Below are 144,179 nucleotides of genomic sequence, written 5' to 3' on the forward strand. Positions count from 1 at the left end.
AAAAGATTATAACAACCACCTGACCTTGTCCCTGTCTTTGTCCTCTTGAATCTTGAATCTGTGTACATGCTGATCTACTACAGTCGGGTGCATGTTTTAGGCCATCTCATTCACATCAAAATACCAACAAGCAGAGGGGTAAAAGGACAGAGGGAAGCAGTGGGAAGATAGTGAGTTAAAACTCTAGAATTTCCTGCTATTATCCTCCTGACGGTGGCCAATTGTCCACTACTGCAGAATGATGGTACCACATAAGGATGTTTAATTCCTCTCACATGCCTAATTTGTAAAGAGATTGGATTATAATTTTCACTGAAAGAAAATCTGTAAGAGTGTTGTTTCCTCTGATTACTCACTCAGATAGCAAAATGGTCACTGAAGTTGCATAATATTGTTCTTTCCAGGGATAGCTGATATAATGAAATAAAAATGAATAATACATTTTCAGTATGAATTTTCAGACAATGTTCAAACGTACTAGAATTTATTAAATCTTTGAAATTTTTTTATCTCAGTAGTGGTTGATTATTTAATGATACTCAGCAGACAATTCAGTGTCATGTAGGAATTGCTGATGATACTAATAATTTAGTTCCAACAATTTTATAGATTTTTTTTTTTGGTCAAAATATTGGAACAGTGAATTAGCTGCAGCTGCAATGAATAGGGATTGCTGTATAGTAAGCATTTAGCTTTAAATGAAAATTCAAGAGACAGGTAGGTTGCATTTGTTGTAGAACACTGCCCAATTTCAAAGAAATTATTTGGTGTGTTAGAATGACATCTAGTGACTAGTTCAGGTTCTAATGCTGAGTTATAAAGATAGAAACAAAAAAATTAATTTAATCTTCTGATTCTTTCTTTGCTGCCCCCTAATGGAAGATATAAATATAATGAACAGTAAAACATATCCAGAGACAATAAAATTTGAAAGAAAATCAAGTTAAATTAGGGTTAGAGGCAAATAGTACATGAATGTAAGGGGAAAAAGCAATAAAAAGACTTCAGGTTTCTGAGACTCTGGGAATTCAAAATTATGAATGCACCTCACTCTTCAATATTAATTTATTCTTCAGGAAATAATCTATCATTTATCTTTTGTATGGAACATACCCACTGAAAAATTTGCTAAAAGCCCCTTAAAATAGGTTCCTGATCAGAAATGGAAATTCACCTGTGTTGTGAAAACACAGTTTAACAGAGTCCCAAAGCATCCCTTTGGAATGATAATCAGCATCCCTCTTCCATTCCTGCTACTGACTCACAGAGCAGGGTATAAGAGGGAAAGAGTTCAAAAGGTAGCCTTTAACATTAACAGGACAAAGTCTGTATTTGGCAAATCCTAACAAGATGCAAACATTTTTTTTTCCATGTCTAATGCTACAACTACAACATTTTAAGAATGGAAATTTGAGAGACAAATGGGATGGTAGTAACATAAAAACTAATTTCTATCTCTAGGACATAAAGTAATTTTTAATCTGATTGTTGATTTAAATTATTTTCATCAAGTATATAATTTCATATATGCCTGAAAAAGATTGAACTGTGCTTCTCTCACTGAACACTGCAAGCACATTCGTTAGATTGTTTTCCTGTCACTTCTCTTTCTCTGAACACACATCAGACCAGTGTTCCTAAATAAGGAGAATACTCCCTATGCACAGAGCCAAAGAGTATTCCTCTGACACTAAGCTTCATTTCAAAAGGAAAGCTGATTCTGTAACTGCAGTGTTTAAAAGCAAACTGTGAGTATACAATGGACATGGAATCATTACACAAGTGTCTGCCTGAAACTGTAGAGAGTTGAAACAATAGTGGTGAAATACAAATGTCACTCAGGATGCTCTAAAGATTTAACATCTAAAGATGTTAAAGATTTTCATGGCCATGAAGATACAAGGGAAAGAATATATGAGAAAGGTAGCATTTTATGATTCATAAAGTACTCGTGACATCGTGAAAATGTCTCAGGGATAAATTTATAATGCATAGGAAAATACACTGAAGTTATACAGGACTATGAGAATTGGTTTTGTATTCTTTAGATAGTTTATCATAATTTCAGGTAATGTTATACTAACCCTCAAACTTTGAAGCACTCAACTATACAGCTACACCTGATGGTGCTAAATTAACGAAACTAAAGTTTAGTACTTTGCCCTGAAATCAGTAAACTCTATAGTGTCTAGGTTTTACCTGGGGTCTTAGTGGGTAAAATATGTTTTCTGCTCTGAATCTCCCGAAGCTTTTGATAATGCATCATTACTCTTGTCCTATGATAAATCTCAACCTCTTTATTATTTGTTTAACACGTGGAGATATTACCAGTTTTTACAGTGGCTTTGGTATCGGTGTTCCTACAGCTTTGGATCTGGCATGACTCAGGGATCAAGACTAGCATCACTATTTTGTGTTCTCAGCACTTTCTGGTTAGATTTATCTAGTAACACTGTGTGGAACCCAACCATGCAAAAACCTTGGAGAAACATTGAGTTTCTGAATCCCATTTTGTGTCAAGATCCTAGCTGCTTGGCGCTGGAAAGGCTTGGATGATTTGGGACATCCTCAGGAAAATTTGATTAAGCATCCAGTGACCTTTATAGTGCAAAATTAGTTATTTAGGGAATTTATGTGTTCTAGGGTTGGGCAATGCATGAATTGAGATTTTAAATTCTCATCAGGTTTACACCCTGATAGGGCTGCTGAAACAGTTTGATATTAGGTTCCTTTGGCAGATCTAACCTCTACTATTTCTATACCTTAAATTCCCATCTACAGAGTAGAGAGAGTTGTAAAATGCAGGGATATCAAGGATTAATATATTGAATATCATGAAACACTTACCTACAGCAAGGCTGGAGAGCCAATATGTGCTTCAGACAGAAGGCATTCTGCACAGTCAGTGCACACAAAATTTTTTTCACCCTTATTAATTTCCAAAGTGGCAGCAATGAACACTGCAATGGATGAGAGATAAAGAATTTACAAATGAATAGGCAGGAACAGAGAAAATGAGATGTGAACTGGAAGCCTGGAAAGAATATATTGGGATTGTCTGTATTTTAATGTTTGCTTTGATTCACTCTGTGTGGGCATTTCTTACAAGGGAACCACTCACAGAAAAGGTCAGAAAATGTCAGATAGTATCTGATATGATAGGCTTTCAGAGAAAAAATAGTGTTCTCTGTTAAGGGTGTAGGCAGAAAACCTCTTAAAATTTCAGTGAAAACATCATAGAAAAAATTCTGTTCTACAAACCTAAAGCTGAACTTAATGGAAAATGTTTCCCATTGGATATTAAAACCTGATGATATGGATACTGATGAAATCAAGAGTTTTCATAAAGCTTTTTACACAATATTTAATACACATTGCTTAACAAATATTGTGTTCTACAAAAGGCCAGTTTGTGTACACAAATTCTAAAATACATGTTTGGCTGGGTATTTGCATGCAGTGGCCAGTAGGGGTTTCATTTGGATAATAAACAGAAAGAAATGGTGTAGAGTGAGACTATAAACACAGGAAAAGGACACAACATTGGAAACAAGGATATCATTTTGTTCATTTACCCATTGTGCATTGCATGACAGTCTGGCCCTTCAGCTCACTGCAGTGCTCGGCATTGTACTGATAACCAATCCAACATTGTACTGACAACCAGTAACACACTCCATTTTACAGTAAGAAATGTTTTAAATAAAAGTTAATTTGGAAATATGTGCAATCAGCGTAATGTCTTTTGAGGAATTAATCTCTGGCTAATCACCACCTGTGGTAACTGCAGTGACAAAAAGTGTCCTGTGTTGTTACTGTTTCTGGAAGAATTCCACAAAGTTTTCTGGTTCCTTATCTAACCCTTTTCTGCAGTATAAGCAAGAGGATATGAAGAAGCTCTCATGAACAGTCAAACTCTACTTCCAAGTCACTTGATACTTTCAGATTTCTTAACAAATTTATATTCCAAAATGCACATCATGCTGGCTTATGTTGGTAAACCATGTATTTTTACCCAATTTCTTGTTGTCATCAAAATGAGATGACCTGTGACACAGGTAATACAGAACACACTAGGGAGTGCACCAAGACCACTTCGAGCGCAAACCTTTCCTACAATGCATCGGCTGTGTATACTCCCCCCTTACCTCAGAGCAATGACCTCTTTCTTCTAAGAGGTAGGATTGGTCAGGGAGATGACCCATCTGCTGCATCTTGTTACATTAGAGCAGCTGATGAGATGCAACCCTGCCCTGTGCTGCAGTGCAACAGGATAAGGTACAGGCATGGAGAGCAGGGAAACTAGGAATATAGACAGAGCTGTGAATACTCCTTTAACCTTGTGAAGCCTGACAAGTCTTCAGCAGCCAGAGAGAACTGATTCTTTATTTCAGCCATTATCCCTTCTTCAGGAAAGAATGCTGGAGTTAATCATAGAATTACAGAATTATTTAGGTTGGAAAAGGCCTTTAAGATCATTGAGCGCAAGTTAGCGCAGCACTGCCAAGTCCACCACTAAACCATTGTCCTCAAGTGTCACATCTACGTGCTTCAATACCTCTAGGGACATAGAGGCTATCCAACACTTCCCTGGATAGCCTATTCCAATAGTTGACCACCCTTTCAGGGAAGAGATTTTTCCTCATATTCAGTTCTAAACATCCCTTGGCGTAACTTCAGGCCATTCCCTCTGATTCTATTTCTTGTTAAGTGGGAGAACAGGCTGAGCCCCATCTCACTACGGCCTCTTTCAGGCAGTTGTAGAGAGTAATAATACATATTTTTTTTTAAAATATTTTGATAGTAGTTGCTAGTAAACATGGAAACGTGACTTATAATAGAGGAGATAGTCTTTATTCTATATTTACCTGTTTTGGTTTTATGTTTGTTTGTTTGTTTTCTTCAGACAAATACAAATCACCGAGTTACTAAGATCTGAAGAGAGTAGAATATATCCAAAAGGTTAATGTTAATAAATTCTGAGTTGACAGTCTCTGCTCTCTGCAGTGCCTCACTGAAGTCAGCTAGACTCTGTGTGGGTGTATAAAGCTAAAATTAGGGAGTTTTGACTGCTGGAAAAAGCAAATGAACGAGTGGGTTTGCCCAAATTACCTCCAGATAGTTAATCATGAACATTTACTTCCTTTACCTAGAATCTGGGATAAGTGTAATATCTTACTGGAAAACTTTCTGACAGTTCAGATCAAGCACTGTTCTATTGCATATTTTGATCTCTTGCATTGCTAGGTTTTTTTTTTTTTTTTAATAAGCTGAAAGGAAATTAATGGCCTGAACCATTTCTATGCTCCGACCATGGAAAACGCTTATTGCAAGAACATGACACTAAAGTAAAAAACTGCTAATATCCTGGGCTTATCATATATATTAAAGAGATTTGCATATTTTTCATCTTTTACGAGGAGAACAAGATCAGTTCCATACCACCACAGTACTGCAAAGCTATTCTGCTTGACAGGCAGGCAAGCTGCCTATCTGCAGTTGTCTTAAATCATGACTTTACATTTTCTTAACTCAGGTGGGAGCCATTTGAAAATTTTCACAGAAAGTGAAATAACGTAATAAGCATCACATACTAAGCTGTACACTATGTTCAGCATCTCAAATGGGTTGAAGCAAGGAATAGGTCACTTTCTAGTTCCCATGTCTAGTAAAAATACCCTAATTGAATCTTCTTAGAAAACATCTGTCTTTATTAATTGCAGATGGCATATGCAGATTTGTCAAATACCTATAGGTATACTCTAATCAACACACATTGAGTTTCTCCCTGAGCTTCCTCTTGTTTAAAACTCTTGAGCCATGTTGAAATGTGGTTTTGGACAGATTTTCTGTGGCTGTAATTTAGGGTTTCTGGGTGCACAACAAAGGTATAAGAAGAATTTTAATTTCTGTCCTCTGTTTTTTCTCCTTTAATCTGCCTAGATATGGTGTGGCATTTCTTAATTGAAATACAGATGTAGAACACATCACTCTCCATGAATAGTGTTCATCTCTCCATATCAGATTTTTAAGTCATATTGGTTTTATTGAAAAACAGTGGGATCCAAAGTGAGTGGGAATTGAAAATGTCTTATTCCAGTATAATGACTAAGAGCAATCTCGTGCAAGATTGCAGCATGTAAATGTAATGAAGATCTGTGACCCAGCTACTTGAAAACAAAATCACCAGAGCTGGCAGCTTTCCTTAAATCTGATAATGGAATTAGGTCTTGTACTGCCTTTGATGGGTGGCAGATACTAAAGGAGAAAACTTCAGCTGCAAAGTATTGATTCTTTTGTATACTGTGGATGTAACGGAGATAAAGCTAGATTCCTCTGCTTTGGTAAGTGGGGTGAACTGTTCTAAACGTAATGTTCCTGCTTTCCCTGGCTAAGAGAAAGCTACCTTAACTAAAGCAAGCAACACCTCACACTTCTGCTGGTATCTCATATCTACCTTGCTATGTCAAATAGAATTAGAAGATGTTTCCCTGCAGAGCATAAGCAGGAGCACAGCTCCGGCTCACTCTCTAATGGAAAGGGAATGAAGGGAGGATGTATTCTTCTTTTCTTTGAAATTGGAAATAATTCCATAGAAGTTAATGGAGCTCCCCAGCACAAGACAAATGTAAAAGAGCCTGACCTGGAGGTTATAAATTAAGTGTAAGTGAAATTCAGAGAAACAGATTTGTGCCATAAGAAGCTATATAAAAATAAAATGTATTGTACTCAACTGGCTGAGAACAGAAATGAATCAAAATATTAATGAATACTGCAGATTAAGAAATAATTTCTGCTTCAGTGTCTCTTTCTGTCTCTCCTGCTGCTTTTACACTGGTTGAGGTTATTGACAAAGCTAACTCCTATGGTCTCCTTCTTAATGCAAGTGATTAAGAGACATAAATTATAATATCCATAATCTGGAAGAAAGAATGTGCTAAATACTTACTTAAAATAAACTCTGAATTGTAAGTCTAACTCATTAAAAAGAAATCACAGCATTCTAATTAAATGCGTGGGTCTTTTTGTTTTGGCAAATTCCTAAGGTAATTTCAGGTGATGCTCTAAGTCTATTGTTGTAGTGTATGCCAGATATTGTACTCTGCTAATAACCAGCACTCATCCCACCCTCATGTGATTAGGGAAGCACAAAAGGCTATGAATCAGTGCTTCTAAAAATAGCCCTGGCTACCCCTTTCTTCCATAAAATGTTGAAAAGGTTGAGGCTGAAGAGAACAAGGTGAAGTAGCTTGAATGGAGAAAAGCAGCTTCTGCAAAAAAACACCCCACTTTTCTAGGAAATGGTTCTTTCCTGCCTTCCTCACTTGCCTGCAGTAAAAGAAGGGTCTTGTGCTGATGTAATTGCTGGAGTAGTGTTGAAATGGTAAGAGAAGTCATATAAAGCTAGAAAGATGCAGAAAAGCACAGAAAATCAGAAAGCTTGTTTAGCTGGATTTGATTTTTATAGAAAATTTTCTCTGCAGTGAAATGCTTTCCTCTAAGAGAAAAAACAGAGGAACAACTAATATTCCAGTTGGGCATCTGTAGTTGAAGTTCCTTTTTTATCCTATACACTACTATTGAGGGTTGATTCCTTTAACATATACTGCTCCTGAGTGACTGTTCATGTTCAGGAGACACTGAAGTTTTAAGTTCCCTATAAATAGATTGGCATATACAATTACCTTTAAGAGTTTGCACCGTGTGACTGTCTTAAAATACATCATATACATGTTATCTGTCAAAAAACTTCATTTTCTGTTTTATTTCAAGGCTACAGTTGATTAGTCTTTGATGTGAATTGGTTTTCTTCTTCATAATAAATGAGCATATGCTTGTCCATAAAGCAATCAACTTGTGCAATACTTCCACTTCATTCTGTTCATGGCCAAATTTCTCACTGGCTACAGACTGAAACGAGGTGCAGTATTGTGCAAGCAGGGTAACCGAACCCGATTCTCTTTTCCAAGTCAGCTGAAAGGGACTTTGCTTCAGAGGTTAAATATATCTTCACTTGGAAGGAGTTTTTATTACTACTCTGCAGTTTCTCTTGCTGATTTACGCTTAGAAATTACAAAAGAGTAGGAATATAACTTTTTATGGAACCTAATTTCGCGTCTATTTCAGCAATTTGAAGGTACGCTCAAGCAAGCATGTTAAACAAAACCTAATTTTCCTAATGCCCCAGTTGTGTAACCTGTGCGTCATCTTTTACTATGTGCAATACCTTTGTAAAAATGTTTTGAGCCACTAGCTGAAAAGGTCCTTTATGAGTAATGTTCGGTCTTCTAAGCAGGCAGAATAATTTTTTTGTTCTGCCTGAATTTACAGAAAGGGTAACCAAATTAAACATATGACTGAGAAATGGTATTGCTGGCCTTCTCAGAGTTTTCATGAACAGTTAGAAAGAGTTATCTGATCCCTTTCATATCTGGAAAATGCTAGAAATGCTAATGTTATGTTGTCATTACAGGGTTAGTCAGAATAACTTGTTTAACTGAGTGAAAACAGGTTTACCACCTCAGTGATCTGAACTACTCACAAATTTAGCCACCCTCTTGTCTGGGCCAGTACTAAGGACCTGAAGAATTTTACTGGAGCATTTTGGAGGACTGTTGGCTCCAAAAATTGTCCACCATCAGAACAAGCAACATGCTAAACGATAAACCTGGGGAACCCAGATAAGTCTAAATCAGAAGCTTTTCAGTGCCCAGTAGCCATGTTGTGGACAATGTGCAAGCAACACCCCAGATGAAGTTTCCAGACAAGAAAGGTATTAATACATTTGGCATCAAGCCTTAAAATCACAGGGGGATTTTCTCAATTATTAGAATTGTTCTGTGCCACTGAAACATTAATTGCACCTTCTGCTTTCATATAATAACCAGTGTTTTTGCTGTTCATTAACTTGACCATCAAAGTTTAAGTGCCAATATGAAGCCTCCTCTCTTATACCTGTTTGGTTATATATTTCAGTAGTGGTGGGCCTTAGGTTAAGCATTGCACTGTAACTACCTTTCATCAACTTCATTTAACAACAAAAGTCTGTGAAAAAAGTTGCAGCTACTTGAACCACTATTTTCTCCATCTTTAGTTGCAGTGCCACAGCTGAATTATTTGCATGGAATTCATCTGGCAATGAACATATCCAGAAACTTTTGCCATGCTTTCCACATTTGACCATACATTTCCACTTTTAAATTAACTGATTGACTACCTGTGCCCTCTTGATAGCTGAAATAAGGTCATCTTTGTCAAACTCAAGCATACAGCAATTTTTCCAGAAAAAAATGGTCTCACCTTTCAGAAAAATATAGCAAATATGTGAAAAGCAGAGGATTCATTTATAATACTATTGATTTTACATTTAAAGAACTTGCACACAACATGGAACATTTTGGTTTGGAAACAATCAAACCCAGAAATAAATTATCAGATAACAAAGTAATTGTATTTTGGGAATCTCTTTCTATTTATTTATGGGGAAAAAGAAAGCAAAACCCATTTATTTGAAAAAAGGGATTGTACAAAAGCATTGAGAGCAATTTACTTTGTCAATAGATAGCAGTGTTTTAAAACATCTAACAGGAATAATGAACTTAAGTGTGGGCTATTTTTGAATAGTTCATATATTTCCAATCTGCTCTGACTTATCTATTTGTAAAATATAAATAACATTCCTTTGGATTTCAACTATCGACAGTGGTGTTTTCTTTGTGACGTGATTTTGCTGAAAAAATGTTGGGAGATTTTTCTGCCTCTGAACAGTGCAGAAAAAAGTTTCTTAAAAAAATCAAAAGATAGAATTGAGAAAACACAGCACAGCATTTTATCTTTCTCTATGTAAGGGAAAATAAAAGTCTAGAATATTTGGGACTTGATTAACTTTCTTTTTATGTTTGAAGGCATCAATAAGGTCCTCGTATTAAGCAAAAAATTCTTCAAGGCAAATTCTATTTCCTGCATTGCATATGAAAATGACTACTGTGATGAGATTCCAATTTCCACTTGATAATAAGGTAATAAATATGATAAGCATGAGAAATTGGTCTTTTACTTCCTTAACACTATGAAGTACAAAACCACAGACTTGTAGATTTGGGGTTAACCTGGTGAATTTAATCACTTGCTTATTTTTCAGAATACAGAGTATCTCCAGTTACTTGAGTTTTGCTAAAAACAAATATACACATGGGTGGATGTATAAGCATATTTTAACACAATGATAGCCAAGGGACAAATAAACTAAGTGCTCTAAGAGTCTCATAAAGATCCCTAATAAATATATTGATAATTTTTGAGTCATCCAACAAGGCAACCTGCATCGTTCCTTTGTAATTAAATTCAAATGGCATCCTTTCATACTGTCTTAATATATTACAATATTTCAAAGAACTCTAATCTTCCAAATCATGTATCTGAGATTTTTAAAGAAAAAAATCAGGCATATGTCATTAAATAAAAAAAAGAAAAAATACAGTCCTGCAATTTTAAATGATGATGAATCCATTATCTCTTACTAACTTTCATTTGAGGCATTTTATTTTTATGGGAAAAAATGAGTATAATAAAAACAGACAATAGAAAGATGTTTCACATACAACTACAGTAGCTGCTCTAAATTTTCAGGTTACTTGTCTGTTATTGGAATTATCAGTTAATTTTTAGGCTGGTTTATTGCTAAGAACACCACCCTTCTAGTTCATTTTAAAGAACTGGACTTTCTGTTCTAGCAAATGTTACTAAAATGAGTTATAATGGATCACTAGTATGTGGAACCTAGATGATATTTTGTGTTGGGTCATTAACAACTGGCGTTTGCTGCAAATAACTGCTATAAAGTGCTTTTAGAATGTCTTTTATGCTTTAGCCACCTTATAGTCTATTAAATAGGGTCTTGAGGTTTTGAAGTGTGGTCGGTGACCACGAACTCAATGTTCCTTCCCAGGATATCTGCAACGTGATGTTGAAATGCAACAAAATAAACGTGGCAAATAAAATACGCTCTTAGAAATGGTACCAGTAACAGGTGAGAAAGCCAACTGAAAGCCATTGATGGAGATGATGGAATCAGAATAAGATACCATGAAAGAAAATCCTAATTCTCTTCGTAGGACTGGCCCTACAATGAGCTTCAGTCAACATACAGCCATTGTCAACTATTACACATACAGTTTGTTTAGGACAATTTTAGTCTCCTTTCATCCTTATCTCAGTCTTTCAGAAGAGTCTGATATTCTGTGGCCATCTATTAGAAAATTAAAAATTACAGATGTAAATATCCTAAACTCGGAATGTGGGATTGAATTCCTAATGTTTTAGTAAATTGTCTAGTCTTTGCAGAGTGTAGAAAGACAGAGAGACAAAAAACCACCAAAATATTTCCTGAAGGCTATTAACTCATTAGATATTTAAAATATTTCAATATTCTAATGGCAGAAATATAAAACTTCACTGCCTTGTTCATGGAAGCAGCAAATAACATAGGTATGTTTTGCATTTATGCAAGATGAGTGAAAATAATCTTTAATTTCAATTCTTCTCTCTCTCTCTATCTTTCATGTTGACCTACATGGCATAATGTAATGGAGTCAGGCTGCTGGTTCCACATTTATTATGCACCATTAAATAATTTCTAGCTTTTAACATCTTGGAGAAATGAGGTGCTTCTCTCTCCTTCCAATCTCTTTTCAGCTATCCAGTAAAAAGGGGTTTCCCCCTGTATTTTTATTGGTTGTGTACTATCCGTGCAATATTTTAATCTAGGAACAGGGTCTCTTTTCATAGATTGGAAGATGGATATCATATTTATCCTGATGCTTTGCAGAAAAATGCTGTATTTATCTCGGCTGGTTGTCACTGCAGTATATGCACAAGATGCTATTTCAGAATCCACCCTCCTTTTACTTTTTTTCCCTTTTTTCTTCCTAATATGTGTAGTGTCTCTATCACAGGTTTTGTTCTTCCTCACTGGGAAGCATTCTGTAATAAGGGTTATTAATTTTGCTCCTTCCCTCTTTTTATTTTTAAAGCTATTCCCTTCTATTCACATTCTATGACATTTTATTGTTTTATAAACTGAGGTGAGAGCAAATATTGACCCCTGCTAAAGAGTGCATTTCTGTTTGTCATGTATAACCTGTGAAATAGGCTGATCGATCTTTGACTAACTGGGACTGTGACACTGTACAGCAACTGAGAGAGTCTCAACAGTGGTTTCTGGTTTCCTGTCAGAAAAGCTAATGCCATATGTCTAGGAAATGTCACAAAATGCAATGTTTGCAGAAAATAATTCAACACTTAGTACGTAATTTAGGAAATGACAGCTAAACATCATCTAATAAAACAATTAGAAATATAGGTTAATGCCATGCCTTTCCATCTGATGATCTCCATGTTCAGTATAGCAATGCCATGATTTTGTAGGCCAGAAGCTAGTGACCTGCAAAAGGACACAGTGAAGGCTTAACTACCCATCCAAGGATTAGCTAATTACCCTATAATTAGTGTCTGAGGAACAGATTTAAAGCTTTCCTGAATTATGAAGGTGTGACAGTTGTAATTCAAAGTTTGATGTGCAATTTCACAGCACTTCACACTTGCTTATGAGGAGCACAAGGCTAGATTTATTTTTTTAACATAAAAAAAAATCACTGCTGAATTCTGGCTGGAATTTATTGTAATAAAATAAAAAGAAAAATCATGAGTTTTTACTTTTTTTGTGGGATGGTAGTGAAATCATTAAAGGGAAACCCTTAAGCTCTTATCAGTTCTGCACATTTTTATGAATAAGAGTTTTAGAATAACTTCTAGAAGCCATAACCTTGCTGAGGTCACTGTCACAGACAAGATTGCATTTCTAGCAGGAAAGAGTTGATTGGGTAGTAGGATTTAAAAAGAATAAGATAATAATTGGAGATCAATGTGTTTGTTTCTTCTGATCCCACATGTGCCCTTTTAATGACTGGAATATATCTTGTCAGAGAACAAAAAAACAATCTGAGAGGCTGTGATTGTTATAGACAGTTGAACCATTATCTGAGACCTAAGGTCTGTCCACAATAAGGGCACTAAACAAACACAATCACCTAAATGGTCTTGTAGCAACAAAAATTGTTTCCAGGAAATACACAAATCAAAAAAAAAAGCACATGCAGGAAAAAATCTACTCTTTTTCTACTTCCCACGACTGAAATGTCTGAAGCCATCTGTCCTGCTCTTGCCTGGACAGGCCATCTGGAGCAGAATAGATGAGACTTAAATCACCAGCAAGGCTGACATACTCACTATGTTCCCTTATAAGAAAATCTGTATGTATTACAAGCAAAACTCAAGAGTAGAAAATTCCAAAAAATAATAAAAAAGCTTTTATGGTCACTTAATTTCAGAGACAAACATTTCATTTCCCCATTGCATTGCATTAGTGCAATGCAATAAATACATATATAGAGAGAGCAGTACATACAAGTTTTTATAGCAATAGATACCTGAATAAAGGTTTGGAAGCAGAGTCGTGACTAATGAACAAGCAGGAGGGGGAGAGAAGGAGTAAAGGGGAGGAAGGTCCTTTCTTGTCTATGGTGAGAGATTATTGGTCTGGTTGTGATGCTGGTATGGCAACCACCTTACAGCTTAGTGTTCTAACCATAGATGCTAAGCACTAACAAAAAAATATTATCAAATGATTCAATAGATCCTCCTGAAATAAAGAGTAGGCACTTAAAAACTATAAATTTTTAATTCAATTTTTAATTTTCATAATTTAACTATTTAATGCCACTGTGTCATTGGCATTTCTTTATCAGATATGAGAGGTTCCTATGTTATTTTATGAAATTTGGAAAACCAACCACAATTCTGTCTGAAAAGTTCTTGTACTTCCTCAGACTCATGAAAAAGATAATTGCTTTTGCAGCAGCTTAACAGAGTAAGGGTGGAAGAAAATAGATACCTAGATGCTATGGATACTTGCATGGATCCTGCGTGGCCTTCAGCAAGTCGATCTAGCAGACTTGTAAGTGTATATGAAAGAAGAACTAGAGTGTTGACATGCAGTGTTAAGGGAATAGAAGAGGCAGCTCTAAACAAATTTTTATTTTTTTCATAAAAGACAAAAGGAGAGAATTGGAAGTGGGGAGGGACAAACTCATTTGTGACAGGGACTTGGAGGTTTTTTCTGCTGCTGCTCCCCATTCTTTAAAAAAAAAAAAAAGCCACCTTTCTTTCTGTGCATCATTCTGACTTTGACTTGTAGACTCATGTATACCAATAGACTTGGAAGAAGGAGCAGTCTTTAGACACACAGGTGACCCAAGAGTAAGGAGAAAATCATGAATCTGAGCTTTGGCATCCAAAATGATTTCTGAACAATAAAATGCACTTACTTAGCTGTTTTTCCCTCAGCTGTAGAGAACATAGAGCAGGACCAGGGAATGGCAATTCTATGCCTTGACTTTGACTTCCTATGCAATCCTACTGAGCATTTTCCATTTGCTGGGCCTAAAAATACATATATAATTAGCTAGCATGAGCCCTCCTAATGTCCAGCCAGTTACAAAATCGTGTGGATTGCAAGTCTGAGCCTTTGACACAGCTTTCCTTTTTAATCTGTTCTTTCACAGGCAACCTCATTGTTTGAAGTGATTACCTGTGTATTGTTTCGTTGTAGCTGCTAAACATAATGGTTCAACCTGAACTGTAATCTTTAATCTCTATTTATATTCAGTAAAGCTATAATAACTATAACTTTGGGTAATACAGATTATTAGTTGTTGATCCTTTCAAATAAAAGTCTTCAAAAATGAGCCTAGGACTGATCTAATCACAGAAGTCACAGCATATCTTGTGTATTCCAAGAGCATAAATAATGCTGGGTAAAAAATCAGTGAGTTATTTAGTCCTGCTTCAAAACGTAGGACTTCATCCTTTCTTTTCTGCTCTGGGACAGATTGTCTGATAAATTCCACTGAAGTTGTAGCTCTCCATATTCCACAACTGTGTGGCAGAACAACTTTGTAATTTGGCTCCTGTACGTGTGAAAGATCTTCTCTATTATGCCAAACCAAGTACATATTTCACAAATTTTGGTTCAGAGCTAAAGTGTTACCTTACTGCATTCCATTAACAATGTTTGTTTGCTTGATTAACTTGATGTGATTTTTTATACTGCAAAATGTTAAATGTCCAAAATGGTTGTGATTCAGCTTGTTCACTGTGTTGTCTCAAACAGAGGCTATGTCAAGAAAGAGGATGGATGTATTTGCTTCCCCATGACTCCTCAGTTTCTGTGGTCAGCAGGTTGGGGGTTACTGGAACCATCGATTCAGACCAAATCATTGAGTCCATCAGTCATTATCAAAGGTATCTCCTGTGGCTTTTACTAATTTTTCTCGAAACACATTAACATGTGGCCCCTATAACTCCCTGTGACAGTGAGTTCTAAAATTTAATTTTGCAGTGTATGAAAATATATTTCTTTTTGTATGCTTTAAACTTGTAGTCTGATCATTTATTTGAAGGATTCCAAGTTTCTGTGTTTGGAGGGGAAGAAAAGGAAAAAATCATACGTTAATTACCTTCTCCTAGCTGTTAGCTTTCAAACTAAAGTATCCGGACCCATTTAGTTTTCTTTGTACAAAAACCGCCCACAGCTCTGCCTGCCTTTTTTCACTTCTTCTTGTACTCTTAAATTACAGTTTTTGGAGAACAGCAATTGTGAATTTATCCATTAAAAAGAGAAGATTTTTATAAACCAGTTAAAATATATTTCCTACTTAATTGCTGATCTGTCAATTAAACCTGTGTTCATACAAACAACATAAATTCACTGCAGGACTGTAACAGAATATTTTCTGGATATTTTCATCTCCACCTTTCTGCAAATTTCCTATGCATCTGGGATAATGAGAACAGCCCTGGAAATTCGATAGTTTAGTGTTGCCTCCTAAAGCATTTGAGTCATTTAAACTGTTTCTAGACTTAGCTGAACATAAGGAGCTCTAAAATCATCAGCTAAGGATTTTGAACTAAGCCACACCAAATACAGTAATAACTAAAATGAATGATGATTTTCAGAACATTAAAGCAAGAAAGTATTTTCTGTTGAACCACAAACAGTATAAATTAATAATTTTATTTTTTGTTACACGAGTATATATTTTCAAATGATTTTTTTGTTCACCAATTTTTTTGTAAACTTCTGTATTTACTAAAAAGACAATACAGGAAAAAGAAAGAGGAAACAAAATAAACAGAAAGGACTAGAAATTTAAGTCACAGACCACGTAGATGTTGGGTAATTGTGTTAGTTTTGGTTGGTCTCTTTGTGCATAGTTTCTCCCATACAAATTATTTCCTGTGACTTTTTGATTTCTTTCCACAGAGCTAAGTTGCAATTTTTTTTCCTGTAGAATTGAATTGGAACCTTTTGTTTAGGCAATCAGCTGGGAACTGTGGGGAGGGTTCCCAGTGATATGAAAAAGGTAACTGTAGAAAACAGAGAAAGAAAATATTAGTTCCAAAATAAATAAGATACACAAGTTATCTCCACTATAATAGAAAATATGCAGAACAGAAGGATGTTAGTCTTTCAGTATAATACACAGTAATTTAATTTGGTAATCTTGCCTTCCTAGGCTGTCAAGTCCTATTCCCTACCACCACTAAAAGTCAGATTTCTCTTTAAATACATGCGTTAGCCATGGAAAATAGATGCTAAGTAAGACAGAGAGAACACTTACATTCATATATAAAAGATATTATAAATTAAAAGACCTTCTTTCCTTATCAAAAACCATATTTTCCAGATTCCCTGTATCTGACTTTATGTACATTTGGTGCCATGTCACTAATCCTCAATTTAAATTTAAGTTCATACTCATTCATTGGTCTGTTCAATTTTCTCCAAAAGTACTCTGAAATGCAGAACCTATTTCCCTTATATTTTTTTATTTTTCTCTTAATTTCAGTCTGTATTTAAACACTTATAATGTTATTCTATCAAAAGATCTGGGGGGAAAAAAGTAGACACTCAGACAATGTTCAGATGCAAGATGCTGTTCCTGCTTTAGTGCTTTTATTTTTTGTTTGTTTGGTTTTCTGCTTTTAAAAATATTTATTTCTAAAAAAAATAAAGTATTTAAGACCTTAATGGTTTTGGTTATATTGAGAATAACAACAATAATTTCATAACCACAGTTCATAATAATTCAATATTTCTTACTGGTTTTACCACATGCACTTGAAAAGATTAATCTTAACAAGTTTTCACTCATGAAAAACTCCCTGAGCAACAATACACAATTTGGGCATCTAATTAGTTTTTGGAAGGCTGATTTCCACAGCAGTTTTTGGTTGTTCTTATTAAGCATATGAAGCTTCATGGACTTCATTTTTGTTGTTGTGTTTTAGATCAAGATAAATTACCAGCTTTGGAAAGTGAGTGAAAAGACTCACATTTTTGCAAGATGTAGACATATATGCACGTGTCTACACAGAATCATCACATGCTGAATATAGAACAGATATAAATTCCTGAATTCGGGTTTATTAATTTTTTCATCTATACAGACCATAGGACAATCTTTGGGTTCTCTTCTGTGACTGGCATTTTTAGGCACGATTGCAATACCATTAATAAGTAATGGGAATAAATGGCTATCCTAAGACTGCCTTAGAGTTTTGTAGGATACTTATTATTTCTTGTCTCTGGATAGGAAATGAACTAGCAGAAACAAACCAACCGGTTGAGCTTTGGAGGCCCTCAGCAGTACAGACCACTCTCAGGTTGCTGAAGGTTATGCCAAGGGCTGTTTTTGCATTTTTCAGCCTTAACTTTTGTAACTATGCTATGGTATGGAGACTGGAAAGCAGGTCTTGCAGCATAATGAATCAGATTATCACTAATCTATAAGCATACTAAGAAATATATTGCAAGAAAAGCTACCCACAGAAGGAAGGAGTTCTAGCTAATGCTAACAAAGGTAACCTAAAATTGTGATTCAAAATCTACTTTAAATCTACAACTAGATATGATTTTAAAAAATCCCAAAGAAACCAACCAAAACCACCCAAACAACCCCCCCCAAAACATACAAACACAAATAAAAACAAAAACTAAACCAAACAACTCTAAATTAAACAACCCTTCCAAGTTTGGTATTCTTATGTTGTCTGGAGTTCACTGGAGTTTGTAACTACTTCTAGAATTTCAGTCTGTGTGTTTGTTGTAGCCAGTATAATATATTCAGTATTCTTTCCTCCCAGAATGTCTTACTTCCCCAAGGAGTAACTGCAACTCTGTTAAAATCTTTAAGATTTTACCAAACATATGTTTACTGTCAGTTCTTGAAACTTTGAGAGGTTGCCAAATGCTTGCTAGGGGTAGTACCTTTAGAATTTCACTTGTTCTAAGAAATCGGCTGCATTTAAGAAGATGTTCATGCCCATGACTGAGCAAAAGATGGGTTAAAGGCCACTATTTGTCTTTCAAAATATAGATAATTTCAATTATGACCAAATGATCCTGCTGTTTTTCTCTTGGGAAGTAAGATGTGAAGTGTTTAATGATTTTTGCTTTCTGCATTTTAGTTAGTTTGTTTGTTTGTTTTTACAAACACTTTACACAATTTTTTTATCCTAACAAATTAATTATTACTTGAATGATAAGCAAATAAGTGAAGACTTTGTAGTGAGAAGCATAAGCAACAACAATTATGGTCAGCATCACCATGTCTACACAATTGTCAGTATATGACCCTCTGTGTAATGTTGTTGTAATAATGAAAACACACTTACTCATTTTTAGCACTCTTTTTTTTTTTAATAGCATAAGTAGAAAACCAGCAAGATGACTCTGTAGAAAAACTTTAGACTATTATTTAAGTTTGCAGTATACCAAAGAGTTTTTCTGAGGACAGAAGCTCTTAAGAAGGTTCAAACTATTTAAACACTACCTTACAAACTAAATGAAGTTGCTATTGAGAACTGAACAAAGCATTGGAATTCCACCAACTGTAACATTTGCTAAAGTTATCTGTGACTTATGCAATTTAAATGAGACTGCAACAGAAAGCTTAATCAGAAAACATCTGTCTTCTAAGACGTAAGATTCTACTCTCTCTGAAGTCTGTTTAACAAACTCTGATTGCTTTTTTCTTAATTGCAATAGAAAGAGTGGGACCAAATTGCTTCTATTTATATATGCAGAGGAATTGCTTCTCTGAGGATAAGATTTTAGCCACAAAAAACAAAGCAAAGCAAAAGTCCTCAAGCCTTCCACAAAATCTTCTGTTAATTTATTTCACCACTGAAGTGATTACCAGTCAAACTGCAGGATTTTTTTTTTTTTGTACTCTGGTTTTTAAGACTTGAATAACATCTTAAAAAGTGAGGTTAGGGAAGCAGTCCAAGAGTGTCAGCTTAGCCTGCAGTCCTCTCTTAATATTTCTTAGTCATTCCCTTTTTTAGAAGTGTTTTAAAGAACAGCTATTACTCAAAATGTAGTAAATAGAGGTTTCAGACTAATTCTGATGTCAGTAATTCAGGTCATTTAAATTCTAATTTTTGTAAAAACAGTACTGCATGTTAGTTAGTGGTGATTATGTCTCCCTCTGCATTTATTTTCACCTATTTGAATTACAGTGAAATAACTCCCATGATTCCCAAAATACTCTTTTTTTCAATCCCTCTTCATATTGCACTTTTACAGCAATAAAATGGCCTCCTGCTGGCAGGAAATTCTTGACAAAATCATAAATAAGAGTATTTTAGCTTCATTTGTTGAGTTTAAAACTCACTAACTATAGGTTCTATTTTCAATCATAAAATATTAATATGGCATGTAAGAATTTATTATATATTCTTGTTTCTTGACTTCATAAATCTAGGTGTTACAATTTGGCTAAGGAGTTTTGCATCTTTTATAGTTATTGGTAGACCGATGTACAGCAGCTACTAAATTATTTAAACGGAAGTAGCTTTCTAACACTTAAGATGAAAACTTAAAAAGCAAACCTTCTCCCCATATATTTTTTCTGATTTTTGTTTTAACTGTTACAGAGAGAAGTTACTTTATTTTAGGGTGAGCTAGGGTGAGCCTCTTTGTCTACACCGAGAGCTCCTCTCCTTTTCCTCAATATTTCATGGTTCAGCTCTAGAACAGACTTGCTTGTGACCTCTAGATTCAAGATTAGTATTAGAAAATGTTGCGTTTCTTTCCATGGAGGTGATCTTTCCTCAAGTAGTAATTACGTCTCTTTGTAAGAAATTGGATCTGAATCTACCTCAAACCAAAAAAAAAAGAGCATTAGCTAGAAAAGTTAAATGTGACTGAAATACGAACTTAGTTGTTATCTATTAATTTAATTGAAGATAAGAGTATGATTTTACAAAATATCACAGCATGGGACACACATAGAAGGAATGCTGGAAACAAAGAATATAAGGCCTTGTCTAATGTTTCTTTTTTTTTTTCTTTTTTCATCCATCTGTGAAAGAAAATAGATCCACAACACTTCTTGTTGGACAATACTCTTCATGGTAGCAGTCACAACACATTTGCAAACTTTGAATATAGAACTCAGAGACTGTAGTTATTAGAAATAAGTTTCAGGTCTGAGTCTCAAACTTTCTCAAAATGCTTCCAATTTGACATTTGATTTAATAATGGGATTATAATGGATGTAATGAGGTTAGGTCACATGACCCAAAACTTGAGTATGTTATTCTATTTCTCATTATTTTTTGGTTTGAGTTTTACATGACTGTGTGCCACACTCAGGAACACTAACTTTCCTTGTAGTCTAGATCACCCTGACACAACTTGAATTAACTTTTAATGATAATTAATATTTATCTTAATATTTAAAAATCTAACACAGACAGTGCATTTTCTTGGAACTGTCAAGTGTCTTCTCATGCTTCTTATCCTGATCTTTTTAAATCCAGGCATTTTAACTCCTTGTTTAAGACCTTGCAAGAAGGATTACTTATCAATTATTTAACAGGATCCTGGAATGCTGCTGCCCTGCATAACAAAGTGTGATTAATCAAAATCATGCTGCTAAATCCAAGTAGATGAAAAACCCAAGGTATTTACAAATAATACCAACAAAGTAACTGCTACATGTAGGATTAGTAATGAAACCATGTTATGCTCATTTATCAATTTTTATTACTACCATTAAAGAAAACAGAAAAGGCAAGGAAGAAAACTGAAGCAGTGATGGCAAAAGATTTAAGATGCCAAGCCACGGGGAATATTTCATGGAATTCCTTGTAGTGAGGAGAAAGCTGATCATGGAATTTTGCCTGTGGCTCAGGGGGTTGCTCAGAGCCAAGGGAGGTCTGTGGCTTGGCTGCAATTCACTGGGCTTTTTTGTGAGACAGGTGGTGTGAGTAGGAAAGAGCTCCTGTAAAAAGAGTGTGAAAGAATCATTCTGCTTCCTGGGCTATCAGTTACAGCATAAGTAAGGCAGTTGGGCTGGCTTAACTGAAAGTGAAGACAAAGTGACAGTGAGCTTGACAGTATTGGAATGTAAAGTAAGGTGTAAGAACGACAGAATGATATTGGTATTAATGATTAAACTTACAGAAAAAAGAAGACAATGCAAAAGTTGCAAGATTTAAATGGCATGTTAGTACTTCATTGTAGATAAAAAGTGTTTCAAACAGATAAATGACAAGAAAAGATGTGACAAAATCATGCAGCTTTTCTACCTGAACAATACAGACTATGGAGGCAGCCAGGTGAAACTTGGTAATGTGTATAGGACTATTAATTTGGAGAGAGACAGACTCAAGATAGATCATTACACAGAAGAGAAAAAACAGATAGTTAAACAATAGTTTACTGCACCTGTTTCAAAGACAGGGTATGAGCAATAAGAAATAATGTGAACATGTGGCAGTAAAAGACCTGGAGAAAAAAAGTGAGATTTTAAACTAATAATGCAAAACTGAATGTTATATGGGCAGCACATTCATATGTGTATTCTTTTAACACTCATTGCTAACAAATGATCTAAGCACTATACCACTCTCTACTTCCTTGAACAGTCGAACCTCTGACACAACTTTAGTGATGCTTGTGTCAGGTTCATGTCTTACACTCATTGACGACAATATCTTAAGATAATTTTGCTTCTCTCAAGGTCTTCTGGCATTCCTTCCTGCCCATTGTCTCACAGCACCCTGTGTCCACAATTACAAAGCCACAATGGTTTGGGGTGTCACTCTTACAAATGGATTTCAGAAGTGACCGAGACGAAAAATATCAAGCCTCTCCCTCTTTCTCTATCTGAAAATGTGCTGTTACTCTTCTCCAAAAGATCAGTGCCCTGATTTTGTTAACTGCACATCATCGTGCACAATTGTGCCTATGCAACATGGGAAGCCTGTTACTTTAATTTCACGCATGCACTTCCTACAGCAGCATTTGTTAGACTTGATGAATTATATGACCTTTTGGAATGACTGACAGATGTGTTTATTATAGTAGCTTTGAAGATGTTGATGGTTTTGCAGCTGTTCTCTGATGAAATCTTGTTTGATTTTGTGTTTGCTGATCCATAGAAAATCCACTTTTGGATGGCTAGATTGAAAACAGGAATGAGGAGGGAGTTTTCATCTTTCAGAGGAACCTACAGTTGTTTAGGAACTCTTCTGTACAAATTCCATTGTAGGATGAAACAGAGCAGAGCAATGTATTTCCAATGGAATTTCCTCTTCTGACAATAATAAGTAATGTGTGATATGGTCTCTTATTAAAACAAGTGATCTACTTATTGTACAGTAATCTTTTTACTGAAAAAAGTAATATTTAAAGAAGAGGTTTCAAGTACTTGTCAGAGCATATACCTGGGCATAGTCATCTACCACAACTGTGTGTGAGTCATGCTGCAGCTCTGGCAGTGTCCTGCTGCTCGAGATTCAATTAAACATGACACATCTATCTTCCGAAACTCCATTTTGATATCCTTCCACAAATGTTTCTATGTATTTAAGATATTATTCCCCAGGTTTTCTTATGCTCATCACAGTAATCCCTTTATCTCTTACAAAAGTGCATCTAACAGTCTAAGCAATGAAACCAAAATTAATACTGTTGAGCTGAAGACATGGCAATTGTCTTTACTTATGCAGAGACAGTGCTGTGTAGTGCACCACTTAATGTTCCTCCACACAAAAGCTAGGGTGAGCCTTAAGATTTTTTGTACCACGGACCTCACTCTTGACTCTGACAAGATTCTGCAAGTTGTCATCGTATTGATCTTCTATGTCCTTCCCCATGGTTACAGCACAGAGACAGATCTTCTAAAACTCTACCAAAAACACTAATAAAAGTAGAATGGGGGAGAATCACAAGTCAATTAATACTCAGTTATTACAGTTAATAGAGTAAATCGATAGCTTTAATATGTAAAAACTAAATTAGTAATAATACTACATCACATTTAAAATAAATTTTACTTTAATGTGAGATAGTGACAAGACATAAAGACACAGTACGTTTTTGCTTCATAAATTCAAGTTTGTGTCCTATATTACTGTCAGCTAAAGCTTCAAACTTAAATCATGTACATAAACAGAAGTTCAATGTTGTGTTTCTATAGCTAGTTTTACACTTTGCTCAATAAAATAAATGACATATATCAAGTTACATAGCCGCCACTGGCAATTCAGAATTTTGTGACAAAATGCATCACACAATCTATCCCTCTGTCTGATACTGTCATGGTTTATCCCGGTCAGCCGTTCGCTCGCTCCCCCACCAGTGGAATCAGAGAGAGAATCAGAAGGGTAAAAGGTGGAAAACTCTTGGGTTGAGACAAAGACAGTTTAGTAGGGAAAGCAAAATCTACACACACAAGCAAAGCAAAAAAAGGAATTAATTCTCTGCTTCCCATGGGCAGGCAGGTGTTCAGCCATCTCCAGGAGAGCAGGGCCCTATCACGTGTAATGGTTACTTGGGAAGACAAAGACCGTCACTTCCAATGTCCCCCACTTCCTTCTTTGTCCCTTGATTTTATATACTGAACATGATGCCATGTTGTCTGGAATATGGTCTGATTCTATGATTCTATGATCCCAACCTCCCATGCACCTCAAACTTCCTTGCCAGTGTGGCAGTATGAAAAGCAGAAAAGGCCTTGGCTCTGTGTGAGCACTGCTCAGCAATAACAAAAACATCTCTGTATTATCAACCCTGTGTTCACCACAAATGCAAAACACAGCCCCATACTAGCCACTGTGAAGAAAATTAACTCCACTCCAGTCAAAACTAGCAGAGGTACTCATTGCAATAATATCCATCAAAATATAACTGACAAATCTCTGCTTCAGAGCTAAAGGAGCAGAAATTCTCCCTCTCCTACGGAAACCCTTTCTGGGAAATCCTTACGTCTACGCTCTGTATCACAGTGATAATCAGGGAAGCCCATGATGTGGCTATAGATCATTACTGTGTGTACTGTATTCTACTGTACAAAGAAATGTTCAACATCTAGCAAGATTTTCACTGTTTAAGTAGAAGGTCTTTCAAGTAAACATCTGGCTGTGTTATTACTATCACTTATTTGCATCATTACTTCACCAATTAACCAATCATTTTGCATTTCTAGCTCTGACCTTTACATGTCCATTGACTTGAGTTTTTTACATTTATGATACGAAAATACTGAAGCCTGCAGAGTGTTTGGAAAGAGTTTGCTTGTGACTGAAGTTATAAGGGTATTCCCTCAGCCTAAGGGATGAACTCTACTTGACCATAATCTGTGCTGGGTGAACAAAATAATTTGTCTCTTTATTACTGAAAAAAGATGGAGAGCATGTAGTGACAGGACAAGGAGGAATGGCTTCAAACTGAAAGGGACTAGGTTTAGATTAGATATTAGAAAAAAAGTATTTAATGTGAGGATGGTGAGAACTGGAACAGGTTGCCCAGAGGAGTTGCGGATTCCCCATTCGTGGCAGTGTTCAAGACCAGGTTGGATGGAGCTCTGAGCAACCTGGTCTAGTGGAGGTGTCTCTGCCTATGGCAGAGGGAACTAGGTTTAAGGTCCCTTCCAACCCAAAACATTCTATGATTCTATGATGATTACTGAAACAAGATGAAGGTATTGCTAAATCTATTGCATAAAAAACATAGTGCAAGACTGCAATAAAATTGTATTGGGGGAAGGGGGGAAATTCTACATCTCCTTTCTCTTTATCCTATACCTGACTAAACTCCACACACACTAACAACACAGACCTGGATTCTTACACAACTGGATCCTGCTGCCATCTCAAGTGTGCTCAGGCATGCCCTGGCCTGCTGCCAACCCCTTGGCACACATCTTCCTATCTGTGACACCATTTAGAGGAGGAATAGAACGATAACTCACTTGACCCTAACACCCAGCAACTTGTGGCAGCCAAAGCAAGAAAGAACAGTGAGTCGATGTGGAGCTTATGTTGCCAACTTTTTAAAAATACGTTTTTTGAGCAATGCGCTCGGAAGCAAACTGGTAATGGAGTGTGTAGATCATCACACTTGAATTTGGCAAGTCTGAAAGCACAAGTGTAGCCAAACCTTCAGGTAACACTTCCTGATCTGCTCTATGGAGAACTGTTGGGTCACAGAATCACAAAATTGTTAGGTTCGGAAGGGACCTCTGGAGATCATCCAGTCCAACCCCCCGCCAAGGCAGGGTCACCTAGAGTAAGTGTCACAGGGATGTGTTCATGTGAGTTTTAAATGTCTCCAGAGAGGAAGACTTCATGACCTCCTTGGACAGCCTGTTCCACTCTAAAGGTAAAGAAGATCTTCCGCATCTTGAGGTGGAACTTCTTGTGTTTATGGCCATCACTCCTTGTCCTGGGCACCACTGAAGAGTCTGGCACCATCCCCTTGGCACCCGCCTTTGAGATATTTGCATGTATTGAGGAGATCCCTTCTCAGTTTTCTCTAAACAGGCCCAGCTGCCTCGTAAGAGAGATGCTGCCAGCCCCGACTCGCGTTTCCAACTGCTCTGCACTAAAACCAGCGGGAAGCACGACGAGACCCGCCCATTCCCTCTCTCGGTACAGAGACAGCGCCGGCTGGGGAGAGGAGGGGAAGGACAGGCACCAGCGCTGGAAAGCGGGCACGGGCGGGGCGGGGCAGGGAGCCGGTCCTGCCCCGCCATGTCCCGCTAAAGGCGGAGGCGGTGGGCGCGGGAAGATATCCCTGCCCGACGGCCGAGCACGCCAGGATCCCCTGGAGCGCGGGTTGGGATGCGGGGCCCGTGTGAGCCGCTTCGCCCCACTCCCCCCGCCCCCCGCACACCGGCGGTACCAGCGCTCGCGCGCGCACCAGCCAATCGGCGGCGGCGGGCTCGCTTGGCCCTGCCCTCCCATTGGTGCGCGGTGCGAGGGGGCGGGGCTGGCGCGCGCCCGCCGCAGTCCCGCAGTGCCGCCGCCGCCGCGCCGGGGCTTGCGCGCGCGCGTGTCACAACCGCCGCAGCGGCCGCGGGGCTCGGCGGGGCGGCTCCGCCCGGGGCGGCGGCGGGAGCAGGAGGGAGCGCCCGGGCCGGGCCGGGCCGGGCTTGGCGCGGAGGTGACTGCTCACCCGCAGCGGGGATGCTGCTGCTGCCGCCGCCGCCGCCGCTACAGCCGCCGCCGCCGCCGCCAGTGAGGGGACAGCAGGCGGGAGAGAGGGCGGCCGCGGCTCCCGGCGGCATGTGAGCAGCGGCGGGAGCGTCCCCCGAGCCCCGCGGCAGCGCTAGGGGGGCCCGTCCCCGCGGCGGCGGTTCAGCGCGGGCATCCTCGCTCCAGCCGCCCGCGAGGGGAACAAGGAGCGGCCACAAAGCGCCGCCGCCCGCCCGCCCGCCTCCGCCCGACCCGCCCGCTCCCGGCGAGGGAGGGGGCGAGCGGAGCCCCCTCGTCACCTTCTCGCCGCCCGATCTATGGGAGAAGCGGGCCGTCTCCCTCTAGGAAACGCTGCCGCGGCTCGCCGGGACTGAGCGGAGCGGCCGGCGGCCGGCGCGGCGGGAGGATGCCACTGCTGCGGAAGGCGCTGCGCGTCTCCAACCGCTCCATGCTCGCCTTCATCTTCTTCTTCTCCTTTTCCTCATCCTGCCTCTACTTCATCTACGTGGCCCCCGGGATCGGTGAGTCGGAGGCCGCTCCCCGGGGAGCGGGGGTGAGGGCGGCGGTGGGTGTCAGGCTGTCACAGCGACCAGGAGGGCACGGACGGCGCCGGGCGAGGGGCGGCTCAGAGGTCGCAGCGCGATCCCGCCCGCCCGGGGAGCATCGGGGCGGCGGCGGGGGCGGCGGTAGCGTGCGCTGATCCCTCATCTTTGTTCTGCTGGTTTCAAATGCTCTAGAAGGTTCATGTGCCATCGCGAGGTAGGTGGGTGCTGCCCTTGCCTCGCAGGCTGGGAAAGTGAGACACAAAAGCAGCTCACCGCTTCACCGTGTTATAACGGCAGGGACAAGGAAAGAACTGCCAAACTGCTGGACTCACTTGGATGTATTCATCTTTCGAATTGTTAGTAACTGCATTAATAATAAAGCACGTGTGAACAAAAATTAAGAACCAGTTTGAAAGTTTGTTGTTTACGTCCGTCAGTGGGATCTCTCTTCACAGGTTTTACAGTTAACTTCCACTTCTGGAGGAACCACCTCAGAGGGGAGAGGGAAGACAAACAGTTGATTTAGGGGAATCTTCATAAAATAACTGTGCAAGTTTGTGTCAGACAAAAAAATGTGCTATTTTCCTTAGTTTGCTCTTCTGCTGTTACTGGGAGACTGTCAGGCTTTTTTTCACTGGATGATCCTTTCGAAACTGGTTAGCATTACCCCAGAGCTAAGGCCAGTGTTATCCTGTATGGTGCTCTGTGAGTTTTCACTATGTTGGGTGTCTGTTGACTAGGCAATGTTTTTTTTTTCCAGGGAACGTTTCCACTTTCTTCTGCCTGTTTCCTTGCTTTTCAGGTGCTACCTAAATACCTGTAAAATCATCTCTCTTTGTCTTCAGTGCTTGAAGCGCCTCTCTGCAGTCATTACTGTGAAATGTCCACATTCGACCACTGAATCTGCGGGAATTGTTTCCTGTTGACTGCGACTTTATGCTATTTGGCTCCCTCTTGTTCACTATCTTATATTTAGCTTGTAAACACTTTCAAGGTGCAATTGCTTCTCCTGTACTTACATAGTTCTTCTGTAGTTCTGTAATTCTCCCACACTTATATACTTCAAACATTATTGACAAGCCTGTCATTTATTATTCCAGTTCAAATAAATATAAAAATGATTAGGGAATATATCATGGGTTGGAGTTCTGAACTTTCTTATCTGTCAGTGTTTCCTTGCTGAAAGGGGTGTGTAGTCTTGCAAGTGAGAATGATGCTGCTGGGGTCCATTTAGAAATCTTAGGTCTTTGAGACACTGCTACAATACATATATGTGTATATATATATATGTAAAGTAGACTTCAATTACAAGTAGTTGGTGTACAATTTAAATAGCAGAGTACACATCTTTCTAAGTGAAACTGTTAACATCTTACATAATGTGCACAGCTGGAGTTTTACTTTGTTATTTGAATGCTTCTTTTCAGTGGGTATCTTTTTAGGAAGCACATCTTCTCACTAAACAAGGCTTATGTAGTATCTTGTACAGAATCAGAGCCTTTAGTGGGGTGAGACTTTTCATTCCTGACTTTATCTTGCTGCTCAGCTGTTGAAAATTACATATGTTTCCTTTTTATTAGGAATAAAATGAAATCAATAGTATGTACTGTAAGTCTTCTTGGGGTAAGTTACGTCTGATCAACCTTGAGGAAAAACAAATCGTACTGAAACCGGTCTCTCTTCCTATCTCAGACATATATACTGTAATTGTCTCTTTCAAGCTGTGGTTTAACAATACAAAAATTTGGGGTAGTTCCATAAATTTGTGAGATTACATCTCTTTCTGGCTACTGATTAATTCTGTGCTGCCCTACCTGTATGCAATTGTGTTCTGAACTCATCCAGCTTAAATCAAAACCCTGCAATATTGAAGTTATTCTTTGTCTGTGGCACTTCTTGATCCACTTTGAAATGGTACCAAACTGTGCTGGCTTGGGGGGTCCTGGGGCAAGGAGTATAGAAAATGGTAAAGGAAAGGGCAGTAGGAAAGTTTTTACACTGGTATATCAGCCTATCAGCTTCCAGATGTGATGCTGATTTCCCAGGAATTTGCTCCTGAAAATGTTACTGGGTGGAATGGAGAGAAAGAAGGTCAGATATTATCTAAAAACCAGCAAGCATCCTGGCATATTCGTGGAAGGTTTTCAAAAAACCTAGGAACACCCAGGTTTACAGGCAGATGATTCATCTAATAATCCTATGCTGTATGCTCATGCCATTTGCATATTGTGATAGAATAGAATGTTTCACTCTACTTGCTCCTTTTCACTGAATGTAATGAAACAGATGTTTCTAAATTAAGGCTGATTTTGTGTGTGTGTGGCAGGAAGAGGGCTTAAGATTACTTATGGAAGCTCAGCCACTTTACCTGTGAGCAGCTTGTCATGAAATATATTCTGCAGCTAAGTCATAAATTATTGGGATCTGCCATAATTTATGCTTACAGATACGTTTTAGTTCATCAGAACATTTTCACCCTTAACAAACTACAAGCCACAGTGTCAGAGAGGATAGAAATTCTAATTGTGTTATAGGGAACTGGAGCTGTTCCCTGGCTGCTTTCTCTTCCTGATGGTCAGAGGAATTGAAAAGGAGGGAGAAGTTCACTCCCAAATGCTTTATGGAGCAGCAGTGTGCTGGAAGGTGGGAGGGGAAAAATAAGTGGATTATGTAGCAGAATGGTTTCCTGAGATGTCAAAGTGGATTGAAAATTTGAATTCTTATGGTCTGCTAGGGTGGGATTTCCTCTTAGCAAGCAATTCATAGCTTATCAAAGGAAGGTGTCTGCACTGGGAGAATTCTAAAAGAGGTCACTATCACATTCCCTCTGCCCTTCACGCTATTTAGAAACTGGAGTTACTGCATTTTTGTAGCAAAACTGCAGTTTTTTGGCAAATACAGTTTGGGTCAACTTGAAATATTGGCAATTTGTTTAGGAGGAAAAAATCTTAATTACTTATTATAGGGTATTTAATTATTTCTGTCTAATATTTTATAGTTTTTATTTGCACAAAAATTACAGATATTACAGTAACATCACTGCATAGCTTTTTTTTTTTTTCCTCTCAGAATGTTAGTTCTTTGGGAAAGAGAAGCTTTTATTATCCCATGTATTTCAGAATATGAGGGAAGGAAAAGCATTTGCATTTCATGTTTTCAGGCACAGTTCTGTGTTTTGAGACTAAGACATATAATATTCCACATAATATAAAAATATGGGGTTTAAATGGTTGAGGAAAATTCATACATAAGGTTGGGATTGTTCATGTGCCTCCTTCCCCCTCTTCTGTAAGCACAGACGATTGGATGAGGTAGAGATGGCTGCAACCCTACATCAGCAGCACCCTGATGGCCTTTTGATAGTCAGAGGAGCTCAAACATGAGAGCAGAATGAAACACTGAAGTGTTTAGAATTTAAAAATCTCATGTAAATGTTTAATGATACTTCTGTGTGATAGTCTCAATAAAAGCAGATAACAGGTGCTGCTTCTCCAGAAAGACCACTTCATCTGGTGCTCTTTCTCTGGTACGTGAAATGAAAGGATAGAAACTGAAGTTTCTGATTTTGAATTAGTCAATAAAGATAGACTGTGATTTTGAAACTTCACTGGAAGTTACAAATATCCATGTAGTAAAGACTGAAGAAGGTGGCTGAGAGCAAGAATATTTGGCACCAGTACATTCTCTTTCATTATTGTAGATAACAGTAGTGATAAAATGGACTCAGATAGTCTTTGTCTGGTCCTGACAGCTATCCAGAATACATAGGTATGTTCAAGTTTACATCCTGGAAAGGATCCAAAGATGAGGAGAATAAGACAAATTAACAAGGCAATGGTGACCAAGAGAGCATTTGCTGGTCTTATTTTACTGCCAAGCCAATCTGAGTATTGCAAGAGATATTTTTTTTCCCCCCTGCTTTTCCAATTTGCTATTCAGCATCATAACCGAAATGACATTGGACAACATAACTGATCTCAGAAAATGATCACTTATTCATCTCTGGGGTTTTCCTTTCTGTCTGATTCCAGCGGAGAACCTTTACCAGACTGGGTGGAAGAGTACCTTAGAGCTCTCAATATTGTAGTCAATTGCAGTCTAGATTTTCATTCAGAGGGTGGTTGAGCACTGGAACAGACTTCCCAGGGAAGTGGTCACAGCACCAAGCCTTTCTGAGTTCAAGAAAGTTTGGACAACGCTCTCAGGCACGTGGTGTGATCCTTGGGGTGTCCTGCATGGTGCCAGGAGTAGGACTCAATGATCCTGATGGGTCTCTTCCAAATCAGCACGTTCTGTGATTCTAACTTGTCCACCTTGGACATGATGAACTTTGTAGTTCTCATCAGAACTGGTTATGAAACAATGCAGTGATCAAGGAAGATGCAGTCTGCTTTGGCATCAGTAACTAGGAATCCTGAATGGTAAAATGAGATTGAGGAGTTAAAATCAGCTGCTGTTTTCTCTCCTATGCTCTTCTGCTTCTTTTATGAAAACTTTGCTACTTCCCTGGCAATCCTAACTGAAGGGCAGCTGTGGAGGCTAGTTGGAACTTTAAGCATCTCCATTGGTTTTAGCTTACAACTTTACATAAATCTATTTCCTATTCTGTTATTAGGAAGTAGTTTTCCTAATAGGAAAAGATGATCTCACTCCTTTTTGAACTAGTGCAAAAATGGAGGAGAGTGCTGCAGGTGCTATCAGCAAGATAAATTTTTACCAGGGCTTCCATGTGCTGTGCCTATAAATGTGGGCACAGCCTTTGTGATGATATTCTTTGTTCCTGTCAGCTATGGCTGTTGTGGTATTACCAAAGACTTGCTGTGTGTTTATAAAAAAATTTAGTTTGGAAGGGACCCCTAGAAGTCACCTGATCCAGTCTCTTGCTGAAAGCAGATCCTACTGGATGTATTGCTCAGAGCTATGTCTAGTTGAGTTTTGAATAAATCCAGGGATGCAGATTCTGCTGTCTCTCTGGGAAACCTCTTCCAGTGTTTGACAACTGTGAGAAGATTGTAATATGCAATTAAAATATTCCATCTTGCACCTTGTGTTCATTGCCTTGTGTCTTTCCACAGTGTACCTTTAAGTGTTCACTTTAGCCTTCTATATACAGTTCTGCTCTATAGCTGAAGACAGCAAAAAGTTCATCCTCCTCTTAGCCATTTCTACTGAAGACTGAACAAACCCATTTCTTATGCTTTGTGCTTGTACAAAATATGCTTCATTTTGAAAGGTTTCCTCTGGGCTCACTTTGGAATATTAATGTCTGTCTCTTACTCAGGTGACCAAACTGGACATAGTACCCCAAATACGGTTTCACAAGCTGCTAAATAGAGGAGAGTAGTTGCTCCTATAGGTCTGCTGGTTGTTAATACAGGGCAGGATGCTGTTGACGGTGTGTGCCACAATGATACACAGATGGCAATACCTTGTCTGAGGGTTTTGTGATAGAGCCTGTGTATGGGTTTACTGCAGCTCAAGGGCTGCACTGAAATAGGAATAATAGAACTAACCTCTTTAAAACAAAACAAATCATTGGTTACTCTCCTTCTCTGATGCTGTGTGAAGATACCTGATAAAAAGCTGATGAGTTTGCAGGATGTTGTAGATGTTCATGTTTGTATTTTTTTCGCTATTGCCTTCTTTTACTCCTCTCTAGGGAATTGTTCTCATGGGTCTCTTCCAAGTTTTTTGAGTGAATGAAACTCGTCTGTCCCATTGTTTCATAATTTCTTCAGGGAAATGTCTTTACTACAGCCTGGTTGTTGTTTGGGAGCTATTTTCAGCTATATTCCATTATTGAAGTTCACCTGTTATTAAAGGCTTCATTTGGAGGTAGGAGTATTTTCATTAGTTGCAGAGGTCTTTTTCTTGCTTGCATTGCAGTTTTTCACTTCAGTTCCACAAATTTTAATCCTTTAACTGAAAAATTTTAGTCAACTTTCTCATTAATCTCTTGCGCAAAGAAGAGAATGAGGTTTAAACATTCTCTGCTTGATCTCTGATTTCCAGTGATCAGATGTTCTTCAGCATTCTGACTAACAGCTCGAGCTCGTTATGAACTCAGGCAGGTAAGTTTTCTGCCTTATTCTGCGAAGTGCAAAGATTTTTCAATTATGTTGGCCCAGCACAGTCATTCCTAGCATCTCACTGGCTTTCACTTTTACCAACACATTAGCTTTGACTAAACACGCATGTTTCTTTCTGAATCAGTTGTTTTGCATCTTTATCCAATAGTTTTCCTGAAGTCCTTAGGTATTAATAGTTATTAGTCAGGGAACTTGCCTACATAAGATTTCAATGAGTACTCATATTGTGATGTTATTCTTAGACAGAAAAGGGTAAAAAACCAAGCACTTCCGATGTGCAGCTAACTTCATAAGGACAAAATAATTACAAGACCCCATGTGAAATGAGTTTTCACTGAAGCCAGCCAGTTACTTGAATGTGTTCTTTTCATGGCTTGAGAAGAAGAGATTGTATTCCCTGGGAACATTTATTTGAACTGTGATGCTTTACTGACATGGCCAAAGCTTTAACCATTTCCATACCTGTCTGTGGTGAAAGATAGCTTATCTACTGGCTTTTCGTTAATAAGACTGTTTCTGCAAGTAACTATCTCTGCTTGCTTTTCTACAGCTCTTAGTCTGTTTCAGGTAATCTTTTGTATTCAAATTATACAATTATGTTATGGGAAACATCATGCGATTATTATTCATTGTGTGGGATCCAGTGTTAGATTCTTGGGAACACAGTGTAGAGATTGGTTTCAGGACTTTAAGATATAAAAGAAGCTTTTTTTGCAAGGTATCGCCAATGGTCAGTTCACTTTCTTAGATTTGCAGTTGTCCTTCTTTACCTTCTGTTCATTGTGCATTTATTGAACTATTTTATGGCTTGCTGTATAATCAAGTAGTATCCTGAGAGGGTAGAATAGTATCAAAAGTGTTAGAAATTATTTTGAACATTATATCCTTTATCATGCTTAAAAATATTGTTAGGGAAAGAAATTTGAGATTCCCTTTTCTACTGTCTCCAGTAAACAGTGAACTGACATTTATTTAATTCCTCAGACTTGCAGTCTGAGGACTCATCCATTTGGCATATATGCTTTGTGGCAGTGAATATAGAGGGATTGTCTGAAGTATTAAAAAAACAATGCAGTCTCACCATCCCTGTGAAAGAAGTTTGAATTTATTGTTAATTTATAAATAGTGCAAACCTACTATTAAATATTCAACAACAAATCAGGTAAAATTATATTTTAAGGCATAAATTTTTTTTTGCTTTTTTCTTGGTTGTTGCATCTGCTTTAAAAAGAACTTCTGATTAACAACGAATGTGTAAAAATAAATAAAATCCCAAGGAAGTTGAACACTTACTGTAGTATTTATTGTTGTTCATGGTAAATTTCAGTTTGTGAATAGGAACTAGTTAACAGCAGTCTTGCATTACTTTAGGTATCATCCTTCACTGGTAAATTGTTTGGTGAATCAATTTTACAGACTAAGGTCACTATCCAGTAGTGGAAAATGTTTCTAGATCCTAGATGTTTTAGAAGAAAAGCTTCTGTCAAGCTCTATTTACTGTATATTTAGATTAATTGCAGAATTTAATCTTTAACACTTTTGTGATAATGTGCTATGCATAAACTCTGACAATAATTTATTTATATCTCTAGTATTGCTGAGGATAATATCATATAACCTTGAGATGAGAACATATCCATGTGGGATGTGGTCTAGAAATGCCCCCATGGGATGATTCCCCATTTACAATTAGTAGTGGAGAACTTTCTGTTAACTCCTTTGAATCCAATTTTTATGCATTATGTTGAATATGCTTTTCAGAAGTCCTGTAAAACAGGTGTTGACTAGCAGATGGGTAACTTTAGGGTCAATGGTAATTTGGAAAGACCTATTTTCTGTAAAGCCGTGTTTCTCGCATTTGAATTTTGCAGCATCCACAGATTTTCTATGAACTATCTCCTATCTGAGCTTTCCAGCAATTTTTTCCCCCTGGAAAGATCAATGTATAATTCTCAGATGGTCGATCATCTTCTTACTTTTTAAGGTTGTGGGTTGTTAACTTTTTGCTTATTGCTTTGATAGCATTCTTCAGATAAGGCTTTTTCCATGTTTGTTTTTGGGTTTATTGGTTTGAGGCTTTTGTTTTGTTTTGGTTTTGTTTTTATTTTTAGGATAAAAGCTGCATTTTTAAATCAAATTTGTGATCTCCAAGTTTGTTCATCTTTTGTTTAGCATTTAAGAAATCATCGTTTGTAGTCTAATTAATACTTTTCTATGTTGCTAAAGTATTCACAGTTCTAACTTCCTGCTGTTGTTCAGAATGTCAGTCATTGATCCATTTTCAGCTTCACTTGTTCTGTTGTATACTTTACTATGTTGGTTGCTCCTAAGTGTGTGGCATGTTTTTTTGGCTTTGCTTTGGTGTATGTGTACAGCATGACAAATTACTAAGTTTCTATGTAAAACTGAGTCTTGTGTTTTTTCTGTGAAGCTGAGGGATTATAAACTAATGCAGTGTTGCGAGAAGTGCTTTAATTTTTGGTGTACTGCTTGGAAGGAGCTTGATTCCTTGAGAGAGAGTGATCTGTGAATGAGACCTTTTTCTTTAAAAAAATAGCGTAAATAGTCTTCGGGTGAATATTTTAATAACAGAAAGCTACCTGATGTAAAACACTGAACCATTTTAACAGTTATTTTTATACTTCAAGAATTAATACATTGCTGCCACCCCCTGCCCCAGTGGTCTTGTTTTCACTCTAACACTTAAAACTATTAATAACTAGTGAACTATAAAGAATTAAGACAAAAAATGAGCCATCTGATATTTTTAATATGTCCTCTGAAATACAGGATGATCCTTTTAATGCCCTAATGTGCTTTATCAGAATGAGTTTTAAATAATGGCCTAAAACCAGGACTTTTGATGACTGATGTGTGGCTGTGTGCTCATGATTGCTGATACAGGTCTGGATCAATTGATAGTAAAATTTCATCTGAATTAGGTATGAGCTCATGCTTACACTGTAGTTGCTTTAACTGGAACATTGATTATAGTATTGATTCCAAGGTGTTCTGTATGGGTATGTTGTTCATTTTTCACTGCACTGCCCATTCGATTACCTTGTAAACTGTGTCTGTATTCTATGTTTCTTGAATCAGAAATTCTCTTACTGCAGATCATATACAGTAAAATACAGAAAATATAAATAAAACTGGTTCTACGTGGTTACATTGTTAAATGTTTTCTTTGGTTACATGTGAAATTTTGCCTTCCTGGTTTGTGCATGGCCTTGCACTATGACAGTGATGGTTGGTACAGATGCAGGAAGACAATAGTAGAAGCGAAATCACAGAATAATTGAGTTGGAAGGGACCTCTGGAGGCCACCTGGTCCGGCCTTTCTGCTCAGGCAGGGCCACCTGGAGCCAATTTGCCAGGACCACGTCCAGACAGCTTTAGAATATTTCTGTGGATATTCTCCACAACTACTTTGAGCAAGCTGTGCCAGTGCTCCATCCCCCTCATGGTACAGGACAGTTTTCTGGTGTTCAAATGGAACCTCTGGTGTTTCAGTCTGTGTCCATTGCCTCTGGTCCTGTCACTGGGCAGTGCTGAAAAGAGCCCGGCTCTGTCCCTCTTTGCACCTTCCCTTCATATACATTGTATACATACACACGCACCCATTAATATGACCCCCCTAAGCCTTCTTTTCAGTCTGAACAGTCCCAGCTCTTGCAGCCATTCACCATAGGAGAGATGCTTCAGTCCCTTTGTCTTCTTCATGGCTCATTGTTGGACACTCTCCAGTTCTCCTCTATTCTACTGTGGAGCTCAGAATTGGACACAGTACTCCAGGTGTACCTTCACTAGTGCTGAGTGAAGGCTGGATCACCTTGTCCTGCTGGTAACATTCTTCCTAATGCATCCCAGGATGCTGTTGGCTGCCTTGGCAGCACACTGCTGGCTCACGTTCTGGTGTTCACCAGGACCTCCAAGGTCTCTTCTGCCAAGCTGCTTTCCAGCTGGGTGCCCCTGAGCATATATTGGTGCATAGGGTTGTTCCTCCCCAGGTGCAGAAATTTGCACTGCTCCTTGTGGAACTTCATGAATTTCCTGTCAGCACATTTCTCCAGCCTGCTGAGGTTGCTCTGGATGGCAGCATGGCCCTCTGGCATATCAGCTACTTACCCCTTTTTTGTGTGATAAATAAACTTTCTGAGGGTACACTCTGCCTGTCATCCAGATCACTAATGAAGATGTTACACAAGACTGAACCAAGTATTGACCCCTGAGGTACACCACTGGTCACTGACCTCACCCTTTGGGATTGGTCAGTCAGTCAGCTTTTGATCTACCTCACTGTTTGCTTGACCAGCCTGTACATCAACCAGTTTTCTATGAGGATCTTATGGAATACAGTGTGAAAGGCCTTACTGAGGTCCTGGCAGGCAATGTCCACTGCTCTTTCCTTATCTACCAGGCCAGTCATTTCATCATAGAAGGTTATTAAGTTGCTAGAGCATGACTTCTCCTGGGTGAAGCCCTGCTGACTATTCCTGATAATTTTCTTGTTGTTCGTGTATCTGAAGAATGGTTTCCAGGTTTAGCTGCTTCATCACCTTCCCAGGGATAAAGTGGAAGCTGATCAGCCTGTCCTTCCCTGGGCCCTCCTTCTTGAAAATAGGAGTAACATTTGATTTCCTCCAGCTGTCGGGCACTTCTTCCACTCACCGTGATCGATTAAAGATTGTCAAGAGTGGCTGTGCAATGACATCTGTCAGCTCCCTCAGCACATGATACATCCCATCAGGGCCCATGTTCTTACCTGTGTTTGGTTTGCTTAAGTGTTCTCTGACCCGATTGTCTTCCACCAAGGGCAAGGGTAAAACTTCCTTGCTCCAACCTGGTCTCTGGGACTTGGGATTCCTGAAGATTAATCTTGCTAGCAAGACTAAGATGAAGGTGACATTCAGTACTGCAGACTTTGAGCAGTGAGTTCACATTTTCCTTAGTTTTCTTCTTGTCACCTATGCACTTGTAGAAACCCTTTTGTTGCCTTTGACATCCCTGGCCAGATTCTGTTCCATTTGGGCTTCAGCTTTAGCTTTCCTAACTGCATCCCTGGATGCTCAGATATTGTTTCTGTATTCCTCCTGCATTACCTGTCCTTGCTTCTACCCTCTGTACTATTTTTGTGTTTGATTTTTTTCCAGGAGTTCCTTGTTCATCCATGCAAGCCTCCTGGCTTACATAGTCCTCTTGACTTTGCTCTGGACTTGTTTGAAAGGCTTAGTCACAGTTCTGTACTTTAGCAGGTTCCTAAGACTTTGCCCTTCTGATTGTTTCCCCTGTCCCACTGCAAGGGAGTGAGCAAGCAAGTGGATGGGGGCTTACCTGTTAGCCAGATCAAACCACCACACTTCATAGATGTGAATTAAGATCATGCTTCTATAAACCTGCTGTTCTGCAGAGATAGAAACTCAGGTGACTTTGGCTTTTGGTATCATGCTAAAAAGCAGAATATAGTGTACAATCTCCAGAGGTTATCTCTGATATCAGTATTTGCTAAGTGATTCATATTACAAAATAACATTATTTTAGTGTTGGAATAGGAAAATATAGAAGAGAAGAGCTGTACTTATGAGGGGGAACATACATGGGGAAAAGAAGGGGGTTGATACCAATTTGAAATGTGTTAAAATTTGAAGAAAATAATTCTTTGGTAATTAGGAAATTTTTGTCCTATTTGAATGGCAAAAATCCACTTAGCCTCATCAGGCTAAGGTTGTAGTTTTCTTGTTTTCTTTTGTTTCTGTTTTAGTGGCCAGGAAGTGTTGAGATAACTTCAGGATCCTAGCAGCTGAGTAACTTTTATACACATGTAAACTCTTGTTAACCAAAACAGGTAGTCATGCTGGCAACGGGTTTGATGGAATTACATGCCATGCATAGCACCTGGGATATTCAGAGCCACTAATATTCCTTGTTTTGATAAGGAGTTTTTGAAAGTGAGAACCCCCCCTCAATTCTTTAAAAAAACCCCTATTATTGTAGGGCTTGCAAATAATATTCCTTGACAGATTGTGTTGGCGTTTGTATCTCTTTAGGTGTCAGTAGGATTGTTTGCTACTGTGGTGGAATTAATCAATATATTTTCCTCTGGAAATGTCAGAGTCCTTTATATGTAGTACTCTAGAGCTCTGGTCTCTGTGTTGGGCTGTAAGAAGTTATCAGTTGATCTCTCATGCCACTGGTGCTGAGTCATCTGATGAAGTGGAGTTCCTGAGATAATATTCTAACTTTTTTTTTTTCCCTCTGGTATGTTTAGTTCTTTCCTCCAAAGACTCTGAGCACTTTTTTTTTTGTTTTGTTAGGGTGATTACTAATTACAGCAAGCCAAGTATCCCTCAGACAACTGAGAGCTTAATGTAAGTGAAGTGACAGATGATCCCTTTGACCCTCTTTGCTACCCAGCGTAAAAACTGTTCCATAAAGGAAATTTGTCCCTCCCTTTGCAATAGTTTCTGAGCTCTGTGAGTCCTGGATAGACATTTGCTTGCTCAGTTATAAATGCAGCTTCATTTCTACCTTACTTCTTTCTGTTTAAGACAAGGAAATGTCTTGAGATCAGATTTGGGGCTTTGGGTGCATGGCTGACACAGAGGAATATTTCATGCTGTTGTTGGTAGTGAGTCATTTAATTACTCAGAATGTTGATTTACTCACCCTTGATGTCAATAATAAATATTTCATGTATAATTACCAAACATTAATACTTTGAGATTGGCAGTGATTTGTAGCAGTTGTATAACAGAACAGCTGTTGGGGGTGAATGAATAGCAGCACATTTTGGCTGAAAGTTGTGTTAACTAATGACTAAAAAGGGGGACCATTATATTGGACTAAAAGATTATCTAGACTTTTTTTGGTCCTGTATTTCAATGATAGATGTGAAGATGTAGATATGAGGGATATATCTACATATGAAAACTTTTTTATTGGTAAATTAAATTGTTTCTTGTCATTCTCAGTTGTTTTTTGTAAGTTAAAAAGAAATGAAAGTGTCATATCAAGTGTCTATTGATATGTTATAGTTTTGGGCTTTATATGGAAATGTGGTTATGAATCCATTTTATTCTTGTGTGTTGTTGCTGTTAGGTTTCACTCTGTGGACCTTCATGTTGAAGAATTAATGTTCACTAACCATGTATTCAGGCATAGTAACCAACGTTGAACACATTATAAATGTATGTTAGAATAATTTGGAAATACTTTATTTTAATTCAAATTCAAAATTGCTTTTTTTTTATCAGCAAACACGTATCTCTTTATGGTGCAAGCTCGTGGTATAATGTTGAGAGAAAATGTAAAAACAATAGGACACATGATCAGATTGTACACTAACAAAAATACTACACTGAATGGGACAGGTAAGAATATTTCTTATTTAATTTCATTTTTAAATGAACTTTTTAAAAAAAAGCCAAACAGTAATGACATAGCTTGATTAGGAAAATTTGGACCTAAGTCCTACTTCTCTGAACTGGAGTGAAGGTCAAATTGTTACCCTTTATCAGTGTAATTTTGAAAGAAATACTTTTCACAGCTGTAACAAAGATACCATCATTTAGTTATTCTTCCTTTAGTGCAGTAAAATGCTTTTTTAATCATGCTGCTATGAATTTGCTGCTTACAAAGTTAATGCTCTCACCTGCATGATGGTGTTACAAATTCAGTGGATAACGTAGGTTTTTACAAAAATCAACTCTTCTTTTTAAGATTATCCTGAAGGAAACAATTCTAGTGACTGCGTTGCTCAAACAACAATGTATCTTCCAGAGAACTTCACCTACTCTCCTTACCAGGCTTGTCCAGAGAAGCTGCCTTATATGAGTAAGTTTTAAACTGACCTTGGTGTTTATCTAGTAAATCGAATTGTACTTTATACAAAATACAGTTATTTTAATAGAAAACATAATTGCAAGGAGTCCAAGTATATAGCAGAAAATAATGAATAAAATGCATCTGATAATGGACAATGATGCTTATCAGAAGTTTGCCTGTAACTAATGTGTTACTTTTGACCTCTTTACTAATCATAGAATCACAGAGTATCCCAAGTTGGAAGGGACCCACAAAGATCATTGGTCCAACTCAGCTCTGCACAGGACCATCCTCAAGAGTCACATCATGTGCCTATTGTGACAGCTAATGTGTTTTAAATTTTATTTATAAATAATTTTAGTTTCTACAAATTAAAAAATAAATGTTTTTATTAATATCTAAGAACACTTGAACTTCATATTAAGTACTTATTCACAGTTGCATATATTCAGGAATAGTTAAAAATTTGCTTTTTTGAAATGGTATTCCTAATAGAAAGATTCCTGAGTCAGAAACCAATTCTCAAATCTTTATCAGGTAATCACAATTAGACCAATATGTAGGAAACTGAACAGGATGGTGTAGTGAAGTGAGAATTGATAGAGGTAAGAAAATGCCAAAGCCCTGCCACGAGGGATTAGTACTTACAAAACAAATGAAAAGTTGTGATCCTCAGGAAATTTTAAAATAAGACTTTCAAATGCAGATGTTTAAGATCCCAAGCTATTAAATAGGTTTAGTGGGTTGACCCTAGCTTGATGCCAGGTACCCACCACAGCCACTTTATCTCTCCCCTCTCCAATTGGACAGAAAAGAGAAACTATAACTAAGGATTCATGCGTTGAGATAAGGACGGGGAGATCACTGACTGATTACTGTCATGGGCAAAACAGACTTGAAATAGGGATATTAAATTTATTACTAACAAAATCAGAGCGGGATAATGAGAAGTGAAATAAATCTTAAAAACACCTTTTCCACCCCTCCCTCCTTCTCAGGTTCTACCTCCTCTCCCCCAGCAGCACTGGGAGACAGGGAATGAGGATTACTGTAAATTCATCCAGGTTGTTTCTTCTGCTGCTCAGGGAGAGGAGTCCTTCCTTTGCTATAAAAAAAGTATAGCTTTGTATAGCTTTGTTTGGGAATATTCTTAAAAGTTCTTGTTAAAAACTGTAAGCTATCATGTGAATTCCACTTTCCTGCGAACTTGCCATTGTTCAGGTTCAGACAAAATTATGGACATTGTTTGCTCTCCTCCAGCTTGTAGAGAAAGCAGTCCTTAAAAACCAGGAAGGATTAGGGTGGTACCTAACAGCTGTTAAATACTGACCTGCTTAAAACACTAAAAAGAAAGAGGCAAATCAGTTCAGGTGCTGACTGCTTTACATTGACCTTCACCGTTGATAGTTTGCTATTACAAATTGTTCTGATATTTAACCTCAATAAAATTGCAGTCCCTTGACTGAAACAAACTTCCTCCATAGAAACCACTACTGAGTTTTCAGCTTCTTTCTGTGTTAGGAACTGTTGTTAGATTATCGGAGTTGCTGTAGGAAGCAAAGGACAATTAAATATTCTTTTTTGACCTCTGCATTTGGAAGAAATCAGAACTTGAGTCAGTAATCCATTGAATTACTTTAGTTCTGGTAAATGTTTTGTAGACAGACAGTATTTTTGAGTGAAGAACTAATGGTAGCATTAGTAAATCTCTCTAAGATAATTACTTAAATAGAACTGTCTCATTTGGTGTCAGAATGTACCAGCTAGAGAAGAAGAATCATCAACTCTCTGTAAATAAGTGTAAATATGTTACTAGAAGTGAGTTTGTTAGTAACCGGCAGTATCTGTTACACTGTGTTTATTTTACTTGCAGTATCTAAAATCAAATAATTAAACTATCGATCTGTAAGAGAGAAAATTTCAAATAGTTTCTGAAGCTATTTGTGATGCATTCCAGAATTCTAAACTCTTAGACTAACAGCTGACCTAATCTGTGGGTTGTCATTCAGCATGAACAAGTAATTAAGTATTTAATATAGCAGTTCAGATCCATATCATACCAAACAATGTTGCTGACAGCCAAATGGAATTGACTTATTTTTCTTCAAAGAAAAATAGTGGATTTTATTAGGATAATCTAGATTTCATGATAATTTTTTTTTATCTTGACTGAGAAGTTTATCTTTTGAAGAATACAGAAACAGTGTATGTTGTCTGTGTGTCTTTTCAATACTGCCAGATTCTAAACTTTGTCTCTTAACATTTTAAATATACAGACATGGAGCCAAAAGTGTAGATCAGTTACTGTTTCTTATGAAACAAAATCATATAGAAAAGCCACATAGTAATTAGCCCCACAGTGTGATAATATCCTTATTTCAGCCTGTTTCCCTCCAGACGTGGGGTTTGATTTTCAATATCACATTTTTATATAATATTTTACATATAAACAAATAATTGACAAATGCATATAAGTTAGTATTTTTAATGGCACTTTCAAGGGATTAAGCGGTTGTAATTCTATGAGATTAGTTCAAAACTACCGGTTCTACTTGTGCCTTAGTCTGTTGTCCAGGAGTGGAGGAATGAGGCAAGTCAGAAGGTACTTAGGTGCCTTATAGCTCAGCTTACTTACGGTGTGTTATCTTAAATCTTTGATGCAGTTTGTTTTAAATTGCCAGGTGTTCAGAATTGTCAGGGTAGGGAAGCATTGTGCTCTGCCATTGTTGCTATCAGCCATGTTTGCCATATGTAATTCTACTAGAATTTCTCTATAGGTCTCCTTGTTGCTGCTCTCTCTTTACCATCTTTTCTTTTTTTTTTTTTTGGTCAGTAATTGCTTTATACTTATTCTTTCATATTTAATTTAATAGACAATAATTTTAATAGAAAATAATTCACTGGATAAGTTGCTGTTCAACAAAGGGATATATGTTTCACCCTTTGGTTTTCATGTATACCTTTTTAATCATCATCTCTGTGTTTAATTATAATCTAACTCACACTTCTCTGAAGACCATTTAATGCAATGAAATGTTGTAGGTAGTCCTGAGATAGCCAGGGAAGAAGGATTCTTGGATCATGTATATTTTGACATGCTTAATAATCTAAGATTATTATGGAAGTCAACTTCTCTTCTTTACATCAACTTGCCAAATTTGTATCATGAAAGGAGTATGGTAAAATCATGTTTTGTCCCAAGTACATATGCTCTTAAGATAGGAACAACTATTGCATTTTGTGTGTGACTCAGTCTTTCAGGTTATAACCCACTGGTTAAGCACTGCTGTTGTAATTCATAAGCAAGACACCTCTACTTCAAGATAGAAGCAGTACAAGAGTCTGTCTGTCTTCCTTTGTAGATAAACTGATAATTGAAACCTTTCTAGACTACATAGTTTCTAAAGCTCTTGTCATCTTGATTTTTTTTGTACTGTAGACTATTTCTAATTTGATTTCTTTTTAAAGCATTGTAACTGGGTAAAACCCTGGTTACAAAAGAAAGTAGTAATTACCTTCTCTGTCTTTCATGTAACAGCAGTTAACATATTCCAGGGTGAGATTTGCTATTTTTGTGCAATTGCATTTTATTGCATTAGCTCATATTAATAGGAAATGCATTATAAACTGTAAAAATATCTTTCTAGATACTGCAGCATAGCCAGGTATTTCCTGTTTTGTCTCTGTATGCTTCATTTCTCTTTCGGTAACAATCCATACTTTTTTTTTTTTTAAATTAATTTCACTCTATTGATTTCTGTATGTATCTGATTTGTTGAAATTATTTTGCTTTCTGATTCTCTTCTTCAAAATGCTTTTTGCTTCTTCAGCTTTCTTTTTTTGTGGGTTGTATAAATATGTCTTATTGCAGCTTGCTAGACACTAATGGAAGTAGTGAATACTAAGCCCAGATACTTACAGAGGTGCCTTCTCCTGCCTCCACCAATGACAGGGAAAAAGTGCTGAATTCTATTCACCCACCTTCTGTGTACTTTTGATAGTTAGTACAAATACTTCAGGTTTTACTATAGCTACTTTTTAAACAGTCTAGAAGGAATTCCTTCATGTTGCATGAAGTTAGAAGCACCTCTCTTATCTAAATACTGTTTTACCATTTGAGTTTTTTTTTTAATTTTTTTAATTTTAAATTTAAACTCTGTAAGCAGCTAGATCACATCTAAACTTTTCTCAGGAGACTAAGCCATCTGAGTCACATCATATTGTAGGTCATTGTCTTCCTTTTCTGGTGTAGTAATTGACTTTTGTTTATCTTTCTTTTCCTATTAGATTCTGTACATAAACTGAAAGGCTCTTTTTGCTTCTCTGTCTCTTGGTAGTTGAAATTGATTTAGTGATTTTTATTTTTTTCATTTACTTTGTTGATTGACCTTGATTCTACATTTTGTAAGATTTCTTTTTCAGGTTATTGAAGTGCTTCAGACACAACAAAAATGATCATCCAAGCTTTTTTTTTTATGATTATTTTTAATTCTTTTCACATTTTTATGTAAATCTCTGTAGGATTAGCTTGCTCTGTTATATATTTTACAGGTTTTTATAGTGAGTGCCAGGTTAACTTTTTCTTCTAAAATAATTATATAAATGTGGGTTTCTTTAAATCTGCACTTGAAAGATTTCCATTTTATACTGTTCTTGATACTTTCCCCCCTATAATTTTACTTTAAAAAGTTACCTTCTTCATTTACAAGAAGTACTATATTTAATCATATCCAAAAATAAAATGGCTCTTGCAGTATCTTCTGCCTTCTTCTGAAAACCATAGTTATTCCTAGTATGTTCCAAAAATGTCCGTTTTTCAAAAAGATTTAGGTAGCTAGTCAATTCAGTGACGTGAAGCAATCTTTTGACACAAATAGGATCTTTTTGGTATGGGCACAGGGGAGAAAATGGGAGTGATTTCTTTGACTGACTTTGAAACACCACCCCTCACCAAAATATTTAAATTTTTAGACAAAAATAAGTAGGATATTTTATAGTGTTTTGTCAGATAGTTATTGCAAGATTTTTGTTTGATGATCTAGAGCATAGTAGTTGCTGAAGAACAACTTGAGTTTCTGGTTAATGAGTGTTACACTACTCTTCTCCCCAGATTTTCTCGATTCCTTCTACTGCTTTTGAGGGTATTTACTGTAAGTCATTTTTTCCGGTTTTGAAATTTTTGCACATGCATAAGCTAATGATTGACAACTTTTAGCTATCAATTAACTAAGTGTTCGTATTTTCTTATAATAAGGACTAACCTGATTTTTTTAAAACCATATTGTGGTCTTTATTCAATAACTTACTGAATTCCACTCTCATCAGTAGCCTTTTGTGAATGCTTTTCCCACTGGGCTCACTAGTTCTAGTGGTGGTAATTTTCAAATCTAGTCAGCTGCTATGAATTGGTTTGATGAGGACAGTGGTGAGTTAGTGGATGAAGATTATACATGAAATGTGCATAATCATCTAGAATTTAAATTGAGGAAGTTTGTTTAGTGTAGTGATGATGCATTTTCTTTTAATGTGGAAGTGCAGTAGGAAGGCACACAGAATTTGAGTAAAGGTTCAGTAGTGCAGATAATGTGGAATTGTTCAGAGTGGTACTTGAAATGAAAGGTGACCCTAATTTTCTGTAATAGGTACAGAACTCAAATTACTTTGTTTGTTCTGTGTCCTCTGATAAGAGTATTTTGTTTATAGGTCTTATGGAAGGACTGTTTTTACTGGGAAACACTGAAATTTATTCTGTAAAAATTGAATATTAGGAGGACAGTATAAATCGTCCTCCAGTGTAATATGTAGGCAGTGTAACTACAAATTTCTGATGCCATTTGTCTATGGTGTAACATGTAGTGTTACATCATTTGTCTTAATTGAAATGAATAAATAATAGGGTTTTTGTCCTCTCTTTAGGAGGCCTTATTGATGTCAATATGAGTGAAATTAGTTTTGATGAAATTCAACAACTCTTTTCAAAAGATTTAGACATTGAACCAGGGGGGCACTGGAAACCAAAAGACTGTAAGCCACGGTGGAAGGTGAGATGCTGATTTTTGGTTTTGTTTTATTTTTTCTTCTTGGTACATGAGAAGAGTTTACCATTGCAAGCACTTAGTCTTTTGCTGATATATATTTATTTATTTATGTATGTAAATAAATAAATTATATACTATGTTATAGTATAAGTATTATGCCATCTGTGCTCTAGAAGAAACTATAGCTCAGAGAAAAATTTGAAATGGATTATCAGGGACTTTTAAAGGCTCACTAACTGTGGTTACTAAACATTTTATCATATGGAGGCAAACCTGTCCTATGTGTCTGTTGCTTGAAGTATAACTAGAAGAAAGGTAACATAAAAGGAAAATCTTACTTATACTTTATTCAGATTTTTTTCTTAATTGTTTGAGCAAATTTCCAACATGGTTTCCTAGCGGAAACCAAAGTGTAAAACACCCAGCCAATTTAAATGTGAAAGTTGAAAAGCCTATGTAAGCCATGGGAAACTTGATCTGTATTGAAATATTAAAATTTTAAAATGCTGATATAATAGCTTTATATATATATTTATATATATATGTATGTAATTTTTTAAGGTGGCAATCCTTATTCCTTTTCGGAATCGCCATGAGCATCTTCCGATTTTTTTCCGTCATCTGATACCTATGTTGCAGAAACAACGTCTGGAATTTGCCTTCTATGTTGTTGAACAGGTAACAGCATTTACTTGAAAAGTGACTTCTCAAGATCCCTTACTGAAAGGGTTTTTATATTCTTACCAAGAGTTGGATGAATCTCAAATTTAGAAATTGTTACTCAACTGTTCTACTCCTTTAAATGAAAAAGGAAAGTTCATCTCCATTCCCCAGTTTAAGCAGTGGCCAGATATATCGTGCTTTTCTTCAAATATGGGCTGATATTTTATAGGGGTAACATGGCCTCTTAGAATGTGTTGTCATTGGAAGTTTTCAAGGGGAAAAAAAATAGGTCGCTAGCAGCGTTCCTCAGGGCTCAATTCTAGGGTCAGTTCTGTTCAGTGGATGCAGGAGCTGAGCGCACTGTTAGCAAGTTTGGTGATGATATGAAAGTGAGAGGTACTGTTGACTTTTGAGGGATGGGATGCAGAGGGATCTAGATAAATTGGAGCATTGGTCAGTGATTAATGGGATGAAATTTAAAAAGGCAAAATGCTGGATTCTGCACCTAGGACAAAGTAAAGCCAGGCACAAGTGTAAACTGGGAGAGGAGTGACTGGAGAGCAACCCTGCTTAGAGATGTAGGGGGGTGCTGTTTGGCAGGAGGTTCAACATGAGCCAGCAGCGTGTGCCAGGAGGGCAAACCCCATTCTGGGGTGCATCAAACCCAGCATAACCAGCTGGTCAAAAGAGGCATCTTTGTCAATACTTCTGTGGGTGTGTGTGTTGGGGGAGGGGGGTTGGTTAGAATATGTATTTCTCATAGTATTGAAATTTTGTCCCTTCTTGATTTTTACAATATCTCCTTTGTTTTCTGTTTGAAGACAGGTACACAACCTTTTAATCGTGCAATGCTCTTTAATGTTGGCTTCAAAGAGGCTATGAAGGATGCTGTCTGGGACTGCATAATATTTCATGACGTGGATCACTTACCTGAAAATGACAGAAATTATTATGGATGTGGAGAAATGCCACGCCATTTTGCAGCAAAGCTGGACAAATACATGTACATGTATGTGACGCTTTATTCATGCTGTTTCTTAAATACACAGAAATATTTTTAAGACAGGTATGAATTTTGGGACAATAAGTGCAGGAGGAGAAAACAATAAAACATCCTCCTACCATGCTGTTTACAGAAATTAATATTTAGTTATTAAAAGGAAGATTCAAGTTTAATGTCTGCATTTGATATATTACTAATTAGAAGGCATTATTTATAATTTCTGGTGTTGAACTTTTTGCAGTGAGGTTGATCTTCAAAAAAAAAGAAAAGTTTTGTGTGTCAAGGGGGAAAAGCTTACCTAACTTAGTAGAAATCTTTTCTGGCTATATAAGCCCTTGTGCTGGCTGTTACAAAAGACAAGCAGATAATCTGCATCAAAATACCACAGGAAATAGGTCTTAATTTTCTCATAACTCTGGTATTTATTTCTGCTTCGTACTGCTTTTTAAGCAGGAGATTTTCTTACTGCTAGACCATTATGTTTATTGTATTCTGTCTCTATTGACATTCGATGAATGTAATGGGACCTGCAGTTTTGTTACTTCCTTTCCTTCTACCATTTTACATTAATGATGTGTCACTTGCTTTTTAACACTTTGCTATCTCATGACATTCTTTGAATCACTTCACATAAAGCTGCAGTTTATTGCTTGCTACATGCATGTATTTGCTATCCTGAACTTCATTGGTGAAGTTAATTGAGTTGACAACCTGATCAACTAACAGATGAAAATCAGTGCATTGAAACCACGGCTCTGTCTGTGGACTTGAGGCTGTCAGCCAATCAGCAGTCAAATGTTTAAAGATTTCATATGTATTTAAAAATATATAAATTAACATATATAAATATAGAAGAGATGTCATCTATCTTTATATGTGTTTACAAAACACCTTATATATTTATATATACATTTATAAAATGTCTAAATAGGTATTTACAAAATTGATAAATGTATAAATAAATCCAGATTTATAAAATACAAAAATAAATATGTTTATGTATATATACAAAAAAAGTACATGTGTACTGCACACACATACATACATACATATGAATAAAACCCTCAAACAGTGCCATTAACTGTCATACTCCAGTTGGTTCTGGTTTTGGGTTGATGGTGCTTTTTTGTTGGTTGTTTTGGAGGTATGTGTAGGGGTTTTTTTCTGAGGGGTGGGTTAGAACACCTGTTATTTCAGTTAAATGTTGAAAGAGATTATAATAGCAACCTTCCCCAAAAGCTATTAAGATTTGGTTCAATCCTGTGTTACCACAGAGATCAGAAGTTACATGACTCTATTTCTTTTTCTTCCCCCTTGCATTCTGGAGTTATTTGTCCTTCAGTGTGGCAATTGTGTCCTAAGCAATGGTAAATCTTTTTGTAGATAGTCTTAACTCCTTGAAGGTTCCAGATTTGGAAGCATCTCCTGAGAGACTTTTATTTTATGAAGCGGCGTGCTGCTTGTGAAAGAGGAACACACTTTACTGTAACAGCTTCTGGGTTAAGGATGCAAGTCAATATTGATGGTAGTAAATAGAGATACTTAAATATTCTATTTTTTTTTTTTAGATTGACAAAGTGTTTTGAGGACTGGAAATCACATTGGCTGGGGCTTAGTATGTTAATAGGTACAGTGGCTGTTCATGTTGGCCAACTGCTTATTACTTAATAATATGTGCTAGCAGTTACTGTTACTTACAGAAAAGCCTGCAGATCCCTTTGATTTAAAAGTTTATCTTCTAAAAACTGGAAAATGTTTTTAAATAAGTATGTCATTCACTGTAGTTGAATATATACTGTTAAACTGTTTCAAGTTTTAACAGTTCTGTAGAATATAGTGATGAATTAAAATTATTTAATTGATGCATTACTGATGTGTAATTTTTCAGTTGATTAAAGAGGGCGGTTTTGAGTTGAATAGTGTCAAAATGCAAATAGTTTCAGGGCTTCACTTAACACTTCAGCTATGAGTCTAAATCAGCCATCTGAAATACCGATAGATTTTTGTTTCATCTGGTGATACTAAAGTGTAAGAGCACCTTTTATGCAAATCAGACTTTACTGTAAACCTTTTGTTCAACTTGGTGTATGTTACTTAATGCCAGCAATTTCCAGCAACTAGTGTCCCATAGTGAATACATTCAGCATCTGTTCATGTCCTTAGTTTGGAGTTCTTGTTTTTTGGAAAGGTATTGTTCAAAGACAGGGCTACCTATCAAAGTTCAGCTAATAATATAGAATTTGTCTTTTGTTTTCAGCCTTCCATACAATGAGTTCTTTGGTGGTGTAAGTGGCCTGACAGTGGAACAATTCAAGAAGATCAATGGTTTTCCAAATGCCTTTTGGGGGTGGGGTGGAGAGGATGATGATCTTTGGAACAGGTGAGTGTTCAACGCTTAGGTCTTTCTCACTGTTCTGTTGTATCCACCCTTCGAGACCAATTAGGTGCTTTTTTTCTGTCACTTGCTACCTTTTTGTAATTTGTTTTAAATGAGTAAATTCTAATTCTAAAAAGTATGCTTCAGAAATATCAGACTATACCATTTGAAGGCGTAAGTGTGATGTTCTTTTTCTTGGCCTGGGGACAGTTAGCACGTTTTTAAGAGATGGGTCTTGTAATAGATATAACAACAGTTAACAATACTAAGCATATTTAATCCCATTCCTTCTAGTCTTCTGTGTGTTGCCTTTAATTTACATCTTCCTTGCTGCTAGCATTATGGAATACTGTCCCAGAGACATGTAGATGAGTTTCCTATCTTAGGAGCAGTGTTTGAGAGAGAGGTTAATTTGTGAATATATTGGTAGTCCCAGATTGGACAATGGACAGCAATGCTCATGGACAGTGAACTGCTCCTAGTAAATATATCTAAAATGTTCAAACTGATCTGTTGAAATGAAGTGTCTGCATGAGTTTATATATAAAGATGTATCTTTTAAAGGACAGATTTGTTTTTATTCTTTTTTTTCTTGCAGTTTTAATGTTTTTATGCTGTTGAGCTTTAAGAACAAGCAGGAAATACCAAATATGAAATAATAATAATAATAATAATAATAATAATAATAATAATAATAATAATAATAATAATAATAATAATATTTTGTGCTTTGTTTTGCCAGCTTTTTTAGCTGTTGTTTTAGGAGTATAATGAGTTTTTTAGGATGAGAATGTCACTGAATGCAAAGACTTGACTCTAAAATAGTTGATGCGTATTTTTCACTTTTGCTATAACTTGTATGAAGAGTTTTAAGAAGATGTTTTTACAAATGTTAATGTATTATACCACAGGGTTCACTATGCTGGATACAATGTAACAAGACCAGAGGGAGATTTAGGGAAGTACAAATCCATTCCTCATCATCACAGAGGTGAAGTCCAGTTTTTAGGACGGTAAGAATAACAGAGAAATGTTCAAATACTACCTCTAAACATGTAAATTTTTTTCTTATATCCACGCGTATGAATAAGCAGTCAGTGCTTATCAGTGTTATTTGGTGCTAAACTGTATACTTTCTTAAACACATTATGTTTGCTGTTCAGATATTTCTTATTTAACCGTGAAAGAGACTGGCTTTATATGTGTCAGAAGATATTATCATCCTAATCTTTGATGCAGAATGTTATTGTTCATAATCGTTTGGGCATTAGTGCTGGCAGGGCTCCATCAGTTGGTTAATTTGGATATTTTTCAAAAGCAAAGAATACAGCTAGGGCAAGCAATTCCTGCATGAAAACAGACTTTAAAACTCCTCAAGGATTGGTTTCTTCCATCATCTTTCATTATTTTCTTAGATGTGGGTCTTCTCATTTCCTGCATACGTTGACATAAATTTTCCTTTTGGGATTCCTTTCTTTTACCACAAACATGCAAAACACTTTAGGTGGCCAGTAGGTTCTGGCTGCCCTAGGCTGGAATAGCAACCAGAATGCAGCAGGTGAGCTAAATGTAAAAATTAGAATGTGAAACACAAAATAGAGGGTTTATGATGTGTGTTCTCAGGTAATTAGAAGTACTGCTCAATTCTGTTTTCAGTGGGTGTCTCTTTCTGGGAACATCTTTTTTCTGTTTTATTCATAATTTTAAAATAGACATGTACAGTAGACATGAGTAAATCTGTTATATGAAACTAAAATGTATAAATTGGTAATTTGGTGGAGGGGAACCAGTTTTTTTAAACACCTCAAATTTAGATGTTTGCAAATGCAGGAGTCTTAAGAATGAAATGAAAAACAATTTAGGCATTTAAATGTGTAATGATGACCAGTGAAGGTTTCTAAATATTTCCCTGAGCTCCCCAGTTGAGTTTTATTACAAAACAACATGAAAAAATTGAATAATCTTTAAAAATCTGCTTAGTTTGGGACCATAAAAAGTATACATATTAAATGCCTCCTTTGTTATTTAGTCTTAATATTGACTTGTGTATGTGACCATAAAATCTAACTATATTAAAAATCTTTAAAATCTTGCTTTCAAAGCTTAGGTAGGTAATTTGGTAATTTCAAAGGGCAGAAAGGCAGTTTGAGAACTTAAGATGTATTTCAAAATGAAATGACTGTCACAGTGTCGTGTCTGACATCAATTAAATTGTTTCTTGCAAATCTTTCTCATGTTTTCTTCTTCCAACTCCCTCTGCAGATATAAACTTCTGAGGTATTCCAGAGAACGTCAGTATATTGATGGATTGAACAATTTAGTATATACTCCTAAAATACTTGTCAGTAGATTGTATAAAAATATAACTGTTAATCTCATACCAGAACTTGCTCCTGTTAGAGACTATTGATGGAAGTGGAATGACAAGCTACCTTACCAGAATAAACTTTTAACACTGGAAGCTACTAATAGACACTGTAAACCAAACCAAAACAAACCCAACAAACAGCAGTTTAAAATCAGAGTTTTTTGATCATTTGGTGATGCATATTTGAGATGAGAAATTATTGTATGTACCATGCATTTTGTTCTGAAAGAAAAGCCAGCAGCTACCACTCAGATGTTTACAGCATGAGACTACTGTTCAAGCCTTCACTCTTCATATTCTCTATCTTAACCATTCAACTAAATAGACTGTAGGAAACAGACTTGTAGCTTCTCTGGAAGTAAGGACAGAAGCCTCTTCCAGGAATTTTTTTATACTAAACTGCCACCCCCCTCGTATTTAAATGAATGCTCTTGTTTCTTTTTAAATGTGTTTTGTAAATATGTGATGTAAATGAATGTGTGTACATTGCTTTTCAATTGTTCAATATTTTATGCTTCAGTATGTATTTGAGTGTGTTCTTGTTTGAATTCTATAGGAATGTTTTTATTAGCATGAAAGAACAAGTGTAAAATGTAAGTATGCTTGTAAAGAGGTTATACCTTATGTAAAATGAAGGAAATATTAATTGTTGGCCAGCTATGACTGTAAACTGTTATACTAGTTTTGAGCTCTAGGCCTCCTGCATATCTATATAGAAAAATCAATTTCATATATGAACTTGCTAGGAAAAAAGCTTTTAATTTTATTTATTGCCAGCAAAATTGTATGATACCCTGCCTGCCATCTAAAGTCTATTTATATGCATATTGCATGTGTATTACAGAAGATTTTGTGCTTGTTGCATATTATGATCTACAGGAACTCTAACTGTTTCCAAGTGTGCCACTTGTGTCAATGTCAGGGATTTTAATGCCTAAAACAATGTGTCTGAATGCGTACAGTATTTTGGTATTGTTCTTTTTCAAAAAAAAAAGAATCCTAGTAAACAGCACTTTTATTCCTCCAAAATCAGAAGAGCCAAAAATGTGTCTTCATTGGAAGAATATCAAAGTTAGATTTTTAAGAGAATAATAAAACATAGTTCTAATAGTTCTAATGCTTGCAGTGTGGGATTTTCAGAACCACGGTGTTGGTCACACTGTTCTGCTGATGGGGACGACGATGCCGAAAGCGGAACTGAAAGCAGGCCAATCCCAAGTGCTTTTTAAAATTCCACTCATAATACATTATTCAATATAGCTATTTGAGGGCCTATTCTGGCAGGGTGCTTCGTGCTTCTGTGATGCACTAAGTATCCTCGAGTCGATGACTGTCAATGAGATTGAGGTTGTGCAGTCCTGCTAAGGATTGGTCCTGTCTGTTTCTCTATTTTTGTGGTGTTATATGTAGGAGTAACTATGAGCCTCTCTCCTCAACTTAAAATGAAAAATGTATCTTCTTATTTTCTCTTTGCTTGTATTGTTATGCTACCGAAAAGTATTCCACTGCTAAGCATTATTATCTTTTCCTAATATTTTTTTACATCCCTTATTGATACTAAGGGAAAGGACCAGGTGATTTATTTTCTATGTTAATGCAAAGATATTGACCAAGATCTACTAAAGTGTTTTGTTTGTCAAGGTTACTCAACTCCTTAGGAACCAAAGACTGACTTTTGCTCCCATGAAGAATGGGAAGCAGTATATATAATAAGGATTGTTTATCCATAGAGTGTTCTTCAAGAGTGTTGACAAAGAATACTAACTTTAAGTCATTACTATGTGTTGGTTTCCTGAATTGCTGCCACAGATGGTGTGGTGCTTTGTATATTTTAAGTTTGCCTTAAACATCTTTTATTACTTTGACATCACAGCAGCAAATTCTGCCCTTAGCCATTCTTCAGTGAAGTTATGAGCTTAGTTGTAGACGTCCCGAATATTTAGTAGAAATACAATTATTTAATTTAAGTAGTTGAGAACAATCGTAAGGGATATTTTATACCATATTGGAATTACCTTAAAATCTGCCAGTTAATCTAATATGCTTTAGGAATGAGGTAATACAGTGAAAATATCTAAGAGCATAAAGTGAAGAAAACATCCTTCAAAAGCATGCTGAAGTGGTTCAATCACCTCCTGATAGATTTTTCTATAACTGATTATATTGAACATTTTGAAGCATATGGAGAAAGGAGAAATAATACAGTGTATGAACAATTATATCTTCAAAATAAAATTAGTCATTTCATAGCAGACTAATACTATTCTTTAAGAACAGTTGAATAAATTTTTAAATCCTTGATGTAATTTTGATGTGATTTCTGGTTTTCAGTACAATTTCACCTTCAGTTTCACACCTATGATTATGAAGCATCCTTTGGTACCATAGGTCTGTACTGTTTTCTGAAGCATGCTTTTGTGCCCATTTGTTAGGCATTCTGTGAAATTTATGTGCAATTTTAAAAAAAATCTAATTCATATATATGTATATATACTTACATATATACATACTATATTACACATTTGCTGTGGCTGAACTAATATAACTTTACAGCTTTAAGTGATTGATCATGTATGGTCCTAGAAAAATGTGATTTAAACCAGTACGTGAATGAATTGTGACATATAGCTGAGTTCTTAAAACGTTTACATTTTGGTGCCCAAAGTGATGGATGTTAAATTATGAATTGCTGACCAACACTATTCCCTGAGTACCTTTTATCATTTTGTTGGGAAGTTTTAAAAGTTGCCATCTTAAATTACATCACAATAGTGTTTGTATACTACCTGCTTGAACTCAGTACTATTCTGTAGTGAATTTTAACATAGACAGTGCCTTCAAACAAAATAAATATGATGCAGAACTAAGAGTTGTGCACATTCCTTTTGATATTTTCATGATTCTTGTAAAATGTAGAAAGAAGCCAATCACATTGGCTTTTGCATTGCTGACAGTGCAAATTAAGGGCATCTCTTCAAGGAGGGAACATGGAGGGAGAGGAAAAAGGGTGTCTTTTACAAGATTCTAAAGGTCTTGCAAACTAACAAGTAAAATCATTACAGAAGTATTAAGATTGGAATCTGGTTGATATGCTAAGATACTCTTAAGCCCATTTTCTATATTTTAAATTCAAGTCGGAGCATATAAAACATAAAGTCCATTTTGCAATAGACAGTATATTGAAAAGCAAGTGCAAAATGCCCTTTTTTGGATCTTGACAGTCTATTTTTCTATTGTTAGGTTTACTAATGACTGTGTTGTAGTGGGTCACTAATGAGCCAGTTCTTTAAAAAAACTGAAAGGATCCATTGCATATCAGCAAGAGGAAGTGTACCTAAGATTATTTTATTTGTAGAGATATATGAGATAGACTTAATGAGAAATGCACTGAAACAAATGCTGGGAATTTCCTGTGTACTATCATAGCTTTTTTTTTTTTATTATTTTTGTTGTTCATGAAAATGTTTGTACTTTTTTATCATTGTCTTTTATGAAATATAATGTTCTAAAGATTGTGTTGGTTTGTTTATTCTGAGGTTCTGTGGAAAACATATCATCTTTGTGTTTTGTTTCTAGACAAAGTGCTCATTTTTCTAGTGCTCAGAACCCCAAAGTAACAGAAAAAGGAAGGATTACACCTGTCTAATATATCAGGTTGGACTGGGACAGGATGAAGTGCTAGACTAGCAAAGTGTTTTCCCTTTTTTTGGTATTTATATGCTTTCAGCTTTTGATTTTGTTAGGCTAAATGACTCAATATTTTTGCATACTTTCCCAAGACAGAGTTGCTATTCTGTTGAATATCGTAATCTTTCTTCCTTATATATGGATTACTAGAATGGGAATAGAAGGATTCATCCATATTTCTCCTGACATTAAATAGGAAATTGGTTTTCTCAGGAATCATCAGTTATCCTTATTTTTATTTGTACCTTAGAGCTATTAAAGTGTCAGATGGTTAGAGGTATGCAAGTAATTTTGGGGGGTACTTCAGCTGGAGACAAATTATTTTTCAGAATTTTCTGAAAGTAAATGAATAAACTTCTTCAGGTATGTTTGATCGATATGCTTTTCTGAAACACTGGCTATGGACTCTCCTTGGAAGTGTCACCAGGTATGATATATTGGAAAACAGGAAAGAAGGCCTTTTAAGTATGTGTAGCATAGTTAGAATCCTTAAACGCTGTTCCACCTTGCTGTTACTTTTAAGCTGCTTTTGCTTCTGTATCTCAAAAATCAGAACTGAGAGGTGACTTTATCTGATAATTATGTGGGGCCCTGAGTAAGTAATCCCATGTGACTTCATCTGTTGTGGGCTTCAGTGACAAAGTATAGGAGATGGTAGTTGTGGATTGTATTTGCTTACTTTTCATGAGACACCTTTCAGATGTGTTTTATTCATGTCCTTTGCAAAAAGAAATGTAGTTTATTAACTTCATGCAAGACTTTGGTTTATTCTCAGAGTTTCAGTAATGGAATTTCAGTACATTTTTTCCTGAGTTTATTTTGTTTTTCAAACCCTAAACTTTTGTTCTGAAGGGCAATACTGACGGAATACAGAAATACAGTGATTTACTGTGAAATCTTATAGCTGTTGATACAATCAGATATTAAGTTATTATCATTTATGGAAGTTTTAATTCTCACATCTGAATTTTCATGCTTAATATCAGCTTCTATTCCACTGGCTCACTAACTACTGCTGTAGTTGAGGAAGAAAAGGGACTAAGGACAAAAACAACGGAGTAATGTCGATAACCAGCATCATTAGCTGTGAACACCACCTGGAAAAAGAAAAAGCAAATATAAGACAAATGAGAAGTGATCTCTAGATACAAGCCTAAATGGAACCATTGTGACCATTTTATGTAACTTCACACGACACTTCAGAAATATTCTCACTCTGAACTGTGACTCTTGTAACATACAGTTTTTCCACTGGTTAAATATTCTTTATTAAAAGTGTGAATATCACATTATTTAAAATGTAAAATATATTTATTATCCAAATTATCTTTATTTAAAAAAAAACCAAAATGGAATGCCCATTCTTTCAAGTGTTTGAATATTTGTGTTGCTCTTATGAAGTCTGAACTTTGAGGAACAGAAATAAACACTGTGACAGTAATTATTGTTAGGCCAAAGTATGAAACAATGAGTTTCTTTAGTTCTACTTCCAAATGTACTAGTTAGAGAAGGACTGCATTAGTTCTTTGGCCACAGTATGAGAATAACCTTACATATGAATGATTTACCACAGCCCCATTAACATCTCCCCGATCAGCACGTCCTGTTCTTTGATTTCTCACTCTACATAGTACATTATTTTGTGTTGTGAGATGAGAGGTGTCAACTTTTAAAATAGACACAGTTTGATACAGTCTGTGTATCAACTTGTGCTCCCTTCAACATTAATAGAAAAGATGCATATGAAAAAAACAGTGAACTGAGCAAAACATGATCCCTACTGAGGCTTATTTTTAAGAAAGAAGGCTCTTGTAATCTAGATTAAATTAATTTTCAGTCTCAAATGTGGACTTAAACATCATCTTGATATATAACAGTTTATTTGCATGCTGTAAATCTTTTATCTTCCCTCTTTTAGTTCAGTTATCACAGTAGGCAAGGCTATCCAGCATTAACCTTCATCATTGTCAAGTATAAGAATTTCATCTTTCATCTGTTTCAGGGAGGCAGAAACAAAACCCAGATGTTTTTCAGCTTTTCTCCAAGGAGATGAGGAATGGCTGAGCAGATCTGTCACAGTCCGTCAAACAACTAATTTAGAACTGCTACTGCTACTCCTGAAAGGTCATAGGAAAGCCCTGGTGCTGTGGAGGGGAAGGGGACAGTCCCCAGGGAGTCCCAAATCCTGCAGCAGACCTCCCTTGGTACCTAGTTTGGACCACCTTCCTCTAACCAATTTATTTGTCCCACGCAAATCAAAAAGGCGTGTTATACTTTTTCTTTCTGTTGTAAACTGAGGATCCAAGCATCCAGAACACAGTATATACTTCCATTATCTTTAAAAATCTAAATCAGAAACTTTTTCTGTAGCCATACAAATACTGGGTCCAAAAGGCAGACAAATTCTTTTCACAGGAGCCTTAACAGAGTACTCTACCTGTTCTCTCTCAAGTGTTTGGAGTAGTCACAAAAAGAATCTCAGGCATAAGCAGAGGTAAAACGATGGAAATCCTCTTCGTAAGTAACGCATCTAAGAGCTTATTTGAGTAACTAGGCTCTGTCATGAGTACGTTGTGACAAAGCTTTGAGACTGTGGATTTGAAGTGTCAACATGAAAATACTTTATAATCAATGTGTGCGCTTAGTAACTAAAGCATAGACATATTAAGTAGCTTTATTCTTTGCAACTGAAGTACAGGAGAAAATGAATACTCACATCAACATGGTGGTGGAAGGCATTCAAACCCATATTCTTCCAATAAGAGGTCGTGTCTAACTCAACCTTGTATATTCCTGCTCCAAATTGTTCTTTAGTTGTAAGCTCAGGGAGACCTCCCTTGTCATTGGTTTGTCTGTGTGGTGGTAGAAGAACACACTTATATTTTGGTCAAAACCCGAGAAAGATGCAGTTTTTAGCAATTGAACTTGAGCGATGCCTAGCTTAAGTAATATGATGAATACTTCTATTGATCTGGAAGGGCTTATGTCCATCTGTATTATGGATGCTTCAGAGCTTATCTTGGCATTTGCTACTTCCACAATGACCACAGCAGATGGCTGCCTGCCATGTCACTACTCTGCATGGTTTGGGAGTGAGCCAAAAACTGGCATTATTGTTCACAGACTCTTGGCAGAGTCTTGGAGTTAATTAAATGAACCTGCTCAGAGGGAAAACTTCACCACTGCTGTAAGCAATGTGGAAGCTCTATGATGCACTTACTGTACAACCAAGTAGGGTCAACTCTCCTGATTTTTCCATCGTTTTCTTTCTTATTTAAATATATTGAGTTGTTTTATCAGTATAAATATTTTTTGCAGTTGGCTATTAGAAATTTGAGACTTGCTATTTGAAATGAATGACCTTAGGTCAGCTAACAGTGTAGCCTTATGGAATTCCCTGCAGTTTGTATTGGCCAGTTAGTTTTCCATCCTCAACAAACCGATGGGTTTGTTTGGTTTGCAGATGCTATCAGTGCTATCCAAAGCCCTACCACTGGCTTGAAGCTGTACATTTTTGAACCCATTTAGGGTTCCAGAAGCAATATTGCAATTATGCTGTCTCTTTGTTTGAAACCTATTTCTGTGAAATAAATTTTATAATACTAGTTTTTTATTAGATAGGTTATCTGCAAATATCAGAGCTGCCAGCATCTGACTTCAGTAGCTACTACCACTGTTTTGTGTTATAGCTGCCAGATCTTTTTCTGAACGTATTTGATTCAAGTTGCATGCAGAGGGAAAAAATAAGTCATTGTCCATAGCATTACTTAGTATTTGTTCTTTAATGTAGCTTATAATTACAAAGTGATAGAACACCATTTGTATTTTACAAGATGCTCTGTAGTCAGTTATCAGAACGTTTTTATCCATTCAGTTGTCACTATTTTTCTTTGTCATGGATGGATCATGGATCACTTCTCTAAAAAGCTTTCTCAGATAATACCAAATATGTCTTTAATTGTGAACATTTATTTCAGAATCTCTTGCTAGCATTCAATTATTTACCAATTATTAAGGCTGGAGGGGTTGATTTAGTATTAGCATGACTGTTGCTTAGCTTATCTTGATATTACTTTGCTCTTTGTTTCAGATATTAAGGCTTCAGTCAACATCCAGCTGTTTAGATGAGTGTCTTCCTATAAAGTTTCTAAGCTCAAATTTGAAGATAAGTAAACTGAACGCTCTCTTACTGGAAAATACCAAGCACTTCCAGTGACAGAATATGTGTGAACTTGTCTTCTCACTTGAGGGGTGTGGGGCAATTTAAGTAGGACAACGTAAATAGGTTGCTTTCCCCACCTTGTACAATTAATTATGTGTGGCCTTCACTGTAGCTATATTTTTCAAGGATGCATATAGGAGCAGTGTTGCGTCTGCCGGCCCACTGCTCCATGACACCAAAGAACCACTTATGTACAGTTTCTTATGGAATTTCTAGAAATGCATCTTTAGCCCTTAGGAGCCCTTTCTCACTATTTTTCCCCTGTGAAATAGACTGTTAACATACCTGGAAAGGTCTCTTTTGAGACTTTGCAACTATCTTGATGAGGTAAGTGTGGAAGTGGAATATTGCTTGTTGAATAAAGAATGTTCATTCTGTGTATCCCCTAAGAATTTTTCCAATTTCATTTCAGATTATACTTGAAATGAAAATTGCTTTTGAGTTTTTAAAGTGTTAATATATACACTTGAAATTCTACAATTAAATTCTTTTAAAGACATAGTAATATTTAAATATCTGGAGATTCTTTTTGTTATTTGAGATGTGATTGCTTCTTTGTGGGGGAGGAGGTGAGAAAGCTTTATCTCCTTTTGTCCGAGTCCTTTGTCTTGAAGTAAAGAAGGCTATCAAATATGATGTGGGAAATGTTCAAAACAGTTTCTTTTTAAAGCTGTGATGTTGTATGAAGTGCAAATCCATTTAGAAAGAAGGAAAACAGCCAGTAAAGGCAGGATTTCCAACCAGAGTCTTGGTTTCAAACTATAAGTAATATAAACCTTTGTAATGAAATGGAAGAAGAAGCAATGATAGAATTAAAGGGTAGTTTATTTCCTTGTGCTCATAGGAATTATAAAGCATTATAAACCCATTTTGGTAGTTGAAGCTGTAGTACGTTTAAAAGGCAGTCTGCAGCAAATTAATTCGATAGTACATAATCTTTCCTCTGAGCAAAAAAGACATCTCACGTTAAGGGAATGTGGAACTGGTCTTTCAACTATTTTGCGTCTTCCCACTGCCTTTCCTGTCTTTCACTCATTATTTTAGTATGACTTACTTTGAATTTAACAGTTCCCAAGATCCATCTGCAGCTTCTTTATATAACTTAACTGGAACATTTGGAGCTGGAGTTCCTCGGAGTGAATCCAGAACTCTTACGTAAAGAGGATGCTTGTAGTCAGGAGAGTCCTTCAATAGGAAGAAAGAATTTTTATGTTGCAAGAAGGGTATGCGATGGTGCATTGTAAAGCAGTAATGAGTATTATTCTTCAGATCTACAGCAGAGACCATATTTTTTACAACAAGATCACTGTATACTGCAGAAACATAACCTGAATCTTTCTGGGGACTGGATACGGTGGAGCCAGGGAGGAAGATGTCAGGAGCTGTTGTGCGTGTAGCCATGTACGCTAGGGAGGCACTGCAGCTGTGAGATACATTTCTGTTTTCTCTTTGGCATGGCTTAGCTACACATCATCTCTAGCGTGAAGTTGTAACTAAACTGTGGCCTCAACAGGAAATAAACCATCAAAGATAAGTAGGACTGTTTAAAAATCTGTCAAGTCTTCCTCTGTATTTTGAAGTGGCAATTTGAGCACAGCTTTCTGGAGTTGAGATGCCTCTGATATCTTGTTGCCATTTTCTTAATTCTGCTGTAAACTTGATAAGCACCACATACAGACTCTTCCCTAACAGCATGTTGAATCAGATTTGTCAGCCCTGGCACCTATACAGGGATAGGAGAGGAAAACCTTCCTTCGAAGATGACATGTTTCACTCCCAACGTGTTCATCACAAGTAGTGATTATGCCCTGATGTTTTAGCTATTCAAAGACAGAGTTGAATCAGGGCTTTGACTTTCCATTACCTGATTCTACAGATGAAAAGTGAGAAAATAGAGCTTTGTAGAAGGTGCTAATCAGGGATGGTCTCAAAATAGCAGTCACTGATATCCATGTAATCGTTGCAAAATGAATCGTGATGTAGATTGTTAAAAACTAAGAGCCCTCTCTTTCACCCCCTCACGGTCTGGGATGTACTGAACATCCCATTGGCCTGTATCCCTGCCCTGTATCCCACCAGTGTATCAGCATATATCTATAGTGCTTGTATGCCTAGACTCCTCACACTCCCTTTCTGGAATGCAGGGACTCACTAGAGTTTCTTGTGAGACCTTGGCAAGGAGGGCTGCACTGCTACCATTGATTTTCCTGGCTTTTACACCCTGGGGGCTCAATGAAAGTCTTAATTCCTCAACAAGCTTGGTCAGGTATTAATTTTCCCAAAGATCAGAGCTTGAGAGGAAACATGAGTAGTTGACAAGAGATAGATGAGGCTGTTGTCGGAGAATTTCAGACTGAGGCATCTGTGTTGCTAGCTTAATTTGCTGGAATAAATGAGCCCTCTGGAAGAAGATCCTGACTTTGGCTCTGTTCTTTCCTTGCCTCAATGAGTCTTGAGATCCCTTTTTGCTTACATCAGGTTGAGCTGTATTGGATAGAGCAGTAAGGCAGAAGTCTAGAGAAGGCCTTTCTGCAGCAATGGTCTCGCAACTGGAAATGACATCCCTCATGACACAGCTTGCTCATCATGTTATGAAGGCTATTAGTTACTTTTCAACAGGCTCGAGGTTTTTTGTGTAGTGAATATGATAGTTTTTCCCTTTTTTGTTTTTCATTGGGTTTTGTATAGTTGCTATGTCTAATGACAAGTGCTACTTCTGTAACCATAAAGTCCTCTCGCTAGTCACTAGAGAAGGAGAAAGGAGAACCAGAAAAGAGCAGCAGCAGAGAACTACAGCCAGTATATACTATGAAATCAAAATAATTGCAATAAAATAGAATATTCTATTTTTTTGCCTGTACTAATTAAAGTAAAATGAAAAAGCTGGGTCTACATCATTAGAAGGACTTAAATCCTGAGACACTTACCGGTGATGAAGCTTCGGAGCAAAATGTCAGGCCAGCTAAGAAAACAAGAAATACAGAAGAAAAAGCCATTTTGCCTACCACTAGGAAGTCTCAGGGCCGGGAGGCAGAAACTGATGGGATCTCTGATTTTTATATCAAAGCTTCTAAAATGAAGTTACTTATCAGAAAACCCATATGACTTGTAACATGCAGATTCATATTGTTTACTTAGTAAACAATGAGAAAATAAGTAACCCATACAAACATGAACCTTGTCTGCAAACATAAGTCTGTTTTATCCTTGGTTGTGGAAATACTGTGAATATTGCCTAGTTCAACTACAATGATCAATGTTTTTGGAAACAATGTCTATTCTGGTATATTTTTCTCTTTTTTATTGAGGAATAGTGGTGTATTGATTTCATATAGTTGAGGGAAATACAAATTTTGTGTCAACTTAGCAATTTCACAGAATCACAGAATATGGTGAGTTGGATGGGACCAACAAGAATCATTAAGTCCAACCCTTAGACCTGCACAAGACCATCCCCAAAAGTCACACCGTGTGCCTGAGAGTATCATCCAGACAGTTCTGGAACTCTAGTAGGCTTGGTGCTGTGACCACTTCCCTGGGGAGCCTGTTCCAATACCCAACCACCCTCTCGGTGAAGAACCTTCTTCTAATATCCAACCTAAACCTCCCCTGACACAGCTTCAGGCCATTCCCTTGGGTCCTGTCACTGGTCACCACAGAGAAGAGATCAGTGCCGTTCCCTTCTCTTCCCCTCATGAGGAAGTCATAGAGTACGATGAGGTCTCCCCTCAGTCTCCTCTTCTCCAGGCTGAACAGACCAAGTGACCTCAGCTGCTCCTCATATGGCTTCCTCTCAAGGCCCTTCACCATCTTTGTTGCCCTCCTTTGAACACTCTGTTATAGCTTAATATCTTTCTTATCTTGTGGTGCCCAAAACTGCACACAATATTCAAGGTGAGGCCGCACCAGTGCAGAGCAAAGCGGGACAATCCCCTCCCTCAGCTGGCTGGCGATGCTTTACCTGATAGCCCCCAGGACAGGGTTGGCCCTCCTGGCTGCCAGGGCACTGCTGACTCATATTCAACTTGCCATTGACCAGGACCCCCAGGTCGCTTTCCGTGGCACTGCTTTCCAGCCTCTCATTCCCCAGTCTGTATGTACATGTGGGGTTGCCCCATCCCAGGTGCAAAATCCAACACTTTCCCTTGTTGAACTTCATATGGTTGCTGATTGCCCAGTCCTCTAAATTGTCAAGGTCTCTCTGCAGGGCCTCCCTGCCTTCGAGAGAGGCAACAGCTCCTCCCAGTTTTGTGTCATCTGCAAACTTGCTTAGTATGCCTTCCAATCCTGTGTCCAAGTAATTTATGGAGAGGCTGAAGAGGACAGGGGCTGAGATGGAGCCCTGCAGAACCCCACTAGTGATGGGTTACCAGCCTGATGTTACCCCATTCACTATTACCCTCTGTTTCAGTGAGAAATTATCTGTGTTTATGGTTTGGCTTAACTGAGTCTCCCATATTTGCCTATTAAGAGATTTCTTTCTGTGATGGCCTTCTTCCCACCTCTAATAAAAGGTAAGTGGGTAGTGTCTGGGCTATCTAGTTATCTTATGCATCCCCCATGGAGGAAAAATATTTTGGTTTCCAGCATTATAACTAGATACCTACACAACCATTTCTGAAGCACAGTTAAACTGTTTTAAGTCCTATCACTTTATTTGTCCCTTAGGTCACTAAAAGTTCAGGACTTTCCCTGTACAACTGCAAGTCAGTTCCTCTCAGAAGTATGTGCTTCATTTTAGGGAAATGTTACTTCTTGAAATTAAACTTTGTCTTTCTTTGATCTTTGGTTAGACACATATACGTATACATACACTCTTACTAGGTTTATCCTGTCATCAGGTGGATGACTACACACAGTATTTGTTTTATTTTGTTTTGTTTTTTGATGACTACACCTATATGAGCATATTTGGGTCCTATTTTGAGGGCTTGACATAGCCCACTGCAAATCCAGCCTACTGGTTTTCAAGCTCCAGGAACATCAGGATCCCGTGAGATGTCCATGCTTCAAGATGGGTGCTGTTTTGAAACTATTTGTACTGTTTACAAGTGTTATGTAATTATGGTACTGTCCAGAAATCCGGGGAAAAAGCAACCAAATAGTGAAATGTTAAAGGTAAGCTTTTGTAACTTGCGAATTCACTTGGTATGCCAACATCCCAGCAAGCTCTGGATGTAGGGGTAAACTCCAAGGTCAGTGGCTAATGAGTGGTGATCGTGATTTCATTATCTTTCTCTGTAATTTGTGTAATACATTTAAAACCCAATTCCTCTGCTTCAGGATATTTTAAATACAATAGGCCACGAAATCACTGCTAAAGCTCTCAAAGTCTTTGGTCAGTTTATCAGCAACGTTATTTGAATTACAGTCACTCTATAGCTTTTTCCTATTTCTGAAAATATGAAGAGAATATTAAAATGATGCTTCTATTTTAGGACTTCTTTTTAATGATGGCTAGAGATTTGGCTTGTTAGAGATTTAATTGGAATGCACCAGAGTAGGGTAGCCCACTGTGTTATATCAAATAATCACTTTAATATCAAAGCTGTTAGAAACAGTGCTAATTGAAATTACTTCAGAACTTCCTAGATTGACTGAGCAGCAAACTTTCCTCTTGAAACATGAGAGTGTTGAGGTTTACGCGAAGTTTTAAATAAAGGTACACAGATTTTAACTCTTTCAGTTCTCTGGACATACATATTTGAACAGCTTCTTCATTGTTGTTCTGCTGCTCAGAATTCAGAATTTCCCCTTTTTATCCAGTGACCCAGTTAAGAATGGGACCATATCTTCCGTGTGTAAACTAGGAGTAGCATGAATGACTTTCTTATTTTGATGACATATATTTGGTAAATTTTTTAAGGTAGCACAACTCCGTAAGTTTCTTATTTTGAGCCAGTGTATTTGATGAGACTTTTTTAAGGTGGTGAAGGTAACAGAATTAAATCAAGTGCCATCTGGCATGTATTTTTGAGATGTTCTTTGCATTTCAATGCAAGTAAAAAAATAATTATGATACCTTAGAACACAATAAAACTGCACCAATAGAGTCAAAACTGTTTTAAAGAAGTAATATTTTATTGACTTGTCTGAAGTTTGCCAGGTTACAAAATGAAAAAAAATACAATCTAATGTAGCAAAACATTATGCATTAGCAGTAGGAAAGCCCTTCCTCCTAAAAGCCTATGATAGTTCTAGTGGAGGAGAGTTTTTGTGTAAGGACAATACATGTTTATTCCTGGGGATCAGTGACAACAGCAGTGGTTGAATAGGAGAAAGGACTGAGGAGAGCGGCAATGGTATAGTGGCGGTGACCGGAATCATTAGCAGTGAAGACCACCTGGAAAAGAGAAAACTTGTGATCAGGGTGAACTACAGATGTTCAAAACTACCATATTAAGAACAAAGAAGCACATGCCATTTCATCTGCAGAGTACTTTGCCAGTTCTGTTCAGTGATTTTACCTTTCTGAAGGGTAATGCTCCCCGTTACTTTGTGATGCTTGCTGAGGACTGAGGAATTTGTGAGATTTGAACCGAGGTCCACAGAGCCTTGGCTGCAGTGAAGCTAGGTGGAGATACCTACAGCTGAGCCAGGCAACTACTTTGTGGATGTGGAGAGGGAGAACGAGGGGGAGGTATCTCAAGTGACCAATAAGAAAGACTGGGGTGAAATTCCACCTGGTGAATTTAAATAGAACCTCTGTGTGAGGTGGCCAAGCAAGGTACAAGTTGGAGCCCAAAGCTGCTTTCTGTACTTCAGTGCCCCCTCCTGTTTTTAGCACTACTGGTGATGGCTTAGTTCTTGCATTGAGAACTGAATGACTGGACTTGCCAGAACAAAGAGAAAACCCTTACCCTAAGGCAATTCTAATTTGCTGCTCTCCAAATCAGTCCCTTGGAGCTTGGGACACCCAGTTGCCAGGAAAATGTCATCACCTGGGTCAAGCTCAACCTTTCTTTGGCTCTCATTAGCCTATTATTTGATCTATTTTCTAGACCATGATGTACTTTCTACAAGAGGACTAGTGAGTTCTCTCCTACGTCCCAGTCCTGACAAAGGACTAAACTCCTGGGATGTGGAGACTGTAGGCTTCAGTTACCTTGTACACAGACACAGAGTTACTGAACTCTACACGCTTCCCAAGCTAGTTTGCTGACCTGTAGGGTATTATGTTAAGGAAAATCTTATTCAACAGTCTGGCTGGAACAGTCTCAACCAGGCACTTTTAAGCACCTTATGAGGCAAAGCAGTTACAACTTTCAGACACCCAAATGGTTAGGGAATATTTTTGAGGTTTGTTTATTTGACCTAAATCACCCAAACTACACCTCAGACTTTTATGGACCTGGGCCTCAGTCCTTTGTTTTAATTTTCCTCAGAGCTTCATAAATTTGTGGTTTAAAATGTTCTACAACACGACCAGTAGCTATTCCAGACTACTTAAATTGGGGAAACTCAAGTTTAATGACAGATTAAGCCACAAGAATTTAAACAGATTTTTGGAAGTGCTATGTAAATGTAGTAGAATAGAGCACAAAATAAATCAGTGTAGGTCTGAAAGCAAAAGGAGGGACAGGACATGATTATATTGCTGGCCTGCTTATGAAATATGAGTATGATTAAATAACTAACTTTTCCTTTCCAATTATGCTTATTTCTTTATATTTGTATGCCTTCTTTTTTTTTTTTAATTGCATATTTTAGTACTGAACATCATTAAGAAAATGACACACCAGAAAGAATTGGTTTTTTCCCCCATAATTACAGGTCTGTACCTTTTTTATTTTCTTGTTTGCTTTGATAAATCCTGTCTGCTTTTGAATAATGTAGCTCTTTTTGAACAAAGATCCCTACTGCTATGACCGGGTGAATGGGCACAGCTCCACTTTGGAAAAGCTGTATCAGTATTTGGAGGGAAGTTGGCTACTTCCTTTGGCTGAGTTTTTACTGCCTTTATTTGTCCAAAGTTGTGTGGCAGCAAACCATTTCACTGAATGATGCTGCTCCTTTGGTATTAGAGGACTGTATTTGTTCTTTCCAGCTGATTCCGCTACACAGTCAGTGTATACAGGTTATTAAGTATATTTGCAACTACTTACATCAGCGTATTCATGGAACGGAGAAAGCCCAAGCCCCTTCCAGTAAGAGCTGGTGTCAAACTTAATCATGTATATTCCTTCTACAAACTGTTCTTCTGTTGTGAGCTCATGGATTTCCCCATACTCAGTAGTTTTCCTGTAATTATAAATTATCTGCATAAATATTTTATACCTTTATTTAGATGCTATTCAGAAACAGTCAATGTGGAATATTAAATAGCAGATGTGTCAAATTCTGCATTGATCAGTTTCCAATAATCTGAAATAATTCCCTCCTTCTATGTAGTGTATGTTTCCATATTGCAGAGTCTGCCATTGCTACCAACTCATCCATCTGCATCACAAATCAAAACTGCCTGGTTTAAGGTCCCTCTTTTAGTAACATGTACCAAGTGCCCTCTGAAACAAAATGTTAGAGTCTTAGGAAGAAGATTGTCATGATGAGAGGCAGGATGCCAAATCTCAAAATATAATTAAGGAGAAAAGAGAAACTTTAGTGGAAAGTTATTTTGTTCTCTAGTTATTAGCACTGAAGCTATAGGTCGTATGCTTATACACTGATGTGATTTTATGTGACCCTGAGTGGTAGTGTCTTGAAAAAGCAATTTAACATCACAAGATTTTATTAATTTGAATTGTAATGCCTTGGTTGAAGAGCAAGGGCCTTTTCCACTGGGTACCATATAAATGAGGAATTCCCAGCTCAGAGATTATGTACTCATAACAAAAAACTGGGGGGGAAGGAAGTCCAGAAGTAAGAGGGAAGTATAGCTGGCATTGTACGCTATTTGTTTTAAAAGGAAGATTTTCAAGCTTTGTATGACAGCTATTTAAATATTTGCATACTTAGCTTGTGAACACTGTTTATCTCTTTTCCATTTTTCCATTTTTTTTAACCTTTGTTTGTTTGTTTGTTTTTGTTGGGGTCTTTTTTTCTGCTGGAAATATTTATTTGATATTTATAGCATTTCATAACCACATGATGTATTTGAAGGAAAAATGAAGAAAGTCTCGACTGGAAGAACTAGTAGAACTTTCTTGTCTGATGGCAAGGAGTAACTGTCTAGACAGCAAACAAAAAAGCTTGAGGAGAAAGAGAGGATGTGAAGAAAGCACCGTTTATCCAAGACAGAATCAGGGGCGTTATTGGAGCTTTTCTTTCCCAGTCACTGCCTCCTCTTTCATCTTATTTGTTATTTTTGGTTAATGATGGTGAATGAAAAAGACTGAATGCCAGACCTTTTGCTTAAATTAAGAGGGAGCAGGATTGAAAAAACCCCATGATAATTTTCATATTTTCTTATATGTCAAGACTGACAAAAGTCTCACTGGTCCAAGTGTAATCAACTGTACTCAGGGCAGACCAAACCAGCAGAGAATCCAAGCCCTATTTGAAATGTCTCACAGGCAATTTGTGAAGTGTACACTTCTGTTTTCCTTTGGTTTAATTAGTAATTCCTGGTTTAATCTATATTGCTTTAATAGAAAGAGGAAGAATTCATTGGCAAGTGTCCTTGAAACTGTGAAACAGAATTGCTGAGGTACTGCAGAAGTGTTCAGAGAAAAAGTGACCAATCCACGTACGTCTGCTTGCAAGTTGGGTAGTCCAGACAAAAACCAGTTAAAAGGGAAAATGGTGCCAGCCTCAAAATCTTTGTCCAGAAAAACAAATAAATTTTAGTTTGAAAAACGTGTGGATGCAGCTTGAATGGTGCTTTCCCTAATGGGTGCTGACCTAGAGCTGCAGATGCTCCCCATCCAGAACAGCTGGGAAACTGGAAACAAGAGTTCACTTCAAAACACATGCCCACTACCAGAAGTTAATGGCACTTTCTTTATTTCTGTTATTAAGTGGTAGCCATTCAATGCAAGTGGTCTCACAAGGAAACCCTTCAGAATTACTGATGCATTGACTGCCAACAGGACAGTGTGTGATTCAGAGCCAGGAGGGGATTAGCACAAGGCAGAGGATGCTCTGCATTCAGTGCTGGTAGCAAAATGCTGCAAGTGATTCCTTCTGAACAGCGCTTGTCTCTGAACACTCTGAGTGGGGGAATAAATATAGTATGGTTGCTTATTTCTAATGGGATGTGGACTGCCAGCATCTGCTGTAAGATGGACAGTTAAGTTAAAAAAGCTGTGCTTTTCCAGTTAAGTTACTACAGCACCAGCCTAGACTGCAACCCTGATCCTCTTTTTCACTGTCTAGACCTTAGTTGTATATTGTGTACAGGTTAAATCTACGCTGTCTGTACAATGATGTTTACGAACTCCTAGGACACATACTGCACTGAGATAAACTATGCTGTGAGATGCAGACTTTTGAAGAAATATCTAAGGAACACGAACTATTATTGTGGAGTTAAAAAAAAAAAAGAGGGTTGGGGAACCACTTCAAATATGCTGCAGTCTTTTCTTTTTCATTATTTACAACCTCCGTTGCATAAAAGCTATGTTTGGTGACTGCAAGTCTTGAACTACATGATAAGACCTAGATTTCCCAAAACTTGTGAGGAGTGAAAAGGTCAAAGCTAGTCATGGGAGCAGCTCATATAGAATACAAATCACATGCTTCCCAGGTCCCTGTGCCCTGAAGTCTTCCTCAGTATGTGTCCCAGCTCAAGTTATCTCTTCCTGCATATTTTTAGCTGGTATCTCTTCTTGAGTATTTTTAGCTAGAGTCATTTTGAAATAAGCCTCTTAATAAAGGTAGCTATTGCTATGCTAGCTCTCCCCTGCCCCTTAAATACTGCAAATTCAACAGTTGCTAGTTGCATTTGCTTAATTCCATAAAGTGTGTTAGCAAAGTAAAAGTAAGCAAACAAAAAGGTAAGGAAAACCTTTTATAAACATTTGTACAAAATGTAACTTTTCCATATATATCTGCTAGGTACTGTAACTTCAAAATATTGTTCACCTGATGGGACTATTTACAGGTGGTGTTTTTGGACTGCATTCATATTTTCTCTTGGTCTAACACAGGGAAAATCTGGCTTCCCCAAAAGAATAAAATTGCAATCTCATATGAAAACCCAGTTCAAAGAAGTGTCGTCAACTAGTGTCAATGGTATCACTGAAAACAGCCTTTGTTAAGGTGCAAGTCAAGGGAAAGGTCAAAATCTTTATCTGCAATAAAAATTATGATTTCATGTTCCTTTACTGCCATCCCCAAGCAAAATGGTTCTCACCTAAGCCTAGGGTTAATCTTCTCAATTTATGTTTAAGAAGAAGTGATTTGATTTTCTTGGGTGTACTAACAGAAAGTGTCAACAGAAGTTAACTGTGAACTGTGAGATTTGTCTCCTTAGGCTTGCTGTGAGCAGCATTGCAAACTGAACAAATAACACTGTTATGCCCTAAAAGAGGGGGCATTTAACAATAACGTTACACCTATCTTAATTTTCTGTAAATTGTATTTTGTATGAGATGCTAAAGAGCACTTGATGAAACATTTGAAATAATTTGGTTTTCCAATAATGACAGAAATACTCACTAGGGATAGGACATTATCCTTTTCTCTGATTTCCTTGAAAACAATGTGTTATTTTTTCATGGAGTTTCTCTATTTTTTAAAGTATAAAAATCTTTTTTTAGAGTTATTTGTTCCTAGATTAACACTCAGCATTTGGGGGTGGAGATGTTTGTTTCTCCTTCAATATTGTAATCTTTCTTCTTACTTTTCAATGGGGAAAAATATTTTTTGTTTTGAATTTTATGAAAAGGAACAATTCAGCTGAGGAGAAAGGTGTCTCTCTCCTTATAGTCTTCTCTAGGTCTTTTCTTTTTTTTTCTGTAGCTTTTATGTAAATCATGCTATAAAAAAATCCTAAAAAAGACAGTTGAATGTTCTGGTGACTCCTGTCCATGCTTGTGCTTGTCATTCAGTGCTTGAATATTCTGCTGTTGCTAGAGATTTCTCTTGACTTATTCAAAAGTTTGATTTAACGAGTTGTTGCAACAAAAGTTAAATGTCTGAATACCTCCTCTATTTGAATTTTAGTGAACTGTATTCTTTACCCATACATTTCTCACAGACTGAAGGTATCAGCATCATTGCCTGATCCTCAGTGGTGTTTTAAGTGTGCTTTGTAGGTATTAAGCTGTTCCACTTGAATCTGATGGATTTTAGACCAGAATTTGTGTGCTGTTAACAGTGATGGTGTGGCATATGTGTTAGAAAACATAAAGCTTTTTTGGTCAGAGCTCCATTCCCTTTTTTTCTCAATTGTTTGCCCAAAGACTCTTGGAAAGTCCATAAGACCACACAACTTACCCAGTAGCAAAGTCCTGCCAGCTTCCATCTTCAGCCTGTTTGAAAACTTTAACAGCTACATTGGATGCAGGACTTCCTCTGACTGCATCCAGCACTTTCACCATAAGAGGGCATTTGGAATCAACAGAGCCATGGGAGACCTTGGGGAAAGGAGGAGAAGTTGTATAGGAACTGTTCACCAGCCTGCAAAAACCTTCTTTCAAAGAAAAGATGGGTTCTAATTGCAGAATAACTGTTTACTTAAAAGTAGTTCTTTGACAAATGCCGTTCAAAGCTAGTTCACAAACATCTATTTCTTAAGCAGAGTATCTTAGAGCTTTATACTGATTACTTTATTACACACACACATGTAGATTGCTTGATAAATATTTAGAGTTGCATATGGCATTAGGAAAATGTTATAAAGTATGCCTTTATAACAAGATCGCAAATAAGAAAATAGTAAATTCTCATAAGTGCAGACAGAGTATGTTAGCCAGAGAAACCAATGAAGAAATACTTATGACATCCTAAGGTTGAAAGAACATCCCTTTCTTAATCTTCATTATACTATAACGAATCCTTAGTCATACTTCAAAAATAATTTTTAGTGCTTTAGAGCACTTCTTTGGCAAAGAAAGCAAAGCTATCTCTTTATTGAAAATATGGGATGTGAGTCATGAACAGATAAAAACAGAAAAAAAAAGGTCACATCTCCTAGATCCCTGACCCTTCTATAATATCTTAAATAAATGAGTAAATGGCAAAAAGAGGAAATTTTAAGAATTCTGAAGATGCTACTTAAAAAACAAAATAATATTCCAGCAAAGCCTAGTGGTTACAGAATTTCATGGATGATGATGAGGATGCTAGTCATCTAGAAAATCTAGATTATCATTCCTGTAATGACTGAGTTGGAATACAAAGAGACTCACCAGTGGTGCAGCTTCAGAGAAAAATACCAGTCCAGCTAAGAAAACAAAGAGCACAGACTGAAAGGCCATTCTGTTTGCTTTAGTGAGCCTTGGTGCCAGCAGCTAGGAGCTGAGGGGATTTGGGATTTTATAGCCAATCCGACAACAAAACAGGCTGCTTATTGGGTGCCCATATGACTCCAAAACTGCTGATTCTGATTATTTGCTTAGTAAATAGCCCAGTCCTAGAGTCAGTCCATGAATAGCACTGCCATTGAAGTCAATGGAAGGACTGCAGGATCACTAGAGCAAAGAAAATAAGTAACGGGATACAAACATGACCCTTGCCTGGGGAGATTAGACTTGTAGAAAGCCCTCCACAAAATAACACAAATGACCTTTGTTTGCCCCAAAATCCATCCAGTTCTAGGACATCTTCCTTATCTTGCCCTCAGGTTGTGCACAGTAATGCCCCAAGGGCTTCTCTGCACCTGCACTTGTTTCTTCTCAATGTATTCAGTGCTTTCTGAAGATCAGATCCCACATATGGATGCAGACTTGGTATATGTGTGATGGAGCTTGTTCATTGTCTGGCTCAAGAAGTGCTAATGGTCCTTGATGGAGGACAGATTCCCAAACAGTCCCCCTGCTTATTGGAAAGGAGCAATGTTTCTTTTTTGAGACCCAATTTAGATAGGATCTGACAAAATCTGCCACTCAGTGGAAGTTCCTAATGATTCATCTTTCCTCATCTTCAGGTAGATATTGAGGTCTCCTCTTAGTCACTGGGATCTGTCCCCTTGGGATGCTAAAGGTATCAGAGAAGTGAAATGAGTCCTCTCATGCACCATGTACCCCAGAAGAAGCCAAGGCAGCTAGCATAGGCTGGTAGCTTATGTTAACATCTGGCTAACGTTCTAGTTGCCAAACCCTTATTATGCTGGAAATGTTATTGTTATGCACTGAAATGTACATCTCAGAGCTTTTTCAGGGGCAAACTTAGCCCTGGGAGAAGTCAGATGGGGGAGTTGGCATGGTATAGCTGGGTTTCTTCAGGTGCATCACATAAAAATTGTCCGTTCTGTACCTTGTGTTAGTTCAGACAAAGAAACAGCCCTGTTTGGCATTTCCTTCTCCCAGTGGCCTAAACAACCCTCAGGCTACACTACTCAGGAGCTGGCACACTTATTTTTTACTGATTTCACAGTATTCTAATAAAAAGCAGTTTTGCTCCTTAACTTGAATAAGATTATGATGAAGGTTTTAAAGAGAAATCATAAAGAGTATTCTCCAGGGGCTTTCATGCCTTCAGGCTGCTTTATGCAGTTGTTCTCTTTGGCAAAGTTGATTTTTGAAAAAAAATGTCTAGTACAGTAATCTCCTGGACTGGGATCAAAGTGCCCTTTGTCCTTACAGCAAAGCAGGCTGATACGTAGGTACCATTCTACACACACTTTGCCTGCATGGAAAAGTCAGTGCAAGGTGCCCAGCAGTAACAAAGCATGCTGCAATCTAACGCTTGTGTGTTGTATTCAGATCTTACAAAGTTAAATACTGCTCTTAGATCTGTGCACCAACACTTTACTTCGCTATTTTGCTCTCATTGTTTGTAAATATTTTTCTGAAGCAATACAGCTTTGTACGTCTGGAAGAGAAATTATCTCTATTCTAGGGCAAGTAGGCTATCCTGTGTTTTGCTATCAGCTGTTCTGCAAGGAAATAATGCCAAGGAGTTAATTATGTTGGCACTTGTCTGCATGAGAAATTGCTTTCCTATGGGAGAATTACTTTAAAAAATAATGATTTTCTCCTAGGTTTTCCTGCAAAATAGCAGTTTCTGAAAAATCAGGTCTACAGGGATAGTACATTTCAGCTGTCCATATTATCTATTTTGCTTCCCTCTTTTATAACATTGACCTTTTGGCAGCTCTTTTTTTAAGTGCATAAGGAACATGAAAAATTCTCACCCCAACATGAATTTTTTCCTTATTCTTCATTTGCTGGTGGGTTTTTTTTTTAGCTCTCACCATCCCATACATAACCTAGATAGGGATACTTAGACTATTAGCAGGGGCACCAGTATGAGTGGAAATTATACTTTGTGTATTTGTGAATCTCCATTCACACATTTTGTCCATAACTAGATTATTTCTGTAAGTTCTAAGATACAGGTGGACTCAGTGAGAAGGTGAAAAAAAAGTATCTTTTATATCTCTGATCATTAAGAGTCTAGAATTTATAAAGAATTCTATTAAAATCCCATGTGAACCTAATTTAAAATTACTATGGACTAGCGAAAGCAATGCTGGATAGATATTCCTCCTTCCATTGTTAGTCTCAACGTAGTATCACCATATGGTAATGTCTTCCATAAAATATATGTGAGGGGTAGGAATTTGGAACAGCTGGCTGAGAAGGATGATTCTCCCTTGATGGAGAATCAAAACACGATTGTGGGAGGGAAAAGGAGAAAGGGGTGGGTAACTGCTGAGTGTCCACCAAGTACTGATTGGCTGTTGTCTGTCATTGTTAAACCTTTTCTGTGCATTGGCGTTCTGAAGTTGTAAACTAAATAACTTATCCCAGACTAAAAAATATGAGGTGAAATGAAAAGGGGCTGAACATTGAGATGTAAGTGGGGCTGGGAAACTAGGCCTTCAGAAGGGGCAGGGAAGCTGCCATGAAGAGCAGGAAGCAGTACAGATCCCAGAGACTCGCAAGATATGTGCCACAAGGAAAGTGGTGCAACACAGAGCCTTAGCACAGAGCAGTAGCATAAAAGTCCTTTCGTATGAAAAAAGTAGACAGAGTCACTGAAAACTCATCAGAAAGAGATACTTAGGAAGGAGCAGTAGGGTTCAAAAGCTAATACAGAGATAGTGTAAAGCTCTCCGGGGGCTAGGTGTCATGGTTTGAGGGTATATACAAAATCTAGGAGAAGAGGTGCTCACCCAGCATACAGGGTGATTGGGGGCCGGAAAAGAGAATGGCAAAGAGTCCTGGTGTGCACAGTAACCTCAGCTTTATGGAAGCCAAGAAGTATGAGACCCCCAGTTATGGAAAAATTTAGATAATCCTCAAATATGTGAATGCTTTAAGGCTTATCTGAATTCCAAATCAGTTGAAGTTCATCTCTGAAGAATTAGGATTAATGTCTATTTCTAATGAAAGCATGTTCCCTGCTTGGAAGCATTATAGTGTTCAGGTCAAGAGCAAACATGTCCTGCTAATACTCTTGTTTGTGTCAAGGATTTTTCCCACTGTGCTACAGTATTTTTCTCTCTCTTCCACACACTTAGGCTTGTTCTACGTAGATAAGCTCCTTATTCTCTGCTGCATTCCCTTCTATTTGACTTTATTTAGAAAGCAACTGCTTCTACATGACAAAATGCTCAGACAGGCTGGAATACCCGACTTTGACCATAAAAACCTGTAAGCTCCTCCTGTGACATTGGAATGAAAGGGACTGATGGTAAGCCATTCAGTAATCTGGGTAGAATTCCCTAGTACTGTTCAAAGAATTAATGAATTCCTGGGCTCTGAAAAAATCCTTTCTATAATATAGAGACCTAAATGTGACACCGTCTTTCACTTCTCTGGAGTAACATTCCATAGGGGCTTACAGGAAAAGACCTGAAATTTACCTCTCAAAGAAGTTTGCCTGAATTTTCTGAACTAAAGTCAAGAATTCTTCGAGTTTTACTCCTGGTGTCTGCCAACTGAGTTGCTGCGGCAGAGCTCTGGCACGTCAGTAGAGTGCTCAACACAGTAGCTGCTTGAAGCCAGTGAGAAATGTTCTGTTGTTTTCACTATTTGCTAATTATATAATATTTCTGTCTCTGCAAAGCCAGGGATAATGCTTTTGTAATTAATAAATGTGCCCAGGGAGGTTCATGTTTGAGTGTGAATTTCAATTTGTAAAGAATAGCAATAAAAAATGGTAGTATTTCAGGTATGTGTGGTGTTTACATGTTTGTCAGCCTGCTGCTGTCATTTTCATTTTCTATGAACAATATGTCTGTATTTAGAGTTTTAATGGTCATTCTTAGAATTTATTCATAGGATTAACTAGTGGTTAGGGTGCAGTACTCTCACCGCTGCGACCCGGGTTCGATTCCCAGCCCCCCGGGCAGATGGAGCTCGTCAGCCCTGTAAGGCCATCCATCTAAGAGAAGGTCACTCTAAACAAACCTACGTTCTGAGACCCTCACTGCCACTGTCCAAACTTGCTCGACCCCAACAGATGAACCTCAGGATTAAAGGGTGGGCTCAGTTCAGCGCAAGCTGTGTCTCACCAAAAAAAATCCACTGCGCAGGCTCGAAGGGTTAATGACCTTTCCCAAATCTTCGCTCGCGAAGACTGGCCATACAACTGCCTATTTCAATGGAAAGTAAGGAAACACTACTTATTTTAAACAGAAAAATAAGGATATCATCCTTGTTTTGTGTCCTAAATCAAATCCAGTGAGGAATTATATACTGTTAGGAAACAATTTTGAAGATAGATGGGTTGGGTTCGTCTTGAGGTATAAAATCACAGGTTTTTTTATCATTTCAAGATTATGTACAGGGGGCATCATGGGACATAGCCCAAAGTCCATATAAAAACCCCATCTAAACAGATGATTGTTGGTTTAGGGCATTTGTAGTGTATGAATCCAGCTGGCACCTGCTAATCTCAGCAGGCTTTTGCTCTAAAGTGTTTAAACTCCAAGGTCACTGGGCACTGAATGTTACTACTTCATTAGATACCCCTATAGTCCCTGTGATCCCTTGAAAACAAACTTCCATTATTCAACTTAATATGTATTCATGTCTACAAACTAGTCTATCAGTCTAGACAAGTGATTGCTAAAAAAAAAAATTCAGTTTATACACAAAGCTAAAAGAATAGCCTTGTGCCAGCCCTGATGCTGTAACATTTTCTGTGGCTGAAAGATACTGGAACTTGCCTTGAGATCAATGTTTTTAAAGGTCAATCTATTCATTAGTAAAATGATTAGGTGGTTCATATTATAAATTTATTTTTGTGCCCTTTTTACAGTAAGACGTACACAATAAATCTACAACATGATGGAAATGTTTCTGATGGCAAAAAAGCATTAACAGAGATCACTATTTTCATAGGGTCTTGACTACACTCTTTTGGTAGTGTAAGACATTTTTAAAGTGAATTTCTGTAAACTGTCAATTTGTTCTTAGTGGACTGCAGATGTCAAAGGATTAATTAGATCGGATATGACAATTAAAATCTTCCTCTAGCTATAATGGCCAAAAAAGGTCCTGCAGGGTTAAATTATAATCTTTTCTTAGGTTACATATATTTGCTAAGCTATTGCAGCTCTGTACTTTGCTCTGCATCTTGCTGTTTAAGGTTGTAAAATGCCGAGTCTAAGGCACTTCATTTTGGTACATGAATACAAATAGGTGTGAGGAAATGCCTGTTTTTCCAGCATGCAGGGCTGTCTGGGTAGGCTCTTCAAAAGCTTCTTCAAATTTGCACAAGGCCAAATTAGCCATTGGTTAATGGCTAATCATCCTATAATGTTATCTGAATTGCTCAAGTCTTTCTTTAGTGGAGATCAGTGTAGACATAGGTAGATCACTGCATGAACTCATTGGATGCAGCTTTGATGTGAACTGTTGCTGGTGTATCTGTAAGTGCCTTTGCATTCTGTTGCATCCTGGGCTAACCAGACCATATATCCCCTCCTGTCGATCTGGCCCATCTTGGAATAATATCTTCATCTGCCCTGGAATAAAACCCCTTGGGCATGCTGTTGAGCAGGAAGATTCCAAGTTACAGTGACACATTTATGCCTTTCTTTTTATTAATTGGACTGGTGCCTGCTTCCTGCCAAAAGCTCTGAGGAAATGCTGTACTAATCATTTTATCTCATAAACAGGGTTCCTGTATCTACCACAGACTTCACTGAACTTTTGCATCAACTTCCAAGTGCATTTACCAATGTCACTGGTCTGTCAAAAAAAAAATGTGTACTGCATGAAAATTGAACTGGTAGGAAATAACTTTGTATTTTTTGAGGGATAAAAAAAGATAGGTGTTTCAAAAGGGCAGGAACAGAGCAGATTATGACCCTTATGTGCAATACATGAATACATTAATAACATCTGGATTTTTTGGGGTTTTTTTATTTTACTCTTCCTCAACTTTTAAGAACAAGAATGAAGTATACTACAACATATCAAGGATAAAGCCCTTGAAGAAGGGCTAAACACTTCTATGCCGTGGAACCAGCAGTGTGATGCATAAGCAAAAGAGTTAATAGCTATTGTAGACCAGCCACTGCTCTTAGACTAGCTTCCCTGAGCCAAAAGCTCTTGCTAGTAATACTTGTAGCAGATGTGAAAGCTAGCTCTGTGACCAAGATAGGAAATACTTGATGAAAGCATACTATAAAAATATGAGTGACTTTGAGATTCCTAGTGCTTCTCACCATATTGCCTATAAATTGAGCTAGTTTTGTACTATGTGGGACAAAACCAATTTGTACGCTTTGAAATTCAGTGGGATATCTGAGTCAATAGAAGATTAACTGGCAGTCATTCAGTAATATATTGTAAGGAAAAATCTAGCTTCTGTATGCTTTCATATATGTAAATACACAAACTCTCCAGTGTGCTTTCTGCCTGAACTGCTATCTGCCATACATAATTGCAAACACAGATCGCTGCTTTAAATGGATGAACAAAGGCAACGTGTGTATACTTTTCCAGGATTAAGTCTCTGTGGTTATATCCCTCTTTACTTACTGTGAGCCAAGCTGGGAGACTGAATTCTAATCACATAACAGATACATGCTCAGGTTTATAGAGCGCAAGCTTATGAATAGTTCAATGCAACACTTGCTCCAGATAAAAATAGCAATGTCTTTCCTCACTGTCTCAGAACTAGGTTCAAACCACCTCCTGTAGCATGAAATTAGAATAAATATCAGCTGAGCCTACAACTTAGCTGTATCTATGACCATTGTGCCACTGTTCTAGATCTAAAATCATAGCTATTACAAAATCTGCTTTTTGCAGTTGAGGTGTGCATTTTATCCCAGCCCTGTTTCTGTCTATTGAGAACACAGCTGCGATGGGCAGGGCACGTCTCAAGGATGAAGGACCACCACCTCCCTAAGATCCTGCTTTATGGTGAACCTGCCACCGGCTGCCGCATGAGAGGAGCCCCGAAGAAAAGATACAAGGACTCCCTGAAACAACATCTCAGCCTTGGCCATATTGATCACCATAACTGGTCTACTCTGGCCTCCAATCGGGAGGCCTGGAGACACACCATCTATAACGCTGCTGTCTCCTTCGAGAACACACGCAGGATCACTCTTGAGGAGAAAAGGTAACGCAGAAAGAACCGTGTATTGCAGAATACACCATCTAAGGAGTCTTTCTGCTGTGCCTTTTGCAATCCAATATGTCTGTCACGTATTGGCCTCATAAGCCACCAGCGTGCCTGTAACAAATGTGGATAGAGCCTCCCCAAATCTTCATTCACGAAGCCTAGCCATGATGATGATGTTTCTGTCTATGTTCTTCCTCGGGAACATATGGCTTCTCTTTCTTGATCTGCATAGTATTTTGGCCCACCACACACCATTGCTGAGAAACTGTTCAGTCTCAGGACTGTTCAGGACTTTTTCTGCATCCAGCCATGCTTTATCAATAACAGTAACAAAGCAGAGGCCTATTGTGTCTTTAGGACAAACTCAAGCAGAACAACAACCACCTTATCCAACAGACCCTCTATGTGTTCTCCAGTATGTAGTGTCCAGGGGGTGAAACAGTAGCTGGCTTACAGCAGCCTGTCAGGTCTCTGCTAGAGTTAAGAAAAATGATTATTGCCTGTATTCAAGTCAAACACATAGGAAGTCTGACTTCCTGACTAGCAGCAGTTTGTGTCACAAAGCTGGAGTTCACATAGTGATTTTAAATATTTTATAAAAAAACACTGTGCAAGTGAAGTGATTCACAGTGCAGGATGAGCATGGAGCTATTGGGGAATTATTCCCACTGCTCACTGTTACAAGATGTGGAGGTCAAGCAAGTTTTTATGAAGAATCATTTTTCTTGCTTGCAGCAATTCCAGCTCGTAGCAGAGCCATCCAAAGAATGCCCTGATGTTTGTCCACTCTATGCTATATATCAATGACTTAGCTTCAGTAGAAACCCATAAGTCTTTCATATTCAGGCACTTAGTCTAAACTCTTCTTGCTTCACTCTAAAATCTATAAATTCTATAATGCAGATTATAGTACAGATTGTACCCGTAAAACATACCTAGGTTTTGTTTTAACTTTCGGGTCATTTTTTCCTCCAGAGGTTGAGTTTGTGTTCTTCAAATCTCTGAGGAATTCAGTGTAGTTTGACTGAAGTAATCCAAGAAAATCTGCAGTCCTTATAGTATGAACTGTGATTGCTGTACTGGCCTTCTAACACCAGTTCCCTGACCAGAGCTCATGGACCTCTCTTACTCCTCATCACCCCAATATTCATGCAAAGCTGATCTGGGGGCTGCATGAGGCCAAGTGGTGCCCTAAGGAGGCCAGGTTGTGCCCTCCCTGTTTGTAGGGCAGCACTATGATCTCTTTGCTACTACATGATGCAGTGCACAGCATCCCATGTCTTCCTGAAAGTGCATTACAGCCCATAAAATTGGAGCCACTGGAAACCAGCTTAGGGAAATATGTACTGGTAAACTAAATTCATTTAATCCTCTTCATCTCTGTGATTTTCTCCTCTAAGCATGATTCAAAAGAATTTTAATCCCTTTCATGTAGGCCAGACAAGGCACTGAGGCCAGCAGCTTGTCCACACCTAGAAGAACAGTTGCCACACTTTATGTTCTACCTTAACAAACTCTCAAGTGTGGTCAAATAGACAAGTCCTTAGAATTGCTTGGACAGCCTCAAAAGGCTTTGAAATGTCAGATCAATGCTAACTAGCATTCTCCCTCAACAGAGGACGAAAGAGTTATGCACTCTGAATTACTTTCTTTACCCTGCTTTCCTTCAGACAATTTAAAAGATTCCCTCTGTCCCCAGTATTAGACTTCAATACACTGTTGGCTACTGCTTTGTACTGGTGATTTTCAGTGAGCTTGACATTATTAGCTATTGGGGTCCTGGTGATAGGAAAAAAACAAATTTTATTTTTTTCTTTAAAGATGATGATCAGGAAGTAGGTGCTTCAGTCTTTGAAAAATGATGAAAGAAGCATAACCTCAGGTGGGAAAAACCAGCAAATAACTCCAGCCCACGACTATTATCTGGGGAATATTTGACTATAGACAGAATTGTAGATCTTTTATTAGTATCATCTTGATGAGTCTATTGAAGCTCTTCCACAAAGTACAAAAAGTGACATAAAAAGAGGAACACATACTAATTTTGCTCCTTCTTTGTACTATTATGTGAGGAAGGCTGTAAATAGCAGAAGTGTGTAATTGCTAGTCACACTCCTTTCTGTTGAGCAATTTGTCTTTTTTTACACCCAGTGTTGGCATGCAGAAGTTGGGAAAATCTCAGGGCATGAAAGCACTGAGCTATACATGTCTTAGGAGACTTTTTCCCCCCTCTGCCTGCAGTGCTTGCACAACTGCATGCTGCACAAATCCAGCTGACTCACGGATGGTGGGTTTATTTCCTGCAGAGGTCCATAGGTACTCTAGTGACACCTACCAACACAGGTGTATTTAAACAGGTGTAATTGCTTGTAGAAATCATCCCCTGGGCTCTTTTGAAAGCAGAATTCCTTGTTTGTTCCTCTCACCCAGCCACCCAAAACAGTAGAAGAGGTAGCAGAGTGCCATACCCTGCCATTCCTCTTCGCCTCTCCATCAAGTCCTTCTTGAGGGGACCCTGTCCTGCAGTCCATGGCAAGGCATCTGGCAGTCATGGAGCTCAGTAGCCCCCTTGGACAGACTGATGCCACCATAGTTGGTTTGGCTTGGGAATAAAGAGCTCCAACAATCTGGAGCAAAGTCATGTTGTGGTACAAAGGCACCCTCTTAAGCAGAGTTCACGTGTCTGGCATGAGCAGGTCTTTGCTCTTCAGTTTCAGAGAAAACATTACTGTAAAAACCAAACAAAAAAAAAGGGCCATGTCCTTGGCTGAAGATAAACCCAGGAAAGCAAAGCTAATCTTTTTAAAATGTAAATATTAATTCAAACATTCATTTTAACAGCACCCTTGGGTCTATCGCCCTTTGGCTGGAATACCTCCTCTCTCTCCTCTGCTGATGGGCAGCAGTACTGGGATGGGAGCCCATTCTTTCCACAGTATGGGAAACAAATTCCTCAAGGTGAGAGGAAGCTGTTGCTGTTGGAGTCTTGTCTCTGAGGATCATGACACGTGCAAAGGAAAAGGCATCTGAACTGGACTGTGGGGAAGAATCTGCTGAATGTCAAGCAGGGCATGCAGCCTCACCAGCCACTCCAAGATGCGGCTGAGTCTGACTGTTAAGCAGCTTATAGGACGTCTTTTAGCTGCCTCTCTACCCCCAGACTCATTGTGAAAGATGGTATCTTATCTGACTGCTCGACTCTGTAGTCAAAAAGCACAGGAAAAGAAAAAAAGGTAAGAAGAAGTAGAAAAATAAAAGGTAAGAAGGAGACAGAAAGAAGAGAGGCACCTAAATCTAACACTTTTTGTGATGTTTATTAAAATAGCTGAACCTAGGAGAGGGCTGAGGTAGGCTGGCTCTCTGTTTGGGTGTAGAGCGTCTCTTGAAGATGAAACAATGATGGCCAGTGAATCTGGATAGGGATCATTGCAGTAGGATAACACCCTCCTGCATTACTCTCTGAGCATCTCTGTGATACTGCAGATCCCCAAAAAGTATGATGACTGGTGTCTGACCCATCAGTTAAGAGTAATTTCCAGTGCAGCAGTTTTGGCCCACTGGTCCCTTTTTCCACATTCCCCCTTCTTATGATGTATGATTTTAATTAAGTCTGTGGATGTGTGTGTTTGGATTAATCCTGTGTTTCTGTGAGTAAAATTTGTTTGCCTAACTGAGCTGGACTTTGGGCAACTTGAAATTCAGGTTGTCTGCATTTTAGTGCTAAAAGGCACAACATAACCAGTACCTGGAAAACCTGCTATGCCTGCGCAGAAAGGGACCTTTTCTCATCTCTGCCCTGCAAAGAGAGGAATTTTAAGTCAACACGGCTTTCCATCATCAGTTTGGAATTCTGTTGCTAAGTGGCAATGAAAGAAGATTATCGGATCACAGATTAACAGAAACCTCTATTCAGTGCTCTTGTGTAATTATACATTTCAGTTTCTTGTTTGAGAACTGAGTTTTAACTACTGTACTTCTATCTCAGCCTCACCCTTCAATAGATTTTTATCTTCAGGGGCTTGTCAGGATCCTGATTAACTGGTCCCTTCCTTTCCACACTCAGCCTCTGCACCCCAGAGTGGCTCTGCCTACTGGGTACCCTGAGGGTCTCTGCTGTTAGGGTGTCTCAGAAACTAAAGTTCTACCCTAGTCCTTCTGAAGTATTTATTTTGGGAGAGCAGAAAGTGTATATAAAATTGTTTAAAGACTTCAGATCTTTCAGAGCTCACACATTTGCTTCCTTCATTGAAAAATTCCCTATGTTTTTTCTCTTTTCCCAGTGCATATGTTCCACTATCTCAGGCAAAAATGGTCAAGGAGCTTCAGAAAATGGAGGAAGACACAAACCTGAGTGGCTGAGATAATTATTAAATGTTAAGGGTGAACTTCTGGAAGAAATTGCTTTAAGTGGGGTTGCAGAGGAACACTGAAAAGGGCACAGAAAAATCAGGAAACAGCATAGCTGTCTAGTGCTGGGAATGCAGACAGAAAGGGAAAGAGAAGCCTGGGAAGAAGATGTAGTTTGTCAGCTGGGAGGAGAAGGTGGTAGTACACAGCATGTGCATCCACAGAAGCATGAGGAGCAAAGGCCCCCTTATGTGGGAAAACTGCTTAGATTATTTTAAGTAGAAATGCTGTGCCAAGGAGAACCATGCAAGGAAGAGCAGAGAGAAAGAAAGGCAGCGCTGCGTGGGGACCCATCCCTGAGACTGAGGGGGAGGAGGGAACACGAGCTGAGCATTTAATAGGAGACAGGAAGCCAGTGAGGAGAGGAATTGCCTGGCTAAAAGGGAAGTAAAAGGTAGGATTGGCATGGAGGGATGGTGAGAAACAAGAGCTGCAAAAACAACAGAAGGGAAAGCTGTGTGGTGGGAGAGAGGATACACTTTCAGGAGGTGATGGACACAGATTGTTGTGCAAATCAAACACAGAATCGGAAAGCAGTGTATAGAAAAGCAAATCTGTGGGAAGTTCAATATACTTGCTTTTCAGGGGATTGGTATTTTTCACCTGTTAGGCTTAAGTCTCCCAGGGAAGCAGTAACTCAAGAAAAAACAAGGCTGAAGTAACATTTTCTGGGTCAGTCTCTGTGTTTTAAACTGTAGCTGACATTAGACATGTGCTGCCCCTCTGCCTGCTCAAGGCTTTGTGTTTGTTGGACATCCTGCTTTACAGAGCTCCTTGCAAAGGAGACTCTGGAGGTTTTTTTGTTTCAAATTTTAGAAAAAACAAATACACAGTGTCCTTTTTTTCTAAAGAGCTTTTGTAATGCTCCTGTCACCCCATTCTGCTGTAGCTTTGCATGTAATTTCTCTTTGGAAGTAACCGCTGTTTTCAAATAGGACACTGCTTGCTAAGATTGGTTTTAGCTCAGTGGCCACATCAGGGTAGCTAGTACCTAGAGAAGTGGGTCCAAAAATGGAACTCCTCTTGCTGGGATGAATCAGCTGTTCAAACATAAAGTAAACATTCACTTTGCAGTTCCTATCCCAGAACAAATTTTTCCCATGTATGTTATGGGTCTCCTTTGGACTCAAAGAAGAGAATTGACAAGCTGCAGGAGGTGTTTGCTGCCCTTGAGGTTCTTCTGTTCTCTCACAGCACCCTTGCTGAGGACAGGATGTTACTACCTTTCTTTTCTTCTCATTTGAATCCATTAGGATCCGAGGCACAGGTTTTTTGGGATTTCAGTCTGAAAAGGTAGCATTGACTTCATCATGGCAGTGCCTAGAGACCACTCCAGAAGTAAGGGCCTGGGAGAGCTTGCCATGTGGACATAGTGGAAATTAGAGAAATGAGCAGGTGGAGGGACCAGTGTGTACTTCTGAGCAGTGATACACACAGCCCCTGGTTTTGATTGTTAACCCCATGAGCAGGCAGCTTTTGGGGAAAAAAAAAAAGATTTTACCTACGATCAGGTAGGGCCCCTTCTTCTGAAGTCATTCTGGAAGGAAGAAAAATACCCTTCAAAAATAGAGAGCATTCTCTTTTCGCTCCTACAAACATCCTACTGTTTTTGTGATTAGTCATCTGCAGTCTAAAGTCCATCTTTGACCACAGTTATCAAAAAGTATATTGCTTGCACCTATGAAAACTAAATTACAAGGACTATGGCAGCCTCACTATTTGTCAGAATATTCACTTATGACATTGTGACTAATTTATCCCTTACCTTGTAATTACATATATCCCCCTATATTATTGCTGTGATTTACAGAAATTCCTGTTAGAACTACAATTGCCTCTCATCCCAGGCTGAGCTCTGCTCAGCAGGAAAAGAGATTTCTGGGCCCTCTAGTGGTGCCCTTGCCTAGACGCTGAGGAAACTACCAAGAGAACCCTAATGAACCAAACACAATAGTACCTTTGTGGCAATTAGGGTCTAGTCTTGACCCTAGGCCAAGTTTATTCTCCTCTTGCAAATCTTCAGAACAGTGAGATGGAAAAAGAATGGATGGTTTTCTGTGGAAAACCTCTGAAGAAGGGAGAGAGAAAAGGGGTGGAAAAACATATCATATTGCATAGCACATAACAAGACTCTTTCCAAGGGGACATCCTGTGCTGTTTTGCGTAATAGTTTTTTTCAATCCCTTCTTAATTTTTGCTGTTATGAAAAAAAATCAACATCCATAACAAGTCCTTTTCTAGAGGTGTCACTGATAGGTTGTTCCTTTTGACTTAGGGTGACAGCCAAACAGAAACCACCACACAGTGAACTGCAACGCTGGGATGTTTTTTTTCCTTCCCTTGTAGCTTGACTCATCACCTGTATAAGGCCAGCACATGGGTAGAGCTGTCTCAGGTTAAAGCTCTGCAAAGATGAGAGGAAGAAAAGCGAAGGATATGGGCATGGAGGTGTGCTGCTAAAGACTTTGCTCTGGTATTACTTGACTATAAGACCAATAAGGAAATGTACTACTCCTTCAGGTCACCTTTTGTTAGCTGCAGTTCTGTTAATTAGGTTGAGTATTTTTTCTCTTTTCATTACAGAATGCACCAAAACTTCTCAAAGAAAAATGCTATAAGTTCTTCCTAAGTTCTTCCTCCTCTTTTGAAAGCAGGAGAGTATTAGTATGCTGCCAGAGAACATCTTATTTAAGAGATCGATGACAAAGCTGGAAAAATCATTATTATTTAGAAGGATTTGTTACCTACACAAAACAGAGTACTAGAAAAGAGAGGCTGTATTGCAGTCCAGGACCTTGTCCTTTAATCCCATGAGCTTTACTGAGCAGTGGTTATGTTTTAGTGCCACTAATGATGTCTTTCTATCCAAACCGAAAGCCTTTCAGACGCAACGAGGCTAGAAAGCCCTCACCGACTGTTGTGTGGCTCTGCGGGGTGTAAGGACGCCTTTGCCACCAGCTCCATTGCCCGTCCCTTGAAATCTGTGACACCGCGTTTCGGGTGTGACCCTCCCGCACCCGGCTCGGCTGCGCCTCTCGCATCCCGGCGTCGCCGGCAGGCAGGGGACAGGCGCGGTCCCGGGCTGCCACCTGGTGGCCTCAGGCACCACTCGCCTTCTCCTCCCACCCCTGGGTGGGTGTTCTTCTTCGGTTCCGGGAAAAATATCTTTTTTTTCTTTCTTCTTTTTTTTTTTTTTTTTTTTTTTTTTTTTTTTTTTTTTTTTTTTTTTTTTTTCCCTTTTGCTTTGTTTTCCGAGGCTTCCCTACACAGATGGAGGGACAAGAGTATCCTGGGACGCACTGGGAAGAGCGTGGCCAGCAGGTCGAGGGAGGTGATTCTCCTCCTCTACTCGGCACCAGTGAGGCCACATTTGGAGTACTGTGTCCGGTTGTGGGCTCCTCGATACAAGAAAGACAAGGAGCTACTCGAGAGGGTCCTGCAGAGTGCCACAAAGAGGATTAGGGACCTGGATCATCTCTCTTATGAAGCGAGACTGAGGGAGCTGGGTGTGCTTAGTCTAGAGAAGAGAAGACTGAGAGGGGATCCCATTAATGCATAAAAATATCCCAAAGACAGATGCCAAGATGATGGTGCCAGACTCTTTTCAGTGGTGCCCAGCAATGGGATAATGGCCATAAACTAAACCATAAGAAGTTACACCTCATCATGAGGAAGAACTTTATATTGAGGGTGGTGGAGCACTGGAACAGGCTGCCCAGTGGTGTCATGGAGTCTCCCTCTCTGCAGACATTCCAAACCCATCTGGACCTGTTCGTGTGTCACATGCTCTCTGGGTGAGCCTGCCTTGGCAGGGAGGTTGGACTGCATGGTCCTAGAGGTCCTTTTCAACCCTAAAAATTCTGTGATTTTTTGAAGGAAAGATTAAATGGTTCTGCTTTGCAAAACGCATTACACCTTTGGTGCCTCCTGGGAAGCAGCTAGTCATCTGTTGGTAATAAAGATAACAAACCAATTCTCTTATTCTCTTTTCAACAACACCAGGAAAAATGTCAGCCATTCCTCTGTCACTGTGATTCAGAAGCTTATCTGTGGTGGCAGACAGAGCCAGACATAAAAAAATCATTCTGTCATCAAAGTAAACAAAGAAAAAATGCTGAAGGCAGATTTCCCTTCCCTTTGAAAGCCTGGATTTCTTTTCTAATGCTTTGCAGACAAACTTATGCCCTCAGATAGATACTGTCAAACTCCAACTCCTCTAAACAAAAAAGAACTCAGTCTGCTGGATGAGTAGGCAGCACTGTGGAGTATTTCAATTCCTATTGATCCTTTAATCTGGCCGTAGAGCACATATTGATCCTTTAATCTGGCCGTAGAGCACGGCAGGAAAAGGTAGATGTGAGAGAGAAACAAAGAGGGGTTGTCTGAGGGGCAGCACTTTCCAAAGAAGGCTCTCTCTGAAATGTACCCTAGTGGTCCTAATTGCTCGTTTGTATGTGGTACAAATTCCTTTCAGTGCAGAAAACATTCCTCACAGGGTATTTATCCCTAAGACACAGCAGATGATTTTGTAAACTCAGAGTGAGTGGTACATTCAGCACACTCTCTCCCAGAAACAATTTTAAAAATAACAGCTTCTCTCCTTCTTCCACACCATCATATATTGTTTCATACTCTCTTTCTCTGCTAATCCCAAACTTCAGCTGATGCAATAAGAGAGTCTAAAATCGTCCTTACGGTAGAATTTCACTGCTCATAAGCTTGGAAGCTTTCTCCCTCATATTATTTTCTTGCTTCTCACACCACATCACATCAAGAATATTTCTTCCACTCAGGTTCTTCAAAAGCATTGTTTTTTTTCTTTGGCTTAGGACAGAATACTCCTTCTGAGTAAAAAACCTGAATAGGATATCTGAGAAATAAGTAAAGACACTCTGGAACAGTACCGTGTTCTGCCCTTCTCTTTGGATTTTGCACTGTGGATGTAGTGTCTCAGTTCTCTCTCCTCCCAAATACTTGCCCACCCCCAGCCTTCTTGCTGACAGGGTAATGTGAGAATCAGAAAAGGCCTCAACACTTTGCAAGCATTGTTCAGCAATAACCAACTCATCCCTGTGTTAGCAACTCTGGTCCCAGACGAAAAATGTAGCACCATGGGAGCTGCTATGAGGAAAATTAACTCTATCCCAGCTAAAACCAGTACAGTGGGATGTCAGACTACATGACAAGTTATCAGTGGGATTTGTAGGAAGGGAATCACAACAAAGTGGTGAGATCTTTGGCAAACAATACACTGAAATACCTCTTATAAGGGGGTTAGAGGGTGTCTTAAAAGTTTAGGATTTTTTAGCAGAATGTTTGTTTAAATATCTCTTTCAAAAGACATCCTTAATCCCTGAACAGTTAACTCTATACTGATCTGGATTAATTTACAAGTCCAGTTTTACTGTAGTTGCTTTCTCAGCTCTTATTACTCCATTATGCTCAACAGGTGCAAGGTACTTGTATCTTCTTTTAATTTTAAACTACTTTGCAGGAATTTTTTTGGATTTGAAAGGATGAAAACAATGGGAAGGGATGAGGATTTAAAGGCAAATAAGATTTTTTTCTTTTAACTCTATCTTTTGAAAAAAATATTCTGTGTGTCTCACAAGTACTTTGAACTAATCTTATGAAGTAACATGAGCAGAGTGAGCCAGAAAATGTAGCAGAGTTTATAATGATGGTTGACTATATTCAAGTTGTAAGGGAAATTTTCGTGTGAGAGAAGACCTGTGTTCAGTTCCATTCTGTCTTCTCTTTCTTTGATAAGAGCATCCTAACTAACGTCTTCAAGGGTGCTGCCTGGACTTGCTTCACATGGTATCAAATATTTAAATGCTCATTAATTCAAAGAACTGGGGTGTGAGAATGATCCTGTGCTCCTTGTTTAGGACATGTTCTTGAGATCCATCCTGCTTGTTTACCTGCTCTAGTCTGGGCTTCATCTGCCCCAGCTGACAGCCACTTGCCCCAAATGCAGTAAGCTCAACTACTAACCAATTCCACTAACACACCCTGGAAAAGAGTATTTGGGGCATTTAGGGGACAACCACTCTTTTACCCATCTGACACTAAGTCTAACTTGCTTGTTTGTTTAAAGAGATGCCTGACAAACTTCACACCTCAGAACTCTGATTGAAATGGTTTGGTTTGTTTGTGTTAGGGAAAAATACTTTATTCCTGTAAAGGAAGAGTATAGGGAGTTCCAAGTTATGAGGACTACGAAAAATTAAAAACTGTTATGGATCTGTATTTGATCTCACAAAAAAAGGATGGATGACAAGGAAGATTTTCTTTAACAGATCTATTATTTTGACAGTACCTCTCTGGGGTTCTGATTCAAAAAGAGTGTGAGAGGCTATCTGTCTTTCCTGCTGTTGCAAAAGTCAAGCTTGCTGGTTACAGTAGTGATAGATGTAAAACAGGATGCTAAATGGCAAAATGGTGAACATCCTTGCACACAGAGCAAATCTGCCCCTGTCAGTACTAGCTGTGTGTTGTCAGGTGTGCATTTTATCAGGTGCAGTGCATCATCTGGGAGATGGGATTTGGATCCATCTAAAAGTTGATGCCGTAAGTACATAATTCCTTCTACTTGTAAGCTCCGGTTTTAGTTTTCTTTTCAAGAAAGGATAAAAGAAGTAATTGGTAATACCTACAGATTAAAAAAAAAAAGTAAATCTGCCTTATGTTAGAAAGACAATGCTGGGAGATTTTCATGAGGGGAAGAAATCAAGGGAAGCAAGGAAAGCATAGTGGGTGGCCAGAGAATGTGGTGAAGGCACCCAGCTAGGCTGGAGGTTGACCTGGGCTATTGTAGCCCTACCCCTGGCACCCAGCCCAGGGATTGGGCCCTCCTGCTGCCCAGTGCCATGTCACTGCCACTCAGCTACTCCCAGGAGCTCAGTGTCTGCCACCATCCTGTGTTCCACAGCTGCTCCCAGATGCCCCATCCTCAGCAGGAGAAGGGTAGCTGGCTGCTCCCAGAGGCTGGATTCAAGGCCCAACAGAGACCTGTGAGCTGTTTCAGTGGTACTAGCACTGTCTACTCAAACTCCTGCTCTCCCCCCGGGTTTAAACTTTAGTCACTCTCCAAAGATCTTGGATAATCATTAGCCAGGGAATCAACCGATGCAGTTTGTTGCTTAATCACTGTGAGGTGATATCTCTGAGTTCTGTTTGCTAGAGATAACAGATCTAGGAGAACTATTCGGATGAAACATTCAAATCATAGGTCAGAAGCCATCTTAGAGCTGAGGTGGGAGGGCTATAAACCCTCGACCCCCCAGCACCCAGGAGAACTGTTTGCTATGTGTTTTTTCCCCAACATGTCCACAGCACCTTCTGGATGCGTTCCCACCATATGGCTGAAGACACCTTCTGTTGTATATCTCAAGGAAATGTGATTCAGCGCAATTTTAAAACCAGTGCTACCACTTTGTACATGTGTCAGTATCTAATAGAAACTAATGAAGTAAGTAGAGGGAACATCTGCACAGTGTGAATCCCTCACTCCATGGGCTTCGCTAGCTAACACAAGTTGGAACTTCCACCATTTGGTGTGTAAAAAAGGTTGCTTAGAATTACATAAAAATGCATTTTTTAGCTGGGTCCTGAGCAACATGATGTGCCAGGGTGCCTGACTGCCTCTAGTGCCGGATCCTGAGATGAGGCCACTTGGAGAAACTGGGAGCTGAAGACTGAAATAATTCTGCTCAGGTCAGGTGTCACAACAGCTACCTTTGTGCAGTTGTTTCCTGGCAGTGACTCACTAGAGGGTTGGGGGCTTATTGGGGAATTAGGGCTTATTGGGCAATTAGGGCCCTGCCCCACATTGTTTTTTTATTCAGTGATAGTTCTTTCTGCAGGGAAGGCAAATACCCTCTTTCTACTGAGTCACACTCCTGATTTATCCTTTTGCCTCGGGTGAATGCTGTCCTGTTATCCCTCGACATCAAGCCTCTTCTGGGTCATGCCAAGAGTTCTTGTTATCCAGTATCTCATCAGCAGCACTCACCACTGGAGGATGCCTGTGGAAGAGGGTTTTCACACCAGGGCTCTCAGAGATCACCTTTTCCCATGGCTGGGAACACACTTCTGTGTGTTCAGTAACTCCCAACGCCTTGCTTCTCCATGCACTTGTGCCTTGAAACCATGTAAATTCTATCATTTGCAGCTTTTGTAATGGAGTGTGTGCTTCAGCTGCAGGTGTGCTCTGTGGAGCAGGAGATGTGACAATCATTCCCACATGATGCATTCTGGGCTGGGAGAACAGTGGATTCAAATTCTGTCAGGAAAAGCCAAAGCCCCCAAGTCCTTTGCCATGCTCTGACCCCTCTAAATGCCAGCTATGGCACAGGGCACAGTGCTGCTCCCCACACCAGGCCACAGTCCAGGTGGGTCCCTCAGCCACCTCCATGGATGGCCCCTGAGCCAAAGTCTTCATGGGCCCAGGTGGACAGGCACCATTCTGCCTGTCATGCCAACAAAACCAGGTACTGCTGGGGGCCTGCCCTGCAGCTCAGGGTGTGCTGGCAAATTCTGCACGATGTGGTGAGCACTAAGAGGACCTCAGACACCTTGGTGCTGCCCTTCCTGCTGTCCTGATTCTACTCCCATCCTGATTTTCACCTAAGTTGGTTTGGCAGGAGGAATGTATTTGAAAGCCTGCACTAGTAGCAGGCAGAGACCAACCTTCCTGCCCATAAGACAGGAAGAATGGATGGCTGTCACTGCCACGGCACTTTGAGCTCACAGGAAGCTCAAAGGCCACCAGGAGGCTGAAGGCGCCAGCAGAAGAGACAGCCAATGCCACTAGCTCTGCTACTGCAGTGCACCCTGATGGAGTGATGCATTTTTGGGATGCCTCAAGGCCATAAACACTTACCATCACTCTCTGAGGGACAGCAGCCGATTTGTTTTCTCTTTTAAAGCTGATTTACTGCTGATAACCCAGACAAGCTTTAAGCCTTTCATTATGCACTATGGTCAAATTCCCAGAAAGGAATGGAGCCTGGAAGAGATTGCCCTGTCCTGCGAAGTCTAGCCTGGCTCTGAGGGATGACACAGGAAATACTTCCTTGTGGGTATGCAGGATGCATGCTGTATCCTTGTCGTGGCAGGCTGGTTCATATTTATGGAGTCCAACATACTTAGCAAGGATTCACAGTTATTATAAATCACAGAAGAGCAGCATGGATATAATCCGTGTCATGTTGGCATCTCAGTGTAACTGTGCTCTCTTATTCTTAGATAAGAAAATTACAGACCTTGTTTTTCCTTTTGAAGTCAGAACAAGGCATCTTCACAAAGATAAGTGTCTAGGGCTAGTTCCCCTCTCAGGGTTATCTAGTAGTCAGATGCTAACCAGGCACTTCCATTAATTTGGGTCTGTACATTCCTCCCACCACTCACCATCATTTACAAAACACAGTTCTATTAGAAGTGACTTAATCTGATGGATGTTCTGCCAGCATTAGCACATGCTGATAGCATCTGAACTCTTGGTACAAGACTAAGTGAAATAATGGAGACTCGCTCTTAATGAATCTATTCAAATAGACTCTTCACAGCACAAGCAGATCTGTGATAAAGGTTTATATATAAACAATACACAGGGAAGCCAGGATTTCTGTGACACAGTTGTGACTCTTACATCTTCTTCTGGATGTTAACAACTGCATGTGTTAACAACTATAAAACTGAAACAATATTTTATGCCATGTTGTCTGTATAAACTGATCAGAAGAGTTTGACTCAGAGCCCAGTAAAACTGTGCCTAGAATGCTGTTGTCTTGCATCAAATTATTATAGAATTTAATCCACTTAACCAGAAGGCAGAATTCACAGTTTTTTCAGAATCTCTAAGTTAGCAGGACACCAACTTTTATTACATCTTCATCTTTCATATATTCCTTCAGGCTGTTTGGGAAATCCCAGTTCTCATTCCATCTTTAAACCCTTTATTTGTAATAGGAATGTCAGTGTTTTAACTGGGGTAGCTGCCTGAATGAAGAACCAAAAAATACAGTAGAGTCCTTTATTTTAAGATTGCATAAACCCACAGAGATATTCCATTAGAGAGTCAGGAAAGTGGTGACCACTTAGAACCGCAGGCTTGCTTAAAAGTAAATACACATATTTTAAAAACGAAGTGTAAGAGAGAAATAACCAAAGGTCCAAGCAAGAAAGTAGTTTAATTTGTTTGGAAATACTACTCTACTTCATATAATGGCACATCTGTCATGTTGAGCATAGTCATGGTTCCTAGTTTATATGTTTATGTTTTTGAAGCAACTTTTACATCATTATTAGTAAAATGAAACACACTGAAAGCATTTCTAGTCAAAGGTAAAACATATCAGTGGAAAACATAACATTGCAGCTGCAGGAAAACTCCAGGAGAGATGGAGACAACCTGAAAGCTCTGCAGATCCACAGGATTTGCAGTACCATATGACCACCTTGCTGATTTCACAGGTATGAGATAAACACAGTACCAATACCTGATCTACTCTGAGAAAACACGAGGAGTATATGACAATTTTTTCTTTATAAAATTAACTTTTAAATGTTGCAAACAGCATACAAATATTTACATGTGCATATATACATACTGCCAAACAGTGCAGTACTGTCTTCTGCCTTTACCACATAAACTTCCAGGAAATAAAAGTAGTCTCAAGTGTTGCAGACCTAAAGGGAGCTTTCTCTTGTCTTGTCAGAGCCAAATAAAGCTGCCATTACACAGCACTATAAAGGCCACCTGAGCTCTTGTACCGGAACCAGTGGAACCTCATACATACATACATACATACATACCTCACACCATACATAAATGCACAGGCTGCATTTCTGTGTCTGAGAGTTCACAGACAGAATTGCAAATACCTAATTGCACTTGTAAATAAGATCCTACAGATGTCTAAGGGCCATAAACTTTGCTAGCAAAGCCACTGTCTGAATCTCTGCCTCTAAAGGTAAGGCAAGTTTTAGCTGTTTCTCATATGTTAAATAAAGGACCAATTAGGAGCCAGTGAAAAATGTACATGATGCAAATGCTTACTTGTCCATGTCAGTGTAGACCTACACCAAGTAATGGAATTCTTACACTGAGGTGACAAAAAAATTGCGGTGTTCAGCTTTTTTGCTGCTTGCTGTCTCTAACCCCTGTGCTAACGTGCAAGTATTGATTGCTTAAGTTGCAAATGCTGATAACCCGAAGTTGTGACATCCCTTCAGGAGATCAACACACCACTGCCCTGAAGATGTACTGACGTTGGTGGCCTGGGCTTCTCAGGGACGAGAGATTTCTTAGCAAGTCACCAAGGTGCAGAGATCTGCAGCTCAGGAGAAGCTTCCCTGGCCCACAAGGTAATAGGTGGCAAACACAAAATGAGAAATTGATTCACCTCATGGGAGGACTTCAGCAGATACACTCAAGAGCAGTTCAGAAACCTAACTTGTGCTTTGCATGCTACTATCCATCACTAGATTTGAGATATTTTTCCATGGTTTTCCGTAATTATGCAGCTCTGGTAATGTGGTATTATTACACTAACTGAATAATAAAAAGCAATTATAAATATAGCAAACAAGAAAAAAAATATTTTCCACATCTTCCCACTTCAAAAGCATCACTGCCAATGTTACATAATGGTAACAGTAGATTTCCTTACTTGCTTCCTGGTCATATAATCCACATTTATACAAACTAGTGCAAGTGAGTACATGTCATTCTGGAAGCTCCAGCAAATTCATATGTCATGGAAGAGCCCAAGGCAAGACGCATACAGACACAAGGGTGCCGGACACTGTCACCCCCGTGAGGAGCTAAGCTATGAGCGAGTGTACTGCACCGTGCTGTACTTGGTGACCCTGGAAGACTTGCTCAGTGTAGCACTGGCAGGAGATGGCCCTTCTAAGCTGGAGCCCATAAGGTTAAGTGGAGAGTCTGTAATCAACACATGCTCTTGCCTTCCTAAGCTGGCACCTGCAGCCTGTTCAGCTTTGCTCTGCAGCCCCGAGGCTGTTACCACCCTTTCATTCACTACCATGCTGTGTTCCTCTGCCGGAGTGGGGAAGCTGAGTGAGCCCTGCTCTGCAGCAGGCACAAGTACCCTCTCTCGCTCCCTCACCACGACATACTTGGAGTCGGGAAGATCCTGAACCATCAGGGCTCCTGGCCCTGCACCTGCCGACTTCACCATCCTCTCTGTAACCACCACATTACTTCCATGTGGCAAATCAGGGATTTTTACCATACCCTGAATGCTCGATGCAGGTGCCAGCACTCTCTCTGTCACCACTACATTCTCCTTAAACTGGGGGTCTAGAAAGACACCGGCCGAATTGGTAGGAGCCCCCACAGAATAGGATGTTTGCGTCATGCTGACATTGGTCTCCGTGTGGGCTGTGGGAAGGGGTTGGGCATTGTGCTGCCCAGAACGGGATGAAAAGGTTGTTTCTGTGACCACTTCCTTGGACAAGGTGTCTTCTCCTGTGCCACTGCCTGTGTGCACTGGGGGGGCGGGCTGGAAATGACTGCCCAAGGCAAAGGCTTGTTCAGAGCTAGAAGCATTTTGCTGATCTAAGAACTGCGACTTTGTGTCATTAAGACTGAAACCTGATTCACTCCTGGAACCACCATCTTTCATGTTGATCTGTCTGCCCATGCATATTTCTGCTAGAGTCTTAAATTTGTCTCCTAAATCATCGAGAAAATGGTCATCAAGATCCCCCTCAATAAAGCTGCAGCAGCCGACGGAGCCATGAGGGGAGCCTGATTCTCCCTGGGAATAAACCAGGAGACAGTCTTTGGCAGCTTGTGCTTCATCTTCATCCGCAAAAGAGACAGCTTTCTACAGACAGAAAACAAAAGCAAGCAAAAGTTCATCAATGTCAGCTCTATACATAACAATTTTGAAAAATCAGGAATGTTTGGTTAAAACGGTTGAAATAAAAAAATTAACTGAACCCACAGAAAGTGTCAACCATATGAGGGCCATGCATAAAAGGGTTTTTTGCTTTTTTGAAGTTGGTCTGAACTTTAAAGCACACTTGATGAGAGGAAAAATCTGAGATTAAATTGAAAACCTTTGATACTATTACCACCTGCTGCTGTTCCTTCCAGTAGTTGTGCCATTTGTGATACTGCTCCATATTCACAAAGAGATTGTTTTAACTTAGGTCAGTGAATGAACTTCACCTCTAACTAGGTGTTTGTGAAAGAATCCCGATAGCATGCCTGAGAGTATCCTAACATTTAAACAAACATTTAATGAGTACATGCTGACATGTTCTCACCTGCCATGGTCCTTTGCACTAGCACAGCCTCCAGGATCACACCCAAGATGGCCAACAGCAAACAAATCAAAAAGTTGAATGGATTGGTAAGTATGGATACACAGTCTCATACATGATGGACTCATCATGTAAATTCTTAGACTATGCAGGACATTTGGCAACACGGAGGGCTCATGGGTTCTGACTACAGTGCTTACAGGGTCAGCTCAATCTGAAAGCAGCGTCTGCAATGGAGCTGCTGTGGTGCTAGCACACATATCTGTGTACATGCGTGTGTCAGCTCCAATTCTAGAAGTGAAGACAGCCAAATCCTCTGAGCCTGCTGAACCAGCTTTATATAATATAGTTCCTGATTTGTGCTCAGAACCACCCTTCTGCCACATTTTATGTTCTAGAGTTCATATTAGCTCAGGTATCTGTGTAATGTGGTATATATCCAGACCCAAAACAACTATATGGTTATTTGCATTTGATTCTGGGAGTAGGTACATGAACCAAGATTCTGCTACAAAAATTAGCACACATCTGAAACTATTTGGTTTGGTTACTTGTCTGTTTCTGCACCCTTATAATCTGAGATATTTTAGCCTCACAGGAGTTGTACAGAGTATTGAATATGATTTCTGTCCTGCAGGAATTCATCAGGCAGCTATGTTTAAAGTATGTCTTAATATTAGGAAGCACAAAGACTGGAAGGAAAGCAGATTGCTACTGTTGTGTCTGTTCACCCAGAAGACCAGCAGCTAGAGCACTTCAAGACGTACAAGTATCTAAAGCTCAAATTCTTCCCTGGCCTGAGGTGGTGATTCAAATCTGAACAGCTACTCCTCTGCAAAACCACATCAGCAGCCAGCTGGAAGGTGTTTGTACAGGTATGGAAGTGAAACTTTCACTATAAGGAGACCACCAGCCAAAAGACTAACGATATGCATTACACAAAGAGGAATACTTGCAATGAGTAGGAACAGCCTATTGGCCAATGGTTAGGTCAGTAAATTAAAAAAAAAAAATGTAGAAAAGAGATTGCAACATGTGCCTTACAGGCGTTTGATGAATGGCCCTTTACCCAGGCTGTTGGGCAAACAGCAAGTCAGCTATTTTGAAAAGGCAGACCCACCCTCTGACGTTTGACATCTTTAGCTTATCTTCCCAAAACCTGCTTCATGGTAAAGTTTGTAGCTCTGACTCATGATGAGTCACAGGTGCCTTCCTACAGGCCAGTTTAACGTGCCTAAGTCCCTGAGATTTAGCCAGCTTTCTCCTGGCTTTTTCCTGGGCCACGGCCTCCTGGATCCCATTCCAAAGAACCTTCCTTGAGAGGAAGGTCTATTTGTGGGACACCTTGCAAGCACTCAGTGCTATAAAACCGAGCACTGTCATGCTCTAAGCTTTGCACATGAGGCTAATCCAAAAATCCTTAATGCCCCCGACTCCACATGCATACAACATTGGGCACTGTATCAAGACTGTTTATGCACAATTATCTACTCATCTGTGTTTGTAGTAAAATGAACAAAATTTCACAATGCTAAGTGTAAATATCAAAATACTGTTATTTTTGGGTCATATGCTTACGTCATTGAAGTAGTCTCTTAAAAATTCTTCATTCATAGCTCCTGCCGCTCCCACTGCAAGTCCTCCTCCAGACACCACTGTCTTGCCCTCTATACCTGCCATGCCTTCAGCCGCTCCAGCTGCCATGGCTCCATGCTCGGCACTGGAAAGAAGATGTCTTTGCTCCTCCCATCTTTCCTTGGTTATAGTGTTGTGATGCTCTCCCATGTGAGAGACAGAGCTGCCTGCTGCTGTTACAGTTTCGCCTCCACTCATTCCTCCTGCTGCTGCCGCTGCTGTTGTTGCTCCTCTTGAGTTCCCCAGTGCAGTGGGTGGAATGAAGCTTAGCACTGGCTACATAAATAAGACAAATTAAGATGTGACATGAAAGCTTCGCTGTCTAGCACATGGAACTCACCAAACCAGAGTGGGGCTGGGTGGGACCTGGGAGGGTGCTGTCTTATGACTTGTTTGAATTTGCACTTATACGTGTTGCTGCAAAGAGTGAGAGGCGTCCTGAAACAGGGTGCAGCTTCCACAACTGTATTCCCAAGAAGAATCATGGAAATGTTTCTACAGATCACTGTTTTCTGGAAACTTAGAGGATTGAAAGCGTAAAAAAAACCCCAAAACAAAAACTAAAACACTAAAAAAAGGCTGCCCCTTTGTTTTTTCCTAGCAGTTTGGCTTCCCTGTTAATTATCTTTTAACAAGAATTTGGTGTGAGCATGGGGCCTAAATCAGAGTCTTTCACCCTCTGTTTCTTTGTTATTGTGCAAAAGCATGTCAGTGTCATGCCCTTTTTTTGGAAAACTTTGTTTTGTAGCATAACAACAAAAGGCAAACTTCCCTTGGCATTCACTGTTCCCTCTGCAGATCTGCATTTTTTTTCTGCCTTTCTCTTTTTTAATTAAGAGTTTCCTCTGTTTAGAAAATACACAGGGAAGTAATTTAAAACACAGTCTTAAACTTTAAACCAACAAGAAGCACCTAAGCTTTATAACCCATTCTCTTTCTGCTTTACCATGCTCCCAAAGGGGTGAAGAACATTCCAGGTTTGCAAATGCAAATGTTTCACTCTCTATAGATTTGATGGTTTTCCCACAGTCCTATCTTCTGCTCAGATACCATCAACATTTGCTTGATTGCTTTCCCTATGGAAAGTGCTATGGTTGCTTTTTCTACAGCTGCTGGTGGAATCCATCTTCCACACATCCTTCGCTGAGCCTCACAGGGTTAATTTTAATTAATGTTCATGTGTTGCTAAAATCTTCTGTAGAGCTTTAAAACATCAGCTTGTGATGTGGAAAAGGCATCAAGTGCCAAAATGAACACTGGAACAGAAATCAAAGAGAAATGCTATCAGGGATACATGCCTTCTCCTCAGGAGCTGCTCCTTCGCTGTTCCACTGACGCAGCATTGCTTCACTGTAGTCTGGTATTGCAGCAAATGTTTTTGCTCCACCAAATCCTACTGCTCCCGAGCCACAAGGACACAGCAGCAGTAACAGTGGAATAACTATAGGGAAACAGAAGACTGCCATTAACTATGTGATTGTTAGCGCCTAAGCATACTAACAGTCAGTATAAGTATGGCCAGCTCCCATATCTAAATGTATCTTTAATGAGCTAGTGATCAGTATGAGGGCTGACAAGGACTAAAGACAGGTTCCCAAACAAGGCATTTACTAGAAACATATGCCAGGCCAGTTTCCTAGAGAGTAAACTGACAATTAACACGTCAGGGCCTGAATCCTGCAGATAACCACACATATAGGTAGATACACTTCTATCAAAGATCTCATATACCAAACCCAAGCCCTGATATGACTGTACAACCTCAGCATTTCTAACTCCTCCCGTTCTTTTATTACTAGATAACAACATGGCATCACGTAAATTCCACCTTACCGCTCCTTTCACTTGGCTAGAGTGTTGCCCGGGGAACTCAAAATAACCCACTTTCAGGAGCAGAGCATATTATTCCTGTGGCATGAACTTTGTTTATCACAGTTAGATTGCTGCCAGCACAAGCAATAAATTATTGTGAGTTTGAATGCAGCACTGCTACATATGGCCATACCCTGACTACAAGTATTCATCTCTTATTTCGAGCTTCTATTTTGTCTCATTAAAGAACAACACCACATGCTGCTCTGAGCAAGGCAGCAGACCTGCAGTGACAGAGAAGAGAGTGGAGAATGCACTGTGGTTTGAGTAGGAAGAGTTAGGGCTCACCTGGGGACACGTGGGAACACCAAAAGAATTGCTTCCCCACCTGTTATTTACAGCACCATAAACAAATATTAAAGTTGTTCATATTAATTTTAAAATGCACAGCTTGAAATCCTTTGAAGTTGAAACGCTGATATCACCAAAATTTAGTTGGGGATCTGCCATGACTTCCCACAAGACTAGGAGTTTACACAGAATATATCAAGATGATAAAACTTGGGAATTGGACTATTTCTTTCCTGATGCTTTGCACACCATATTTACAGTACTTTTGAGATAATATGAAACAATTACTTACGCAGCAAAAGTAAAAATGCCAAGATGATTAGTGCAACTGCTGCTGGTCCCAGACCCACTGATTTATTCCCAATAAACTTCTCTTGGCACACACTGTCATCTGTACACTCACAAACAGTCAACTGCAAAGACTGTGGTGCAGCACAGCTGAGGCCTTGGAAATCCTCTATTAAGATGGGAACTTCAGTTCTGCCTGGCTTCAGGTTTTGTGGTACCAGCTGTATGCTTGTGTCTGAGGCAGAAGCGGCCAGGGGTGGGGTTAAATAAAAAGAAAATACAAGAAATGAGTGGAGAGAAAATTGACTCCTATAAACTCAGTAAAAAAAAACCCTTCACAGTCTCCCAACAAAGCCCCTCTAGCCAATGCAATGGAATTAAGTTTAATTAGCTGCTGCTATTTACAGTATGTGTGCTTTTATTTTTATCAAGTAATTCATGCTGGTAACAAAGCAGCCATGCTCGCTTGCAGCCTCACATAATTTTGAAGTTTCACACCACCAGAGACTTACTATGGAAGTCCAATCACCTATATAGTATCAACCACAATATCCAGATAGATAAAGGCTGAACCCCAAAAAACCCAGCTTCAATCTTTAGGAGATTAATCTATTGTAGCCACAGGCACAGAACAGGGAGCCAACATAACACCTGCTCCTGTGGCTGTGTCATGTCAAGGCCCAACTAGGCAGGAGATCACAGAATCAGAGAATGGGTAACATTGGAAGGGACCACAGTGGGTCATCGGATCCAACCTCCCTACTCAAGCAAAGTCATACCAGAGCACATGGGAGAGAACTGTGTCCAGACAGTTCTTGAATATCTCCAGCGAGGGAGACTCCACAACCTCTCTGGGCAGTCTGTTCCAGTGCACGGTCACCCACACAGTAAAGAAGTTCTTCCTCATATTCAGGTTGAACTTCTGGTGAATCAGTTTCTGCCAATTGCTTCTTGTTCTAGTGGGTGGCATCACCGAGAAGAGCCTGGCCCCACCCTCCTGACACCCTCCCTTCAAGTACTTATAGGCATCGATGAGGGCTCCTCTCAGTCGTCTCTTCTTGAGGCTGAACAGGCCCAGATCTCTCAGCACTCCTTGTAAGAGAGATGCTCCAGTCCCTTAATCACCTTTGTTGCCCTCTGCTGGAACTGCTCCAGGAGCTCCATGTCTCTCTTGCACCAAGGAGCCCAGAACTGGACCCAGCACTCCAGATATGGCCTCACTACAGCTGAGTAGAAGGGCAGGACATGCAGGACCTCCCTTGACCTGCTGGCAATGCTCTCCCGAATGCACCCCAGGATACCATTGGCTTTCTTGGCCAAAAGAGCACACTGCTGGCTCATGAACAGCTTGCTGTCTATGTCCAGATGATGTTCCCAGCTGCCAACGCTACCCTATTTGGAAAAGCTGTGATCCTTACAATTACTACTAGTCTGGCTGCAAGCAAGGTGATGAAAACTAAGATTCTTTCTTGGTCCTAAACTTGGCCATTAGGATGCCTCTGCTGATTGCTTTGCAGTGTAGGATTGCAGAGGGCAGAATAATGAGTTTGAGAAGGAAACAAATTGTTTTCTGGTGCCTTGAATCTACCTGAAGCATTTCCTTTGAGCATTTTTCAGGCTGATACGAATGGAAATATAAGAAAATGCTCATTTAATTTTGAAATACTTGTTAAAAGTATTTATGCTTTCTGCTTTGCTTTTGTTCCTATCATGCTGGACAATCTTTAGACAGGTTACACTGTATTTCTCCTTTTCGAGGTCCACTGTGCAGACAGATTTATTTATTTGTAAATTAGAGCAACTGCAGCCAGTAACACAACCACACCTCCAAGCTCAGTTTTAACAAAAAGCATCCTCCATCAACTGCATGCTTTCTGTGATAAGATGGGGATAGCTTGATCCCAGCATTAGCTATGAAATCCTGGTTACCTCATATGGGGCATCAAGCCAGGAAAAGATGGTCCAGCTGAGGGAAGGCAACATGCCCCAGAGAACATGACTGTGCTTTTATAACCTCTGGAGAGAAGGGAGCAGGATGCAAGTGATGGTCTTAATGCTTGACTCCATATACAGGGTTTTTTTGGTCTGAATCAGCCAAACTGTCAGTTTACCTGGAATTAATAAATTACAACACCAGGACTCCAAAGAACTGAAAGTAAAAATACATCTTCTTACCATTTCTGGATGCAATTATCCATTTTTTTGCTGTTCCTTCTGGCTCATCAAGGACAGTAAAGCTGAAGGGATGACTATTTGGATAACCATCCAAATCATTAGCTGTAACATCAACTAATTTTGCATCTGAACACACAGTCTGCACAGGGTTCACAATAACTGGGCAGTTATCATTCTCATCTTGAACTTGAATGACAACTGTGCCAGTGACCGTTTTCTTAGGAAAATCTATAATTTTAAAATAAGAAAAATTAAACTGATTTGTGCAAAAAATTTAATCTTAAAATAAAAAACTTAATATTTTCCAAACCACCAACATTACTGACGTAAGTTGAAAGAGCTCTCCGTGGAGCTTATGAGAGTAGTATTTCATTCCCAATGTTAATAAAAAATATTGACAAAGTTCTTATGAAGACAAGTTGTTTTATTATTTTAACTTTAAAAAAATTTTCTGTATGGTTACACAGTTACATGTAGATTATACATGGAGAATTCCAATTACATACACAAGAAGTTCGGGGAAGTTCTTTCTTGCTTAGTATTCAAGAAAAGTTGAGACTATGAAGTCTGCTAATTGGCATACTGAGATATTGGCAATTTCTACCTTGACAAGGGATGTTCCTATCAGACTTACCTTCGCAAAACTTTTACGAAACATTCACCTTCATCTAGTGAAAAAGGAGAAACAGGCACCATGGGAACCCATTCCATGGTAATGTGTTGCCCGTGTCTCTCCTCTGAATACACAGCCTATGGGAAACTGCACTTCGTGCCTAACTTTAAAGATAGGCAGACTAAACCAACTATTGTTGTAGAAAGGCAAACAAATCAATTAAGGTGAAAAGAAAACCCTCTCAACTTACCAGTAGTTACACCCAACATGGTGATAGTGTAAGTGCCATTTACTACATGAGATGATTCGTAGTCGAGTTTTTTAGCAAGTCGGATTTCACCTGTGACTGAGTCTACAGTGATCCAGTTTGCTGGATCTCTTCCTTTCACATATCTGATAAAAATCATATATAAAGATGTACACAGTTATAATGAGGAAAACAAATATCATCAGAAAAAACATCTTTACAGTATGCTTACTCTTCATTTAAAGCAGAGATCAAATCCCTAGGTCTGAGGTCTGATGCTCCTGCCACTGTAATTGGTTTCAACTATAAGCCTATGCTGAATGTTGAAACCTGCTTTTTCCCCTAAAGCCAGGATTTAGGTGTGGAGAGATTACAGAAAGTACACTCAGGGAGCAAGACCAAAAAGGAGAGGGAGCTGCACTGCTGGTCACTGTCTTTCCCTCCACCTTTGCTCTCAGCAAAAGCTGAGCATCAGCCACCCAGGAGACACTGTACTACGAGCATGGGAGAGAGGAGCTATGCAACTCTGCTGCACACCATTTGTAAAAGCTATGGTGGTGATTCAATAACATTCTAGCTGAAGAGCTATGATTCAAAATCCAAGCACACACATGCAGACATATCTATGGTACATCTTTTCTGTCCTGCTGATTGATGTTTCTGCATATTTCTTCCTAATGTTTCTGGAGACAATGAAATCAGATGGGTAAATCTACTCTTGAAAGTAGACAGGCATGACAAACACTGTGCAAGGATGTACAGCTTCAGCCCAAACACTCACGTCTCACCATGTACAACAAAAGAATATCGCATAATAGAATACTGAAGAAGATAATAATGATTTAGTTTAAGGTGTGAATTATGCTTAGTAGAAAATTCTTGCCTTTGAAATTATTTCAGTTCAACATGCACATTTTTACAATAAAATGTGACTTCTAACATACTCAGTTATGATGGCTAAAAAAAATCCTTACGTAATGCGCTCTGCTATTTTTCCGGTGTCTTCATCATAGGCTTGATACTGTCCAATAACCTGTTTTATCTGCAGTTTCTCACTTGCTCCAATAATTTTTGTGCCACCAGGGAACACAGGGCCTTCCTGCACATTAATCACCTTAATTTTGATTGGAATTGTTTGTGCTTTGTAACTGGATTTAATTGACTTGTGGAACTCTGCTTTGTTTGTAACAACAATGCCCAAGTTTATGCTTTGCATTTTTTCATAATCCAGCTCCTAGAGCAATAAAGAAAATAATAAAAATAAAAAAAATTCGGTATTTGTCATAATCTGATATCTAGACAGCATGCATATATTTAATATTTAAATAATACTGTAGAATCCTTATTTAAGTAATAAGGATGGAAGTATTTAAGCAATATTTAAGCAATAAGGATGTTACAGTATGAAGAAGTTTGCTAACATGTTACTCTCACTCTTATTTTTAGTGGATGACACCATAAGTATGGCTTTATATTATTGAATTAAAACTAATTTAAGGTACATGCAAGGAGTCCTACCATATTTTTTGCCTGTACTTGCAGTGAATCAGTGCTCAATTATTTATCTCTTCCAATTTTACATTTTGGGTTTTTTTTTAAACCAATGAATTTACTTAATAATGCTCATAAATTATTATTTTTTTTTTTTTTTTACAATTAGCAGCTTTCAGATAAGGAAATCAAAGCTGAAAAAAAAAGAGAAAAAAGGAAAAAGAAGAAAAAAAGGAAAAAGAAGAAAAAAAGAAAAAAGAAAAAATAAAAAAAGGAAAAAAAAGGAAGAAAAATGAAGAAAAGAAAAAGGTACTTAAGGCACCATGCATTTTCAGTTCTTGTGGACTAAGGGAAAGTGAAATTTGTAAAATACACGTTTCCATCTATGGAAAATAGTTTCATAATTTCAACTTATGAATATTCATAAAACAGTCTGTAGCCCATGGCTCAGGTGTTGCCTCCAACATTATCTGTGGCCAGGGGAAATAAAGAAATTTTATTTCTTTAAATATGTATACATCAACAAGTTTACAGTATGTTAGCACTGTTGCCCAAAGGACAAGTGAAGTCTGGGAACTTCTGGCCTACTAGATATATTGGAGATCACACAGAATGAAAATGGAAGAGCTGGACAAAAATATTAATTTGCATAGAATTACTGAATACATAAAAAAGAATATGACAAAGGAGGGGTGTCCACCATGTAAATGTATATTTCTATATGTTAACTGAATATATATAGTTTGTCAACTTAGATGAAATAAATTATTCTATTAATTACAGAAGAATCTGTAAAATCTATACTAACCTTTACAACAGTCAAAATTCCTTCATTTGTTTGGGTATCTGTTACTATACGGAAAAACCCATCTTCGTTGCCAGAAACAAATGTAAAGTTTGCCAGCCAGTTATCAGAAAACTCTTCATCTTTGTCAAATACTTTTATTCTCATAATTTCCACATTTGCTCTGTTTTCTTCAATGCTTCCTTCAAACTGCAATCAAAAAACTACTCTTTAAAAGGATGTCATGATTTACCCCATTTCACCAGTGCAAGAAATTTTGCACAATGTCATATTAAGCAACAGGATATTGGCAGGTGTAGGAACAAGTCAAAAATTGTGAGAAATGTACTTACTGTATGACTTTCAACAACAGGCAGATTGTCATTGACATCCAAAATCTTGATTTCTAAAGAACATGTTGCAGCATTCCCACCTACTTGACCACCACGGTCTTTTGCTTCCACCACCAAAGAATAGCTACTTTGTGTCTGTCATGATAAGAAAGAAGTGTTTAATCAAGGCTAAAAATTCTTTTCTCTAATATCTCTATTACATTTTTGTAATATCTCTCATGGTCAATTATAACTCCTCTCTATCTAAAGTACATCTCACACACAACCAACTTGACAGACTCTGCTGGAGTAAAACTGAGGCTTTGAAAAGGATATGGGACTTTTGCATCTTCCCCACAAAGAGTTAGACTGTACTTACATGGCAAAAGGAAAAAAAATTCAGTGGCCATAAACAAGGACAGGACCAGTGACATCTGCATGTCAGGACAGGGCTAGAGGCAGAGCTGTCCCTCAGCTGCAGAGCTAACATCCCCATCCCCATCTGCTGGCCAAGGAAAACTCTGCAAGCACAGGTGACATCGCTGGCAACACGTGGCTTTCAAATGCTGTTTCACAGCAGCACCTGTCCTAATTCTTTGCACCCCGATTTGCATAGCAGGTTACAAAAATCCAGGTGCAATCAGCAGCTTTGCAGGTGACGGTCTGCACTGTGTTTGCCATATGCTCTCCAGCAGAAAGAAACGACCCCTTGCTCTGTGTAACTGCTGCCCTGACTGCACAGGAGGTACAGAAAGCAACAACCACCAGGCTGGTGCTGTCCTAGGTAGGTAATGGGGGAATACAACTTCAATCCCATTACCTCCTTCCCCAATCCCTGAAAAACACGCATCAACCAGAAAAAGCTTTAATCCCAAGGAAGGTGAAAAAAGGTAAGAGGGCCAGCTCTTCACCCCGTAGGCTGAGCTGAGGGTGACACAACAGGCACCAGAAGACCACATAAAAATGGGGGAGATTTTTACCTCTCTGTCAAGATTTATTTTTGCTACTCGAACTTCGCCAGTATTCTTATCCATACTGAAAGCAGCGCTAGGGCTTTGGGACACAATCCTGAAAGCAATTTTGGAATTTAGGTTATTTGGTTCATCTGCATCTGTTGCATTTATCCTCATTACAATTGTACCTGGAAAAAACAAACAAAATACAGTACTTGTTTATACAACCATGCACTGGCAAATATTTTTATTGCAATGTCAACAATAAATAATTTTGTTAGATGAACTACACAACTGCCTGATGCTCTTATGTAATGAATACAGCTGAAGAAGTGTTCCTAAAACCAAAATGTACATGTTAAAAGTTTATCCTCCAGCCAAGAAAAAGATTGTATCCACATATCTGTAACTCACAGACTTCAATGCACTAATTAAACAACAGGTTGAATTTTCTCAATAATCCTGACAGAGCAGAAAGCATAAGTTTTTGAAAATGAGCTACATTTCCCTCACACAATATTCTAAAGGGAGCATTAATAATTCCTCTGCCTCAACATTGTTAATACAATTGCTCTGTATTGACGCCCCCCAACAGCTTCACTGAAAATACATGGTGGTCCCCACAGTGCAATCCCTTTGTAACTCATGGCTCAGGGTTTTGTCCTCTGAGAAATTGTGTACCTCAGTGTCCAGTGCCCAGGTTTTAACATTAGTGGGAATTAATGAAAAGAACCATTACATATACCTGCTGCTGACTTGAAAGATTGCTGAGGTTACTCAATACCTTACCCAAGAATTTGTTTCTTCAAATTATCATGACACTGAAATGGACACAATGTCAGGTATTTATTAGGTTGTTTTATTCCAGCTTTTCTTATCTTCTTGGAAATAATCTGTTGCTCTTATGTTTACTGATGTCAATAGAAAAATGGGTATTAACTTGTTCTTCAATGGTTATGGCACAGACATACGTGTTTAACAGCAAAATACCTCTCCAGCCCATAGACAAAGCAGGGCTTTGGATGAGCATGGCAGAGTGAAGTCCCTCCCAAATAGGCTGTGACTGCTAGGCCAGAAGGCAGATTGCATGTTCTGTGCAATTCCTCTTGAAGGACTCTGGTTCCTGGATTTGTGGAAGCTTTGATATCAAACCAAAGGTGTCACAAGAGGAAATATTGTTCTCTGTTGCCTTTAGGTGGACTCCCTTAATCATACCACACAGCTTAGCCTTGAATAAAAGCTTGCATTCAGACACGGATAATTTGGCTTATGTCAGCAAGGTAATGTACCCTTGTTACTGCAGATATACTGCTGAGAAGTGCATATTCACCTGTGCTCTTGCATGTGTTGGGAAAAGCTACATGAAAAAAAAATCTAAAAATAAGTTACCTGTTTCGCTTAATTCTTCAATTGAACCAACAAAAACTTCATGTGAAAACACTGGAAAATTGTCATTTATATCCACAACTTTAATTGGGAGATCTATTGGCTCTTCCAGTTTTGCCCCATTCTTATCTAGTGCATGACCTCTGAGCTGATAATAACACAAACAGAAACAATAAGCACACCCAATGAGTGACTGTAAACACATAAATACATATGCAAAATAGAAATACATATATTATATATAACAAAATCTAGACATTATATAAGCATATGCTTAGAAATAGAAGCATGCATACACACAAAAATATCCAGAAATATTAACAATATTTCAAGCAAACACATTTGAAGACAATAAGTAAAAAAATGAACAGGAGGGCACTTATAAGGAAAAAATTAATTTTCAACTTACAAGGAGCATTGGAGTCTTTTCTCTGTCCACCCTTCCTGTTATGTTCAGGTCTCCAGTCTTTCCATTGATAACAAATAATCCATAAGGGGGTTCTGTTACTCCTTGACCAGATATAGTGTAAGTTACTACTATCCCTGTATCTTCAAGATCTGAGTGTATCTAGCAGGAATATAACAGATTAAATAGCACTCAGTAAATAAAACCATGTATAAAAGCGCAATAAAATATTTTTGCTATTTCGTAATAAGGAAACAAAAGCAAATATTAAACACATTTCACTGCACTCCTTTGGCTGTGGAGATGTTGAGATGAACGCAGGAAAAGCTGCATGTTCTGTTTGAGGATCCGGTTCAGGGAAATGAGAAACATCTGGAGCAGGGAGATGACCTAGAAGATCAGATCTAAGCTAGTGAATATGACCAGAATGGAGAAGTGATAGGGTAGAAGAAGAACGGTCAGTCCTGGAGATGAACAGGTAGAAGAGGCTGCATAGACTAGAGATTACACCCTTTCCTTGCTGTCAGAAAATACCCAAAACATTTGGAAAAGCACATGTGCACTGGACCAGCACCACCATCAAGGGGCAGCCCCAGTAGTGGGTAACAGCCAGCTATGACCTGCAGTCACTTTGTATGCTGAAGTGACAGCTGTGGTGCATCCAGGTTTCAACACTGGTGCTGAACCAACTGCAGATCAAATCACTCTTGCACAAAGGATAAGAGTCACTTTTAGCTCTGTTTCCTAAAAGACTAGGCATATATAATCATGCTCTATTTACACCCTCCCGCCCAATCACCATCCGCATGTTTGGGACCCACTTGCCAAGTTCAACCACAGCTGAGTAGGGGTGGTGGAGTGAAAAAGCTCCAAGATACTGCATTCCCAAAAGTTTAGTGGAAACTGGGGCTGGGAAAAGATGAGACTGAGCCAAATCAGGCTTCATAAGTAACATATCTAATGAAGGAAGGAAACAGAAGGAAATGTGGCGACATTCAACTGACATCCAACAGTCCTTTAAAATTAAAGAAATACTTGTGCATGTGTTTAGGGCAGCCACACCCTTATTTTACATTTTAATCTCTGTTTTTATATCTATTCCGTATTAATCTCTTTTCTGGGCTTACTCTAGCAATTGGATTCTTATAGGAATTGTCCTCTTCCTCCCGTATGAAGGCTGGAGGGACTGTCCATTCTCGCTTCTGCCTGACTAGGCTATTGGGATGAGACAACATGCCACTCCTGTCATTTCGATTATAAACCTGTGAAAAAACAAGACTGAATGTCAGCATTACCTTTAGCCATTTCAGATAAATGCTTTATTGCTGCTGTAGCCCAGACTTCTGAATAGCTTGTGCACTTCCAATAGCTAGTGACTTCAAAATTGTGGAGCAGCATCAGCCTTTTCAGTTACAATCTAAAAGCTCCTCAAGTTGTTTGAAGAGGGAAACTACATTAGTCTTTTCATCAAGATAGAAGCAGGTAAGACATGCTTGAAATATATGAGCAAGTTCCCATGACCAGGGGTTGGTGAAAATACATCTGATCAGGAAGATTTCAATGCTAGTCATCAGATGCGGGAAAAATTTTGGCATTAAGGTTGTTCTGAACTACCATTTCTCCTTATCACTGTGTTTACCATCCCACCAATACTGCCTTGTACTCAAACTTCTCTCTGAAACAGAATGTGTGAAATATCAGGCCTCAGTTCAACTCACTCAAATGCCTCTGCTATCCTTGCTCAGCTACCTCTCATTGTCACTCTGCATGACACCCGTCATCCTTCTGTCCAGCTTAAGTCTCTACTGTCTCTGTTGGCTTCCAATTAACATCTGGAAACATTTCCAATTAACATATGCAATAAAATAGTGGTTGTTTTCATTTATAGACTTCAAAAACGTTATTTACAAACTTAATATTTTAGGGGAAGTTTTCTCAAAGTTCAGTGCCACTTAGTGTGATGGATGTAGGAGTCTATTAACTTAATTTCAGCTTTCATTTCTTTATCCATTATGCAGCTTTCACATTTCAGAAAATGGTAAAATTCAAGATATTTGTCAACTGAAGTAAGGCATGGCTTTGTCACTTTGCTCAGAGAACACTTCTTTGGGCACAGATAAATAAAAAGTTTTCCATTGTTTCCTACCTTCACGTAGAGTCCATTTCCACAATTCAAACAGATCTGCAATGGAAATCATGATAACCATTATTAATTCTATGTCACTTTAGCAGTACTAAAACTTAACTGACATGACCTCCCTCATAAGAACAGCAAAGCCAAAAGGAAAAGGCTTCTGACCTCTATAAATTAATATTTATTATTTACCCATAATAGCTTCTGAAAAATTCACCCATAACCATTGACATTAAAAACACATACTATAATAAAATAATTATTAATTTTTCACTTCTCTTCCATCTCGGAACAGATTATAAGAAATTAGTAATTTTTTTTCTAAGGAATGCAGACTTTATAGTAGTTTTCAAACAGCCGTTCCTTAGTGCTAAATAACACTTCATTATTCCAAACTGATGAGAATTTGCTACTGATTGAAGCAACTGCTAGTTGACAGCAGCACTCCAGAGATCCCTCTTCTGGGCAAACCATGGATTTGTGGCTGTGGTGGGTTACCAGTCACATCAGAGAACAAAACAGGATAAATAATATTTAAAGGCAAAGACTAACCAAAAAAAACATGACTTAGCACCGTGTTGGGAGGATAAATGGTATACATGCATCATGTATTTAAACATGACAGAGGCATGTGCATGCTAGCAAGAAAACCACACTTGCTCTGACAAAAACCTTACAAGCCAACATTCAGTATTGCAACTGCCCACCTCTACAGGCACTAGGACAGCTACACTTCAGTTAGGTGCCAAATCCCAGCTGGAAGGAACTGGAGCCGCAGCCAAAGTACCAGAGACCTCATGTTTATGTCTGCTCTCCAGGCACCAAAGACTCTGCAAGTACCAACATCCCTCAAACTGCAAAAAATGTAGGTGTAGGGAAACAGCACCAACAAAACGTAGGCTATTACAGCAGACAAAACCTACAAATCAAGCTTTTGTGCTTTGTATAGGTAGAGAATACTGCGATTATTCTCAAAGCTATTACTACCTACCGATTATTTTCTTAGGCATACCACTGCTAAGGCAAAGCAGGCCCAGAAAAGGTGATCTTCTACCCAAATAAGTCAAGGAGTATTTCTTTATATTCTCTTTGACTGGTTTCTAGTCTGTTGACTGGGTTCTGCCTATTTGCCTATTCCTCCCTCTGACTCAACCTCAATTACTGAATCGATGACAGCTTCTTCTTTTAAAAAAGATGTTATCTCCTCCCCACACAATGCAGTGGACTGTGTTGAGCAATATAGTAGAATTCTGTTTCAACTTGCACAACAAAACTCTTTTTCAAATGATAATTTTCCCAATGTATATATTCTGAAGCAGATTATGTGACTAATACACCTGTTCTAGAACAAGCAGCAGTCACAAGTATTGAGGCCATGTTGCTGAGAACACAGCTGCGTTGGGCAGGGCACATCTCCAGGATGAAGGACCACCACCTCCCTAAGATCTTGCTTTATGGTGAACTTGCCACCGGCTGCCGCAAGAGAGGAGCCCTGAAGAGAAGATACAAGGACTCCCTGAAACATCTCAGCCTTGGCCATATTGATCACCATAACTGGTCTACTCTGGCCTCAAATCGGGAGGTCTGGAGACACACCATCTACAACGCTGCTGATGCTTTTGAGAATGCACGCAGGGTCACTCTCGAGGAGAAAAAACAACGCATCATCTAGCCATGATGATATTCCGAAGACAAAAATTAGCAAGCAGTAAGTTCCCTAATGGATATGCATCATGAAGGCTACAGGATCTTACACCTTAGACCAAGCTGTTTTCATGAATATTCTTAGTCTTATTTTGTTTCATTAATTGTATGGATTTCCAAAATTTATTTTTACGAATGAGATTATACCAGCAAGAGTGACAGGAGAATTTTGCTTTATAGTCAAGATATTCCAACAGAAGCTACAACTCTTTTGAAAGGTGTGGTTGGGTGTTGGAACATGCTCCCCAAGAAGTGGTCACAGCACCAAGCCTGACAGAGTTCAAGAATCGTTTGGATGATGCTCCCAGGCACATGGTGTGACTCTTGGGGATGGTCCTGTGAGGGGCCTAAGGGTTGGACTCGATGATCCTTGTGAGTTCTTTCCAACTCAGCATATTCTATGATTCTGTGAATAATTGTCAAGATGTCATTGGAAACATCCTTGGTTTGTTCTTACTGTTAAACTGAAGAAGTGTTTCTGCCTCAATACTGAATGAACATAAGAGGTATGTGGTGAGAAGTTTCCTTGCACTGGAAACCTGAGAGTATCCAGTATAAACAAAAGCATCTGAAGTTCAAGAATAAGCAGATCTTCCACTGAGATGCATATCAAGAAAGTGTAGAAAATTCCATCAGTCATTACAGACAGAAAGTCTTTCATTAAGACAAGTAAAAGTAAAAATCAATTTGTTTACACAGTAGCAAATGGCTTCAAAATATTGTAGTTTAATGCTAAAATAGTAAAGAATACTTTTGCTTGTGCACTTTTCAATCTGTAGTCCACATGGAGCCTCATAAGGGACTTAAAAGACACCCACAAAAAATGTTTAAGAATGGCAATTTTATTTACAAGATGCATAAATAAATGTGGAACAAATATATAAAGGGATCTCACATTTTTTATTGAAATTTTTTAAAGGTTCCAAAAATTTTAAATAGGAAAAAAAGCACTTTTTAGTGACATTTTCTTCAAGGACAAGTGAAACGTCACATATTCAACAGGCATTAAATTCTGAATTTCTCCCCTTTTTATAATACCCTATAGATGCCTTCTGTTAAATGGCTTAGTAAGAGTAGGAAAGCTCTGTCTGTCATTTGTTGTGAATCATAGCCTTGGCACAAAACCCAGACATCTACTGATGACACCTGTTGATGACAGAGCTGAGAATGCATTGTCAGAAGAAAACTGGATGGTGACAAAACACAAGGTGGAAAAAGTGAGGCCTGAAGTAACAAAATTGGAATGAAATACTACAGGATAGCAGCAGTAATCAGCAAGAGGCCATGGGAAAGAAGGGAGTGACTGCTGTGTACAGGACATGCAAGGCTGCTCTTGCCCAAATTCCTGTTCATATATAGTCAGGAAGTGACTGAAGGACAGAGTTTCAATGTACAGCTTAAACTGTAAAGATATAAAGACTGAGTAACCAAGAAGGTACGTGTCTGCATTCACTACACCATGAAACAGTAATTCCTAGAAATGTGATCTTTCCTGTATGCTCTGTGTTGGGAGATTTGGAGCTTGTACCTTCCATGAGTCAGTTTGGTGTTGAAGATGATGGACAAGTGAAGACCTTAGAGAAGCAAGCAAGGGGGACCATCCAAGGTTATCTACTAGTACATCTCCTGGTCCTGTTGAAAGACAAAGTACACCCAAGTGCTTCCTGACAACTGCTTATCCTGTTCCTAAAAATGAGTGATGGAGGTCCCGCAGCCTCACTAACCTAAGGTGGTGCCTAGATAGTCTTACAGATGGAAAGCCTTCGTTAATTTTTATCTTCATTGTATTATCCTAATTTTTAGCTCTTTGCAAGTTGACCATATTGCTGCTTGTGTGAGATTCAGTTTCAGAGTAAGGCACACAAATTTATGTGTATAAATAAAAGCTAAGTGCCTAAACTTCTGTTATAATCAGTAGAAATATAGCCGATACAAAGAGATAAAGTGCAGTTCAACTTGCCCCAAAACCAGCCCATATCTACTTCTCTCTGTGCACTACTGACTGTAAGTATATTTAGTTTGTAAGCCCAGTATGGGAGAATTTCTAGATCAAAGAAGTTGACACTGAGATCCCAACACTACACAACCTGTGTTTTGATGGTTTTCCTTCAGAATAGAATTAGTCTGGTCCCACAGATCAAACATCTACAAGCAGATTGATGCATCTCCCAACATATATTTTATCTCTCCCAGGAGAGATAAAATTCACACTGGAGATTTGCTTCGAAAGCACAATTTGATCCAACCAAACAGGTGTACTCAGCATCTACTGCATCTCCATTTACCATAACAGAAACTCAAACATCTATATTGAGATGTCGACAATGCTCTCACTGTACAATGCAATTCCCTTTTCTTCACAATTACCTTTCATGTATCTTCAAACTTACATTTTATGTCTTTTCTCAGTTCTTTAATTTCCCTTCAAAAATCATAAAGCACGATTTTGTGGCTTCAGATTGCATTTTTTCACTTTCCTCTACTTGGACAGATTCACTTTATTCTGAAGTCTGGTATCAAAAATTACACACCACTTTAGTTCAATAGGATGGATAAAATACCAGATCTTATGGATTTCTCAGCTGCCTTCAGACCTCACCATAGCTGGTTTCCCCTGCTTTTTGGAACAATGTTAAAATGTTGAATCAATGCACAGATGCTTGTTAATAACTTTTACCATGTTTCAACATGTTACTGGTAACAGAAGCTGGGCTGCTTTGAATTAGCTCACCTTTGCTCTTTGTAAAACTAAGTATCATATTGTGGTATTTTTTTATTTAACTTGTTTCTATGACTTCTGAAAATTAACTGCTACTGGCTCTGACATTACAGTAGTGATCTAATGTACTCAGCCTGAATTTCACCATACCCAGACTACGTCTAACATCCCAAACATCAATGAAGTACAATCTGAGGAAGACATTCAGAGAATAAGTAAATTTTGCTACTCCCATAGTAAGATTCATACATCTCTGTCAACTCTTCTTTCACTCAAATGCAGGAAGTGTTCTAAGATTTCTTCTCTTGAAGACATGATATCCACCCTCTTTAGAAATGACTGAGAAACTTCCCAGTCTAATAATCCTTGACAGCCATGCCCACCTGGCAGGCCCATGGCTCTGGGTGTGTGCCCTGGACATGCACCAAGTCAAGTCCAACCCTACGGGTGCACTACCATTCAGCACACCCAAACGTTCCTGGAAAAGGGTCAGAGGCAGGGACCAGGGGAAATCTGCCGTGACCTCTGTGAGGTACCCAGGGATGATGATACAGGGAGGCAGCCTGCAGGCAGGGAGGGAGCACTGAGAGATACTTCCAGGAAAAACTGGGAGAGGAAGATGCTTTGAGAAGACACTACTTTTAGACTAGCCTTGTTTTTCAGCAGTTTCTTAAGATTAATAAGAAATAAATGACACTAATCTGAAACCCTTGAAGAAGCAACTTGACTTTCTGCCACATGAATGGCTCTGTCCAGATCAGGAAAAAAAAGTAAATCAAAAAACCAAAAGTGCAAAACCCAGCAGTGCCTCTCTCTCTTCTGACACCAACCAACTAAGGCAGCCTTATTTGTTCTAATATTCTATTCAACAATGAGGCTTTTAGGCATCAAACTGAGTTGACTTTCAGTACACTTCCAGCTTTAGCTGAGACTGAGGATGATGAGAATTGAGAAAAATAATTTTCTTCAGGCAAAACTAACAGCATCCTGAGCCAGTGCAAGCCTATTAAAATGGACAATGGTGTGGCTTCAGGTATTACACAAAGAACTGGTGAAAACTTTTGCACAAGTAGCACTCCACAGGTTTTCCATTGTTCTTTTGGACAAAATGAGGGTTAAACATTTTCCAACCAAACTAACTCCCAGCTTGCTGTAAAAAACAGGGTTAACTGTTGCTGGCTGACTTGTGGACAACCATATGTCAGTATCAAAGTTATCAGACAACAGTTCTCCAGATAACAAATCTGATTTTGCAGGATCTCAAGTTCAGGGAGCGAGGTCCCAATCCTCAACACCTTCCATCCTCACCATGGAATGAGCCATTACTGATCCCTGCTCAGCAGCTCAGGGCACAGCCCAGGGCCTGGCCTCCACCTGCACCTTTGTGTGAGCGGTGGCGGCCGGACTTCCGCAGGCATTCTGCCAGCCTGGAAAGGCTCTCTGACAGAGAGCTTGCTGTAAACCAGCTAGAAACACCTAGAAAGCATCATTCCAAATCCAACAAACCAGGTGTTTTGGTCTCAGTGTGTTATGTGACAGCCCTTGCTTTTAGCCTGAAAAAGTATTTCATAGGATGGAAGGTCTAAAGGCTGATGGCTGAAAAACAGTGAGGGCGGGGAGGCAGGAAGCCTGAAGTGTCTTGGATTATTAAGATAGTAATTTCTCTAAGGCGATAGAGACTTCCAAACTTTTTGATTCGTATTCCCTCCTGGCACTATTCCCTCAAAAGGGTAGTGCAATTTATTAGTACAGATAATATGCTGAACATGAAGACGGCAATAATGTGAACTCTTTCACTGTGTTCCTGTTCCTCCCAGCGCCTCAGCAACCCCACCCATCCCAGATACCGTTCCTGTCGGGATTTTCTACCTCCACTTGCTTTCGGACAATCAAACGGCGACGGCTTTTATCTAACTCCCAAAGAAAGGAAGAAAACTCGTTCCTAGCCACAGGCAGGCCGGTGGTGGGAAGGCTGCCAAACCCCGACGGGAACACCTCTCCCCGGCGGCCGCACACAAGCCCCCCGCGGCGGTACCACCTCCCGCGCCCCTCTTCCCGCACAGCAACCGCCGCCCCGCTACCGGGGAACCCCCGCGCCATCCCAGGACTCACCAGCAGCGCCAGGAGCCGCACGGCCGCGGCGGGGCCCCGCGACATGGCCACGGCACTCCGCCTGGGACACACCGGGTCACCTCCTCCGGCCGCCCACCGCGGAAATGCCGGCGGCCCGCCCAGGGGCGCCCAAGTATCCGCGGGTGGGTGGAGTGTGCCAGGCGGGAGCCGCGTCGGGAGGGGGCAAGTAGCACCCGGCCCCGAGCCCCGCCCGTCCCGTCCCACCCTCGGGGAGCCCGTCCCGCGGCGGCAGGTCCCGTCCGCCCCAGCGAGCTCCGCCCGGGGAGCCTGCGGAGGGACGGGGCGGTGCCGCCAGCGCAGCCCTCGGGAAGCTGCGGCCGGGCGCCCAAAGGGCTTCCAAAGTTTGCGTTTTATTTCCTCCCTTCCGGCCCGGGGAGCGAGCCGGACCGTGCAGGAGGCATGCAGAGCAGCTGCGACAACAAACTAATAAACTAACGAGCAACTTATAGAGGGAGCGCAGCCTCATTGGAAAATAAAATTGTGAGCGTTTTTAGTACAGCCGTCCCTGTAAGCCTCATTTTTCTGCGCTCCGAGCCATACTCTTCCTACTCTTATCTGGCAGAGATCTGTACTGGATACACCTGATTAATTGATGCTTATGAAGGCATAGCTGATTCTTCGTGATGGCGAAACAATTAAATGTGCTTCCCGTGCATCCTCTCCTCTTTGAGGCAGTTACCTAGTTAATCTTTCCAGGATCACAGTCAATTGTGGTAAGTAATTTTTGAAGCCGCTCGTTGTGATACTATGTGTGATACTGTTAGGGCTCGGAGAGGGGAACCAGCCGTATGGGAGTCCTTCCAATCACATTATGTCTCTTTATTACATGTTGCAACAGTGCACAATAAATGATTTCATATTGTGTGTGATGTCAGTTGCAACAATTGTAATATCCATGGGCATCGCGAGGGAAACAGCTTTACCTCACAAGTTATTCTGAAGGTTATGTATATCTCTTTGTGTTATTTACTTAGAATATCACAATTTACAGAATTTGCTGATACCCCGCATTAAAAAAAATTCTTAATTTAAAGAAAACAAAAGGCATAAACAAAAAATATATGTGAAACACACAGTATTAAGGGTTCTTGGATTCTCTGTTTGTTCTGACACTAAAGCACTGCACTGGACTGATCACTTTGTAACCAAACAGAACTGTGTACGTTCACACAACAGAACACCCTGAGATGCTCTGAGGATCTTCTTCAGAGTGTCAAGGTGTAGTTTGGTATACGTTTAATAGCTGATGTAGCTACCATAGCTAATGTTGGTAGAAGTACTGTGAAGTTCTCTTTTACTTATTCCTGTTTGAGATAAATGAGGCAGAGCATGTCTCAAAGCGGTTCATATTTTACCCCTTTAATTGAGTAATTTAGAATTAGATTCTATTTTCAGATGTATATTACATTTTCTAGACTGATGGTTAAGTATTTATTAACATTAAAAGACTGTGAGAGAAGAACCTTGATTTGCAACTTTCTTCTTAATCTGCGAGTTGCTTTGTGGAATTCTGAAACAGATTTTAGTTGCCGATCCAACGCATTGTTAATGAGGTGATAGTATATATATAGTTACAACTACTAGTCAATTTTTAATGCTGCTTTGGTGGAGTAAAAAGCTAATTTAATTTCTTTCAAAAAATCCTTAACATTGATTCCCCTTTGAAGTTACAGGAGGCATTAATAGAATCCTCTCTTCTTCCCAGAGCTCAATAGCAACAATTATGCAAATTGTTTTGCCAGAGCTTAGATGTCTGTTCTTATGTTGCTTATAATTTTAGTGTGGGTCAGCTACATGTCTTACACATCCTACAAGAACCTCAGCCATCATAAAAAAGTTTAGGCCTTTTTTTTTTTTTTTTACTTAGTTCCCTTGTACGAAAATCTTCTATTATTCATATTTTACAGAAATAATTTGCCTGCTGTTATGAAATGAATGTCAAACAGTATCGACTTGTTTTTTAAACAGATAGTAAGTGTGTCAGCAACCACTGAAGCTGAATTTCTTTCTACCTTTCCTTCACTTTAACCTGGCAGCAGCTAAACACTCCTCCTCCCACAACCAGGCTGCGGTTCTGCCCCTACAATCAGTTTGCATGGGAGGTTCCACTGAACATTAGATTTTTGTTTTCCCTCTGGAGACAGCAGCAGTTCAGAGTTCACCGGCACTGCAGAACAAAGAGAAAGTTCATCTTTGCTTTTCAAACCAAAAAAGCAGCTGAGCCCTTTCTCGGTGCCTGGTGAGGAGTTTTCCAAGGTGTGAGGCATGTACAAGGTTGCTCTTGTCTCAGAGTACAAACATCTGTCTAAATTCTCTTGAAAAGCTTTTAACAGCAAATAAGTTATCGTCTAAAACAACTTTTCTCGGGAGGGAGAGTGTTTGCTTTCAGGAATGGTAGTTGTCAGCACAAGTATTCAAGAGAGTTACTACTGCACCCTTGGCGTAGGGGACAGTGGCTGGATCTTGGTGACTCCCCTGAAACCTTACCTTGCCCCCAGCTCTGCCTGCCACTCCCTCTTTGTGCTGACTAATACTGCCTTACAGCAGTGCCTGGAAACTGCTGGCTTCCCTGGGGTGGAGGACAAGGACATGCTTAGATCAGACCAGCAGAGTCCACCTGTGTTTCTTACAAAAGCAAAGGTAACTTTACTGCAGCTGTGTTTTTTTGTTGAGGTTTTTTGTTTCTTCTAGAAAAGTACAGTTTCTTCTTTTAGACAAGTGATTCAACCAAATGTGACAAGTGCAGTACCTAGGAAATGGTGTTAAGGTGAAAATTCAAGTCATGAAATGTTGAAATTCATTCGAGATTCACACAAAGCTATTAAACAAATATTTTACATTGCTTGAAATTATGTCTTTAATCTTTTCTGCATTGTTTAAAGATTCTTTACTGCACCATGGCCCCAGCTGCTACTCATTTTTTGGGAAAAGATCCCAGTAGAAAGCAGTGTATCAGGGCTGTGCATGAATATATCAAAATTGCATTTAGTTATTCAAAATAGATAATGGATAATACATATTCTGTGAAAAATTATAAATGTCACAGAGAGGGTTGCTAACCCCCAGACAACTCTTGAGACTGGAGCTGTTGCATTAGGTACAGTCACCAGCTTCAAAGTGCTTGCAGACCAACTGCCTGTAATTTTTTGGGGAAAAAAATGGACAGACTGAGGAGAGAAATACATTAGCAACAGGGTTTGATACTTAAAGCAAACACTTGGCACTCTCAGAATGGAGTCTTTGTTCTTCCTCTGTGTGTTAGCTATGTTTTTTATTCCCCATGCCTCCTGTCGTTTCTTAAACAAATTCAAGCAGTTTAGTCCCTTGTAACCACCAGGAATAATTCCCCCCCTTTCTTTTTCTTTAACTCCTCTCTCACTCAGCTTCTTTCACCTTATCTTTCTATATTCAGCTCTTTCCCTTATATCCACTCTCCTGTTTTCTGCCTGCCTGGTTTTTCTTTCCTGGTGTGGCCAGGTTGTTTAACTTTCCAGGTGCCAGGTGCAGCTGTGGAAATGAGTAAGCCTGCCGAGCTCTGAGCTGTGGGATTGGCGGACCCATAATATAGCAAGACCAGATCCTTGCCCTGAACACAGGCGTTTTGTTACTGTCTGACAGGATGAAATACTGTCTTTTATGTGTATGAAACAAGGAGTGGCAGAGCAACCCTTTTGTTGCTTTCGTCTGCTTAGCATAGCAACCGAGGCTGCCCTGAAGCTGCCTGGAGACTTTTTTCAGGGTAGTGTCACTCTCTTTCTGGGAAACTTTACATGCCACAGAGCGTTTAGGTGGATACAAATAAACAGTTGCTCTCTGTGCAGCTGATAGAATAGAATAGTTCAGCTGACCTACAATGGTCAGTCCAACTGCCTAACCCCTTCCGGGCTGACCAATAGTTACAGTGTGTAGTTAAGGGCATTGTTAAAATGGCTCTTAAACACTGGCAGACTTAGGGTAACAACCACCTCTCTAGAAAGCCTGTTCCAGTGTTTGACCACCCTTTTCATTAAGAAATGCTTCCTGATGTCCAGTCTGAAACTCTTCTGGTGCAGCTTTGAGCCATTCCCTTGTGTCTTACTACCGGATACCAGGGAGAAGAGATAAGGACCTCCCTCTCCACTTTCTCTACGGGCAGCTGTAGAGAGCAAGGAGGTTGCCCCTCAGTCTCCTTTGCTCAAAACTACATGAACCCAAAGTCCCCAGCCACTCCTCATAGGAGGTTCCTTCCAGCCCTTTCACCAGTTTTGTTGCCCTCCTCTGGAGACATTCAAGGACCTTCACATTCTTTTTGGTTTGAGTGGAGCTAAGAACTGCACACAGCACTCCAGGTGAGGCCACACCAACACAGAATACAGAATGATAATTGCCTCTTTTGACTGACTAGTCATGCTGTGTTTGATGTATTCCTGGACGGGGTTTTCCGTCTAGGCTACCAGGGCACCCCAAATCTTTATTTGCGGAGCCTAGCCATGAATGCCAGGGCACACACTGCTGACTCACACCAAGGCTGCTGCTAGCCAGCACCCCCAGATCCCTTTCAGCAGGGCTGCTTTCCAGCCACTCTTCTCCCAGTTTATGCTTGGCATATGTAGAAATATGCTTGACATTTGTAGAAATATTAGCCTTTTTTTAGTATTTGAATTTTCGCCAGTGCTGGACAACTGAGCATTACCTTTCAAAAGGTAATTTTGAAAAGTTGCACCTTGGAAGCACTCTGTGCTGATCTTATTGTAATCTGTCAAGTCCAGTGTCAGCTGCAATGGTACAATGTAAGTAGATCGGTCTAAGTGTATCAGCGACTATATACAGGAATGTGGCATTCCCAGTCTCAGAAGAAAAAGGAGTATTATTGTGGGGTTTTTTTCTGTCACAATTGAGATACATGAGCTAATATACATAAAACTATTGTGTGTGCCTTTGCACTGTGTCAGTAGGTAACCTTAGAAGAGTTTGGCTTAGCAAAAAAAGAGGGCCCATTTAAAACTGAAGAACAACACAGGCACATAACCAGTTATCAACTGATCTGAAGTTTAGGCTGGAAATTAGAAAAATGGTGAACTCTCAGTTTGGGGGTGTTGGAGTATCTCGTATGGAAACGTAGGGACAAGAACTCAACTGTTTTTTTGGGCAGATTTCAGTCAGCTCACAAAAGTGATTCTGTAAGGTGATTGCCAGTTATCAATGGACTGGTTGTGATAACAGAGAAAGTTCCTTCAAATTTTTATAGAATCATAGAATTGCTTGGGTAAGAAGGGACATTTAAAGGTCACTTACTCCAATGCAATGAACAGAACATTGATCAGGTTATATAATAGAACAATATATTAATGAGTGTAATTCCAAGTTAAATGAAAAAAACTCGGGACACAATTTATATACATATTCTTAAATTTTCCAAGTCTTTGATTTATAAAGTGAGAAGGGCACTCAGGAGCAGTCACATGATTCAAGCTAATGAAGATAAAGCAGGGGATGATGAAGAGCAAAAATGAAGATTTAAGTGAGCTATCAGTTGAACTTTCCAGTAGTAATTAAAGGACAACTGGGAAGCTGTTGAATCCTCACTACTGGAAACTCTTAGGGTTAGGATGGCCATTTGTCAGGAAAGTTAGCAGTAAAATTGATCTTCTCTTGAATCCCTTCTGTTCCCATTTGCATTAGGCAAATTTGATTTAATAAAACAAACAAGTTAGATGGGACTGTGAACTCCTGTCCTTTAAACCACTCTGCTTTCCTATTTAGTGTCTCCTGGTGATCTGAGAAGGGCTGCTGATGTAGTCAGGTGCTGTTTTTTAGCCATCAGAGATGTAGAATAATAGAATCTTATGACCTTAAAATCATCTAGTTTCAGCCTCCCTGGGTGGGATGCCTTGCAGAGAGATCTAGATGGATTGGAGCATTTGGCAGTGGTTAATGGGATGAAATTTAACAGGTTGAAATGCTGAATTCTGCCCGTAGGATGGAGTAAAGCCAGGCACAAGTATAAATTGGGAGAGAAATGACTGGAGAGCAGCCCTACAAAAAGAGGCAGGGACACCTTCCACTAGACCACGTTGCTCAGAACCACAGGATGTCCTGGGGTTCTGAACCCACCTGGCCTTGGACACTTCCAGGGATGGGGCACCTATCTGGAACTAGCTTATCTGGGCAATCTATTCCAGTGTCTCACAGTGTACTCCTGCTTAATTTTTAGACTAGACTCTGAACTTGTGTGTAATAAAATTTAGAGCACCCCCAGCATGACAGTGGAGCAGAACTGATAAGACTTACAATACAAATGGGTGTATTTCTTTTCATTCTGTCTCTGAGAATGGCAATTGGAGATGCCATTTAGGAAGTGTGTACAATCCTGGCTATTGTTTGAAGTTCGTTCCCTAGTACTCACCCAGGTGAGCCTATTTAGTTTGTATTTATAGACCTATTACACATGAATTTCTCCTGTCCCTTTCTAAGGCTTTTGATGGTGCACCTACAGCCTACCATGGTAATTTTTATTCAGTAACATATTAACTAAAAAAAGTCAAGGACATAAAAGTCAACAACCCAGAAACAACACAAGAAAAGCATTATTTTCCTACTAGTATTAATGAATTTTGCATGTCCAATAGCTGCTATTTTGCTATTTGTATATGAACATTTGATCTAGAGTGGATTTTACAGTCAAATGGCATTCATTTTAATAGACATTCAGCATCAAAGACTTGAGAAGTGTCCTCTGCATATGTGCTACAGGCACATGGCTGGCAATGTATTTATAGGTCTTACCAAAAGACCTGAACACCTGAGCATCTTACAAACATCAATGAATTTATAATCATATTCCTAAGGGGAAGAGATTAAGTGACCATTCTCCATTTCAAAGACAGTTTATTGAAAATTCAGAAAAATTAAACAACGTACCAAGGTCCTGGGAAGACTTTGTCTCCTGAGTTCTGGTCTGGTGTCACAGTTCACCTCCCTGACAACTTGAGCCTGCAGCGACTGGCACAGAGACAGACTCTCACCTAGACCTTTGCTACTGGATCACTGTAAAATCAAAGCCTGCAGGTACAAAATTACTATTTATTTTACCTAGATTTTGACTGGCTTGAAACAAATCTTTAATGAAGCAGATGGAAAAAAGCCTGTAAGTAATGTATATGTATTTTTTTAAATATTTTTTATTGCTTTCCCAAAAGGTAGGAAAAATAAAAGGATTAAGCAGATAGCTATCTAAGTTTTCAGGTAGGCCCAACAGTGTATAATGAACATCAAAAGTCAGGGTATGTAGTGGATGTCAATTAAGCAGCTTTTATTTCCTAAATAGGCATATTATGACTGTTCCATTTCATAACTTATTTCGCTGTATCCTGAATTACAACAAGCTCTTTGACCACTGGTCACAGTAAGAAAATATGACAAAATGTGCATCCCAAACTATCACCAAATGTAATTTTGTCATTAATCTCCCTTTTGTAATATTTCAGTGCACTTGAAATATGAAATAACTGTCTATTGACCCATTTTTAACTTGTATGTGTGCTCCCATAGATTTTAACGCAAGTTGCTTGAGCATAACAACTGGTGTTGTTTAACATAATTTTGATCTGCTTCCACTTAAGCAAGTTCTAAATACACAGAAGTTAAATGATAAATTATCTTTGTTGCATTGGAATTGGAATATCATCAGACCAATAGCAATGTTGTTGCTATAAATTTGAAGATGTACAATTTTTTTTTCTAATTTAACTTCCTGAAAAGATATTTAAATCATTATCTGAAATATGTGTGAATGCAAAAAATCATTCTGTGTGAAACACTGAGGAAAAAAGATGTCAAAATGTTAAGGCAAAATAAAATGATAGATTAGATGACATTTACTTAATACATGATTCTCTTTTTAAAAGACAATTATTTACTGAATTCAGATGAAACTTTTTTAAAAATCTCTGTAAAAATATTTTTTATCATGAACACTGGCCTGGAACATTAGAAAGAAATTTGATTCAGAAAAGTCAAAATGTTCAGTTTTTACTTTTAGAACCAAAGTGCTTTTGCTTGATTCAACTAATTTTGACCAGTACTCACTGAATGTACCTGCGATTGTGCTGCCCAAATACTGGGTTTCTAGTGCCTTTTGCTCTCTTTCTTCTCTGTGGCTTGTTCTCCAACATTAATCTACAGCTCCTCTGAAGAGTTGCAGGACAGAAGGATATCACAGAAAAAGCCTCCTAAAGAGAGAGAACAACTCAGAGAATGAGGTGTTGAGGAAATTATACTGTAATTCTTGTGAGACCTGGCACAAATTTCTGCTTGACAATCTAAAACAAAGTATCTTAGTCAATTTAACACTTGAAATAGTTTTGTCTTGGGATCCCTTACTTGCTAAATCAATACTTTTTCTTTCCTTTTTTTTTCCTGAAAGAATGAGATTTATTCTGAATGAACCATCAGTTTTAAAAAAACTACATTTCCCACTGATAAATGAAAAAAAAAATACCCTGAGCCACTCTACTTAAAACATGATGTTCCAAATGATCATTTATTGTATTTTTTCAGTGCCATTAAGAAATTATTACAAACAAATCTCTAATATTTTATTTATGAAGACACACAACCACTGTAATATTAATTATATTTTAAATAAAATTTAAATGATGCATTTGGTGATTTAATAGTAAGGATCATTTGAATTATGCAGTTATGTTAATTCAAGCAAAACAGTAGACTTCTTTTCATTGCTGCTTAAATTGTGTGGTCTTTTCATATTGCACATACTAAGTGCTTCTCACAACAGTTTAAAAATGTTATTTATTACCACAAAATCAGGACAGAGTAAAAAGTGTTGAAACTTGCAGTTCAAATTCAGACCATATTCCCACGATAGAAATCTAATGAGCTTGTGGCTCCCCTTTCTTCTATGGCAGTATATTTTTCATCATGCCAAGATGTCAGTGAGCCTGTTTAAAACTGTAGGATCCTGCTGCCAAGAAAACCCAAGTTAAAAAAATAAGAAAGTCATAAACTTGGTATTGCAAGCTGCTTACACTTTAGTAAGAGTTTTTTGTTTGAATGGTTTAGAGCAGGATTGATATCACTACTGTCTTTCTTTCCTGAAAACCATTAATTCTTCATTATTAAACAGTATGATTAAAGGTAAGACAGCAAGCAGGCTTCTAAATTACAACTAGAAAAAAAGAAACAAAACTAGCATCTGCTAGTCAGGATTAAACTATATGCTATTTTTTTAATAATAAAGATAGGAAAAGAATTTGCAGAGAATATTTAATGAACCAAGGATATGTTCACATCTTCAGATACATTTTTTTCCCCACAATTTGTAGTAGCCTAAAAATATCCTCATTTCACTAAGAGAACAGTTTTAAGAAAGTCTGTAAAAATTACACAGCAATAGGAATTAATATTCAAAAGTGCACTGGAAATGCAGTGAGGGATAACGTAATTGCTGTTTGATGTGAGAAACCAATATTAAAAGATGCTAGAAATATTTCAAGAAATTGTATTAAATAATAATTGAAAATTAAAGAGTTGGTAAAAGATAGTACTAGAAGTAGACAACCACTACATAACCAAAATCTGTCCTTTGAAACAACAATTTTTCTCTATTAATTCTTCCTCTTTCTATTTCTAGACATGCAAGAGACCATAGTTCAGACACTCATACTTCACACAACATTCCTGCTCAAGGAATTCAGCATGTGCTCCTGAAGGCTAATTTTATTACTTTAAACACAATTAGGAAAAATATTTCTGATTTGCATAAGACGATTATGGAAATATTTACACAAGACTTCATTTTTTTTTTTACATTAAAAAATTTCTCTAGTGGGCTTTGGCTGTATTGCATAGGCTTTCTAAATGTCCCGAGAGTCATATATATTTCCAGTGTTTGATGTTTTTTATGTAAACAGGTGGTTACCAAAATGAAAGGGAGTTTGTCGGCATTTTAGTGATTTCCACACAAATTCTCCAGATACAAAACTATATAGCTTTATATATTAGTATGTCTTTTCCTTCTCTAAAGAATGGTTCCAGGAACCGTAATTACAATTGGTACATAACTTATAGGAGAGACTAATCCCTCTGAAGGCAAGGCAATTTTAGTGATACTTGAGATAAGCAAGGCTATAGAAAGAAGCAGAACCAACAAAGAAGCAGAACCAACAATACTACAGATATTATGGAAAGAACACTTAGCATGCACAGCTGCTTTGGAAAAGAACTTAAGGCTATGGAAGGGACCTTTTCTCAAGGTAGCCTTGAATTTGGTCATAACTCCTGGGGATTACTGATGTTAATGGCAGTGGCATTGACTTAGAGGGCATTGCAGGTTGTTACTGACAGCAGGTCTAGTTGCATTTTGAAAAGCATCTTTTAAGAAACCCTTTCTTGATATCAGACTCAGAAACTTGTCATCCATTTATTCTGAGATAAGTTAGTCTGGATATGCAAATTTCTTTTATACACTGGGAGGTTCACACACAACTCTTAAACTTTTCAGTGACCTATCTGTCAAAGCTGAAGAAGTAAAATTTGAGGGTAACTACTGATTTGGTGATCTAGCAATAAATGCTAGTCCCTCTCTATAACTCTATTTTATTTACACTGAAGTGATGTTGCATACACTAGGGTTACTATACATATGTTACAGAAGGAAAATGAGATAGGAACTACATTTCAGTATTTTGCTCCTTCGGATTGTATTCTAAGCCATGATAAGGTACTACTAGAATAACAGAGTCCAGTAGAGCTGTTTTTGTGGGAAAATAAAAGCCAGATTTAATTAAAATTATAGAATCATAAAGACTTTTTCAATTAATACATTCAAATAAACTTTCAAAATATCAATGCAAAATACATTGACATATGAAATAAAAGTTCTGCACATTGCTTATTAGCAAATTTGTATTGCTTCCAAGTGTTTTTTTCTTTTCAGGAAGAATTCAGCTACCAGTGTCAGTGATACAGTACTTGCTATTGCCTCCTAACACCGCAAAGCTTCTAAGACTTTCTTTTCTTGTCAGTATTAGAAAAGAGAATTGGCATGGTGTATTATAGCCCTCTTAGTATAACCTGACATTGGAGATTTAAATGGTAGTCATAGTTTGGCACAAAATTCTGACTAAGAGTTCCCGGTTGTCACTGAAGTCCTTTTATATTTAAGCAAAGCTGTAATGGTAATGGAGAAAAGATGAAACCCAACATCTTCCTGGGTGACAGTGTCAACACGGCAGCACGAGCTGCGAAGAATTGCTGGTCGCTCCTCACCATGAGAGTAACAGCATGGCAGGCTCTGGCAGAGTGTTTGTTTTACTGAGAACTTCAAAAAGCAGTGAAAATGTATTATGTTTCTATAATTATTATTTATAACTATTGTAGGTGATGGGAGAAATGGTTGAAAGTGCCGTTTTGTAGCGCTTCTTGAATTACATACAAAGTAAAATGATGCATTTGAAAGTGCTTATTTAGTCTTGAGTTGACTAATTATTAATTACATTCTTTTCCTTTCTCGTCAGTGAGGGGCTATTAACCCAAATCTGCTTACTGTGGGAGATCACTCAGCAGCATAGTACTTTAACACTCTTTTGTATGATGTTAATTCATGATGTACTGTATGCACACAAGGATCCTCTCTCACTGCTCTGCTCGGTAATCAGATCTCTCTCCAAAAACATTAATGTCTGTTTGTACACTTGTAGTGCTAACTGGAGAGAAATAAATAGATTTAAAGCTAACTTCTGCTTTCCCTTCACTGACAAAGTCCTGCATTTAACCTTGAAATGGGGCACCCTTCAGAAATCCTCACACAAGTAGGAATCCCTGAAATTTTAGCGCTATTTCTTAGTTATAAATAATAATATTCTTGATGGGTGGCAGCTAATGAGTGTCAGTGCAAACGGCGATTTCGGCGGGAAGGGATGCTGGCAGAGGCCTTACTGACTGGAGTACTGCACGGTGCTGTACTTTGTCACTCGTCTCCGGGAGGTGCCTGGAGATGCTGTGCCCATTGCCTGTCCAAGGTGACAGTCGGCACTGAGCATCTGACCTGTGCTGCTCAGGCCCCCCAGATTTGCCCCCCCCAGGCTTGTTCCTCCCAGGCTGCTCATGCCAGACCCTGACACTACTCTCTCCGTGACCACCACGTTGTGGGCATTTGATAACTCTGAGGGGATATTTATTAGGCTGCCTGGCATGCCGGAGGCAGGCCTGAACACCCTTTCTGTCACTACCACATTTGACCCATCTACCAGATCGGGAATGCTCAGAGACGCTGGAAGCCGGGAGTTAGGCGCGATTACTCTTTCGGTGACAATAACATTGGACCCATCTGTGAGATCAGGGATATCTAGCATGCCACGCAAATCAGAGGCAGATGCAGGACCGACAACCCTTTCTGTTACGACGACGTTGGATGCCCGCAGAGGGTCAACACAAAGAGAGGGGGAGCCAGAGGTGTAGGTCTCAGTCACCGTCATGTTGCCGTGGAGCAGGGGATCTGGCATCGGCCTTGGGGGCTGTATGGTTGACCCAGATGTGTAGGTGTTTTCAGTAACAACCGTTGTAGTGCCAACTGGGGGAGGCATAGGTGCACTTCCATTGACAACGATGGTGGTTCCAGGTGGTGGGAGGTTTAGATCACTTTCAGGGTTGGGAAAGGTGACGTTGACGCCTGGCCAGGGTGGGTTGACATCAGGGAAAGGTTCGATCTCTTTGCCCAGACAGATCTCTGCCAGGGTCCTAAATTTTGGTCCTAATGTATCCAAATATGTTTCATCTGTATCTTCTCCGATAAAGCTGCAGCAACCCACAGAGCCAACAGGAGTACCGACTCCTTCGTGATCATAGATTAATAGGCAGTCATTTGCTGGCCGACCTTCATCTTCATCTGCATACACGAATGCTTTCTGTAGTTTGGAAAACCAGGAAAATAAAAAAAAAAAAGGAACAGAACAGAGTGACTTTTCATCAGGCTTTTAACCATGGATACTCAAACCATAGTAAGGTTTCCCTAATCACAGTAAGACCCAGCTGACTTGAAAGATGGGACATCAACAGAACAGATTATACCATCAACATTTTTTAATCCTGAAATAATTTTTATTCAAACATTACTGTGTTTTATTCTTGTTTCTGCCAACATTTAGCATCTCCAGTTTGGTCTGCCATCAGTGGGTCTGACTGTGGGGCAAAGGAGATGGGTGAACGAATGCACTCTTTGGGCAGCACTATGTGAACAAAGTGGTAGGAACAGGAGTGAAGCAGGTTATTGAGAAGAGCAGTGGAGAGGCCAGGATAGAAGAGATGGGATGGAGGATTGGCCGCTGTGGGGAAGACTTGGTGAGCCCAAAAGGGAGTCCATTTTGAACAGGAAGGAGATTGCTGATTTAGGATGGTGTTGGGGATCCTGAAGTGGTTGATGCAGAGAGATCAAGCAGGAAAGAGGAGAATTTAAAGTGATTACATGGTGAGATTGGAGGAAGCAGGAAACAATGGAAGGGGAGGTCTGGGAGGGAGAGTCAGAGTCTGGGGATTGAGATGGTCAGTAGGAGGAGTAATCTGTGGAGGGCCATGGCTGCCAGACAATTATTAATTGCGATCTGGGAGAAGTCCATGCTCAGGACATCAAGACTGCTCTGTCCTCTCCTCCACTGACCCTTGCTTAGATTTTGAAATATAGCAATCCTTATATATTAATTGATATTTTGGTGACATATGCAATTATAACATTTATGCCTCATAGTTCATGCCTATTATGAAAATATATCTCATGAAGACATTAATCATGTAAATTACATACCTCCTTTTTATACCATATTTAAAGGCTAATTCATGTTTGTCAATGGCAAAACTGCATGTTGTTGTCCCTTGTAGTTCACAAGTATTTTAGTGAACAGAAATGGCAATAAAAATTAGGAAAACAGTGAACTGATGTTCACAGTTCTTTAGGGGTTGAAGTCACTTCAAGCTGTACTGAAAGTAGGAGTGAACAATTTCACAAAGTTATTTCTTTATACACTGAAAAAGGTGAAAAATACATTAATTTAGTGGCCACTTACAAAGCTGAAATAATTTAGTTGCTTTCTACCACAAATGCAGTATGTCCATCAGTTTTACAAAAAGACTATTGAGCAATCAAATCTACTACAGCAGCAGCTCAAAGGCAGTACAACTACTAGTGTAGTTTTTCCTACTTGTCCAGTCAGTTTTGCTTTTACATCAGTCTTATACCATGGAAGTTATTTTGGATTTCTACCATGTAACCTGGGGAGAAGAATCTAACAAAAAGTAGGCTCACAGATGTAACTCAAAGAATATCAACTAATTACCTCAGAGAAATAGTTGTCTAGGAAGGCCATGTTCACTCCTCCTTCTCGATACTCTTTTATTGTTCCTCCAATTGACCCTTTTACTTCCCCTGTTCCAGAAATTCCTCCAGCTGTTCCGTAACCAGTACCAGTGCCATAACCAACTCCTGTAGTTTCTTCAACACCGGAAGCTACTACTCCTCCTCCTCCATATGTGTTATTATATATCTCTGAAAACAGAAAAAGTTATCCTTCCCATGCTCTACTAAAATTTACACAGAATTCACCAGTTGTTTTTATAAATACTATAAAGACACTACTGAGTTTCTAAACATATTTTAGACCACTTTCAGTCACAGATACATACAAGCATTAAACCTGCAATAACAATTAAGCACGTATTAGTGGACATCTAAGACCTTGATTTTATTCCTGAGGCTAGGCAGCATGTTCAGATATGCTTTAGTAAATCAATTATTTATTTCGGTTATTGACTGGAGACATTGTTCTGCCTGATGTACATAAATGCTGTCATGGGGTTTGCATTAGAAAATCAGATAATGCTTGTGGATAGTTATGCAAATACATAAATGTATATTTGTGATCACATCAGGTTTAAAATTATTTTGCCTTAAGGTCTTAGAAAAAAAAAGGCTCTGTTACTCCGTTCACATTTTCTAGTGGTTAGATTTTTAAGGGGGGTTAGAGAGAACAATAATGGATCAAAATAACCACTGATTTATAATGCAGAATGAAGACAGTCTTCACAATAAGTTATAAAGTAATACTTACAGGACTTTATCTTCTCGAAATTTTTTCATATATTGATAACAGGGAAAGAGTGGTCTTAATGATCAGTGTATTTTATGATAATAGAATTGCATACAATAGCCTTGACTATGGTTACATTAGGAAACATAGACTAAATTATATTTTTTTTCATTTTTATGAAGTGAAAACATACGGGAACATTTTTGTATTAATAATAGTTAGCAGAGAAATTGTCTTGCAGAATAACATTTCTTCCTGTCAGAAGCTAGTGAAAATGGATCTGTACCAGCATCCTTCCTTCCTGTTGTCATGTGAGGAATGAGGGACAAAGTGGCACTACGCAGATTGATTTATTCTCTATGGTAATCGAATTCCTGGGGGAACCTTATCTCAGAAGCATAAATTTATTGTGCTATGTACCAGCTTTCTGTCTAGTTTAATGCACAAATGATCAGTAATTACCTAGCTGCTTGACATCTCTTTTGGTAAGCAGAGCCTGGAAACTGGGAATCTTTCATGCTGAGTTATGAAAGCAAATTTCCTTATTCTGGCCTCAAGATTGATTTCTGCTAAAACTGGTGTCTGGAAAAGACCCTCCACTCAGTAGCTGGAATGATAAAGAAAAATTGCCTGAGATTTGAAAGCCTCAAAAGCTCAACCCTCAGATTCTTTATTCATTCTGGAGGTTCTAGTAGCATCAGTTTGACTATCTGTAGATGTAAGATTGGAGGGGTTGTGTTATAGCTGGGAAACTAAAGTGCTCCATGAATCAGAAGGCATGAAGTTCTGAAAGATGGATTTATGACAGTGTACATAGAAGATTTTGGGATCTGCTTACCAGAGGGTTCACCAAAATCACCTCCTGCAGCTGTTGTTGGGGCAAGAATGTGTGAGACATCCTGGAAAACAACATTTTGACTCCTTTAGTGATGACCTTGAAATTCCCATATGAAGACCAAGAGTTTCAGAATCATGCTAAGGAATTAGCAGTTCAAACTATTTATCACAGAATATGCCAAGTTGGAAGGGACCTGCAAGGATCATTGAGTCCAACTCCTGGCCCTGCACAGGACCATCCCCAAGAGTCACACCACGTGCCTGAGAGTATTGCCCAAATGCTTCTTGAACTCTGTCAGGCCCAGTGCCATGATCTCCTCTCTAGAGAGAGCTCTTAATTATCATCCCCATTAAAACAAAACCAAACTAAAACTAAAACCAAACCAAACCAAACCAAAGACTACAAGTTTTTTTAATTGTCAACATAAACGGTGATCAGTGGGGATGATTTGTGTTACTTTGTCCTAAATTTTCACTGAAGAAGTTTGCTAGTTATTGTGTTTCATCTGAGGGAATAGCAACACCAAACTGTTGTGCCAAGCTAACTGAACATAATTAAAAGCACATAAACTCCATCTGAGAATATTAATTAAGTATCACCTTTCGTGTCTGCCTGGCAACTGTTGACAGTGCCAGACTTCTTTTAGAAGAAGACACAATGCTACAATCACTCTCTACAGTCAAATGCAGTCTTTTCTCTAAATATGAGTTACTCCTGATTTTAGAAACATGGAATGTACTGACCCTGTCTTCAGGCTGTGCACCTTCTATTCCCCATGGATGAATTGCCCCTTCTGTGCATTCAGGTACAGGTTCAAATCCAGTTCCAACTCCACCTGCAGCGCCACGTCCACAGCCACAGCAGTCGCTCATTGACATCAGAATTGGAATCACTTAACAGGAAGAGAACAGGAAACGGGGATTTAGGACATCTCTTTCTCACAGGAATAGCTGCTTTTCTCAGAGGGGAGGTGCTCACAAACTTTTGAAAATATGTCTTTAAAATTTTTCAAACCAAGCAGCCTGCAAGTCTGGCTTTCAGAATCATTAGCTGCTTTTGGAAATGAATGAATGAATGTATTTAGAAATTCAGAATAATTTGTACCTTTAGTTATAGCAGAGCAACACAGGGGTGGAGTAGGGCTGTTACTCCAAATTTATGCCTATAGACCTGGGAACAGACTTTGATCTGTCTCAACTGAATCAATATAAGTTGCATACATATGAAAATTAAACAAACAGAACCAGTCTTGCTATATATAGCATTTAGTGCTATTCATTCCTGATATATAAGCATACATTTGTCTCTTCAAATATTGTAATTGAAAAGAAATACACATTAGTAATAATGTACATATGAGAATCAGTGGAGAGATATCCATCAGACTACAGTGATCTTTGGCTAAGGCTCCAGTTGCAATTTTCACATCACATATGCATAATGCCTGTTTTGAAAAAACAACAGAGGCAAACCCTAAGCCCAGATTTCCACAAATGTTTACGTAGAGTGAGTCAGGTTTCCCAGTGTGCTGTTATTATGCTTTGTTGTTTCAAGAACACAGTGTTGGAAATTGCAGAATTCTGTAAATACCAACATTGAAAACACTGCTCATTTTAAAAAGGCAATGCAATATTAATTCATAGAATCAGGGAACGATTTGAGTTGGAAAGGAGCTTGAAGATCATCTAGTTCCAACCTCTCTGCCATGGGCAGAGACACCTTCCATCATCCGTTTTGCTCAAGGCCCCCTTCCAGCCTGGCCTTGAACAATTCCAGGGATGAGGTATCCACAGCTTCTCTGGGCAACCTGTCTGTATCTTATGACTCACAGTAAAGAATTTCTTCCAAAACCTGCCGTCTTTCAGTTTAAAGCCATTTCCCCTTGTCCTATCACTGCACACCCTCTCCAGCTTTCTTGTAGGCCCCCTTTAGGTAGGCTATTCTGAGGTCTTCCTGTAGCCTTCTCCAGCTTGAACAGCCATAACTCTCTCAACCTGTCTTCATAGGAGAGTCACTGCAGCCCTCTGATCATCTGAACATCAAAGTGAACTGAAGAGAAAAGGGGGAAAGGCTGAACAGTGTACAAAGTGCTGCCTCACAGTGCCCTACTAAGGACATATTTAGTCCAGACTACCAACTAGGAGAGGAGATTTCCAAAGGCAGAATGATTGTCCTGTAACATTAGTCACACATAACACAGCACTTGCCACTCCAAACTTTTGTGGTTTTCGACTCCTACTAATCAAAGATTAAAACCCCAAACAAACCCTGCTCCTGAGAAAATCAGGGTAAAAAATCCATATCCTCAGTTTTTTTAGTCAGTATTTCTTCAATGGTAAATTTTAGATGTTGATTACTTGATGCCCAAGCCATGAGAGAGGGTAGATCCTATCTGATTGTGGTGTTCTGAGAAATAATTGCTTGCATAAATTCTAACTTGAGCGATTCTTATCCATGAAACTCATACTTCTTCAAAATACTAGGACATATGAATGAATGTACTTTTTTGACCCTGTTATAATAAATACTACTTGTTTTTAATAGATATAATATTTGTAAGCAATAGCCAAAAGTGTAAAATCTAAGATGATAGTATCTATTGTTCTACTACTGAAATCTGTCTTTGAGCACAAAGGAATCTTGGTCTTTACATCTTTTCTTACCCAACCTGGAGCTGATACTTGTCCATTTCTTCTAAGAACGTAATGGAAGGACAAATTGCATACTCTAGGTTTTAAGTGACTGAACAGCTTTGTCTGATGGTTTGAGAACTAAATAACATCTTAAGAAAAAAACTAAACCCTAAGTTTTAGAAGGGAAGTAGTTATTTCTGAATGAAATGTGTATGTAAATATATAGAAATTCTTTTAATTTAAAAGACAAATTTTTCTTGTCAAATGGCCTATAGGAGCCAACAGATTAACAACCAACCAGAAAAGTTACCTTGTTTTAGAAGAATTACTAAGTATGCTTTTAGAAAGGTAATAAAATTGTTTTCTTAATTTTATACTTACGAACAAATATTAATCCACCAAGAAACATCAGGCCAATGGCAGCACCGCTAAGTGTGGTCGGTGATTGGTAGTCTCTGCCATAATTTTCATTTCCATAATTGTCGTCAATGGATGCAGTATATCCTCCCTCACCTCCATCGTATCCATCAGTATAAGCCTGCCAGTCTGTGTGGTCCTCATAATCTCCTCCAGGTCTAGTCTGACCATCACCACCACCTTGTCCTCCTGTATCTTCCCGGCCTTCTCCACCACCACCAGTATCAGTGCCACCACCTCCAGTACCACCACCACCAGCACCACCACCACCACCACCGATGATAATTATTTTTGTGGCCCCACTGGTGCAGTAATTCCGACTATCACACTGACAAGCTTGCACAGGAATTATGTGTGGTCTGGGGCAGCGTCGGCCTTGGCTGTCTCTTACAGTGATATAGATCCTATAAAGGTAAAAGTCAATGTTCTGACTCACTAGTTCTGCAGAGGAAGCTTCGGGGGACAAAAAAAAGAGAAAAATATTTAGGTGAAGGTATTGACTATAAATGCTCTACAAATCTCTGCTTTTTGTTAGTTATATTCATAGAACAGAATATGAGACTAAGAGTTCCCTTTCTAAGATTTTCGGTTACTTATTCATCTACAGTACTTATTCAAAGCTGAAACTTATGATACTCCTCTGTGCTAGATTTTCTTTTGTAAAACTTGAGCCAGATCAGTCTAGTTATCGCTTTTAAGCCTGAGAAATACAAAAGAGGCAAATGCACTTTTTTATTTCTACTACCGCTTTTCCGGATTTTTATTTGCACAATGGTAAACATAAAAATTGCGAGTTTTATGCATTTCTGTTTCCTCTCACGAGGAATTTAAATAATTTTTTCAAAAGATTTTTAAGTAGGTTTAAAAAATTTAGAGTTACACAGGTGCATTTGCTTAGACTCAAGAATAGTTGTAATTGTGATATTTAACATTTAATGTAGTCTTCTATGCATACAGTAAGTTATGCAAATTCTGTCATTTAGTAATGTATGAGATTTGATTAATTCATTAGTTTGTCATGTCCTGTTGGAAGAAACTGGAAAAGCTCCACTGCACACTGACAAAAACAGTTTTTGCAGAAATACAAGTAAGTCTAATTGGTACAATAAATTACAAAAATTGTAGGTTTAATTTGCCATTTTCACATGCCTCTCACATAAGTATGGCTCTGCCAACTAAAAATTTTATTCTTTAATACAAAATTTTAAGAGTTTTGTCATATGCTTAGGATTTTTAGATACTATAGAAATAAAAAGTATCAAATTACTCCTTTTGATTTACTCATGTTTAGACCAACAGAGGTTCTTGTCATAGTTGTACTCAACCTATAGTTTTTGCTGTCCTATTTTTTTTAAAATTTCTGTTTCCTTTAAAAAACACATGTAATAATTCTGATTCTAATTGTAATATGATTTTATATATTTATAAGCAAATATGGAGCAACTTCTTGGATCCATATGAGCATAAAATCACATTTAAGTGAGATTAGAATAGATTCTAGTAACTGTTTTTTTTTTTAGTGAAATATTATCCTACTCAGTTATATAAGAACTTGTTGCTATGGTTTATTCTGTTATAAAATGTAGGTTAATTTACCGTTTATTGATCTGATTATCCATGTAGTTTGAGGTTCACCATGTATGGTGAATGTAAAGGGCGTAGCATATAGACCTCCATCCCTGTGCTTTGCTGTGATAATCACTGATGGGGAATGCATACATACTTTCCTTAATTCAGTATTAATAGTCGGGCAGTTGGCATTGATATCATCTATTGAAAGCACAATGGTGCCTGTAGCAGTATATCGAGGAACCCCTGTAAAAAGGAGATATTTGTGGTCAGGAGGGAGTATCGATACTATAAATAATGCAGTTTGGGTTGGAAAACTAGAAACAGGAAAAAAATTGATAGAAATCCGAAAACAAAAAGAGTTTTCTTTCAGAAACCTTAATCTCTTTTCTTACCTCTGGTGATAGCCAGAACCTCTGCTTTGTACTGCCCATTGATGACATAGACTGATTCCCGGTTAATAGCTTTGTTGAGTGTGATTTCACCAGTGTTTTGATTGATTCTGAACCAGGCAGCTGGATCACGTCCTATACTATATCTGTGTTTGGTGAAGTGAAAATACTCAGTGTTATGTTATGAGTATATGTATTACATATTTATTTTGCAAATAATATTTGGCATTTTGGAACATTTTTCTTTAGGCTGTGCTAGGTCCTCTTGCATTTAAACCTGTTCAAGCAAAAGCCATATAGACTTCAAAAAATGTACACCAGAAAAGTGATTAGGAATAAAGTAGGTGTGTACATTTTGCAAGTCACATCATAGTTTTGAAATTAAATCTCTCTGGATTCTGTAAAATTTACTAGAATCCTTGTTGATATCAGTGGTTAAATCCACAGCTCTTCCTGTAACATTCTAAAATTGTATTTGCTAACACATTTCTCAGTTTTATGATTTTTTCCCAAACCTTTGTCAATAAGCTGTATTTATTTCCACATACATTAAAAAACAAATTCTGATCCCAGTTATTATCATCAGTTTCAAGGGAAATAAGTGTCAAATAATTTTTTTTTTATTATAGAATGAGCTGGTAGTGACCTCTTCTATTCTGACTGGATAATACTGCCCTTTATTGGGATTTTCTGTTTGCTTGTAGCAAACATATCAAGAAAAATTATTCTTAGGCTGGATAAGAAAAAAAACTCACCTGTTTTATTTATATAAGTTACAGCCTATTGGAAAAATGTTATTTTCTTTGTCTTGTACAAAAGGCTAAGGAAAGTAGGTCAGGAAAGAAAGCAATTGTAGCACAAAAAAGGGCTGAACGATATACTATTGTATTGCTGTTATTCTATTGCCAATGAATGAATGTTGTTTTAAGTTGTTTTTTTAAAGCATCCTTTAAAATACCTATTCCTCATCCCACTGAAATCTCAAAAGAATTATTCCACCCAGGAAGTTAAGCAGAGCAGAGCTTACACAACATTTGACGCAATAGCTCTTGTATCCTCATCAATGGCTGTGTATGTTCCTATAACATAATTCACTCTTGTGCCTTCTGATAGAGAAAACACGACTGAAGATGGGTGAAACCTCGGTGGTTCAATTATATTTTTTACTTCTATTGTGAGGGGTGTTCCATATATTTGGTACTCTTGTGCAACAGAGTGGTGGAAGGCAGCTACGTTCCTGACACCAATCATCAGTGAGTGGGTTCGGAGCTGTTCATAATCCAGTTCCTAAAAGATAAACCACAGAGAAATAGATAATACATAAAAGTTCCCTAATTTTATTTAAATATTTTTTATTTTAAATGGTTGAGTGACAATATTTTTACTGGCCATTTAATTTTGTTAACAATTGACTAAAACTATTTAAAGATGATTATTTCAAGAGCTGAATCACAATATTTATCCATACCTTAATTACTCTAAGGATTCCTTGATTTGTAGCTCGATCTGTAACAATTTCAAAACAGTTGTCTTCATTACCAGATATAAAGAAAAACTCTGCTAACCAATTGTCTGTAAACTCTTCATCAGCATCCAGAGCTTGTATTCGTAGCAGTTCTGAGCTGAGTGAATTTTCTGAAATACTTGCTGAAAACTGGAATGACAGATAAGTACCTGTTAGCAAACTATAATATATATAATGTGAGGAAAACATAGCTGTCTGCAGAGATTCTTTTGAAGAATGTCCTGTGCACAGCCCATGCGAATTAAATAAAAAAAACATGTATTCAATTGTGATTCTGGTTGCAGATTTGAAGAGCTGTGTCACCTCAAGTGTTTGCAGAGGCATCTTAGAGGGAGAGGATTTGTGCTTTCTATAGCAAAAGATCTTAAAAAGACTGGGTTAATCTACATAATCTAGCCATACTTCAGGGATCTGGATGCCTGAAGTACTGGATTTCTCTGATTACAAAGAAGTCAGTCCTGACGGTGTCAGGATTGACTTCTCTGAATACAAAAATAATGTATTTGTGTGTTACCAGAATTGGTGCACAATGTATGGACTGTGTTTCGAGGACACTACAAGGGAACAAGGACAATACAACCCTCTTATTCCAGTGAAGCATTCAAATGTGAAAGTGCTCTATGGGTTAGTAAGGGCTCTGTTATCGACGGGGTTTTTTAACAGGGTTTTAAAACAGTTATGTTGCTTTTGGTATTGAAAACTCACAGAGCTTTGAGCAAGAGTTGGAAAGTTGTCATTGACATCAATAACTTTGACATTACAGCTACAAAGGGATGATATTCCATCTGCAGCT

The 144,179-nt window shown here is 38.8% G+C and overlaps 5 protein-coding genes and 1 long non-coding RNA gene across 8 annotated transcripts in view; 2 read left to right on the top strand and 4 right to left on the bottom strand.

The window, feature by feature from the left end:
- Window positions 1–26,850: 26,850 nt before the first annotated feature.
- On the top strand, window positions 26,851–57,029 carry B4GALT6 (beta-1,4-galactosyltransferase 6). 2 transcript variants are annotated; one of them, XM_017831194.1, is made up of 10 exons: window positions 27,091–27,131; window positions 39,559–39,612; window positions 40,498–40,614; window positions 40,964–41,077; window positions 46,985–47,109; window positions 47,668–47,784; window positions 48,591–48,778; window positions 51,030–51,152; window positions 52,061–52,162; window positions 53,412–57,029. In XM_017831194.1, the coding sequence occupies exons 3-10, from the start codon at window positions 40,515–40,517 to the stop codon at window positions 53,557–53,559; spliced, it is 1,017 nt and encodes a 338-aa protein (XP_017686683.1). In that variant the 5' UTR covers window positions 27,091–27,131; window positions 39,559–39,612; window positions 40,498–40,514; the 3' UTR covers window positions 53,560–57,029. The 2 variants fall into 2 exon arrangements, with proteins under 2 accessions (XP_017686673.1, XP_017686683.1); XM_017831184.1 differs by lacking the exon at window positions 39,559–39,612 and having other exon boundaries at window positions 26,851–27,131.
- An 867-nt stretch (window positions 57,030–57,896) lies between these two features.
- On the bottom strand, window positions 57,897–64,497 carry TTR (transthyretin). The gene is made up of 4 exons (XM_017831222.1): window positions 64,354–64,497; window positions 62,481–62,611; window positions 59,921–60,056; window positions 57,897–58,301 (listed from the first exon to the last, which is right to left on the bottom strand). Exons 1-4 carry the CDS (start codon window positions 64,420–64,422, stop codon window positions 58,194–58,196), a joined length of 444 nt encoding a protein of 147 aa, XP_017686711.1. The 5' UTR covers window positions 64,423–64,497; the 3' UTR covers window positions 57,897–58,193.
- Window positions 64,498–65,718: 1,221 nt separating this feature from the next.
- LOC108505334 lies at window positions 65,719–71,355 on the top strand. Its single transcript, XR_001877456.1, has 3 exons — window positions 65,719–65,940; window positions 69,137–69,199; window positions 71,017–71,355. It is a non-coding gene; the product is annotated as an uncharacterized LOC108505334 (long non-coding RNA).
- Window positions 67,487–74,892, bottom strand: LOC108505322 (transthyretin). The gene is made up of 4 exons (XM_017831207.1): window positions 74,719–74,892; window positions 73,805–73,944; window positions 69,532–69,667; window positions 67,487–67,769 (listed from the first exon to the last, which is right to left on the bottom strand). The coding sequence occupies exons 1-4, from the start codon at window positions 74,785–74,787 to the stop codon at window positions 67,662–67,664; spliced, it is 453 nt and encodes a 150-aa protein (XP_017686696.1). The 5' UTR covers window positions 74,788–74,892; the 3' UTR covers window positions 67,487–67,661.
- A 20,996-nt stretch (window positions 74,893–95,888) lies between these two features.
- Window positions 95,889–121,001, bottom strand: DSG2 (desmoglein 2). 2 transcript variants are annotated; one of them, XM_017831159.1, is made up of 15 exons: window positions 120,915–121,001; window positions 114,392–114,427; window positions 113,373–113,507; window positions 112,249–112,407; window positions 111,843–111,987; window positions 110,481–110,641; window positions 109,522–109,656; window positions 109,193–109,378; window positions 107,868–108,127; window positions 106,897–107,039; window positions 106,034–106,261; window positions 103,863–104,093; window positions 102,706–102,848; window positions 101,351–101,683; window positions 95,889–99,330 (listed from the first exon to the last, which is right to left on the bottom strand). In XM_017831159.1, exons 1-15 carry the CDS (start codon window positions 120,957–120,959, stop codon window positions 98,308–98,310), a joined length of 3,363 nt encoding a protein of 1,120 aa, XP_017686648.1. In that variant the 5' UTR covers window positions 120,960–121,001; the 3' UTR covers window positions 95,889–98,307. The 2 variants fall into 2 exon arrangements, with proteins under 2 accessions (XP_017686648.1, XP_017686659.1); XM_017831170.1 differs by lacking the exons at window positions 110,481–110,641; window positions 111,843–111,987; window positions 112,249–112,407; ... (1 more) ...; window positions 114,392–114,427; window positions 120,915–121,001 and adding an exon at window positions 109,880–110,053.
- Window positions 121,002–132,868: 11,867 nt separating this feature from the next.
- LOC108505225 (desmoglein-1-like) overlaps window positions 132,869–144,179 on the bottom strand; it is a 20,909-nt gene continuing 9,598 nt past the window's right edge. The window contains exons 7-16 of the mRNA XM_017831043.1: window positions 144,092–144,179; window positions 143,330–143,515; window positions 142,889–143,148; window positions 141,865–142,007; window positions 141,497–141,715; window positions 139,865–140,353; window positions 137,594–137,742; window positions 136,851–136,911; window positions 135,263–135,471; window positions 132,869–133,840 (exon numbers count right to left, since the gene is read on the bottom strand). The exon at window positions 144,092–144,179 is cut by the window's right edge and continues 47 nt beyond it. Coding sequence (XP_017686532.1) covers window positions 132,869–133,840; window positions 135,263–135,471; window positions 136,851–136,911; window positions 137,594–137,742; window positions 139,865–140,353; window positions 141,497–141,715; window positions 141,865–142,007; window positions 142,889–143,148; window positions 143,330–143,515; window positions 144,092–144,179 — 2,776 coding nt within the window. The remainder of the gene's footprint in view (window positions 133,841–135,262; window positions 135,472–136,850; window positions 136,912–137,593; window positions 137,743–139,864; window positions 140,354–141,496; window positions 141,716–141,864; window positions 142,008–142,888; window positions 143,149–143,329; window positions 143,516–144,091) is intronic.

This window comes from Lepidothrix coronata, unplaced genomic scaffold (assembly GCF_001604755.1).
Source record: "Lepidothrix coronata isolate B3197 unplaced genomic scaffold, Lepidothrix_coronata-1.0 Scaffold6, whole genome shotgun sequence".
NCBI lineage: Eukaryota > Metazoa > Chordata > Aves > Passeriformes > Pipridae > Lepidothrix > Lepidothrix coronata.

Coding starts and splice junctions, on each gene's coding strand:
- TTR (XM_017831222.1), bottom strand. CDS start 64,422: ATGGCTTTTTCTTCTGTATTTCTTGTTTTCTTAGCTGGCCTGACATTT. Junction 60,057..62,480: donor TGGGAACTGTTAAATTCAAA/GTAAGTCATACT, acceptor ACCACCACACAG/ACAAACCAATGACAAGGGAG. Junction 58,302..59,920: donor CCTTCCACCACCATGTTGAT/GTGAGTATTCAT, acceptor TTCTTTTTCCAG/GTGGTGTTCACAGCTAATGA.
- B4GALT6 (XM_017831184.1), top strand. CDS start 27,017: ATGCCACTGCTGCGGAAGGCGCTGCGCGTCTCCAACCGCTCCATGCTC. Junction 40,615..40,963: donor TACTACACTGAATGGGACAG/GTAAGAATATTT, acceptor CTTCTTTTTAAG/ATTATCCTGAAGGAAACAAT. Junction 41,078..46,984: donor AGAGAAGCTGCCTTATATGA/GTAAGTTTTAAA, acceptor TCCTCTCTTTAG/GAGGCCTTATTGATGTCAAT.
- DSG2 (XM_017831159.1), bottom strand. CDS start 120,959: ATGTCGCGGGGCCCCGCCGCGGCCGTGCGGCTCCTGGCGCTGCTG. Junction 107,040..107,867: donor AAAATAGCAGAGCGCATTAC/GTAAGGATTTTT, acceptor GATTTTTATCAG/ATATGTGAAAGGAAGAGATC. Junction 99,331..101,350: donor TAAGAGACTACTTCAATGAC/GTAAGCATATGA, acceptor TTCTGTCTGTAG/AAAGCTGTCTCTTTTGCGGA.
- LOC108505322 (XM_017831207.1), bottom strand. CDS start 74,787: ATGGCCTTTCAGTCTGTGCTCTTTGTTTTCTTAGCTGGACTGGTATTT. Junction 73,945..74,718: donor TCTCTGAAGCTGCACCACTG/GTGAGTCTCTTT, acceptor CCTTTCCCCAAG/GTCTCCCATGGCTCTGTTGA. Junction 69,668..73,804: donor TGGCAGGACTTTGCTACTGG/GTAAGTTGTGTG, acceptor TTATAATTACAG/GAAAACTACTGAGTATGGGG.